Source organism: Vicia villosa, linkage group LG1 (assembly GCF_029867415.1).
Source record: "Vicia villosa cultivar HV-30 ecotype Madison, WI linkage group LG1, Vvil1.0, whole genome shotgun sequence".
Classification (NCBI taxonomy): domain Eukaryota; kingdom Viridiplantae; phylum Streptophyta; class Magnoliopsida; order Fabales; family Fabaceae; genus Vicia; species Vicia villosa.
In genome coordinates this window covers 234407028-234551206 of record NC_081180.1, presented here as the reverse complement: position 1 = coordinate 234551206, position 144179 = coordinate 234407028, and the positions used below count along the sequence as shown (strand labels likewise).

General features: G+C 37.3%; 6 protein-coding genes across 6 annotated transcripts in view; 2 read left to right on the top strand and 4 right to left on the bottom strand.

Moving 5' to 3' along the window:
* Positions 1-3186: 3186 nt before the first annotated feature.
* LOC131623785 (sphingolipid delta(4)-desaturase DES1-like) lies at positions 3187-5473 on the bottom strand. Its single transcript, XM_058894796.1, has 2 exons — positions 5263-5473; positions 3187-4188 (listed from the first exon to the last, which is right to left on the bottom strand). The coding sequence occupies exons 1-2, from the start codon at positions 5428-5430 to the stop codon at positions 3370-3372; spliced, it is 987 nt and encodes a 328-aa protein (XP_058750779.1). The 5' UTR covers positions 5431-5473; the 3' UTR covers positions 3187-3369.
* A 57414-nt stretch (positions 5474-62887) lies between these two features.
* LOC131596703 (uncharacterized) lies at positions 62888-63856 on the bottom strand. The gene has a single exon (XM_058869445.1). It carries the CDS (start codon positions 63854-63856, stop codon positions 62888-62890), a length of 969 nt encoding a protein of 322 aa, XP_058725428.1.
* Positions 63857-66948: 3092 nt separating this feature from the next.
* LOC131644982 (E3 ubiquitin-protein ligase AIRP2-like) lies at positions 66949-69395 on the bottom strand. The gene is made up of 5 exons (XM_058915616.1): positions 69150-69395; positions 68592-68742; positions 68220-68286; positions 67660-67894; positions 66949-67385 (listed from the first exon to the last, which is right to left on the bottom strand). The coding sequence occupies exons 1-5, from the start codon at positions 69239-69241 to the stop codon at positions 67175-67177; spliced, it is 756 nt and encodes a 251-aa protein (XP_058771599.1). The 5' UTR covers positions 69242-69395; the 3' UTR covers positions 66949-67174.
* A 20864-nt stretch (positions 69396-90259) lies between these two features.
* On the top strand, positions 90260-110471 carry LOC131596698 (uncharacterized; the record flags this gene model as incomplete). The annotated part of the gene is made up of 2 exons (XM_058869430.1): positions 90260-91492; positions 110394-110471. Coding segments are annotated over 2 exons (1311 nt in total), but the record flags the coding sequence as incomplete, so codon positions are not given.
* Positions 110472-124470: 13999 nt separating this feature from the next.
* LOC131623774 (CBS domain-containing protein CBSX5-like) lies at positions 124471-126214 on the bottom strand. Its single transcript, XM_058894794.1, has 2 exons — positions 125719-126214; positions 124471-125488 (listed from the first exon to the last, which is right to left on the bottom strand). The coding sequence occupies exons 1-2, from the start codon at positions 126084-126086 to the stop codon at positions 124675-124677; spliced, it is 1182 nt and encodes a 393-aa protein (XP_058750777.1). The 5' UTR covers positions 126087-126214; the 3' UTR covers positions 124471-124674.
* Positions 126215-142001: 15787 nt separating this feature from the next.
* The window catches only part of LOC131644980 (acetolactate synthase 2, chloroplastic-like), a 2246-nt gene continuing 68 nt past the window's right edge, over positions 142002-144179 (top strand). The window contains exon 1 of the mRNA XM_058915615.1: positions 142002-144179. This exon is cut by the window's right edge and continues 68 nt beyond it. Within this exon, the coding sequence (XP_058771598.1) occupies positions 142095-144071 (1977 nt within the window). The 5' untranslated portion in view covers positions 142002-142094 and the 3' untranslated portion in view covers positions 144072-144179.

Here is a 144179-nt window from a genome sequence, read left to right as displayed (position 1 = left end):
GTGACCCCATAGGGAGGTGGCTAAAGAAATTTTCTAATTTTATAAGTAGGTGTAGTCAACATTGACTAACCTTCTTTTTACAAAAGAAGCTCATTGGAAAATAAAATTCATAGACCTAATTTCACCTATTTAAAATATTTCAAATAGTTAAGAGATTTACAAATTAACAAAAACATAACCATGATTATGTTCTGTGAAACATTGTTTCCACTCAGGAAGCAAAATGCTCAGTCATATATTTCTCCAACTAGTGCTGAATGTAGTATGCATTCATCAATCAGGTTCATTCTCTACTTCACATATTTTTCATTTTTTGGCTAAAATTTGTGAATTTCATCAATCATAATAGAGGAAAGCTCAAAACCACTTCATTTATCACAATTGTAACAAGCTAATGAACAAAAATGACTCTGCTATATGGGTCAAAACTTATGTCATGGGATATATTAGTTACAAACAAGCCTATAATATATTATTATTATTATTATTATTCTAATATATTATCCAATTATGTTTTTATTCAATTCTGTTACAAGCCTCTAATATTTTTTATTATCATTATTATCTAGTTACAAGCCTCTATGAGATATAATTGATGAAAGGTGGCATAAGCAAATGCACAGGCCTTTGCATGCTACGGGTTACTATCTCAACCCAATTTTGCATTATAGCTCTAGTCTTAAAGCTGACTACGAAGTGAAGCAAGGGTTATATGATTGTATGGAAAGGATGATTGGAGATGTAGAAGAAGTAAGTAAGATTGATACCCAATTGGAAGATTTCAAGGGAAGGGAAAAGTTTTTTGGTAGTCCAATAACATTGGCGGCGCTTAAAAATAAAACTCCGGCACAGTGGTGGGAGTCATATGGGGATGAGCATCCCGAGCTTCAAAGATTTGCGATTCGTGTCCTTAGCTTGACTTGTAGCTCATCGAGATGCGAGATAAATTGGAGTGCCTTTGAGATGGTCCATACAAAGAGAAGGAACCATTTGAAACAAAAAACAATGAATGACGTTGTATTTGTAATGACGAATTCAAAGTTAGCTAAGAAGATGAAAACAAGGAAGGTGGTAGATTATAGCATTGATGAGATTGCATTGGATAAAGAGTGGATCGTTGTGGATAATGATCAAGGCGCGTTAGATTTCACAATTGAAGAAGGATATTTGGAAGTTACCAACCAAAATGATGTAGAGAATGGAATTGCCAATCAAGGTGATTTGGAGGTAAACAACCTTGAAGATGAAGATGATGGAGGAGATGAAGATGAAGATCATGGAGGACTTGATCAAAATTTCTTGAATGATTTGTTAAATTAGTTTTTGTTATGTTTGTTTGGAATTTTGGATTTATGTTAAATATTATGTTTGTTTGGAATTATGGAATTATGTTAAATTAGTTTATGTTATGTTTTGAATTTTGGGATTATGTTAATGATTATTATTTTTTAGTTATTTTTATAATTTTGTTCATTTTGTGGGATCTTACGATCCGATTCACGATCTTACGAGCCACATTTTTTATGCCCCAACGATCTTGAGTGAAATCCCGATTTTGACGGCCATGTAAGAGACAATAAACTTATTGGACAAGAAATCCTTTAAAGATAACATGGATATGAAAATTAATATCAAAAAGGCATTTGATTCTTTAAATTGGAGTTGTTTACTTAGGGTGCTTAAGAATTTTCGCTTTAATACTATATTTTACACCTATATTACAACAATACTCCCCTCAGTTATCACTCTTCTTCAGCTATTCTATAAGAGTAAGAAAATAAGATCAACCCCTCTCTTTTACTATTTTGCATTGTTGAATATGCTTTAAGTATTACTCATGGCATAACTACATTTTCAAATCACACTTTTTTTTTCAAAAACATGTAATTATCTTTTGTAAAGATGCCAAAAGAAATGCATCTACTATATCTACAATAACAATACTCATGTGCTAGTAATATAATGCAGAATCACAACTGAAATATTTCTACTATGCTACAAGATTATGCACCTAAAGTTCCAAAGAATATCTTCGAAGTGCACATGCCTTGTAATGAGACGGAGGAAGACAAACTAATATGGTCTAGCACAAAAGCTGAAGTTCTAACATTTAAATATGCCTATGATTGCTTCAGCTTTCGTCTCCCAAATATTCAGTTGCCAAATAAAATATGGCAGAAGTATGTTCCACCAACTAGTCCATTTTCAGTTTGGAGATTGCTTCATAATATAATTGCAATAGATGATAATTTGTCCAGGAGAGACACGCGGTTAGTTTCTCGATTTTCATTATGTCAAAATCATATAGGAAATGTGAATCATCTCTTTCTTCAATGCCTATTCACTCAACAACTTTCGAATTGAATGGAACGAATAATCTCTATGAGATTAGACATGACATGCATAAACAACATTTTTAACATTGAGTATATAGGTTGGAGTACGCAGGTTAATCATCTTCTTGTAGCAAAACTTGTCATCTAAGAAACACCATTCATTCAAGACAGGTACAACAATGATTAACAGAGAGATTACCACATTAAAAAGTTGTTACTTATTTACTCACCATCTTTCAAATGAATTAGGTACTCTTCAATGTTGGAGTTTACAATTATTAAAGCATTTGAAATAAAAGGCAAGCATCCACTATCCACTGACACAAAAAATTCTTCAAATAAATTGGATTGTACCTAATAGTGATTAGATCAAGTGCAATATAGAAGGATCTTTTAGAGGAAATCAGAGACCTCAACATGAAGTGCCATATTCAGAGATTATTTGGACACTTTCCTTAGATTAACAAAATTTTATATATATTTAATATTTTAATATAATTCAAATAGTTATTTATAAACTGCAAATTAATTCAGAGACTTAATTTTATAAGTATGTGTCATTTAGTCAACATTGACTAACCTTATTTTAACAAAAGAAGCTAATTGAAAAAACTCATAGACCCAATTCCACCTATAAAAATATTTCAAATAGTTAAGAGATCTACAAATTAACAAAACATAACCATGATTATGTTCTGTCAAACATTGTTTCCACTCAGGAAGCAAAATGTTTAGTCATACATTTCTCCAACTAGTGCTGAATATAGTATGCATTCATCAATCATGTTCATTCTTTACTTCAGAGATTTTTCATTTTTTGGATAAAATGTGTGAATTTCATCAATCATAATAGAGGAAAGCTCAAAACCACTTCATTTATCACATTCACAATTGTAACAATCTAATGAACAAAAATGACTCTGCTATATGGGTCAAAACTTACAGCACATTCATCTGTTACATATAAAATTGTGAATAATGTAAAGTTTATATAGATGAGACATCATCACAAGAAATGAATGATAGAATCTATTCATTCATTTTTGCTTGGCTTTCTCTTCATTCTACTATAAGGTCCAACTGTACTGTCCATAATATACATGTAAATAACCTGACTCCAAGATTTATACGACGACAAACCATCGTAATACTCCGGAGCAATCTCCTTCACTTTGTGAAGTTTGTGTCCTGGAATTCTCGGAAAATCATGGTGTTCGTTATGGTAACCTACATGCCATGTGAGAAGATTCAATGGTCCATAGTACGAATACGTCTCTTGGTCCGATTTGAATACATAATGCTCTGAAATGAAGTGACCCGCCATCGGATGCATCCCTCCACCAACGAATGTAGCAAGTATGAGATAAGCCAACGATCTCCATCCCCAGAAATAAACCATCGACACGTCAAGCGCAATCTGGATAGAGAAGTTCATAAACTCCCATAAACCAGGAGGCTTCGGTTTAAGAAACAACGGCCGAAACGCGTAGAAGAATAGCTGTAAAAACACCCAGATAGTTTTCGCAAGGACATTCGTTACAACACGCGCTTCTGCAAGACTGGGGACGTCCATGTCAATGCCGTCCACGCCTTGGAAGCGATGGTGCTCCAAGTGATATTTTTGAAAGGTTACTGACATGGGCACGCCGATCGGGAGGTTAGCGAAAATCCCGAGCCAACGGTTGTATACCGGAGACGAGAAAGCTAGATTATGGCTGAGCTCATGGATTGCCAAGAACAGATTGTGGTTGAGAAATGAACCAAAAAAATAAGCTACTAGAAGTATCTTCAGCCATCCTGCATCCTTAAGTACAATAGCAGTACCAAGCTGAAGTAAAACAACAATACTAATCTGCAAAAAAAACAAAACAGTTTCCAAAGATCATCAACATGCACACTATCATATTCAATCCTTACAATGTACATTTCAAATCTCAACCATATCATCTGCATTTACAGTTTACAGAATCTCCAACTGTAGAACCAATACAAAGTGGTCCCTACATTCACATGTCAACTTGAATTTTAATATCTTTAGCAGCTTTTCATAATAATGGTGTGTGTCCTTTACTCCTTTTAAGAATTTAAGACAGATCCCACATCTTTATGTCTCTTTTAAAATATGGGTTTCACAATCAACATCAAATTCAACACTAACATGAATAATAATCAATGTACCAGAACTAGAACGGTTACATAGACTAGACACATTGAATATCCGGTAAACCTAAAAAATAATTGAATACAACCACATGTGTCGTGTCGGTGTCTAACACGAGCGTGTAATAATTCAAAATACTAGAAGCAAATAAATGCAACTGACACACGAGAGACGCCTAGTGTCAAACACCATGCCTTCAATTTAAAATGTCAACTAGAAACTAATTCTTAATAATATAAAATAAGTGTTTTTGCCTATGAAACACAGACACAAGAAATGACACTGATAATGATGCATCGATATCGATAATAATTTTAAAAAATAAATAAACCGAACAGAATCACAAGTCAATTTCGTCTTTTTTCGAAGATGTCGGTGCTATACATCACATTCTCCTTTTCCACATGTGGTGAAACATGCAATCTAAGAATCGTACTTAAAAGTACCATTAAAAGTACACATGTGCAGTTGCACCTATTTTCCTAAACCAATTGAACTTAAAGAAAAAAAAACAAAAAACCTTCAAAATATTTATTCAACTTGCATTTATACAAACAGATCAGAACACATAACACAGACTCACACATAGATCATAAGTAAAAATAACAAATAATTTAAACGCAATCATAAGTTGTTGTCTGTATCAGACACCGGCACAGACACACTTTTTCATAGATGTCGGTGCTACGGAATATAATTACCTAACACATTACGAAAGCAATCGAAGAATCATGAAAGAATAGATAAACGAAAAAGATACAAAACCTTGAATAATGCGGAGTAATCAGGACCAAAGAGTTCCTTAATTTGCGGGTATTTAGATAGAATTTGACGACGGCGAGAAGCATGAGGTTCATCGGTATATGACCAGAAGAAATCTTCGGCCATCATAACGCCTTCACCATCACGATCTTCTCCTCCGCCAATACCCATTTTTTTTTGTCTCTTTTTCTTTCTCTCACATTACATGGCTCGAATTATGAAAGTGAGAGAGTTATATATATAAAGAGAGAGAAAAAGTGTGGGGTTTGAAATGGTTAAGAATAGTGAGACAGCGCATCTATTGTCACATTCCTTTATTCTTACTGGTTGCGGTTTGGTTTATTCCCCGACATTACAGCCTGGAATTTTTGTTGGGAAACCCTCGATTTAGATAGATTTATAATCTATTTTTATTGCTTTTTTATGCTTTATGTTTTTCGTTCTTTTTATACTTTGTTTCTTTTACAACGACAAAACGTTTTTTCTGATTTTTTTTGGTTAGACTATTTATAATGGTTTCCAAATTCAACACCCTATTTTTTCACTTTTTATACTCCACATCATCTTCTCTCTCTTCCACCTAATAATTCAACACACATTCAACTTTTACTCACTACAATAGTTTTGTTTAATAAAATTCAACACCCTACCCCACTACTTTTATTTCATATTCTTATTTTCTTTTATATTTTTGTTTTATGATTATATATTAAAATTAATTATATATTAATATTATTATCAATTGAAATTATGAAAAATTATGAAAAATTATGAAAAAAGTGGAATTTTTTGGTGTGTCCAAATCAAATGAAGCAAGTCTCTATTTATAGACAAAAAAAAATGATGAATTTTGGTGAAAATAAAAATAAATAAAAAATTTATTTACTATAAAATAAATGACATTAAATAATTATCATGAAATAAAAATATAAACACTCACAACAACCAATAATAATTTGCCAAAAATATTATGTGGCCCCACTAATTTCTCATTCAACATGTTGAATGTTTTCAACACTAAATAATCCACATCACTTTCAACATATGATTCAACACACCATTGTACCAATTCAACTATTGAAAAAAAAATTCAACACCTCCATTGTAAATAGTCTTAGATGGGTTTAATATTTCTACTCTATTCAATTTTTTTAAAAAATTATTTCTATTCAATTTTTAAAAAAATTATTGTCAACGACTCTCTACGATCCACGTCTGACAAATAGCACGTTTGTTATCCCCTCTCTATTATATATAGTTAAGGCGTTAATTCAGGTACTCACTTTTTCGAATTCTATTTCAATTCACTCATCTCCCTCACAGACTAACTTGCATTCCATTTTATGTTCGCTATTCGATTAATCAGTTTAAAACCTTCTCAAGTCATAGAGTAAAAAGCATTCAAAACAGAACACGAAGATTTATCGTCTTCGATCCAATCAAGTATCATTTCAACTTTGATTCCTTGAATTTCCATATCTCTGATCTCACCGATTCTAAGTAATGATTGGATCCAAAGCTACTCGTTTCAGCGTTGTGTGAGAAGTCTCCACAACTCAAGTAGCAATCAGTCAACCACCTTCACCGCCTCCGCAAGTCGGTGTGAATCTAGGAGCAGAAGTTCTGTTGCATCCATATCTGGTTTAGGCTCCTCAGATAGATGGATATGTCCAACTGCCTCTTGTTGAACCTTTGATTCCACCTCCAATTTCACAACTTGAGGCCTTACCTAGTTTCCAACTGCTGTGAGCCAACCTTGGATTGCAAGGAGCCAACGAGTTGTTGAATAGCATGTATGTCGCGCGCTCGGTTTTTTGCCATACCTCTCGTGGAGAGATACGCGAACTGACTCTTTTTGTTTCTGCTTTTGTGTTTGAAAATCAGAGAGTCGCCACCGGCCTTTTATTTTATCCAATTAAGGAAAGGTTTATAAAAGAAACAGAAAAAAGACCTTTAAGAAATTCTGGGTAAGGGGGTAGGTTATACAAAGGGAAGGTGTTAGCACCCTTTGTATCCATGGTTATCCATGGGCTCTTTAATTTGCTTAGCTCACTTGTTTTCAATTGCTCTGAAATGCTCGTATGTGGTTTTGAAATACCTTTGTAAATTGAATTTGTAATGATCCTTGGGCGGATGTATACATAGTGTTTTTATTTTTCAAAAGATGCTTTGGAAAAAAGAGCGTTAACTTCGTAATGATCCTTGTTTGGATATATACAAAGTATTGTCTTTTTGAAAGTTTTATTTTGAAAAACAATGATATATGAGAGATTTGTTTGTTTTGATTTGAGCACGCAAATTAGGAGGTCTACCCTGAGTTATAAGGTCTTTATCCTATTTCCTTTAAAAATCTATCCTTTCACCGGATATAAACAAAAGTTCGATTTTGCGTTTGAAATAATAGAATTTGATTTTGATTTTGAAAAGAATGAGAAAGGGATTACCCTAAGAGGTGCAAGTGTGATTGTGTCTGGATTCAGATATTTTATCTTTGAAGTTAGTGATCTAACGATTCAATTTTATCTTTGGCATACACGCAGTTTATATGTGCTGGAATTTAAAATGCGGAAATGTAAAATGCGGAAAGTAAATCTACGCTATTACATCGATTGTGCAGGAAATGTAAACTACGCTATTTACATGAATTTGACAACCTATACATTTAACTAGGAATTTAAATTGTAATAAAAATGAAGAAAGAAATGCATGTTTTTGGTTTTTTATGATTGTTTTTAATTATAATTAATGCATGATTAATTAAATTAAAATGAGGAAAAAAGATGAAAATAAATTTCAAACCTAGAAATTAAGTTCAAAATATGTTCAAAATGTTTGTTAATTAATTTTAAAACAAAACTAATTTTTTTGGGATTTTTGAAATTGATTTTGAAATCATTAAGTTAATTAATACATAATTATACAAATAATTATACAAATAATTAAAAATTAAAGAGAAAATTATCCTAAATATGTACAAAATTAGTTTATAATATATAAACAATATTTAATATAAAGAACACATTTTTTTATGATTTTTTGATTGGTTGAAATGATTATAAAGCAAATATATAAATATAAACTAATTAATTATGCAAAATATTTAAATTATGAAGAAAAATAAAATATTTTTATATCAGAAAATAAAATATTATTTTAGAAACTTAAAAATATTTTTTGTGTATTTTTTGGATTTTTAAAACTATTTTTAATTAATTTAACAAAGAAATTAAAATAAAATAGAAAATAAAAAGATAGTAATCAGATGTGGAAATTAAATGAAGCCCATGGTAAGGATGAGTGTTTTGATGTGTTGGATTGAGAGATGGATGGATCTGATGGTGAAAAGCATGAGGGACCATAGCACGTGACACACCTGCAAAACACTGAATCCAAGGTCAGTTTAAAAAAATACGCGCGCGTCCTCCAGCCAATCAGAGGACGCCACGCATCATCTTCTTCCCCAGGATGGATCTTTTACACCTTTCATTTGCAGGTGGTGTAAAAACTCCAACCTTTTACACCTGTTGAAAATAGCGAATGCATGCAAACATCAATATAAATTTGGCGCGATGCCATGGTTTGGTTCGTCTTGTTCACGTGAGTTTAATGGTACTATTTAGAGTTTATAATTTTGCATGGATCGTAAAGCCCTAAATTTAAAAGTAAGAACCCTAAAATGGTGGTTCTTCGTATAGGTGTCCAAACTTCAATTAAGTTTCCAGAAATGATTAGGACCTCAAACTAAACTTAAATATGAATCTACATCTTGCTAATCATGCATGTGTGATGAGATTTTAGTAAGTTTTAGTTCGAGCAAACCGTGAGGTGTCGTGGACGATTCTGAGTGTTTCAAGGCTTGAAACTGATTGGAATAGTTTCAGTGATACTTGAGGAAGGTGTTCGAATGTTTAGTTTGTATTGAAACTGGCTTGAATTCAAAATTCGAATTTGGAATTTCTTTGAAAATTTCAAGTGATTACAAGTATGGTTACAAGCATAAATTCTGTTCTGAATTCGTGTTTTTTTGTTTGTGAAGTACTCTAAGCTATTTATAAGCTATGTTGTGCTTAGAATTGAAGCCAAGAAGCCTTTGGTTGCCTTTGTTGAATTCTTGATTTTTTTATATTAAAACCTTTGAATTGTTGACCAAGTCTTGCTTCTCTTCAATGCTCTTGCCTTGTACCTCAATCTTCTGCAGAAAATTAAAGATTCTTGGATGACTCATGCTTAGAAACTAAGCTATCCATTATCCTTCCATTTTCCATTTTCATTTAATCTTAAAATAGGATAAAATTAAACCAAAAATGGATAAAAATGGTGTGGGCTTTGTCTTGGTCGTGGGAGGCCCATATTATCATGGCAAACATGTTTGAACCATGAAAACTTGGCCCCATTTGGAAAAAATATATTTTTGAGCAATGTTGGTTTTATGCATTTTCCCAAAATTTAGCCATCTTCAACAAGGTGTAAATCCCTCAATTTTTGTCATATGAAGGAGATCTTGCACTTTTTGGAAACCTCAAAGAGTCCTCTAACCAATGTCTTTGGTCTCATGTCAAAATGATATTTGATGCTCCTTGTGTATCCTTTTGAAAAAAGTGTCTTTTTGTTGACTTTGAAAATGACCTGTAATGTCTTGGTTCATATTTTTCAAATGGTGAACCTAATGACCATGGGACCAATTGAATTTGAAAGATAATTGAATTTCCTTAAAGATGAGCTTTGGTTTGAATTTTTTGGATGAAGGATGAGAGAGTTATGACCAGTCAAAGTTCAGTTGACTTTTTAGGAGAAAACCCTAATTTTGAATCTTAGGGTTTTGTTGATTTTTGATCTTTCCTTGATGAATTATGATCATCCAATGATCAAATGATGAATCCTTTGACAAAATATGGATGTTAACAAAAAATTTCATTTTTGACTATCTGTTGACTTTTTGGTCAAACAGGTCGTCTGTTGACTGTTTGAGCTGCTGACGGTGCGTCTGAGTGAATTGAAGTCTGAAAATTTGTATGATGGTACTTTGAGATATATGGAGGTCCATGAAATCCATTTGAGGTCTCAAAAACTTGTTTCTCCTGAAAAAACAATAAACCCTAATCAGGGACTGTTTGTGTAAGAGACAGTTAAGCGTACCTGATTTTTGTGCAGTGCTGAGTCTCTGCTAATCATGTGATATTCAGAAGACTTCTAGGACAAAAATCTTGGAATTTTAAAATGCAAAAGTTTGATTTGATTGATGGTACAAAACACGGAGAATTGTACTGTCAGCAGTTTGACTGTCAACTGACTATTCAGGCAAAGTTAATTTTCTTTTTGTTACCAGTACAGTCTGAATCCCTGGACTCTGCGCCTGCAAAAGATTTAACTCTGTACCAATTGCGTCAGTACTATTTATCTGTAAATAAATATCAAATAAATAGCGTGTGTGAAGTAATAAACAGCAATTGGCGTTTGCGTAAGAATAAATTCAACAGCAAGCCAAAATACTGTATAAGAAAAAATTCTAAAAATCAAGTATTCATAAATCAGGATGTGAAAATCCAAGATTATATGAAACTCTTAATTTTTAGATTGAAGTTTTCTTGAAAAAAGATGCGGGCAAATTTTGGGGTATAACAGTTGCCCCTATTCAATCTTTTTAAACCTGAAGAAATTGTCTGAAATCTGAAGGTGGAAGATGATTGAATATTTTAGATGCCCTGAAAATTTGCACTTACCTCCATCGGGAGTGATGTTGGAATTTGTCTTTGAATGTTGTCTGAGAAATGTGGTTGGAAGATTGAAACATTACCTGGGATGGGCTTTCAGATGCCCCCTGGCAAATGTGTTTGATGGTTTGTTCATCAGAATGAATCCATTGATTATATCTTGATGAAGGATTTGAAAGTCTTTGTGTTGACTGTTTCGGAACCGTCCAAGGTTACCGTTTTAAGTCTAGGAGGATGATCGTTACGGAACTGTCCAAAGTTTTTCCGCTTTAGATTTTGAAAGTTGATCGTTGTGGAACCGTCTGAGGTATCAGCTTTAGATCTTCGATGGTAGATCGTTGTGGAACCGTCTGAGGTATCAGCTTTAGATCTTCGATGGTAGATCGTTCTGGAACCGTCTGAGGTATCAGCTTTAGATCTTCGATGGTAGATCGTTCTGGAACCGTCTGAGGTATCAGCTTTAGATCTTCGATGGTAGATCGTTCTGGAACCGTCTGAGGTATCAGCTTTAGATCTTTGATGGTAGATCGTTCTGGAACCGTCTGAGGTATCAGCTTTAGATCTGCGATGGTAGATCGTTCTGGAACCGTCTGAGGTATCAGCTTTAGATCTGCGTTGCTTGTTTTTTGAGTTGATAAGTGATTTGAAAGGAGAGATCTCTTCAGAATGAATCCTTGGCTTGATTATATCTGAGAGGACTGCTTATTTGAATAGAGTTCAAGGGGAACACTGTATGTGATTGAGAATATCTTTGTTGAAGACATCCGTTTGCCTGAAAAATCAAGTTAGTGATATGCAATGGCATGATGTATGTAATGCATGAGATTCTCTAACTAAAGGAGAAATATGCATGTTATGTATGCGTTTTGTCATGAAATATTATATGCTGTGTATGAATATGCGTATGACGTATGATATATGATGTATGATGTATGATGTATAATGTATGATGCATGATGTATGATGTATGATGTATGATTGGGAAAATAAATCCCAGCTAGTCAGTCATCTGGAGATGAAGGTATTGTGATTGTTGATGATCTTTTGAGTGGGAATGAGGAAGATGCATAATCCTCCAATGCACTATTTGACCAAGTCCTGGTGTGGAGACCACACCTTCTGGAGATAGTAATCTGGAACAGCCCTGCTGGGGGATAAGATTTCTCGAATCACTTCGTTTGGAGAGAAAAATCTTATCGAGGATAGTATTATTTAGTCTCTAATTTTTGCCTGGATCGCCCTTTCGGGTTTTCAATCCACCGAGACGCTTATTTTTTTGCCTAAGTTGCCCTTTCAGGTTTTCAACTTAGCGAGCTTTTCTTTTCAAGCGAAGTATTTTTTGACTATATCCGCATTCACAGGGTGTGGGAAATCCTCGCCATCCATGGTGGTAAGCAACATGGCACCGCCGGAGAATATTTTCTTGATTACAAATGGTCCCTCATAAGTGGGAGTCCACTTGCCTCTGGGATCACCTTGTGGTAAGATGATGCGTTTGACAACCAAGCCGCCGGTTTGGTATGCTTGACTTTTGACTTTTTTGTTGAAGGCTTTGATCATGCGCTTTTGGTACAACTGACCATGACAAATAGCTGCGAGCCTTTTCTCATCAATCAAGTTTATCTGGTCCAACCGGGTCTGAATCCAATCGTTTTCGTCTAGATCGGCTTCTTTCATAATCCTTAGGGAAGGAATTTGAATTTCAATTGGAAGAACTGCCTCCATACCATAGACTAAGGAGAATGGAGTTGCCCCTGTTGAAGTACGCGCAGATGTGCGATAACCATGAAGAGCAAAAGGTAACATCTCATGCCAGTCTTTGTAGGTTACTGTCATTTTTTGTATGATTTTCTTGATGTTTTTATTGGCAGCTTCCACTGCGCCATTCATCTTTGGTCGATATGGAGAAGAATTATGATGTTTGATCTGGAATTGTGTGCAGAGTTCAGTAATCATTCTGTTGTTTAGATTTGTGCCATTGTCCGTGATGATCCTTTCGGGAATGCCATACCGACAAATGAGATTGTGCTTGATAAATCGGGCCACTACATTCTTGGTGACAGAAGCAAATGAAGCTGCTTCTACCCATTTTGTGAAGTAGTCAATGGCGACTAGGATAAAGCGATGTCCGTTGGAGGCAGTGGGCTTGATTTCTCCAATCATATCAATACCCCACATTGCAAAAGGCCAAGGAGCCGTCAGGACGTTTAACGGAACTGGAGGTACATGTTCCTTGTCCGCATATATCTGACATTTGTGATAGGTTCGGGAATGATGATGACAGTCCGTCTCCATGGTAGACCAGTAATAACCTGCTCTGAGGATCTTTTTAGCCATTGTATGTCCACTTGAATGAGTACCAAAGGCACCATCGTGTATGTCTTCCATAATCTGTTCTGCTTCCTTCTTGTTTACACAACGAAGTAAAGTCGAGTCATGGTTGCGTTTGTATAGGGTTCCATTACTTAGAAAGAATTTGGCGGCAAACCTCCTTAGAAACTTTCTGTCGTTGATGGACGCCCCTTCAGGGTACTCCTGAGTTTCGAGATATCTTTTTACTTCATGGAACCATGGTTTTTCTCCCGTTCCTTCGGCATTGATCTCATTGCAGTAGGATGGTTTATCTTGTCTGTAAACGGTGATCGTCGGCGCCTCATTGTCCCACCTGACTTTGAACATGGATGACATGGTAGCCAAGGCATCAGCTAGTTGATTTTCCTCGCGTGGGATGTGTTCAAAAGCGATTTCTTCGAAATAAGGAATCAGACTCAGCACATATTCTTTGTAAGGAATTAGATTCGGGTGCTTCGTGTCCCATTCCTCTTTGACTTGGTAAATTACCAAGGCCGGGTCTCCGTAGACCTTCAGGAATTTGATTCTGAGATCGATTGCAGCTTTGAGACCCAGAATACATGCTTCGTACTCAGCTATATTGTTAGTGCAGTTGAAACATAATCTGGCAGTGAATGGTGTATAAGCTCCTGCAGGAGAAATGATCACAGCTCTGATGCCATTGCCAAGTGCGTTAGAAGCTCCGTCAAAGACCATACTCCACCGGGATCCTGGCTCGGGTCCTTCTTCTGGTCCTGGTTGTTTGTAGTCATTGACTAGCATAATGTCCTCGTCTGGGAAGTCAAAGTTCAATGCTTGATAATCATCCACTGCTTGATGAGCCAGATGATCAGCTACCACACTTCCTTTGATTGCTTTTTGTGAAGTGTATTAAATGTCATATTCTGTTAAGATCATTTGCCATCTTGCTATTCTTCCAGAGAGAGCAGGTTTTTCGAACACGTACTTGATAGGATCCATTTTGGAGATTAGGAAAGTGGTGTGATTTAGCATATACTGTCTTAGTCGGCGAGCCGCCCATGCTAAGGCACAGCAAGTTTTTTCGAGTAGTGAGTATCTTGTTTCACAATCGGTAAACTTTTTGCTAAGATAGTAGATTGCATACTCCTTTCGGCCGGACTCGTCATGTTGCCCCAGTACACACCCCATTGAATCTTCTAACACAGTTAGGTACATTATCAGGGGTCTTCCTTCCACAGGTGGTAACAAGATTGGCGGTTTTTGGAGATACTCTTTGATTTTGTCAAAGGCTAACTGGCATTTGTCATTCCACCTTTCCACTTGATCTTTCTTCAACAGTTTGAAGATCGGCACACAAGTAGTGGTCATGTGGGCAATAAATCGGGCGATGTAATTCAGACGTCCCAAGAATCCTCTGACTTGTTTCTCGGTACGGGGTATAGGCATTTCTTGAATGGCTTTGACCTTGGCCGGATCAACCTCAATACCTTTGCTACTGACGATGAAACCTAAGAGTTTGCCGGATCTTACTCCATAGGTACACTTATTTGGATTCAGTCACAACCTGTATTTCTTGAGTCTGTCAAACAGCTTGTGTAGATGACCCAGATGTTCTTCTTCGGTGTTGGACTTTGCAATCATATCATCGACATACACCTCTATCTCCTGATGAATCGTATCATGAAATAGAGCTACCATTGCACGTTGATAGGTTGCTCCTGCGTTCTTTAAACCAAAGGGCATTACTTTGTAACAAAAGGTTCCCCAGGGTGTTGTGAAGGTTGTTTTTTCCATGTCTTCGGGTGCCATCTTGATTTGATTGTACCCTGAGAATCCATCCATAAAGGAGAATACCTTGCATTGTGCGGTATTATCAACCAGTACATCGATGTGAGGTAAAGGGAAATCATCTTTGGGGCTTGCCCGGTTCAGATCTCTGTAGTCTACACACATTCTGACTTTCCCGTCTTTTTTAGGTACGGGCACGATGTTAGCTATCCAAGGAGGATAACTTACAACTTTCAGGAAGCCGGCATTGAATTGCTTTTCAACCTCGTCTTTAATCTTTTTTGACATATCAGGCCTACTCCTTCGTAGTTTCTGCTTGACTGGAGTGCTACCTTCTTTGATTGGCAGGCGATGAACCACAATGTCCGTGTCAAGGCCTGGCATATCTTCATAGGACCAGGCGAATATCTCGACATAGTCTTGCAACATTTGAATCAGTCTTTGCTTGACACTGTGTTCTAAATCAGCCCCTATTTTGACTTCTTTCTTTTCTTCGTTGCTGCCCAAGTTGATAACCTCAATTGGTTCCTCATGAGGCTGTATAGCCTTCTCTTCTTGTTCTAGAAGCCTTGCAAGTTCTCTTGGTACTTCACAATCTTCCTCACTTTCGTCCTCAGTTTGGTAGATCGGATTTTCAAAGTCATGACGGGCAATAGCAGAATCGTTATCGACTGGATCCAACGTGAATGTGAATCTGCATTTTATTTATGTGAGTGTGTGTAAGAAAAACATAGCTATTTGAAAAGAAAAGAAAGAAAAGGGATCATAAAATTTGAATATGCAAACGTCCCATGATTTTATTGAATGCACATGCTCATGATATGATAAACCCTTATAAAAGGACCAGTGTGCTTCGGGCAAGGCACACGGCTTTCAAGCTCATGGTTCGATAGTACAGGAACCATTTTTATCTTTGTACATTATACACAAAGAAAACAGGAAATTGCATTTACTCCTGATCGAAGGAGATCACATCCTCAGTTTTCCAGTTGTTCAATCCATTGTTGTGAGCAGGGAGTATCCAGCTGTTCCAGTTGCAGTTGTCTTCTTCATCTCCCACAGCATTGATTTCATTGGTGGGGAAATGAGTCGGTGATCTTTCGGGATAAGTGATATACTCTGCTGGATACGAGAGTCCAGGCTGAGATATCTCTGTTGGCTGAGCGAGATGCTCGACAAGGCCGTCCCATCCAGTCGGGATGATGTCTTTGAGGGAGACTTGTGCAGTCTGCTGAGTAGTGTACTGTGACAGAAAGTAACCCTCGTTATTTGGTGTTTCCCTGGTGTTTTCAGGAGTAAAATTGTCATCATAATATTCATCCCATCCAGTCGGGATAATGTCTTCCATAGCGATTTGTGAGCTCGGAGGAGCGGAATATTTCACCATAAAGTCATATTTGCCACTTGGCTCTCCTAGCGTATCCCAAACTTCTTTAGGTGGATTTTGATATTGCTGAGTGCTGGGACTTGTGAGACTTTTGTCATTTTCAAATTGATCACCCCATCCAGTTGGGGTAATATCTTCCATAGCAATAAAAGTATTATGAGGTGCGGTATATTGATAATTATATCCGCCGCTTGGATCTCCCAAAGTATCCCACATTCCCATGGAAATGGGTGGAATTTCATCTGGATATGGCTGAATGATATGGTTCAAGAACACTCCATCGTCTTCAATGGCGTTTACTCCCTGGCTGATGAAATGTGACATTAATCCTCCAGAACAAGGACTTTGATCATTCTTTTGATTTCCACTATCATAGCCCAGGCCTAGCTTGTCGGACTTGTAAGGTATATCGAGGAGCTGTCCCCATACTGTGGAATCACCTTTTTCGATCACAGCTTTGGCATCTTTGAGAGAAGCCATAGTTGTAGTTGGAGTAGCAGAAATATGCTTGGTAGTAGAGACATCTGGAGAGACCACCTCAAAAGATTGGCAGGGAGTTTCGATGAATTCGTCATCCAACTCGACATATTTGGAATTGCTCAGGTGACTAACCACATATTCCTCTTCGCCGTAAACTGTGACAATCTTTCCTTTTACTGGATATTTCAACTTCTGATGCAGGGTAGAAGTTACACCATTTGCCCCATGTATCCAAGGGCGTCCAAGTAAACAGGAATATGCTGGGTGAATTTCCATTACGTAAAAGGTAGAATCAAAGATCTGAGAGCCCACTCTGATTGGGAGATTCACCTTTCCGTACACTGTTCTTGTTGACCCATCGAAGGCTCTTACCACAACATCGCTTGGTTGTAACACAACTCCTTCGAAGTCAAGCTTTTCCAGTACTGTTTTTGGTAACACGTTCAAAGAAGAACCGTTATCTACCAGCACATGAGATAGAGTGGTGCCATTACATTCAATGGAGATATGTAGGGCTTTATTGTGATTCTTTCCAGCAGGGGTTAGATCAACATCAGAGAAACCGAGGCCATTGGTCACTGTTAGATTGGCAACACAATTTTCAAATTGATCGACTGAAATCTCTTGAGGTACATGCGCAGCTTTCAGGAACTTCATCAGAGCTTTGGCATGAGCTTCTGAATACTTTAACAGAGACAGCATTGAGATTTTTGAAGCAGTGTTCCCCAGTTGTTCGACAATATTGTAATCACTCTTGCAGATGATTTTCAATATTTCCTCCATTTCTTGCTTCGATGGATCTTCAACAGTGACCTCCACCGGTATTTGAACTGGCTCAACTTGTGGCTCTTTGCCTCGAGCGTTGATATCTTGATTAGGAACTGGGACCTGGACTGGACCAGTAGCAACATTTGGAGAAATTTCTGGTGAAAAGATCCTTCCACTTCTCGTAATCTTACTGGTACCCACAATGTTATCAACAGTTGGAGCAGTAAAATTCAGGGCCTCTTTGGTCAAGGTATCCTGTTTAACTCCATGGACATAAACATTAGTGTCGTAACCCCACGGGACAGATTTGTCTGAGGAGTATGGAAATGGAGTTGGACTAGCAATGATTACTGATGCCACTTTGAGTGTAGCAGAAATTTTGAATGGAGCCTTGGCAGAGATTTTGAATGGTAAGCTGGAGATCACTGAGACATCCTCTATTCTCATCCCGTTTTCAAAGACTTCGCATAAAACGTCCATAGAAGGGAGCCTCTCAAACATAATGATACGGCGATCCATCCATTTTTGAATTCCCATTCTCAGATTTTCACAACCATTGGGCAGGTATGAGCAATAAAAGCAATCAGGGTCACAACCTAGAAAGTAGCCAGCTTGGATTAGCTTTCCTTTGACTTCGAGGAGCGGAGTTGACAATTCGGTCACATCATAGATGTAAACAGTGTCTAGGATAGCGTTGACAGTTTTGTCATGCTTCGGCATGGGTGCCGTGATGACATTTGGAGTTTCTGGAGGATCGAACTCAATTTCCCCAGCATCTATCATGTCTTGTATTTTATTTTTCAGGGCCCAACAGTGATCTGCATCATGTCCTGGACAGTTTGAGTGATACGCACACGCTGCATCGGGGCGATAACTCGGAGAGGAAGTGTTGACATTCTTTGGAGGATCTTTTAATGTGATCAGATCTGCTTTTAGCAAATGCTGCAATGCCTGAGAGTTTGGTATATTGATTCTGGTGAAATTTCTTCTTGGCGCATCTGGTCGACGCGTATATTTTGGCTGTTGATCTTTTTGAGGCGCAGATGCGGAGATCAGAACTGCCCCCACAGATTGGTGCTGCTCACTTTTGCGACCTTTCAGACTGTGCATTGTATTGACCTCATTCCTCCCACTGATGGGCCTTTTTGTAGTACCAGAGGAAGAGCCTATTTGAATTTTTCCATTTTGAATGCCGCTTTCGACACGTTCCCCAGTTAATATCAGGTCAGTGAAACCAGATGATGAGCTTCCCAGCAAATGACTATAGAAAGGGCCAGTTAAAGTGCCCATGAACATGTCGACCAGCTCGCGATCAGATAAGGGTGGTTGAACCCTTCCAGCCATATCTCTCCATTTTTGTGCATATCCTTTGAAACTTTCTTTTGGTGCCATGGACATGCCCCTTAGTTGAGTACGGGTTGGTGCAAGATCAGCATTGTATTGATACTGTTTGTAAAAAGCAGCAGCTAAATCTTCCCAGGTATGAACTTTTGTACTTTCCAGCTGGTAGTACCATTCGAGTTGTGTACCCGACAGACTTTCTTGGAAGAAGTGAATCCACAATTTGTTATCTGTTGTGTGAGGTTGTATCTTCCTTACATAGGACCTCAGATGTAGTTTTGGGCAAGAAACTCCATCATATTTCGCAAAGATAGGAACTTTGAACTTTGGAGGGATAACAACATTTGAGATGAGTCCCAGATCATTGAAATCTAAGCCAGGTATTTTTTGTATCTCCATAGCTTTCATGCGTTCCTCCAACTGCTGGTACTTGTCATCATCCTGTTCGTCTCCAGAATGATAATCTTCTTCATTAGAAGAGAGAGAGGGTTTGGCAGAACCCTGGTTGCTGTGATTGTCTCCTTGTTCACCATCACCGACTATTTCAGGGATCGGTGGCTTTTTGAACTTTTTGGCTGGGATTTTGATCTTTCTTTTCAGTTGGCTCAAGCCTACAGATCCTTTGGGCTTCTTTTTCTTCTTGATCATCAGGGCTTTCAGTTCTTGTTGCCCCTTTGCCAGCTCCAGAATTGCCACTTGAACTTGGGCGTTCTGTGCTTCGAGATTCTTGATGCTTGTTTCAGATTCCATCTCTTCTGACTGAAATAAACAGCGAGGAGATGAGAAATCCGTCATGTGAACCTGTTATGCAATGTGTATGAATGCAATGTATATGCAATGAATGAAATGTATATGCAATGAATGAAATGTATATGCAATGTTTTCAAGGATCTTAGAGTTTAGATTTGTTAAAACAAAAGAAAAACAAACATTTGTTAGTCAAACAATTATTATTATTTCTTCTTCTTTTTTTTTCTTTGCCTCATTCGGGCTTACAAAACAGAAATAAATAAAGTGAAGGATCCCTCAGGTCTCCCATGGACGCTTTCTCTTTGCACCCAGGAATGTGTTGATCTGCTGCTCTTCTTGGAGTTGTCCGGTGAGCTCCAAATAATCTTCTCTCATAGTCTTGACAGTGTGCTTTGAAGGTATCTCTTTCCTCTTTTAGTTGAACCCAAGATTTCTGCAACTCTTCCAGGTCAGTTGGCATATCCGGATGTAGAATAACTTGAGGTTCGTCTCCTTCGACTTCTGGCTCAATAGTCACAGGTAGAATAGCGGGATAGGGCATGATGAGTTTCTGAGCATGAGCCCGAACCCATCTGAGGTTAGGTTCCATAGGGATAGAATTCCATTGCCCCAAAGTTTTGCTTTCTATTCTATAGACACTGCCCCACGCATGTATAAACCTTCGTCGGTGTCTATGGGAATCATCCTCGTAATCAAACACAATGCCACGGATAATCATGTCATGAGGACCGTTGCTCCGTGCATATCCGAATTGGCGTAAAGCTAAAGAGGGATTGTAAGTGATGCCCCCTTTGATGCCAAGTAGTGGCACATTAGGGTACTCTCCACAATGATCAATGATAGTAATGTCTCTTTGAAAGAAGTTGTTCCACCGGATATCTGAATGAGACAAAGACATAATCCTGCGAGACCATTGCATTCTTTGTTCATTTCTCAACACTGATCGGGGAAGATGAAATGTAAACCACCTAGCCAGTAGTGGTATACAGCACATGAGAGTTCCTCGTTTCTTCATGGTACGAGTGTGTAGAGAATGTAGAATATCTCCCAGCAATGTTGGTACTGGGTTACGGGTTAGGAAAAGGTTGATGATGTGCACACTTATGAATTGGTCGGGATTAGGGAATAAAACCAACCCATAGATCAAAAGAGCCACAACCTCCTCAAAAGCTAGGTAACTTTTGTTTTCTAGTAGTAATCGAGCCTTTTCCATTAAGAACTTAGCAAGCAAACCCTTAACTCCACTCTTTGTTTCCCAATTGGACTCGATTTCTGACTTTCGCACGTGTAAGGCAGCGGCAATGGTTTCAGGTTTTGGAATCCTTTCTAAACCAGTGAAAGGTAATTGATTTCGAACAGGTAATCCAATTAGTTCAGAAAACTCTTCCAAGGTGGGTACTAACTGGTAATCAGAAAAGGTGAAGCAATGATGTTCGGGATCAAAGAACTGGAACAGGACCCGTATCATGTCTTCTTCAAATTTTGAGGTAACCAAATGGAGTAGGTGACCGTGCTTTTCGGTGAATTGAACATTCCTGGGAAATTCTGATACTAAGTTTTTCAGTTCAGATGGCACCGTTGAGATGTTGATTCGGATGTAATCTCTGGTGGCGGGAGCCATTACCTGCAATAACAAAAGGTAAACTCTTTGATCCTTGAAATGATTAGTGAGAAAATGATATGCTTATGATGCTTATGATGTTATGATGTCAAACATGTGGCACACCAAAACAAATCAAACAATAGCCTTAGGTTTAAAGGCTTGCATGAAGTCCATAGGTGATACCCTCCCCACTGAAGTTGAGTTGGTTAAAACCTGTCCTAGAATAGTATTCGGGTTCTATGATCCTTGGAGATAACATCTCAATACGGCGCTCGGACGGCCGATCAACATATTCCTCGAGGATAACTAACTTCGATCAATTTCAAAGCTAGCCACTTAATAGGCCACAAGTCAAGTTCAACTAAAAGGTTCTAAGACAAATTAGTGTTTAATGACATTTCGGAAGCCTAATATACTCCTTGATCATTTTCAAGGGACATCAGTATAAACCAAAGTATCGCACTAACGGTGACTACCAGATCAACCGTATCGGTACATGCCGTAAAGTTTCCTTGGTCTATTGTCACATACTTAAGGTATCTCGAGATTCGGGTTAGAATCTTTCACACAAGCAAAATACCCAAACATCCTTTGAAAAATAGAGCAATCAAGTCAAACAATTGAAAACATCGGAATGATCTATTCTCTAAAGGTAACCCCTTTTGAAAACATTTCGTTTTTAGAAAGAATCCCCAGCAGAGTCGCCAGTTCTGTCGCGCGCTCGGTTTTTTGCCATACCTCTCGTGGAGAGATATGCGAACTGACTCTTTTTGTTTCTGCTTTTGTGTTTGAAAATCAGAGAGTCGCCACCGGCCTTTTATTTTATCCAATTAAGGAAAGGTTTATAAAAGAAACAGAAAAAAAACCTTTAAGAAATTCTGGGTAAGGGGGTAGGTTATACAAAGGGAAGGTGTTAGCACCCTTTGTATCCATGGTTATCCATGGGCTCTTTAATTTGCTTAGCTCACTTGTTTTCAATTGCTCTGAAATGCTCGTATGTGGTTTTGAAATACCTTTGTAAATTGAATTTGTAATGATCCTTGTGCGGATGTATACATAGTGTTTTTATTTTTCAAAAGATGCTTTGGAAAAAAGAGCGTTAACTTCGTAATGATCCTTGTTTGGATATATACAAAGTATTGTCTTTTTGAAAGTTTTATTTTGAAAAACAATGATATATGAGAGATTTGTTTGTTTTGATTTGAGCACGCAAATTAGGAGGTCTACCCTGAGTTATAAGGTCTTTATCCTATTTCCTTTAAAAATCTATCCTTTCACCGGATATAAACAAAAGTTCGATTTTGCGTTTGAAATAATAGAATTTGATTTTGATTTTGAAAAGAATGAGAAAGGGATTACCCTAAGAGGTGCAAGTGTGATTGTGTTTGGATTCAGATATTTTATCTTTGAAGTTAGTGATCTAACGATTCAATTTTATCTTTGGCATACACGCAGTTTATATGTGCTGGAATTTAAAATGCGGAAATGTAAAATGCGGAAAGTAAATCTACGCTATTACATCGATTGTGCAGGAAATGTAAACTACGCTATTTACATGAATTTGACAACCTATACATTTAACTAGAAATTTAAATTGTAATAAAAATGAAGAAAGAAATGCATGTTTTTGGTTTTTTATGATTGTTTTTAATTATAATTAATGCATGATTAATTAAATTAAAATGAGGAAAAAAGATGAAAATAAATTTCAAACCTAGAAATTAAGTTCAAAATATGTTCAAAATGTTTGTTAATTAATTTTAAAACAAAACTAATTTTTTTGGGATTTTTGAAATTGATTTTGAAATCATTAAGTTAATTAATACATAATTCTACAAATAATTATACAAATAATTAAAAATTAAAGAGAAAATTATCCTAAATATGTACAAAATTAGTTTATAATATATAAACAATATTTAATATAAAGAACACATTTTTTTATGATTTTTTGATTGGTTGAAATGATTATAAAGCAAATATATAAATATAAACTAATTAATTATGCAAAATATTTAAATTATGAAGAAAAATAAAATATTTTTATATCAGAAAATAAAATATTATTTTAGAAACTTAAAAATATTTTTTGTGTATTTTTTGGATTTTTAAAACTATTTTTAATTAATTTAACAAAGAAATTAAAATAAAATAGAAAATAAAAAGATAGTAATCAGATGTGGAAATTAAATGAAGTCCATGGTAAGGATGAGTGTTTTGATGTGTTGGATTGAGAGATGGATGGATCTGATGGTGAAAAGCATGAGGGACCATAGCACGTGACACACCTGCAAAACACTGAATCCAAGGTCAGTTTAAAAAAACACGCGCGCGTCCTCCAGCCAATCAGAGGACGCCACGCATCATCTTCTTCCCCAGGATGGATCTTTTACACCTTTCATTTGCAGGTGGTGTAAAAACTCCAACCTTTTACACCTGTTGAAAATAGCGAATGCAAGCAAACATCAATATAAATTTGGCGCGATGCCATGGTTTGGTTCGTCTTGTTCACGTGAGTTTAATGGTACTATTTAGAGTTTATAATTTTGCATGGATCGTAAAGCCCTAAATTTAAAAGTAAGAACCCTAAAATGGTGGTTCTTCGTATAGGTGTCCAAACTTCAATTAAGTTTCCAGAAATGATTAGGACCTCAAACTAAACTTAAATATGAATCTACATCTTGCTAATCATGCATGTGTGATGAGATTTTAGTAAGTTTTAGTTCGAGCAAACCGTGAGGTGTCGTGGACGATTCTGAGTGTTTCAAGGCTTGAAACTGATTGGAATAGTTTCAGTGATACTTGAGGAAGGTGTTTGAATGTTTAGTTTGTATTGAAACTGACTTGAATTCAAAATTCGAATTTGGAATTTCTTTGAAAATTTCAAGTGATTACAAGTATGGTTACAAGCATAAATTCTATTCTGAATTCGTGTTTTTTTGTTTGTGAAGTACTCTAAGCTATTTATAAGCTATGTTGTGCTTAGAATTGAAGCCAAGAAGCCTTTGGTTGCCTTTGTTGAATTCTTGATTTTTTTATATTAAAACCTTTGAATTGCTGACCAAGTCTTGCTTCTCTTCAATGCTCTTGCCTTGTACCTCAATCTTCTGCAGAAAATTAAAGATTCTTGGATGACTCATGCTTAGAAACTAAGCTATCCATTATCCTTCCATTTTCCATTTTCATTTAATCTTAAAATAGGATAAAATTAAACCAAAAATGGATAAAAATGGTGTGGGCTTTGTCTTGGTCGTGGGAGGCCCATAATATCATGGCAAACATGTTTAAACCATGAAAACTTGGCCCCATTTGGAAAAAATACATTTTTGAGCAATGTTGGTTTTATGCATTTTCCCAAAATTTATCCAACTTCAACAAGGTGTAAATCCCTCAATTTTTGTCATATGAAGGAGATCTTTCACTTTTTGGAAACCTCAAAGAGTCCTCTAACCAATGTCTTTAGTCTCATGTCAAAATGATTTTTGATGCTCCTTGTGTATCCTTTTGAAAAAAGTGTCTTTTTGTTGACTTTGAAAATGACCAGTAATGTCTTGGTTCATATTTTTCAAATGGTGAACCTAATGACCATGGGACCAATTGCATTTGAAAGATAATTTAATTTCCTTCAAGATGAGCTTTGGTTTGAGTTTTTTGGATGAAGGATGAGAGAGTTATGACCAGTCAAAGTTCAGTTGACTTTTTAGGAGAAAACCCTAATTTTGAATCTTAGGGTTTTGTTGATTTTTGATCTTTCCTTGATGAATTATGATCATCCAATTATCAAATGATGAATCCTTTGACAAAATATGGATGTTGACAAAAAATTTCATTTTTGACTGTCTGTTGACTTTTTGGTCAAACAGGTCGTCTGTTGACTGTTTGAGCTGCTGACGGTGCGTCTGAGTGAATTGAAGTCTGAAAATTTGTATGATGGTACTTTGAGATATATGGAGGTCCATGAAATCTATTTGAGGTCTCAAAAACTTGTTTCTCCTGAAAAAACAATAAACCCTAATCAGGGACTGTTTGTGTAGGAGACAGTTAAGCGTACCTGATTTTTGTGCAGTGCTGAGTCTCTGCTAATCATGTGATATTCAGAAGACTTCTAGGACAAAAATCTTGGAATTTTAAAATGCAAAAGTTTGATTTGATTGATGGTACAAAACACGGAGAATTGTACTGTCAGCAGTTTGACTGTCAACTGACTATTCAGGCATGTAACAGTTAGAGTGAAAAATCAACAGTCAAAGTTAATTTTCTTTTTGTTACCAGTACAGTCTGAATCCCTGGACTCTGCGCCTGCAAAAGATTTAACTCTGTACCAATTGCGTCAGTACTATTTATCTGTAAATAAATATCAAATAAATAGCGTGTGTGAAGTAATAAACAGTAATTGGCGTTTGCGTAAGAATAAATTCAACAGCAAGCCAAAATATTGTATAAGAAAAAATTCTAAAAATCAAGTATTCATAAATCAGGATGTGAAAATCCAAGATTATATGAAACTCTTAATTTTTAGATTGAAGTTTTCTTGAAAAAAGATGCGGGCAAATTTTGGGGTATAACAATGTACAACATCGTTCAACAATTGAATTTGTTAGTGATAGAAGAAAGGTTGCTTCACCTCAAAGAAAGCCTCGACAATGCTCCTCCATGAGGAAACACCGCTCAAGAAGCCATTTCAAGGAGAACTTAAATCGTTGTCTCAAAGTGGATCGCGACAAAGAAAGATGAAGCTCCTAAGTCGAAGAATCTGCAGAGGAACAAGAAGCACCAGAGTCCTCCTCAAAGTCCCGAGGGAGATCGAGGTAGTCACACACCTCCCCAGATCAGATAAAAAGTCAATTATCAAAGAATCAATCAAAGCATCCTCTGTGCTCCTGGATCTTGGACAACAAAATACCAAAGTCCATGGAGAAGCCTCCCAAGCTGAGTGAGTATGATAGAAAAGGAGATCTAGACAAGCATGTGCAGCTCGTCAACGATTGGATGAATTAATTCAATATTCACGAAGCCTCCAAGTGCAAGTTGTTTGCATTAACTATTGTTAGAGTGACTTGACTTTGGCTCAATGGTCTGCCAGACAGGATCATTGAATCATGGACAGATTTGTGCGAACGATTCTCTGTGCACTTTACTCTCCTGAAAAGATAACTTATAACGGTGGCCGCATTAAGCGGGATCATCCAAGAGAAGAAGGAGAGCATGTGATCCTGTATCGACTAGTTTACATAGGTTGTTGTTAAGGTAGAGAGATCCGAAGAAAGCCTTAAGTGTTGGATCTACGAGAATGACCTTCTAGAGAACCATCCCTTCAAATTGAAGATTGGAAGGAAAAAGGTACGATCCTCTTAGAAAATGATGAGCATGGCTCAGTTGTACATGATATTGGAGGAGAAATTGAACACACGATTCGATAATCCCTCTTTCGCTGACAACAACTCTAGTCGTTCGTCTGGGTAGAAGTCCCATCGTCGGAAGGACGAAACTGACCGAGAAATGCAAGGACAATGTGACAAGTAAATGCCACTAAATGCATCTCTGGAGAAGATCTATCTAGATTGTGCCGACACAAAATTCTCGAAAGGAGAGATTAGACCCCCTTTTCCCATCAGAGAGTTATCCCAGACCGACAATTCAAATTATTACCAATTCCACAAGGGATATGGCTACAACAGCGACGAGTGCCTCCATCTGAAGGATGCCATTGAAGAGTTAATAAAGAGAGGTCGGTTGGTCGAATACATGAAAGATGGGGAAAGAGATAAGAAAAGAGTTAATCAACATACTCTATAATCATTTAAATTATGGAAGAATTAATCACAAATTAAGAGATAATTAACAATTGATAAATAAAATCACAAATGAAAAAAGAAAGAAATTAGCAACGGTAAAACAAAAAATCTAATAATTAAAAAAAATAGATCTTAAATTTTATTTTGGTTTTATATTTTCTCTTTATTAAAATTGATTTGTCCTAAACATGGTGATTAAAAATAATACACATAAATAAAATTCTCGGCCCTCTTATCACAAACAAATTTACAATTCCTCTGTTAGGGCTTCGAAATTAAGGTTTTGCAAAATTAGGGTTTCGTTTTGGGGGTTCTGCCGCCGTGTGGCCCTCAGTTCTAGGAACTACTTGAGGTATACCACATTTATATATGTAGCACTTTTGTCCACAAACATGGATGTGCCAACCAAAAACAAGAGGTAACATCTCAATACTCAATGTTAATGATACTCAACCTGCTCATCATCACCCCTGGCATCCTTAGCCCCATTCAAATGATTAGTATAAAGCTTTTCTAAAAAAATAAATCATGCATGAGCACCTCTAGTGAGAGCTTTCTCCTCCAACGCCAGACCAGGGTCAGCCCTCAATAATCTAACCATCATCTTAACCCCTTCTCTCGCCCGGTCCTCCCGTTATCTAATAATCTCCCCATAATGGGAAGATGCAATATGCTTGAGAAATCATCCAAAGTGATGGTCATCTCGCATATATGTAGGTGGAAAGAAGACGTCTCAGAGCGTCACCTCTAAACAAAAGCCCCATGCATGCCGTGGTTTGTGGTCACGTATATAGATGAGCATAAATCGGCAAGCCCGAAATAGCGGATAACATCTTCAAAGCAACGACTAAAGGGATGTGGCAACTGCAATAACTTTCTATTATGGTTAATCATTTTCAAGAAATCACGCTTCTGAAAAAATAAAACACAATCTGTATGAATTAATAAGTTGACAACATATGTATATGTATTCCAAAATAAAATAAATATACCTTTTTCATTTCACACATGCCTAGCAGCATCCTCTGCATAATTATAAAGTAAGGAGGTGTCATATAGCCCTATTGGATAACTCTCAAATGGGGCTTCCTCCTTAGCTTCCTCCTCGACTTCAGGGCCAATAAGGGACTCAGGATCCTTAATTTATGATGCAGCATATGCTTGAGATGCCTGAAAGAGTCGCCTACAAGAACCATACGGTCGGGGCTGTGAAGATGATGGAGCATCAAACGAGTCATCAGTATTTCGTGGCCTCGTGGTCCTGACAATGTCCCTTTCACGTCGTATCGACGCGATTTGGGACACACGCCTGACCCTAATCCGACCTTTATTGTTGTCAATGATTGCACCTGTGTTATAAATAGTAACACATTTAAATAGCATGTCCACTAAATGTCTCAATTTTTTGACTCAGCCCAATCTGTAGAGGCATCTTTGGACAAACCTGCAATTTTTCAGCATCCACGACATATCCATTTTCTATCCTAACCAACTCAAAAATCTTCATTTCATGTTTTAATAGACTATCAATTTCGTTTACACTACTATCTAATGTACCTAAAACAACTAATGCATCCTATAAAACTAATTAAACTCAAAACATGATAGGAAAAGACATTTTTGTTTGAAAAACTTACCGAAAGAAATTGATTGTTGAGAATAAGCAAATTAGATGTTATGAGATGCTGGAAAGAGATCCAAATATATTATCTTGATTGAATGGATGCAGAGCTAAATAGTTGTAGAGCTCAAATGATTTTTTTTAGAACTTTTAAAAAAATGAAGAATGAGGAAGGGTGAATGGTCTAGCGTGAAATATGAACTAACGAAGGGGTGAAAAACACTTAGAAAGGGGGGATTGAATAAGTGTTACTTCTAAAAAATGGTAGATAAAAATAACTAACACAATTATTTTTATCCTGGTTCGTTGTTAACTAAACTACTCCAGTCCACCCCTGACAAGGTGATTTACCTCAACTAAGGATTATTCCGCTAATCCAACTGATTACAATGGTTCTCCACTTAGATACCCTCTAAGTCTTCTAGAGTCTACAGATCACAACTTGATCACTCTAGGAAATCCTTTTACAATCAATGTAAAAATAAATATTACAAGAGTTTAATTTGCTTCTAAGAAAGCTGTAATCACCAAGTGATATTTATCTTAAGTTCTAGTTCGTAATACTCACTAAAATATTACAAAGTTGTGAGGTTGAAGATGAAGTTCTTCTTTGCTTTTTCTTGATTTCAGTTTGACAGCGTTTTGGTATATTTGTGCAAGAGAGTTGTTGCTGCTTCTGAATCAAAACTTCTATTTATAGGCGCTGGAGGAAATGTGACCGTTGGGATCATTTAATGCTTTGCATGAATAGTACACTGCTGCATTTAATGTTTCACACTTTTGTCAACTACCTCAAGCCATGCTTTCACTGCTTTTACTGACTTTGCCTTTTGTAGCTTCTAACGTTACTTTTGTGAGTCATAGATTTGACGTTATAGTCTTTTATACTTGTACTTTCTTCTGGCCTCAGAATATGTAGAATAGACGTTTGAATATCAGAGTCTTCAGCTTTGGTGCAGATGCAACTTCTGTCTACAGACTTTGAAGTGCTTTGAGTGTGATACCACCAGAGCTTCAGAGCTTTCCTTCTGACTGCCATCTTCTGATGCTTTCCAGTTCATGTTCTGATTCTGCAGGACCATCTTCTGATGTCTTGCCAGACCATGTTCCGATGAAGCCATCCTGAACTTCTGGGTCAGTGCTTCTGAACGCTGATTTGTGCATACTCTTTTATACTTTTCCTGAAATGGAAAACGTGAATAATTAGAGTACCACATTCTCTTATACAAAATTCATATATAATGTTATCATCAAAACTAAGAATATTGATCAGAATATTTCTTGTTCTAACAATCTCCCCCTTTTTTATGATGACAAAAACATACAGAATTAATATGAATTTGTATCAAGAATATCAGATGAAAAAGACAATACACAGTTATAGCATAAAGCATATTAATCAGAGTGTGTGAATATGTCTCCCCCTGAGATTAACAATCTCCCCCTGAAATTAATACTAGAAGATTTTATAAACAAAAGACTTCCCTGAGTACTTTTCCATTTCAGTTGAGACTTTCACTTTGAACTTTGAACTTCAGATTATTTAGAGCTTCACTTCAGAGCTTCCATTGGACAGCTTCAGAGCTTTGAATTTCTCTTTGAGATCACTTTGGCTTTTCTGAACATCTAGAAGACTTGCTTATATCAAAGCTTCATAGCTTCTTGAATCAGAGCATAAACTTTCTTGTATAAGATCATAGCTTCTTTCTAATCTTTAAGCTTCTTGTATCAGAGCAGTCAGAGCAAGGTCTGTATTAGAGCACGTTAAGGTATTGCTTGTATCAGAGCTTGAAATGTATCAGAACATTGAGCTTGATTGCTTCAACACTTTGAGAGATTTTCTTCAGATATGCTTCTCCTCAAATTTGCTTCTCCCTTTTTGCTTCTTCTCATATTGAGGAAGAAAAGTTGCAATATTTTTGTTAGGAATATTGAGACTTAAGCCCAGCAACTGATATTTATAAATCAATTCAATTAGCACGCTTCTCCCCCTTTTCGTCATAACATCAAAAAGTATAAAAGATTCAGATGAAAGACATAAACAAAATGAAGAGAGAAAAAGATTTCATTGATTAATCAGAAGGAGAGTACAAGGAAGATGCAAACAACAAAGAAAAATAACTAAGACACAAGACACAGACTACGACTAGTTGAGCTTAGAGGCTAAAGCTGCCATAAGGTTCTTAATCTCAGCAGTGTCTTCAGCTTGCTTCTTGGAAGAATCTTCTTGTCTCTACATTCAAGTTGAATTCCTCATTGGTATCATCTTGCTTGTCCAGACGACTAGCCAAGGAAGCTTGATTCTGTTGGAGTTCCTTCAGAGTCTCAAACAGAAAAGAAGTAGAAGGACCAGCAGAAGAGGTAGGAATATCAGAAGCTTGAATCATCTGATTTTCAGCAACTGGTTCCTCTTCAACAGGAATTTCTTGAGCCTGAATCTCTTCAGCATGATGTTGTTCAGCATGTGGCTCTTCTGCAGCAGGAATCTATACTTCTAGAGGATACTCAATCTGAGGATACACCAAATCAGGATGCTCTTCTAGAGGATTCTCCCTGAACCAATCAAACAGAGCCTTAAAATCTCCTGTCAGAACTGAGAGAGAAGGAGTCTAGACAACCAGAGCCAAAGAATTATCTACTTCCATTTCATCAATGAAAGGCTTCTCTTCCAGAGGCCTCCAGTCAGTGATAGGGTGATAATACCTTCCACAGCAAAAATCCAGAGCTAGTCCAGCAGGACCAGGAGCGTCAGCAAGACTGTCCTTCTGGAGGTCCAAAAACTCACCCTGTACTTCTTCAGAGAAAGTTGTCCAAAGCTTTCCAGCAGCTACATGATCCAGCTTGGAATCATGATCAACCTTCAGAACGTCTAACCATGTTCTGACCTTATATTTTAATGATTCAAAACGTACATCAACAGAAGGTTTTGGAGGGTTGGTTCTGAGAGGAGTGAGTGGAGATTTTGGGTTGAGGATAGAAATTGGTTTTTCTAGGTTGAAGAAAGCATAAGGTTGAGGTTCTCTATCAAGCACAAAATAAGTGTTTGAAGAGGATGGTAGAAGAGAGGATTTAGCTTCACTGTCAGAGTCTAAGACTACGACAATGGGGTCAGAGGTAGTGTTTGGTGATTTAAAGGTGTTCATGAGATGAATGAAAGAGTCAGAAAAGGATGATTCTGGAGAGGGGAGGTTGAAGAAAACTGGAATGTCAACAGCAGGTTGAGGGTCAGAAGTTTGAGGAGTGGATTGCAGTTGAGATTCAGAAGGTAGGGGTTGAGTTTCAGAAGGTGTAGATTTTTCTGGAAGGATTGTGTTTAGAGGAGTTAGATCAAGAATAGGTTGTTTTCTTTTAGACTTGGTGGAGGCAGAAGATGGAGGGTTATAAGGTTTGATGGTTGGAGGAGGATTTTCTGGGGCTTTTTCTGGTGATTTTTCTGGTGGAGCTTCTGTTTATACAGGTTTAGAAATTAAAAAAGGAACAGAAACATGCTCAAAAATAAAAATACCTGAAGATTTTTGCTTCTTCTTCTTCTGAGGCTTGGAAGGTCCATCACCAACAGTCTTCCTCTTTTTCTCCTTCTTTTCTTCCTTCTTTTTCTTCTTCCTTTTCTTGAACAACTTCTTTCTGCTCTACTTTCTTTTCCTTCTTATCTTTCCTTCCTTCTGGATGTTCTAGCTTTCTTTTCTTCTTTTTTTGACCCTCTATTTCTGGTATAAGATCAGCTGTAGTGAAAAGCTTTTGGTTTCTTATCCATACAGGATCATACGCAGAGCCTTTTTCTTTACAGAGTTTCAGATAGCTGACAACAATGTTTGAATGCTCATTTATGAAAAACAATTCAAAATCAGCTAGAGCAGGAGCCTTTCTGGTCAAGATTTCATGATCCATGCTGGGAGTAGTAGCAATAGTCTCAATCAGATTCATCTTTTTCAGAGTGTGGGTATTTATGGTACTTCCACACATTGCAAAAGGATCTTTAATAATTCTAGCCTTTTCCAGATCACCAACCAGTCCAGTCTGAACCTGAAGATCTGTGATTATTCTTCCAAAAGGAATGATGTTCCTTTTGTACTTAGCAGACTTCATTCTGGCTTGCTCCCTAGAGTCTCTCACACGATTCCACATGTGGTTGAAGATGATGTAAGGAAGATCCACCTTCTCTTGTTTACCAATACAATACAGAATGTATTGTTGGTCCTTGTTGACATAATTTGGAGAAACAGTTGCCTTTCTATGGTAGATGCAACCCAGAAGGATCTTTGCCCAAATTCTGTAGGAATCCTTCAATTCCTTGATGATTGTAGACTCTTTTCCAGATTTGAAGATTTCTGTGTAAACAGCGTCCCAATCTGTTCTTCCAATAATTGCTCCAAAAGCACCTTCAACATTTTCCAAACCAAACAATCTTCTGAGAAGATTTTCTTTGATGGATATTTCTTTGCCATGAACGAACGATAGAATTGCTTTTGGCATGATTGTAGCATGAACCCAAAACTCTTTAACTAAATATGGGTAGACTGGTTCACACAATTGATAGAAGAATGCTTCCCAACCCTGAAAGATCATGTTATCCTTCAAATGAATATCATGTTCTTCCAGATTATCAAAATCGACCATCATTTCAGCAATAACTTCTAATTCGTTCAAAGGAATCAGACAAGTCTTCTGTGGAACATTCTGTTGTTGTTGTTGATCTTGTTCTTGTTGTTGAGAATACGAACCAACTTGTTGCTTGTTTGAAGACGAAGCCATTGAAGATTTCTTGAGATTTAGAGGTTTCTTAACTTTAGGGTTTTTGAAAAGAGAGAAGAGGAGACAGAAATGCATAAACGAAGATGATGAATGTGTGAAAAAGGATAAAATGAATATGAAATGTGTTTAAATAGCCACGGACGTGAAAACAAAATGCAATGAGATTCTGAAAGAGAGCAGTTACAGAATGCAGAGAATCAATCACATTTAATGTTGAGAGACGTTAGTGGAGATAGCGTGAGATTTGAAAAGATTTGCACAATTACCTAGGGCGGCGTCTCATCAACTGCACATATGCTTGTCCCTTCAGAATGAACACGTGGTCATCATCTGGAATAGCTGGTGACAGCTGTTTTGCTTTAATAGAAGTTCTGTATCATACTTAGACATATGAAACGTTAGAAATAACAGAATCAGAGTGACTAAATGATCATACATAACCAGAACATCTGATAAGAAAATAAATAAGCATTTCAAATCTAATCCATATATTAGATCTTCTCAACACCTTCATTCTGGGCATAAATCCATACTGATATTCTTCAGAATGAACTTAAACCTATCTTCAGCAAGGGGTTTTGTAAAGATATCAGCCCACTGATGTTCTGTATCAACAAAGTTTAAAGAAAGAACACCTTTCTGAACATAGTCCCTAATGAAGTGATGTTTGATCTCTATATATTTAGCCTTAGAATGTAAAATAGGATTCTTAGATAAATAAATAGTAGAAGTATTATCACAGAATATAGGAATGTTACTCTCATATATCTGATAGTCTTCTAGTTGACTTTTCATCCAGAGCATATGTGTACTACATCCAGCAGCAGCTACGTATTCTGCTTCTGTAGTAGATAGTGAAATTGTTGCTTGCTTCTTGCTGTACCAGGAGATCAGATTACTTCCCAGAAACTGACAGCTTCCAGAAGTACTTTTCCTTTCAACTCTATCTCCAGCGTAATCAGCGTCACAATATCCTACTAAGTTGTATTCTTCAGATCTTCTGTAGATTAAATCAACATTAGTAGTACCTTTCAGATACCTAAGAATTCTCTTAACAGCAGTTAAGTGAGATTCTCTAGGATCTAATTGGAATCTAGCACACAAGTAAACACTGAATAAAATATCAGGTCTAGAAGCAGTCAGATAGAGAAGAGATCCTATCATACCTCTGTAGATCTTCTGATCTACCTTCTTGCTTACCTCATCCTTACCTAATACACATGTTGGATGCATTGAAGTCTTTGCTTCTTTGCTTTCAGCCATATTGAACTTCTTCAGAAGCTCTTTGACATACTTAGTCTGATGAACATAAGTTCCTTCAGAAGTTTGATTAATCTGAATGCCTAGGAAATACTTTAGTTCTCCCATCATGCTCATCTCAAATTTTGCCTGCATAAACTTAGCAAACGCCTTTCCAAGTGTAGCATTAGATGTTCCAAAGATAATATCATCAACATAAATTTTACAAATTAGCATATCCTTTTTAAAAGTTTTACAGAAAAGAGTTGTGTCTACTTTTTCTCTTGTGAAACCATTATCCAGAAGGAAAGAACTTAATCTTTCATACCAAGCTCTGGGAGCTTGCTTCAAACCGTATAATTATTTCTTTAATTTAAAAACATGTTTTGGAGACTTAAAGTCTTCAAAACCAGGAGGTTGGTGGACATAAATTTCTTCATCTATATAACCATTTAAAAAGGCACTCTTAACATCCATCTGATACAGAGTGATGTTATTCTGAGTGGCAAAAGAAATTAATAGACGAATAGTTCTAACCTGGCCACTGGTGCAAAGGTTTCTGTATAGTCAATACCTTCTTGCTGACTATAGCCCTGAACAACCAGTCTGGCTTTGTTTCTGATGACTTCACCTTTCTCACTCAGCTTGTTTCTGAAGACCCATTTTGTTCCAATGATATTAAATCCTTTAGGTCTTGGAACCAAATCTCAAACATCATTCCTTGTAAACTGATTTAACTCTTCTTGCATGGCAATTATCCAGTCAGCATCTTCTAGAGCTTGATCAACAGAAGTTGGCTCAATCAAAGACACTAGACCAAATTGACATTCTGCATTGTTCTTCAGGAATGCTCATGTTCTTATGGGATCATCTTTCTTTCCAATGATAACATCTTCTGGATGAGCAGAGTTGAGTCTAGAAGACCTTCTGAGTGTTGGCTCTTCAGATATTCTGAGATTCTCTAAAGACGCTGCAACTTGATCTTCTGCATCATCCTTTCCCTTGGGTTCTTCATGATCTGAGTTAGATATATCTATATCTGCAAAATTCTCAAACTACTTTGGCTTTTCATTTCCAAGCTTATCATCAAATCTGATATTGATTGATTCTTCAACTACCAGAATTTCAGTATTGTATACTCTGTAGCCTTTTGAGCGTTTAGAATATCCAAGTAGAAAACACTTCTGAGCTTTAGAATCAAACTTGTTCAGATGATCTTTGGTATTCAGAATATAACAAATACATCCAAATGGATGGAAATATGAAATGTTGGGCTTTCTGTTCTTCCACAATTCATAAGGAGTCTTATTTAGAATAGGTCTTATGGAGATTCTATTCTGAATATAACAAGTTGTGTTAATTGCTTCTGCCCAGAAATTCTTAGCCATATTAGTCTCATTGATCATGGTTCTGGCCATTTCTTGTAGAGTCCTATTCTTTTGTTCTACAACTCCATTTTGTTGTGGAGTTCTAGGACAAGAGAAATCATGGGCAATACCATTTTCTTTGAAATAAACTTCAAAGAATTTGTTCTCAAATTCACCACCATGATCACTTCTGAATGTTATGATTTTACATTCCTTTTCAGATTGAATCTGAGTACATAAGTCAAAGAACACAAAATGTGACTCATCCTTGTGTTTTAAGAACTTTATCCAAGTCCATCTGCTATAATCGTCTATGATGACCAATCCATATTTCTTGCCTCTGATTGATGCTGTTTTAACTGGGCCAAAAAGATCAATGTGCAGAAGTTCTAAAGGCCTAGAGGAAGAGACAACATTTTTAGACTTGAATGCAGGTTTTGAAAACTTCCTTTTCTGACATGCTTCACAAAGAGCATCAGACTTATATTTCAGATTAGGGAGTCCTCTGACCAGATTAAGTTTGTTAATCTGAGAAATCTTTCTCAAACTAGCGTGACCTAATCTTCAGTGCCATACCCACTGCTCTTCGTTAACAGACAGAAGGCAAGTAACCTTTTGGCTCTTAAGATATGTGAGATCAATCTTATAAATGTTGTTCTTTCTCTTGCCTGTAAATAGGATTGAGCCATCCTTCTGACTAATAGCTTTGCAAGACTTTTGATTAAAGATTATGTCATAACCATTGTCACTTAATTGACATATGGACAATAAGTTATGAGCTAATCCATCTACTAAAAGAACATTAGTTATAGAGGGAGAGTTACCAATACATATGGTTCCAGAGCCAATCATTTTACCCTTCTGGTTCCCTCCATACTTTACTTCTCCCGCAAATTTAAGTTCCAGATCTTGGAACATAGACCTTCTTCCCGTCATGTGACGTGAGCACTCAGAGTCCAGGTACCATGACATGTTTGTCTTTTGAGCTTTGAAGGAGATCTGCAACAGGAATTATCTTATCCTTAGGTACCCACATTCTTTTGGGTCCTTTGGGGTTAGTCCTTCTCAAGTTCCGATTGAACTAAGATTTAGCATAAGATTTGTCATACAATTTTCTAGAGTGTGCAACAACATATTTCTTTGTGTGTTATGTGGAAACTCTTAGAGTGAGATGTGTGCTTGATATCATGAGAATGGCCATGTTTGAACTGTACATACAAAGGTTTGTATTTGATAATCATTTCATCAACAGGTTCAAGTTTATATGGGTTTTCACCCTCAAAGCCTATGCCTATTCTCTTGTTTCCACTTACACCATATATCATAGAGGCTAGTTGACTTCTGCCTATACCTCTAGATAAGAACTTTCTGAAGCTCAAGTCATATTCTTTCAGAATATTTTTAGTGCTTGGAATAGACTTTTCTGAACCTGAAGATGATTCAACATCTTTAGTTAATTTTAAAACTTTTTCCTTAAGTTCAGAGTTTTCTATTTCAAGTCTCTTAGTCTCATATTCAAAAAGCTTTTTGAACTTTTTGTATTTGATACTAAGTTGACTCTTGACTTCCAGAAGTTCTGATAAGCTGGAAACTAGATCATCTCTAGTAAGTTCAAAAAATACCTCATCAGAGTCTGAATCAGAAGTAGACTCTTCACCAGCATCAATTGTTGCCATGAGTGCTATGTTGGCTTGCTCATCTTCAGAGTCTGACTCTTGATCTGATGAATCTGAGTCATCCTATGTAGCCATTAGACCTTTCTTCTTTTCAAATCTTTTCTTGGGTTTTTCCCTCTGAAGCTTTGGACATTCATTCTTGTAATGTCCGGGTTCCTTGCATTCATAGCACGTCACTTTCTTCTTGCCATATCTTCGGTGTTCAGAAGATTCTCCCTTTTCAGGCCTCTTGAAGTTCTTGAAGTTCTTGAATCTTCTCTGCTTGCTCTTCCAGAGTTGATTTACTCTTCTGGATAAGAGAGATAATTCATCTTCTTCTTCTTCTGACTCTGACCCGTCAGATTCTTCTTCTTCTGCCTAAAAAGCGTTATTGTATTTTTTATTATTAGATTTTAATGCAATAGACTTACCTTTATTTTGAGGCTCATTTGCATCCAGCTCAATCTCGTGACTTTTCAAGGAACTTATCAGTTCTTCAAGAGACACCTCATTCAGATTCTTGACAATCTTGAAAGCAGTCACCATGGGTCCCCATCTTCTAGGTAAGCTTCTGATAATCTTCTTTACATGATCAGCTTTGGTGTAGCCTTTATCTAGCACTCTCAATCCAGCAGTCAGAGTCTGAAATCTGGAAAACATTACTTCAATGTTCTCATCTTCCTTCATCTTGGATGCTTCATACTTCTGGATTAGAGCTAGAGCCTTTGTCTCCTTTACTTGAGCATTTCCATCATGAGTCATCTTTAGAGATTCAAAGATATCATGAGTTGTTTCTCTGTTTGTTATCTTCTCATACTCAGCATGAGAGATAGCATTTAACAATATAGTCCTTGACTTGTGATGATTTTTGAATTCTTTCTTTTGGTCATCACTCATAGCTTGTCTTGTAATCTTGACTCCACGAGTATTTACAGGATGTGTGTAACCATCCAACACTAAGTCCCATAAGTCACCATCTTGACAAAGAAAGTAACTTTCAAGTCTATCCTTCCAATACTCAAAGTTTTCACCATCAAAGACTGGTGGTCTATTGTAACCATTGAAGCTGCTGCTTCCATTGTTACCATTGTTTTGCTCAGGAGTAGAGGTAGAAGTAGTTGTTTCAACTATTTTGTGTTTTTCTCCCTGAATCTTTTGTCTAACACGGTTAAGTGCTTGCACCTAGAACCGGCGCTCTGATGCCAATTGAAGGAGTGAAAAACACTTAGAAAGCGGGGGGGGGGGATTGAATAAGTGTTACTTCTCAAAAATGGTAGATAAAAATAAATAACATAATTATTTTTATCCTAGTTCATTGTTAACTAAACTACTCCAGTCCACCCCTGACAAGGTGATTTACCTCAACTGAGGATTTAATCCACTAATCCAACTGATTACAATGGTTCTCCACCAAGATACCCTCTAAGTCTTCTAGAGTCTACAAATCACAACTTGATCACTCTAGGAAATCCTTTTACAATCAATGTAAAAATAAATATTACAAGAGTTTAATTTGCTTCTAAGAAAGCTGTAATCACCAAGTGATATTTCTCTTAAGTTCTAGTTCGTAACACTCACTAAAATATTACAAAGTTGTGAGTTTGAAGATGAAGTTCTTCTTTGCTTTTTCTTGATTTCAATTTGACAGCGTTTTGGTATATTTGTGCAAGAGAGTTGTTGCTGCTTCTGAATCAGAACTTCTATTTATAGGCGCTAGAGGAAATGCGACCGTTGGGAGCATTTAATGCTTTGCGTGAATAGTACACTGCTGCATTTAATGTTTCACACTTTTGTCAACTACCTCGAGCCATGCTTTCACTGCTTTTACTGACTTTGCCTTTTGTAGCTTCTAACGTTACTTTTGTGAGTCAGAGATTTGACGTTATAGTATTTTGTACTTGTACTTTTTTCTGGACTCAGAATATGTAGAATAGACGTTTGAATATCAGAGTCTTCAGCTTTGGTGCAGATGCAACTTCTGTCTACAGACTTTGAAGTGCTTTGAGCGTGATACCATCAGAGCTTCAGAGCTTTCCTTCTGACTGCCATCTTCTGATGCTTTCCAGTTCATGTTATGATTTTGTAGGACCATTTTCTGATGTCTTGCCCGACCATGTTCTGATGAAGCCATCCAGAACTTCTGGGTCAGTGCTTCTGAACGCTGATTTATGCATACTCTTTTATACTTTTCCTGAAATGGAAAATGTGAATAATTAGAGTACCACATTCTCTTATACAAAATTCATATATAATGTTATTATCAAAACTAAAAATATTGATCAGAACATTTCTTGTTCTAACAATTAATACCGTTCAAAGATGCATATCTGGACCACCAAATTACTTTTGAATAAATGGTGTTTATAAAGATGCATCTTCGGACACACTTTTTACATATAAGAAGATGCATCTCCAGATTCATTTCTTACAAAATAAGGGTGCCTCTTCAATTTGGTTTGAGAAATGGTGAAAATAGGTCTGTCTGAAGATGCATCTTTGGATGCTAGGGACAACGTGGACTTTTCACGGTGGTGTGGGAACACCTATAAGGGTGGAAAAAGAATTTCCCAAAATGTTTCAGAGCTGTTAATATTGACTTATTCATTGTACCTAAATTTATTTTTGAATCATTTGGTTAATTGACCATTATTTTAAAAATTTTAAATTTAAGAGGTGTTAATTCAATCATAATAAGTATTCTTAATTACTTATAAAAATATATATGCATCCCTTGAATATTGACTCATCTATTTTTAACATATTTTAAAAATAAATATTTTTTAGATGATCATAATTGGTTGAAATTATATGAAAAAGACGTTTAGAATATGATTGATAACACTATTAATGAATGTTCTCATTTCAAGGATGTAATTTAGGAGGCAATAAAAAAGGTGTACTTGCTAAAAAAAGTACAATGATGGACAACTCCTAATAGATTGGGGTTGTATGATATTTAAGGTTTATGGTGTGTTGAAAGCTCACTAATGTAAGAGTTATGGAGAACTATTATATGTGTATTTGTGAGGGAAATTTTGTGACCCCTTCCCTTTCTGTAAACATGGTATATATAGGAGACCGCTTTGGCTTGGATCACATGCCAAAACGAGCGGTTTCCCCTTCTTTCAATCAAAGATGTGGGAGTGGGAAGACTGGATTCTTCTTTTAATTATGGAAGAAGCAATTATTCCCCACTCCATAACTTATTATGTGCACGCTATGTACCTCATTTGTTGAATCAGTAGGGGACGTGGGTTGAATAGGGCAGCTAGGCACATCCCGATAGAGCAACTTCTCATGCCTTCTGGGCAACCTATGGCCTGACCAAGAGGCGCTCACCCAATATTGGGTGTGACAGACTCAATTTGTATCATTTCATGCTATTCCTTCTAAGGCCCGATAAAATTAACCTGAACCAAATGACATTTAGAGTTTTTCAATAAAAAGTGAGATATATAGATACATACTTATTCCTATAAATAATTATCCCATGAACGACACATCAAAAATTTAAGAGTTAATACCATGTTTCCGACCCTCGAGTCGTGAGTTTCCAACTCTCGTGTTGTGATTGGTTTGTTTTCCGACCCTCGAGTCGTGAGTTTCCAACCCTCGTGTTGTGATTGGTTTGTTTTCCGACCCTCGAGTCGTGAGTTTCCAACCCTCGTGTTGTGATTGGTTTGTTTGCCGACCCTCGAGTCGTGAATGTTTGACATGCTATTTTCTTCGACCCTCGAGTCGTGAGTCTCCAAGAAAGTGAATCTTTTTCATGCAGGCAAACTTGCTAGAACTATGGCAAACAATCTTCTATGCTGGTAAACTTGTCCGAACCGGGGAAAGTGGATCCCATTGGTGCATGTGAGCTTGCTAGAACTATAGCAAATGATCCTTTTGGGATTACTCAAACTACGATAGTAAGTAGGTATGGCTAACTGCGACGACTTACTAGAGCTATAGTAAGTGGGTCATACCATCTACGATAAACTTACTGAAACTACAATAGTAAGTAGGTATGGCTAACTGCGACGACTTACTAGAGCTATAGTAAGTGGGTCATACCATCTACGATAAACTTACTGAAACTACGATAGTAAGTAAGTATGGCTAACTGCGATGACTTACTAGAGCTATAGTAAGTGGGTCATACCATCTACGATAAACTTACTGAAACTACGATAGTAAGTAGATACGACCAACTGCGACGACTTACTAGAGCTATAATAAGTGGGTCATACCATCTACGATAAACTTACTGAAACTACGATAGTAAGTAGGTACGACCAACTGCGAAGACTTACTAGAGCTATAGTAAGTGGGTCATACCATCTACGATAAACTTACTGAAACTACGATAGTGAGTAGATACGACCAACTGCGAAGACTTACTAGAGCTATAGTAAGTGGGTCATACCATCTACGAAAGACTTACTCAAACTACGATTGTGAGTGGGTATACCAACTGTGACGACTTACTAGAACTATAGTAAGTGAGTTACCTACAAACTGCAAAAACCTTGCTAGCACTATAGCAAGTTAACTATCTTCTACACAGCATTCATCACGTTAGTCCCTCGACAGTGATCTCTTCAACACTACAAAGGGTTTTACAAAAGGTTTTACAACAGGTTTTTTTCAAAGGGTTTCCCAATTGGGGCCATTCATCACGTTAGTCCCTCGGCAGTGATCTTCTCCAAAACTTTATCAATAACAAACAAGGGTTTTATTTTTCTTTTCCAAAGTTACTAACATACTTCAACTAACATAACTAACAGTCGTGCATCATGCAATTGCATACCTCATTCATACATAATGCATACATTGCTCTCATTTATTTTGAGAAGCTCACTGCACCATACATTACATGCATCATAACATTGCATAAAATCAAGGTTGCCTTTTCAGGCCATGCTACAATCAAAACACGTGGTTCCTTCCAAAAAGCATTTGCACTCAAAAAAAGAGGCGTATTTACCTTGGATGGCATCTTTAAGCCCATCTCCAACCGAACTTCTTCACAACAAATGCAAATTTCAGGGCATTTCAGTGTTCAATCATCTTCTACCTTTAGATCACGATAGGCAGACGTGCCTATCTGACTCTTCAGGTTTAAGAAGATTGAACAGGGGCAGCTGTCATACCCCAAAATTTGTCCGATCAAAGCTGCGTCTATTAATTCATCAGGGGTATTAGGATAAGGGTTATGAGGTTTAACATTTCTATTGTTAAACCCATTCTCTTATAAACCGTTTTGAGTTAAAACAGGGGTATAATCAACAGGTATTTGGGCCCAATCAGTTGGCCCAATTTATCCTTAGAAGGTTTGATTTCTTTTACAATAATTAATCAATATTTATTTTATTGTTATAATTTTATTATTATTTATTAATATTAGGATTTAGTATTATTATTAAACATTTGAAATAATATTATTATGATTATTATTATTATTTAGATTAAGGTTATTATTATTATTATTATTAGGATTAGAATAATTAGTATTTTATTTTTATTCAGGGTTAATGTTGTAATAAGATTATATCAATTTTGGTTTAACTTATTTTGGGTTATTAGGTTAATTGGGCACTAGGTCCATTAAAAATATTAAAAAAAAAACCCTAATTTGTGCATTATAAAAGGAGGCCAATTCCATTCCACAAAAGCTCTCTTTCTCACCACTATTTTCCCAGTCACGTACATATTTACACTCTCACACTCTAACCCTTATTTTGGCATTGTCTTGAACATACTCCAATAAACAAACCTGAAAATCAACATCACCCTATAAACTCCCACTATAACCAACACCTTCATATTTGCAACCAACAACAACAAAACTTCATCACAGCATATCTAACATCATCTTCCAAAATCTCAATAAACACAACAACACAACAAAAAAAGGGAGAGAACTTTAATTGTAACACAACAATACACCATCAAAAATCAAGAAAAAAGGGAGAAGGAAGAAGTGGCCACACTCCGTTGGAAACCATACAGATCCGACACGCAGCCACCAGCCGAACCACCGTTTCGGATCTCACCCGCCGCTGCAACCTTGCCGCCTGACCACCGTCCCCACCTCTTAGTGATCCTCTCGGCGCATCTCTCTGGGCAAGTGAAAAATAGTGGCTACTGTGTACTTGAAGAAGGAGAAGGAGGTAAGAGCATCCACATCCATACCACCCAATTTGGTGGTATAAATGGACCCCACTTAATATAATATATTATTTCACACTTCTCAATTATTTAAACCACTCATTAAAATTTGTAAATATCCATACTATCCATCTAAAAACTTAAAATGGGTCCCACTAATCACACAATATACACTAAAAAATTAAAAAGCACCGTAGCATTATTTGGATATGGTAGTTATGTAATACTACACCATTTGCATTCAATTATCCATATTATTATGACAGAAGTGGTACATGTGGCAAATACCACCCCCTATATTTATGCTCTAACATGATTTAATTTTGCTGTTAAGAGAAATTTTTCAATCTGTAGATCATATTTTCGTATTTTGTTAACATACTGTTTTTGTCTTGTTTTATTATTATTTATGATCTTTTTAGTAATTTCATGTTGTTAGTGGGCCTTGCACCCATTAATTAGTGGGCCATTAGTTTAATTCACTAGACTTAGGAATATAACAAAATAAAATAAACTTTTTTTGCAAATGTTTTAATGGAATTCAACAAACAATTTTTTAAGGATTTAATTAATTAGATTTGAAATTTTGTTAGAGCACGTTCATGTAATCAGTTTGTTCCAGAATTCATTCCAAATTAAATCATGATATACAATAAAGTAAAAAACAAATATTTAATTCATTGGTTTTCGAATTAATTTAGTTTATATAGTTAATTTAGACTATTTATCTATATTTAAAAAAGCAACAATAAAATAACTAATCAATTTAAATCATCTTTTTATATTAATATTGAATTAATATCAATATTTAATATATATTTTATACGCACAATTAAGGTTATTTCGTTATTTGTTTTAATCAAACCTATTGATTACGATAATTAACGATAATCAATTTCCTTTATATTAATAATCCATTTAAAATACAATCAATTTGTTAATGGTTATAATCGAATCGATCGATTAGTATAATTAACAATCCTTCATTAGTTTATTAATCGTTTTAATCAAACCAATTGGTTGCGATGCTTAATAATAAAACAATTCAATTCCCAAAATAATTAAAATAATTAAAACACATTTATTTGCTATTAGTGATAATCGAATCTATCGATTAGAATTGTTAGCAATCCTTTACTAATCTATTAGTTATGGTGATCAAACCTATTGATCATTGCGATTAATAGAACAAATCAAATCAGGGTTGTACGCCAAATCTTAAAACACTCTTTCATCTTCAAACTACGGATTTTCATCACTGCGATAAGGTAATTCAAAATACCTTGCAAACCACAAATTTCAAAACTACGATAAGGTAAATCAAAATACCTTCAACACATTCATATTAAATCTAAGGCGTACAACCCTTCCCCGAACTACGTTGACCCTGATCCTCCATAAGGAGGTACGTAGGCACTTGTTAACAAGGCGAGTCCCCTCCCCCAAAACCTCAATTCATCCAAATCTCACTTTTCGCCCTTTTCATTTCTTTAGCTATTAACCTTAGTAATTTTAGCCATAAAAACCTTTGCCTTAAACTCAAAACCTTAGGAAAGGGTTAAGGGTGCCTAATGTCATACCCCAAAATTTACCCGATTTAATTTGCATCTGTCAATTTATTAAGGGCGTTAAAAATTAGGAGCCATAGGGTTTATTATACCTATTATTAAACTCGCTCTCCTATAAAATGCCCTTATAATTTGGTTCAAAATAAATAGGGGTGTGAATAGCAAATATTTGAGCTTCAACTTGTTTTGGCCCCATGTGTTTCTCATCATTTAATCACTTCTTACTTACCAATTAAATACTCTTATTGTCACTAATTATTATTATTTTTTTATTTATTAAGATTGACATTAAGATCACCACTATTTAAATAAATATTATTTGTTTGATTTAAGATTATGGGTTATGTTAATTTTATTATTATCATAAAAAAAAGCCTATTTTTTAGTTAAATTCATAATTAAATTAGCTTGATAACTAATTAATTAGGTTAATTGGGAGCATTGCTTTTTGTTGCTGTTTTTGGGCCAAAAGCGAGTTATTGAGGAATTAGGCCAGGGGTCAGATTTGGGCCAGGTGGATATTGGGCTTGGGTCAGACCATGGGTTGAGTTTGGGTCTGGTTAAACCCGGTTCCTATTCATCTCCTTCTCCCACGAGCTTCTGCGCCGCAGCTCCGCATCTCCTTCAATGACAAACCCTAATCCCAAATACCCAGGCCCACAGTGATTCGTAAATCAAATCTTCAACCAAACTCAATCTAATCTCAGACGAAATCAATTAAATTGTCAATTAAAACATAATCAAATCTTCAGATTGAATCAAAGACGAAATAAAATCTGAGCTAAGCATAAACGAAACAAGAAAGATTTTATTAAATCGTTTATGATTACAAACGAATTCTGAAAGAATCAAACCTTACAATCAAGACCTGAAGCAATCTAATCTAATCTAATCTAATCTAATAATTCCTAAAATCAATCTAACCCTAGACTATATAAACTGAAGAAATAAACAGAAGAGGGGTCGAAGAAATTTCTGGGGGAAGCAGTCTTTTGCGCCGCCGCGAGCACAAACCTTAAAAACTTGAATCTTCAATCAAACCTGCAAACAGAAGAAAGAGAGGAGGATTAGAGCGAGGGGGAGCTTACACGATCCAGAAAATCAAGAACACAAGGTAACCACCGTCAAACTTAGCTTAGGGCTTGAATGATTGCATGCTTGTATGTTTGGTTGATTTACAGATCTGGGTTTAATTAGGGTTAGGGTTCTTCAGAATTGGGGTTAGGGTTCATACTATTCGAAGGTTAGAGTTTGTATTCATAGGTTAGGGATGAAGTTTATCATCCCTAGATGAACTTCATCGTCATCCAGGCTAGGGTTCTCAAGGGTTCAGGTTTGGGCGGAAGGTTGAAGATGAATCTTCATCTTCATCTGGGTTTTAGACGAAGGAATCTGGGTAGGGTTCGAAGGTTCTGGGTTGGGGGGCTTGAATATTCCGATGAATGTTCATCGGAAGCTGGGTTTGGGGGATGGTTCACGATGGGGATGAGGGTTTTATTTTATTGTTTCTGGGTTGCGTTCAAGAGTGAGAGAACGAAGAGGGGAAGAGAGAAGTTAGAGAGAGAAAGAAAAGAAAGAAATGAGAGAGGGGAGGGAGACAGACGAGAGATAACTCTATCTCTGTGTCTACGGATGATGAATGCGTGGCCTCCTCATGGCCATCCGTTGGACGCTGCGAACATGATTCGCTGTGCACATCCATGTTGTACACCCTGGGACATCAACGCATGCATGCCGTTGATGAAGATTCAAACGGATCTCAACCTTACACGTGTCTGAGCGCGCGCCCTGGTACCACGCCCGCGCACACATCTGATCCTAACGGATCTAAAAATAATGGGCTCACCCCTTTGCTAATTACATTCCCCAGAATTACTACCCTTTAACAAAATACACCCCACATGTGAAAAATAAAATAGAACTAATTAATTAAATTTCTACAATTTTAATAATTTATTTAATTGTTTTTCTTGATAACTTAATTTTCTCCTCGAACCGACTATACCCATTAGTCGCATTAGACGAGAAATAATTTTTTAAATTAATTTATTAATTATAAATCAATTTTCTCCTCGACCCGACTAAACCTATTAGTCGCATTAGACGAGAGATAAAACTTGATTATAAATCTAAAACACATTCAATTTGCTGCCCGCGATGATCAATCTATCGATCTGAGTAACCAGCAATGCCCCTTAATCCGTTAGCTATACTGACCAAATCCATTGGTCATTGCATCTAACGGTGCCAAATCAAATCAGGGTTGTATGCCAAACCTCAAAACACTTTCATCTTTTAAAACAAATTTCAAAACTACGATAGGCCATTCAAAAAGCCTTTAAACAATTTCAAACTACAAATTCTAATTCTAAGGCGTACAACCCTGTGCCCGAACTACGTTGACTCTAATCCTCCATAAGGAGGTACGTAGGCACTTGGTAACAAGGCGAGTCTCCCCCCTATAATTTCAATTCATCTCTAAATTCCAATTTCTACCCTTTTCACTTCCTTAGCTATAAACCTCATAAAAACTGCCATAAACCTTTAACTTTACAATGTAGCCTTTAGGAAAGGGTTGAGGGTGCCTAATACCTTCCCTCAACCTGATTATAATAACTTACCCCGAATCTCACATCTGCGTAGGGTTTCCTATTCTCCCTTCAGAATAGGTGGCGACTCTAAACCTTTCAATTTTAGGGCAGGTTGCTACAGTTGGCGACTCTGCTGGGGAGGACACTATAGGTTAATTATTATGCTCCTAAGGTGGGAGAGGGTTTAGGTTTGTGGTTAATGGTTTAGGTTTTTGGCGCATTTTAGGGTTTGGCAAACTTGCCACTTTTAGGGTTTGGGGGAAGGTTTATCTTTTAATAAATATTTAATTTTTGTTTTATTTATTAATTGTTTTTATTTTCATTAAATGTTTATTCGCCATATCTGCATTAAATGTTTAATTGTTATATAATTTGCACTGTTGGGTTATATATTATTGCTGTTAAGCCTAAACGTGAGAATTATAATTAAGACCAGAGGGGAACTACATCGCCTACGAGTCTTGTTATAATTCCACTCAGAGTGGGTTAAATATTCGGAAAGGTCTGATACGAGGCTCGACCTTGTTGAGGGCTGGACTGGGTATTTAGCTGATCTCTCTGGGAACCAACCCCTAAAATTCGAACCTCATGGACCAATGAGTTGTTCCAAAATCCAAAGAGACAAAAAGTCTCTGCGGCTACGAACGATCCCATGAGACCTTCTAGAACATTCCCATGGGAAGGGTAGGCTCCCGAGCCGTTACGTCGAACCTATGAACTTAGGGCCTATGTGATTATATGCTGAATATGTGCTTATTATTATTATAATATTGTGTTTTTTTTGTGTATAACTATTTGCATGCATCATACATCATACTGAGAGAATATGTGCTTCTTTTAATTCATTTGAATTTCTGAAGAAGGTAAAGACATGAATTGCTGAATATGCTGCTATTCATGTCTTTACCTTCTTCAGAAATTCAAATGAGGATCCGACTCCCACTATTCTTGCTAATATTTATTATACTATCCATGATCGATGTGAAAAGAAAAGGGGAGCGATATCTTGTTGTGTTCATTTATTGTACTCTTGGTTGACTTCTCATCTTTACAAGGCTAGCTATTTAATCAAAGATTTGACTAGGCATGAATGGTCTCAAAAACTAAGAGCTCTCAAGGCGGATTCTATCTTTTGGTTTGCAAGGAAATTAAATTCTGAGAGAATTATTTATAAATGTGGGGAATTCAACAATGTGCCTTTAATGGGAACTTTAGGTTGCATTAATTACAACCCCGTGTTAGCATTGCGCCAATCGGGTCATTCTATGGATTGTGAGCCTTCTGATCAATAAGTGGAAGGGTTAATTTTGCATGACAATGGAAAAGGAGATCCAAGAACATTAAAGAAAATAATTCAAGCTTGGAAGCATGTTCAAACAAAGAACTATGGGCCGAAGAATGTTGTTGCTAAGGAACCTTACACTAAATGGGTTCAAGAGAGAGTTGGAAAGATTTTGCTTCCTTTTGTTGTGGATCCCACGTACAAGCCCGATTCTCCTAATCGTGTTTCTCTATCCATCGAAGAGATAGAAGGAATCAAGGCTGCCCTAGAGGCGTCCCGTAAGGAAAAGGAAAAATTAGAGCTTGACATACATCGACTTTCCAACGAAAAAAGCCAACTAAGTTTCGATCTTAAGGAGAAGAGCCAAGAGCTTCAAGCCGCTAAGGAAGAGAATGATAGACAAAGGCATAAAAGAAAGCGTGCAACCGAAGGAGTCCTAAGTGCCAACTTTGATTTAATTGCACATAATGAAAGGTTGAAACAAGCGGGTATAGAAATTGCAAGGTGGAGGAGGCGTTATGAAAAGGCTTCCCATGACAAAGCGGAATCCGAGAAAAATCTAGAAGTTGTGGTCTTTGAATTAACGGATAGGACTAAAGATCAAGAGGTAGAAATAAGAAATCTCAAATTTGATCTTCAAGAAGCTCGCAATTCTGGACAAGAAGAACGCACAAGGAGATTAACTACGGAAGAAGCACTTTTACAGCGCACCGGTGAGTACAATAGAGCACTCCAAGCTATGGCATCGCTTAGGCAAGTATTTATAAGGCAAAGGGAGATATATGAGGCTGCAAGGGATGAAGGGGATTATTGGAAAAGACAATACACAATTATTTCTACGGCAAATGAGCATGTGAGCATGGTTCCCAAGATGCTTGAAGAATATGAGAAATGTCGTAAGAATTATGACAAGCTAGTCTATTTGTGCAATGATTTAATCTTAGACATTCCGAAGAGTTTGGAAAAAGCGGAGTCTTCTCCCATCATCCTTCCCGAAGAAGTGAAGGAGTTCTTGGAACTTTGTAGGGGCATGGTGGACAAATTCAAGGAGGATATTCATAGGCGTTCTTAGTCATTTATAGTTTTATTTTATTTGGAAGTTTAATTTCTTTGTTTGTTTATTTCCTTTTGCAACATGAACAATTTAAATTGTACTTTCTTTAAAGTATTTTAAATTAATGAAGTGTGTTTATTTCCGCATTATTTAATTTCTTCGCAATATTCACCGAAAAGGATTATTATTAAAAAAAAAGGGAGTTTTGTTTTAAAAAAAAAAAGAGTTTTTAAAAGAAAAAGGAAAGGAAAAATAATATATATATATATATATATATATATATATATATATATATATAAATATATATATATACATATATATATATATATATATATATATATATATATATATATATATATATTTATAAATATATTATAATAAGGATGTGGATAAGACATGAGCATAGCATAAACATAGCATTCATAGCACGCATATCATTTTATTTTTTTTGCAAACATTAAAAAAAAACTGTCTTTATCTCCAGTCACGCCATTGCAACCATACCGCCCTACCAAACAAGAGCTCAGAAGAAGAAAGCGATGGAACAACTAGAGCAAAACCAAGCCGCCCTTCGTGAGGAATTGACCCAACTGAAAGGCACTGTTGAGGATCTCAAAGGGGGAATGACCCAAATGTTGAGCTTTATGAAAGGTCTCAAGGATAAGCAAGACAAGGCTAAGGAGGTTCAAGACCAGTATGAGGAGATACCAAACGATGGCAACCCATTGTTAGGATATGTTCGAGGCCATGACCCTCACAAGACAAAGGCTCACTCCTTTAAGAAGGTCGCTACGACCCATGAAGAGGGAGAAGCCTCTCAAGAAGGATTTATTCCTGCTACTCAGAAGGAAGGGACGTCTCGCACAGTTTGCATTCCTGTCAACAATCCTCTTAGGGATGAGGACTACTTGGATCTACAATATGGGGACACTGATGACACAAACCAAGTCCCTCAACCCAAGCTGACCTCCACTAATTCTGGGGAGGATTCTAAGGATAGTGGACAAATCAAGGCATTGGAAGAAAGACTGAAAGCTGTAGAAGGATATGATGCCTTCGACGTGGATACTTTTGAAATGAGTTTAGTCCCAGATCTGACTATTCCACACAAGTTCAAAGTTCCAAACTTTGAAAAATACAAGGGGCTCACATGTCCGAGGAATCACTTGCGCATGTATGTGTGAAAGATGGCTGCTTATGCTCATGATCAAAAGCTGGTGATTCATTTTTTCCAAGATAGCTTGAGCGGAGCGTCGGTTGACTGGTATATGCAACTGGAGAAGTCTTACATCCGAAGCTGGAATGACCTTGCTAATACATTCCTGAAACAATACAAGTACAATTTGGACATGGCACCCAATCGGATGCAACTCCAAAATTTGTCACAGAAGAAAGAGGAATCATTCAAGGAGTATGCCCAGAGGTGGAGGGAAATGGCTTCCCGAGTCCAACCTCCCCTGTTGGAGAAGGAACTTGTAGACATGTTTATGGCTACGTTGCAAGAACCATACTAAGATAAAATGGTCGGAAGCGTATCTTTAGGATTTTCAGACTTAGTGGTTATTGGTGAAAGGATCGAGAACGGAATTAAGAATGGGAAGATACAAGGGGCGTCATCTGGATCTTATCAGTCAAAAAGGCCCACTCCCACCTTCGCAAAGAAAAAGGAAGGAGAGACTAATGCAGTGGTGCATCAGGAAGCTAGACCCCCCATGTCATTCCCACCGCAACAAAACCGGTTCCAAGGTCATCAAAGGAGATTCGATCCATTGCCTACCTCTAAAAAGGAGATACTGAGATATTTGATAAATGAGTCCTTGGTAGAAATTAAACCATTGGCACCTCTTCCTCCAGGCAAGATCACACCCAACTACAAAGCTAATGAAAGGTGTGAATTTCACGCCAATTCTCCCGGGCACACGTTGGAGAAATGCTGGGCTTTCAAACATATAGTCCAAGACCTGATAGAGTCAGGGGCAATCGCCTTTGACAAACCCAATGTGAAAACAAATCCTATGCCACACCATGATGGCGCAGTCAATGCAATTGAGGTCGTTACTGAGCAAGAGTTGGTTCAACAAAGAAGCTCCCCCATAGACGCCCTTAAGAGGTATCTACTTATAAAGGGGTTCGTCTTAGAACACAACGAGGCTTTCAAAGACACTCTACAGAGACTCACGGATCAAGGATTGATTCAGCTGAAGGAACATTCTGAGGAAGAGTATGTGGCTATGGTGGATAGGAACGAGCCGTTGATAATACCCACTCAAGGGGCAAGAAAGCCATTAATCATCCCCTGTGTGAGACTACCATTGATGATACCAACGCAAGAGCATACTAGGATAATCCCAATCAAGGATCCATATCCTTTGGACAAAATGAAAGCGGTGCCTTGGGAGTACAATTCTGGTACCAATCCTGCTGTGTCAAGCATTGTGGGACCTGGGGGCATGACTCGTAGTGGTCGTATATTCAAAACTGCACAAGCGCAACCAACGTCTAATGAAAACTTGACGCAGTCTGGTGATCAAGCTGTTGTGAGACCAAATAACGAGGCTGAGCCCAAGGATAAAGAAGCTAGTAATAAGGATGCTAAAGAGTTTCTTGCTTTAATCAAGAAGAGCGACTATAGGGTGGTGGATCAGTTACAATAGACACCTTCTAAGATATCACTCTTATCATTGCTGATACATTCCGAGAGACATCGAGACGCCTTGATGAAGATTTTGAATGCCGCCCATGTAACTAAAGACGTCACAGTCAACCAGTTTGACGAAATGGTGGCTAACTTAACTGCTGGGGCATGCTTGGGTTTCAGTGATCATGAGTTACCTCCACAGGGAAAGGCGCACAATAAAGCCTTACATATCTCCATACAATGTGGAAAAGCTCATCTGGCCAGAGTTCTGATTGACACAGGTTCATCACTGAATGTGATGCCAAAGGCTACACTGGATAAAATAGCTTTGGAGGGTCTTGTGGTTAGACCAAGTCGTGTGGTGGTTAAAGCTTTTGATGGATCGCAGAGTCCGGTATTTGGAGAAGTAGACCTTCCTGTTATAGTTGGTCCTCATACCTTCTGCATCAATTTCCAAGTGATGGAGATTGAACCAGCTTATACCTGCCTACTAGGGCGTCCTTGGATTCACGCAGCTGGAGCAGTGACCTCCACCCTCCATCAGAAGATAAAATTTGTGGATGGGAATTCTATAGTGACTATCAACGGAGAAGAAGATATATTTGTCAGCAACCTGGATTCATACAGGTACATTGAGGTTGGAGAAGGGGCACTGGAGACTGCATTCCAGGCATTGGAGATTGCAACTGCTGTCACACTACCTGTGGAAAAGGTGAGAAGGGCGGTAACATCCTGGAGAGATCTACAAGACCTGAATGTGGAAGGTTGGGGAAAAGTACCAGAGATCTTAGAGAAGAAGGATCGCATAGGGCTGGGGTACCAACCATCAAGGATCACAAGTACTGAGAAGGAGGGACAACAATTCCCCCCGATCATGCAGACTTTTGAGACAGGCGGGTACGAACATGTGGCTATGGTGTCCAACAAGGATTCTCAGGAAGGAACGTCCAACTTCATCTGAGAGGTCAGGCCAGGAGAGCAACTTCAGAATTGGACAAGCCTGGAGATACCGGAGATAGTTTTTATTTCAAAGTAATTTGCTTTTGTGTGTTTTATTTCCCTTTCAAATAAAGAAAAAAAATAACGCTCATGCCTCGCCCGAAGCATAGAGTTGGTTTGTAAGGGCCCCATTTATTTTCAAGTTTAAAAGTTTATTAATAAAATTTTCTTTGCATTTGGTATTGAAAATATCATATTTTCTCGCATTTATTTCTTTTCCTTTCAAAATGACAAATAAATTTCTTGCACAAAAAAAGCACGTTCATATCTGCATACTAAAAACAAAACATAAAACGTGTGCAGATCACCTTCTAACACTACCGATAATAATACTGCTGAAACTCTATACAAACTCGAGGCTCTCGCTATTCAGTCCGAAGAAGGGGATGAGGAAGACGATGAACTTCCGGAGGAGTTGTCAAGGTTAATGGATAAGGAATCCAAAAGCATGCTCCCTCCTCAAGAGGCCATTGAAACCATAAATTTGGGTACAGACGAAGAACCCAAGAACATCAAGATTGGGGCAACACTGAACGAGGACGTGAAAGCGATGCTAATCAAGCTCCTCCACGAGTATGCAGATATATTTGCTTGGTCATACCGTGACATGCCGGGGTTGGATACTGATATCGTTGTACATAGTTTACCACTTAAAGAAGGATGTGCACCTGTCAGGAAAAAGCGTAGACGAGTTCGACCGGATATGGATAGTAAAATCAGGGAAGAAGTACTCAAACAGTTCGACGCCGGGTTTCTTGCTGTTATTGACTACCCACCATGGATTGCCAACATAGTGCCAGTTCCTAAGAAATACGGGAAGGTACGCATGTGTGTGGATTACAGGGATCTAAACAAAGCAAGTCCAAAAGACGATTTTCCACTACCACACATAGATGTCTTGGTGGATAATACAACGCAAGCTTCGGTGTTTTCCTTCATGGATGGGTTCTCCGGGTATAACCAGATCAAGATGGCTCCCGAGGATATGGAGAAGACAACCTTCATGACATCCTGGGGCACCTTCTGCTACAAAGTAATGCCTTTCGGGTTGCGAAACGCAGGGGCAACATATCAAAGAGCCATGGTCACACTATTCCATGACATGATTCACAAGGAGGTCGAAGTATATGTAGACGATATGATTGCCAAGTCTTGCACAGAAGAAGAGCATATCACACACCTACATAAGTTGTTCGAGCGCTTAAAGAAGTTCAAGCTGAGGTTAAACCCGAACAAGTGTACATTTGGTGTAAGGTCAGGAAAGCTATTGGGATTCATTGTGAGGCAACGAGGCATAGAGGTTGATCCCGACAAGGTAAAGGCTATACAAGCAATGCCTGTTCCAAAGACAGAAAAAGAGGTTCGTGGGTTCTTGGGTCGATTGAATTACATCTCAAGGTTTATTTTACATCTAACGGCTACATGTGAGCCTATATTCAAGCTGCTCAGGAAAGATCAACCTATCAAGTGGAATGACGATTGTAAGGTAGCCTTCGAAACTATAAAGAGTTACTTGCAAGAGCCACCGATACTCCTACCTCCTGTACCGGGGAGACCACTGATCATGTACCTCACAGTTCTCGAAAGATCTATGGGATGTGTACTGGGGCAACAGGATGAAACTGACAGAAAGGAACACGCTATTTACTACCTCAGCAAGAAATTCACGGATTGCGAGTCTCGATACTCACCATTGGAAAAGACATGTTGTGCCCTAGCATGGGCCTCCAAACGTCTAAGGCAATATATGCTTAACCATTCCACATGGTTGATATCGAGGATGGATCCATTGAAATACGAGTTCGAAAAACAGGCTCTCACGGGTAGAATCGCAAGATGGCAAATGTTGTTGTCAGAATACGACATACAATACGTCACCCAAAAGGTGATAAAAGGGAGTGTACTGGCAGAACATCTTGCTCATCAACCCCTCGAAGAATACCAGTCTATGAAGTTCAACTTTCCTGACTAGGATATTATGGTGGTAAGGGACTATGAAATACCAGGCCCCGACGAGGGATCTGAGCCAGGGGCAATATGGACACTTATGTTCGACGGCGCTTCAAATGCACTAGGACATGGTATAGGGGCAGTCTTGACATCTCCTGACAATCGGCACTTACCCTTCACGGCGAGACTATGCTTTGACTGCACTAAAAACATTGCAGAATATGAAGCATGCATATTGGGGTTAGAAGCTGCAATCGATCTAAGGATTAAACTACTCGAGGTGTACGAGGATTCAGCACTGGTAATCCACCAAGTCAATAAAGAATGGGATACTCGAGATTCGAAGTTAATCCCATATCGAGACCTTATATTGGAGTTAATGGCTGAATTTGAGACAATCACTTTTACTCATATCCCAAGGGAAGAAAATCAAATGGCTGACGCATTAGCAACACTTTCCTCTATGTTCAAAGTGACATGGCCAAACCACGAACCACGGATAACGGTTAGACACTTTGATGAGCCTGCTTATTGTCTCACAATCGAGGATCAGTCTGACAACAAACCATTGTACCACGATATCAAATGGTACTTGGAGAAACAAGAATACCCGGAGAATGCCTCTACGATTGATAAAAAGACACTAAGGAGATTGGCAGCTAAGTTCTTCCTGAGCGGAAATATCCTATACAAACGAAATTACGACTCGGTGTTACTAAGGTGTGTGGATAAAAATGAGGCCGAGGAGATTATCAGAGAAGTACACGAAGGAACCTTCGGAACTCATGCAAATGGACACTCAATGGCGAGAAAAATACTGCGAGCAGGGTACTACTGGTTAACAATGGAAGCTGACTGTTTCCAATATGCAAGAACATGTCACAAGTGCCAAATTTACGCTAACAAAGTACATGTACCGCCAAATCCGTTGAACGTTTTGAGTTCACCGTGGCCATTCGCAATGTGGGGGATTGACATGATAGGGATGATCGAACCGAAAGCTTCCAACGAACACCGATTCATATTGGTTGCCATAGACTACTTCACCAAATGGGTCGAAGCTGCCTCTTACACCAATGTAACGAGACAAGTAGTCACTTGGTTCATCAAGCATAACATCATATGTCGGTATGGGGTTCCAAACAGGATTATCACTGACAATGGGTCAAATCTAAACAACAACATGATGAGGGAGTTGTGCGAGGAGTTCAAGATTGAACACCACAATTCTTCACCATACAGGCCTAAGATGAACGGCGCTGTCGAAGCTGCAAACAAAAATATCAAAAAAATAATACAAAATATGGTGAAAACATACAAGGATTGGCACGAAATGCTTCCCTTCGCCCTACACGGTTACAGAACCTCGGTGCGTACATCCACAGGAGCAACACCATTCTCCCTGGTTTATGTTATGGAAGCAGTCCTCCCTATCGAAGTGGAGATTCCTTCATTAAGAGTCCTAGCAGACACAAAGTTAGAAGAATCACAATGGGTAAAAACTCGTTTTGATCAGCTTAATCTCGTTGAAGAAAAGCGACTGACGGCTTTGTGTCACGGGCAACTCTATCAGAAAAAGATGAAAAAGGCGTTCGATAAAAAGGTCCGTCCTCGAACTTACAAAGAAGGTGATATCGTCCTCAAGAAAATTCTACTACCTCGACTTAACGCCCGTGGAAAATGGACACCTAACTACGAAGGTCCATATATTGTAAAAACGGTGTTCTCGGGAGGAGCATTGGTTCTCACTACAATGGATGGGGATGAGCTACCGCACCCAATCAACTCTGATGCGATCAAGAAGTATTACGCCTAGCAAAGGCAGGATTACCGGCTATAAGCCAAAGGCAAACTACGAAGGATAAGGATTCGTGCAATCATCCACTTCTAAGGTCGAAGGATTACTGGGACCCTCGATAACAAAGGAGCAACGACAGTATTAATATCATTTCTATTTGTCATTTTCTTTTCTTGCATTTTTGTACACTCGCCAATTCAAGGCAATATCAATAAAAGTTTTCTTTTCTTGCATACTACGCTTTCTTTCTCATTTCAATACCATTTGCAAAGGATAAATTATTTTCATAAGCCTTAACTTGGATTTAACATGAGAAACTTACAAACTTTCAATACAAAAGCAATAGGATAAAACTACGAAATCTCCGAAAGGCTACATACACCCTACGCTGCGATCATTCTGATCTAATATAACTCTTTCACGAAGGATAATATCAATGGATCATTCAAATACAATCCGAACTAGGGTTCACGAACATTCCAAAAGGGGTTAAACAAAAGGCAACGGGTGATGAGGAGATAAGGCGTTGGAGTTATCATACATACTCATTTGCATATACGTAGTGTTTACGTGTGTAAACATTCATACATATACATTATACGAACAACAGGGGCATGCGCATAATGCATAAGCATGATGCATACGCATTTACAAAACAAACTTCTACGCAGGTAAACTTGCCCGAACCAGGGTAGGCAATCCAATGGTGCAGGTGAAATTTGTCCGAACTAGGACAAATGATCCAAATGGTGCAGGTGAGTTTGCGATAACCCTCGCAAATGATCCTAATGGTGCAGGTGAGTTTGCGATAACCCTCGCAAATGATCCTAATGGTGCAGGTGAATTTGCGATAACCCTCGCAAATGATCCTAATGGTGCAGGTGAATTTGCGATAACCCTCGCAAATGATCCTAATGGTGCAGGTGAATTTGCGATAACCCTCGCAAATGATCCTAATGGTGCAGGTGAGTTCGCGATAACCCTCGCAAATGATTCTAATGGTGCAGGTGAGTTCGCGATAACCCTCGCAAATGATCCTAATGGTGCAGGTGAGTTCGCGATAACCCTCGCAAATGATCCTAATGGTGCAGGTGAGTTCGCGATAACCCTTGCAAATGATCCTAATGGTGCAGGTGAATTTGCGATAACCCTCGCAAATGATCCTAATGGTTCAGGTGAATTTGCTATAACCCTAGCAAATGATCCTAATGGTGCAGGTGAGTTTGCGATAACCCTCGCAAATAATCCTATTGGTGCAGGTGAATTTGCTATAACCCTAGCAAAGGATCCTATTGGTGCAAGTAAGCTCGTTAGAGTCATAACAAGTGATCCCTCCTACAAGTCCTCGCTATGTAAGACTCAGGCTTTAGCAGGACGATTCTTTTCCTCACACTCAAGCACAAGGTAAATTTAGGGGTTTTCCATTAGTGAATAACTCTTCGATCCGAAAAGCGTGAGACCTGCGTATTCTCACGCCATTCAATCCAAGATAATTAAATAGGGGCAGCTGTCATACCCCAAAATTTACCCGATTTAATTTGCATCTGTCAATTTATTAAGGGCGTTAAAAATTAGGAGCCATAGGGTTTAGTATACCTATTATTAAACTCGCTCTCCTATAAAATGCCCTTATAATTTGGTTCAAAATAAATAGGGATGTGAATAGCAAATATTTGAGCTTCAACTTGTTTTGGGCCCATGTGTTTCTCATCATTTAATCACTTCTTACTTACCAATTAAATACTCTTATTGTCACTAATTATTATTATTTTTTTATTTATTAAGATTGACATTAAGATCACCACTATTTAAATAAATATTATTTGTTTGATTTAAGATTATGGGTTATGTTAATTTTATTATTATCATAAAAAAAAGGCTATTTTTTAGTTAAATTCATAATTAAATTAGCTTGATAACTAATTAATTAGGTTAATTGGGAGCATTGCTTTTTGTTGCTGTTTTTGGGCCAAAAGCGAGTTATTGAGGAATTAGGCCAGGGGTCAGATTTGGGCCAGGTGGATATTGGGCTTGGGTCAGACCATGGGTTGAGTTTGGGTCGGCTTAAACCCGATTCCTATTCATCTCCTTTTCCCACGAGCTTCTGCGCCGCAGCTCCGCATCTCCTTCAATGACAAACCCTAATCCCAAATACCCAGGCCCACAGTGATTCGTAAATCAAATCTTCAACCAAACTCAATCTAATCTCAGACGAAATCAATTAAATTGTCAATTAAAACATAATCAAATCTTCAGATTGAATCAAAGACGAAATCAAATCTGAGCTAAGCATAAACGAAACAAGAAAGATTTTATTAAATCGTTTATGATTACAAACGAATTCTGAAAGAATCAAACCTTACAATCAAGACCTGAAGCAATCTAATCTAATCTAATAATTCCTAAAATCAATCTAACCCTAGACTATATAAACTGAAGAAATAAACAGAAGAGGGGTCGAAGAAATTTCTGGGGGAAGCAGTCTTTTGCGCCGCTGCGAGCACAAACCCTAAAAACTTGAATCTTCAATCAAACCTGCAAACAGAAGAAAGAGAGGAGGATTAGAGCGAGGGGGAGCTTACACGATCCAGAAAATCAAGAACACAAGGTAACCACCGTCAAACTTAGCTTAGGGCTTGAATGATTGCATGCTTGTATGTTTGGTTGATTTACGGATCTGGGTTTAATTAGGGTTAGGGTTCTTCAGAATTGGGGTTAGGGTTCATACTATTCGAAGGTTAGAGTTTGTATTCATAGGTTAGGGATGAAGTTCATCATCCCCAGATGAACTTCATCGTCATCCAGGCTAGGGTTCTCAAGGGTTCAGGTTTGGGCGGAAGGTTGAAGATGAATCTTCATCTTCATCTGGGTTTTAGACGAAGGAATCTGGGTAGGGTTCGAAGGTTCTAGGTTGGGGGGCTTGAATATTCCGATGAATGTTCATCGGAAGCTGGGTTTGGGGGATGGTTCACGATGGGGATGAGGGTTTTATTTTATTGTTTCTGGGTTGCATTCAAGAGTGAGAGAACGAAGAGGGGAAGAGAGAAGTTAGAGAGAGAAAGAAAAGAAAGAAACGAGAGAGGGGAGGGAGACAGACGAGAGATAACTCTATCTCTGTATCTACGGATGATGAATGCGTGGCCTCCTCATGGCCATCCGTTGGACGCTGCGAACATGATTCGCTGTGCACATCCATGTTGTACACCCTGGGACATCAACGCATGCATGCCGTTGATGAAGATTCAAACGGATCTCAACCTTACACGTGTCTGAGCGCGCGCCCTGGTACCACGCCCGCGCATACATCTGATCTTAAAAGATCTAAAAATAATGGGCTCACCCCTTTGCTAATTACATTCCCCAGAATTACTACCCTTTAACAAAATACACCCCCCATGTGAAAAATAAAATAGAACTAATTAATTAAATTTCTACAATTTTAATAATTTGTTTAATTGTTTTTCTTGATAACTTAATTTTCTCCTCGAACCGACTAAACCCATTAGTCGCATTAGACGAGAAATAATTTTTTAAATTAATTTATTAATTATAAATCAATTCTCTCCTCGACCCGACTAAACCTATTAGTCGCATTAGACGAGAGATAAAACCTAATTATAAATCTAAAACATATTCAATTTGCTTCCCGCGATGATCAATCTATCGATCTGAGTAACCAGCAATGCCCCTTAATCCGTTAGCTATACTGACCAAATCCATTGGTCATCGCATCTAACAGTGCCAAATCAAATCAGGGTTGTATTCCAAACCTCAAAACACTTTCATCTTTCAAAACAAATTTCAAAACTACGATAGGCCATTCAAAAAGCCTTTAAACAATTTCAAACTACAAATTCTAATTCTAAGCGTACAACCCTGTGCCCGAACTACGTTGACTCTGATCCTCCATAAGGAGGTACGTAGGCACTTGGTAACAAGGCGAGTCTCCCACCCTATAATTTCAATTCATCTCTAAATTCTAATTTCTACCCTTTTCACTTCCTTAGCTATAACCTCATAAAAACTGCCATAAACCTTTAACTTTACAATGCAGCCTTTAGGAAAGGTTTGAGGGTGCCTAATACCTTCCCTCAACCTGATTATAATAACTTACCCCGAATCTCACACCTGCGTAGGGTTTCCTATTCGCCCTTCAGAATAGGTGGCGACTCTAAACCTTTCAATTTTAGGGCAGGTTGCTACAGCTGGCGACTCTGCTGGGGAGGACACTATAGGTTAATTATTATGCTCCTAAGGCGGGAGAGGGTTTAGGTTTGTGGTTAATGGTTTAGGTTTTTGGCGCATTTTAGGGTTTGGCAAACTTGCCACTTTTAGGGTTTGGGGGAAGGTTTATCTTTTAATAAATATTTAATTTTTGTTTTATTTATTTAATTGTTTTTATTTTCATTAAATGTTTATTCGCCATATCTGCATTAAATGTTTAATTGTTATATAACTGGCACTGTTGGGTTATATATTATTGCTGTTAAGCCTAAGCGTGGGAATTATAATTAAGACCAGAGGGGAACTACATCGCCTACGAGTCTTGTTATAATTCCACTCAGAGTGGGTTAAATATTCGGAAAGGTCTGATACGAGGCTCGACCTTGTTGAGGGCTGGACTGGGTATTTAGCTGATCTCTCTGGGAACCAACCCCTAAAATTCGAACCTCATGGACCAATGAGTTGTTCCAAAATCCAAAGAGACAAAAAGTCTCGGCGGCTACGAACGATCCCATGAGACCTTCTAGAACATTCCCATGGGAAGGGTAGGATCCCGTGATCGGTGGTGCCGGTATATAATATCCAACAGTTTTGTTGATTAAAAGAGGGTGGTAGGGGAAGAATACCTGCAGTGGTGTTTATGGCGGATTGAGAGTGGTGAATTTGAGCAGGCTTCTGACTGGGCGATTGCTGAAGAAGAGCCAAAAGAGCTTTGTGTTGGTCAGCTGTGAATGTAGGTTGAGGAATGGCATCATTAGACTTTATATCGGAGTTGTTGTTGGGATGCTCAGAAGAAGATTAAGAAGAAGAGGCATTGTTGATTTGGGGCTTCTTTAGATAGGGTGGAAGACCGTGTTTCTTGAAGCAAACCTCAACTGTATGCCCAGATTTGTTGCAATAAGTGCACATCTTCAGGTTTTTGCCGCGCCCATATGCAAAGTTTTTGGGAGCAGAGTCTGTTCTATTGGAGTGACGTTGTGGTTTATAAAAGTTAGCCACAATTTTATCATCATCTAGAGGAATAAGCAGTTGTCTTTTCTGTTGAATCAACATGGAAAAAACTTTGTTAATGGGAGGAAGGGGATTGATGAGCATTATTTGGGATCTAACGGGAGCATATTGCTCATTTAATCCTTTCAAGAAACGTATAACACAATTAGTTTCACGATAGGACTTGATTGTGGGAAGAAGAGTGAATGAGCATTTGGTAGCGCAAGAACACGTAGGGATTGGGCGAAAATTGTCCAGTTCTTGCCAAAGCTTTTTCAGGTTGGTGAAGAACTGTGTGATGGTAAGGTCTCCTTGTTTTATATTGAAGAACTCCTCTTGAATATCTCCTATGCAGAATATGTCACCTTGATGGTATCTATCACGAAGTTCAGTCCATATCTCTGATGTTGTGTCCATCCAAAGAATGCTTTGTGCAATGTCAGGTTCGACGGAATTCGTGACCCATGCCATAACCACGGTGTTGCAGCGATCCCAGGCGAGGGTGAGAGGATCAGAATCAACAGGACGAGGAAGAGTTCCATCAAGAAATCCCAGTTTGTTCTTGGAACGAAGATCGACGACGATGGATCTGCCCCAAGAATGGTAGTTGAGGTTGTTTAGAGGAGGAGAAACAATGGAAATTCCCGGATTATCACTGGGGTGCATGAAGTACGGATACACCATGTCCGTTTGGTAGTTGTTATAGGAGCAACGATGGTTGTTGTTTTTCTTCTGTCTCGGAGGTGTGGGTGGTGGTGATTCTGCGTCAGAAGCCATGGAAGGTGGTTCAAGAATACGATGAGAGAAAGAAAAAGAAAAGGAGAAGAAAGGGATAAGAAAAGAAAGAGAAGCCGCGAGTTTGGGGAAGAAGAAAGGGACGCGTGGGTGAAAGAATCAGAGAATAGGGAGGAGATATTGAGAGAAACCAACACGTGGTTGGATGAAATAGAAAGGTTGGAAAGTGTGATTCATATTCCCACTGATACCATGTTAACATGTGCATCTATAGGCACATAGTTGGAAATATCCAAAATGAGGATAACAAAAACAGAAGAAGAAAATGACTGAAAGTTTCATTATCATTAATCAACTTGATTTGGAAACAATACAAGGGGCAATATATACATAACAGAGTAACGGTCATAACCTAAAAGATAGGAAGGCTAACCAATAGGAAATAAGGAGAATAAAAAGGAATAAACTTAAATGGTGTAAACTATTCTATTTTAATAGATGTTAAAGCCTATTTCATTAGAGTTATGATAGAGTTCCATAGATATGGAAGGAAGGTTAGAAGGGCAAATTCTTCTTTTATTGTGTTAATACCAAAGAAAAAGAATATTGTTAATTTGTCGGATTTTAGAACAATTTCAACGAACCCTCTTAGAAAAATGGAAAATTAGAAAGGAGAGGACGTGTCTTTGGTTTAAAGTTGTGACCGGTAGATACAAAGGGATTAAGAGTAGTCTTCGAGATCATGTTTCAAAATATTTGTTTGTGGTGGAGAGCCATTTGCCATATAAATTTCGTAGGCCAAGAAAATTTACAAGTGTATTCGATGAAAGAGTGCTACAAGACCGTAATGATGGAGAAAATGAGTGAGACTAACCGGTCTTAGTCTATAACTCAACAAAAATTGATACCTTCAAAAGCATTGCCTTATTTGAAGAATCTCAAATAAAAAAAGAACTAACTAAAGACAATATTATTAGGAGAGGAATTATTGGTCTTGTTAAGAAATGTGGTTGGACTTAACTCAACCCTACAAAACCGACTAGGGTGAAGATTGTCCAACTTATAAGGTCTGATAGCAGAAACCATAATAGGTGGCCCATCGGATCTTAAACAAAACTCTTGATATCATGTTATAAAGAAATTATGCATTCTTATTTTTTTATGTGCATAAAATTGAAATTTATTTTCATTATGAAATTTTTATATGTGGAAAATGAAATTGAACAATAAAATTAAATTTTAATTTATTATATCAATTAAATTAAATAATAATTATAATTTTTAAATTTTATTTGATATATATATATATATATATATATATATATATATATATATATATATATATATATATATATATATATATATATATATATATATATATATATATATAAAAGAAAATACTCTAAATGGCCTAGTGGTAAAGCCTTGCTGAAATTGGTAGAGGTCATAAGTTTGATTCCAGTGTCTTGTAGTTTTTACTTTTATTTTACGAAAAAAGGTATAGTAAAAATGGTCTCAATTTCGACCGCTAGGCTCGGTCACAAATTCGGTCACTGAATTTTTTGTAAAGGTTAGCGCTTAGCATATTTTCAATCAAAATGTGATAGTCGCTAAATTGATTTTTAATCTTTTTTTGTCTTTAATTCGGTCACTATAAGCGAATTTTCTAGTAATGATTAGCCACTCAAAAACTATTTTAGACCGAGGTGATGTAAAATTATAGGAAAAATAAATACATTAAAAACTCACATATGCAAGATAATAATTACCATACATGATCACGCAAAATGCCCTGATAGGTAAAACATGCACTAGATAGTACATAAAAACCATAAATTCAATAAACATATTTGAGCAAAAAAATTAGTAAACCTTAAAATTAAACACATGAAGCTTGAGAATTGGATCGAATTCTAGTGTATCGAAGGGTAGCTTCTGATTCGACAGAGATTGTGTCGAAGACCTACATACTGTAGTCGAAGTGTGTTATAGTACGTGGGTGTAGAAATGCTAGGGTTGTTAGTATTTTGAATTAGGCTTGTTTTTTATGTCCAATTGTTTAAGTTAGATTATACCCTAAGTTGGCTTAGAATGAGTATTTGTGAAAAAAGTCCATTAGTTTAGTATGTTATGTTTTATTATAAATAATATACTAGTCTCTCATCATTGCATAGTGCAAATCCTAATTTAGGGTGAGAGGGTTATTTGTTATTCTTGTAAATTGTAATCTTGATTGAAAGAGAAAGGAAAAAATAGCAATTATAACCAATCCTTATTGTTTTTCTTGTTTTTTATTGTGTTTCCTATTATACTCTGTTCTTGGCATCCTTTTCACAACATAAACAATAGTGATTTTCCATCAAGATCCAAATCACCTAACACAAAATGGTTAATTAAATTGATTAAGTTCAATCTTTGTAGGGTTTATATTTTTCTTATCACATACTACAAGTTTTATTATGTACACTTGCACACATTATTCAAACCAAGAGAATGCACTCCACTTCTTTGTACTACTCAGGAAATGAAAAAAAATTATTGTCGACACAATATTTTGAAGAGGAATTATAGAACACCAAGAATTTCTTATTCTTTCCTTAATGAATACAAGCGTCTTTCATGATTTGTAAAAGATACGAAAATGGAAGGATAACTATCTTAATAATTTTAGCTGCAATAATCCTCCTATAATGACTTTGTCCTCTCTTTATAATATTGGTGTCGCAAATATAAATAATGACTTAGAAGTTAGAACTAACATAAGTAGGAGATATTGTAGTGCATCACACATTCAATATGGGAAGAATTCTATCCGCGAGTACGAGTTTTCTCGTCTGCCTAGGCATTACTTATAATGCTCTAAAGTTAAAATGTAAGTTGCCAACTACAGACCCTTAGAAGAGATACTGCAATGCAGTTGAAAAACAGCTCCTTTGACAAATACATATTATCTTCTTTCATATTGGTTCATAGTCAGCTAGTTTGTAAAGTTTACATTCATGATCAAAGATTTGTTTTAAGGAGGGTCAGTTATTTGTCAAGAGATTCACTTTTGTACGACCAGAGACATGGAACAATACAAACAAGATTAGATTCGCATAATCACCAGAAAAATGCACAATGACACCTACAAATCGATAAATGGTCCAAACTTTTGTTATTCAAAAAAAAAAAGTAATTCAATCTGTACAAAGATATACAAATGTGCTACATACAATTTACCATCTCAACTTCACCAACCAATCGCAAACTCAAGGCTCGATACTTGTGGAAGACGTGGAAGAACGAACTGCAACTCTATAAACTAATTTCACCAAATCACTACATTCAAAGTTTATGTGACTATAACACAGAACCCCTTTATCTTAAGTGAGAGTCATAAGGGTCAAAAAGAGAATCTGGAATGATCAAAGGTAACTTATCTATGTACATGAAAAGCCTTCTGAGATTCTCCCTTGTCACTGTTTCCATGTCTACTATGTCTCTACTATCGGTGAATACCCAGAGATCGCCCGAGTTCACTCTTTTAAGACTGTCACGACAAAAGGGGCATGACTGTGATCTTGCTCTCCTGCACACAAAAAAATCTCAAGTTTAACAACCTTGCTTGGTCCTTCCTCACATCGAAAGAGCAACAAACTTCAGTGAAGGTGAAAGGGCAATGATCACCACCGAACCACACTAACGATTCAAAAATAATGATTTGGATATGCAACGAATAAAATAACACTAATCAAGATAAGTAGAATTTAATAAACATTCCTACATTAAATCACATAATATAAAATACGATTCTCGAAAAATCATAAAATAAGGAACATGTGTGATAGAGAGGGAGATAGTACCATTCATGGTAACATTTGAGGCACATGGCATGGTTGCAGTTGGGCAATACAATCTTATTATTCATCTCCATACATATTCCACACTCTTCTTCTCTTTCAAGGTCTATGTCTGAGGATTGCTTTTGCTCCTCGTCGTCTCTTCTACGATACCGTTCCATGCATACAACCTTCTGCTTTTTATCTTCCGCATCAGTGACACCTCTTTCAAGTTGTATTAAAGACGGATATATGACCGCTGATCAACAAAGATTTTCAGTACATCAACAATCCACTAAAAATGCAAACTAATCCAAACAACAACAACCAAGCCTTATCCCACTAAGTGGAGTCAGCTACATGAATCAACTTTCGCCATAATGTTTTATCCAGGATCATGTTTTTACCCAAATCGTTAATCTCAAGATCATTCTTAATAACTTTTCTTATAGTTTTTCTAGATTTTCCTCTACTGCTATTTGTGTGACTTCTCTCCATCTAATCTACTCTCCTTACCACTGAATCCATAAATCTTCTCTCTACTAATTCATTTCATTCTACTTAAAAAGAAAAGGAAGATATACCATAGAATTCCCTAATACTTGCTTTTCTTTCATGTGTTGACATGGTAGTTGTCCCATCTACATACACCTGCAGCATGAGCAAAATTTGTCACCTTAGACTCCTGTTTGGATAAACATCTTAATTAAGCACTTATAGCATAATAAGTGCTTATGTCAACACTATTCTTATAACAAAAGATCAACAAAATTCAAATTCTTTTCATGTAGGCTATAAGCTAGAGCTTATCAACATGTCATAAGCTGTGTTTTTAAACTCTGCCAAACAGCCTAACGCGTGTTGATGATGTCATTAGATAAACTCAAATAAACCGGTTCAAACAGACCTCAAATTTCTCAATTCAAAACAAACATAACAAAACCAAAATACCCAACCTTGTAAATTAGGATTCTTAACAATCCAAGAGCTCCAGCAAGATTGCAATCTGTCCATTGTACCAGAAACAGAAACAAGTGTGCTGCAGGACTGTATGACATTCTCATCTGAAGGCACGCACCATCGTATTCTCTAGGAAAATCCGATGCTCTACACACCCAATAAAACAAACAAGTCATAACCTATGAAGCACAGACACAAACACAGACACCGAACACGAAACCAACACAACACTGTTTGATTGTTTTGTACAGTAATAGAATAGATAATCATTAATCTCAATACCAAAATCATGAATTTGCAGTTTTACAAAAGGCACCACCATATATTTATCTTTGACTTGAAAGAAAATTTTAAAAAAAAAAAAAAATCAGGGGTTAAAGTAAAACCCCAGAAAACAATTCCAAACCAAAAAAATACACAAACTGAAAATCACGATGATCCAAAAATAAAAATAAAAACTTTAAACTTAGGATGCGTACCCTTTAAGCCAAAACTGAATAAAAATCAATTTTTTTCAAAAGGGTATGAGAATTGAAAAAGAAAAAAAAACTTACAAGGTATTTGCGTGATGAATATCAGCTTCAAGAAGTTTAAGAGATTCCTTGAAAGACCTTCCCATGGAAGAAGAACCGCCACTTATGTACATATCTCCTCGTACTCTCTCCCAGATTATTGTCAAACCAAAACAGAACGGTAGTACTTTGTTGTTTCGATCAAAAGACAACAACAATTTTCATGTTTTGTTTTGTTTTTTTTTTGTTTTTTTTCTCTCTCTATAGGTGTAGAGTAATTAATTCTATAGTGTAGAATCTAGAATGCGCCTTCTATTTTGTTCTTTCGAGTTTCAACACTGTCCAAAAGATATTTAGTTGACACGTGGCATTTTTATATTTATGAAAATTAATTAATTAATTGTGTTTTGGTAATTATGGAGTTCGTGGATGAATATGTGAGGACAGACTTATCCACTTTGTATTGCTTTTTGGCATTGATGACTTTTCGCATTACACACCGTTTATAGTAATGCTACCTTTTTCACCCACCTATACATCTTTTTATTGGTTTTTATTATTTTTTAATAACACTCATTTAATTAATTACCATTATTGTTTCATTTTATCTATTCTTTTATATGAATAAGATAAGAGTATTTAATATCTTTCATCTTATTAGGTGTTTCAAAGTATTTTCACTATCCAATTTTTTTATTACAATATGATAAAAATAATTTAGAGTGTGTTTGTATGAATTTTTTTTTTTAAATGTAATGTTTTTGATAGAATTTAGAATGATTTAGACAAAATTATTGTTTTGATAAATCATACAAAAAATTATTAAAATGATAATCTACGTTAAATTTAATAATTTTAAAATAACATTTAAAATTTCTCTTCAATTCCATAGAATATGAATGTAAAGTAGAATATTATTATTATTATTTTAAAATGTGTAAGTTGGTTTCAATATTATTGGTCTTTAAATTTTCTAAATCTTTTAAATTGTTCTTAATAATTTTCAAAATTTTATAAATTTTTCTTTTTAATTATTTTAATTGTAACTTAGTCCTTATTTTTAAAAATTCTAAATTTTGGTCTAAATTTTAAAATTTTATAAAAATGATTCAAAAGTTTAATAATGAAGATTTCAATTAAAGAATTAACAAAATGAATGAAATTCAACTAAATCAATTTTAAATTTTTTTAAAATGTTCAACTACCTCGGTCAAACACTCTTAAAAAATTAGCAAAATAATTTTCATATCTTGAGTTGAATATATAAAGACAAATTATATTGTTGTATATAGGGGTGACAAACGCGCATGTCCGTGTTTACGGTGATTTCCGGTAAACAACCGCTAGTCTTCCAAACTATAATAAATATGATTTGGTTACTCGCAGGATTGACTAGATTGATCCTAGGACACATAGTCAAAAAGATTGTTATCAATGGTCATTCGAACCATAGTCATGATTCGTCTTCGTTAATAAGAATTGTTTCGAATAAAACGAGTAGTCTTGACAATCACTTGGTTATACGCAAGTATAATTTCAGTGAAAGGATAAGTAAAATAACATATGAAACGAAAGTATTGTTAAAGCATAAAGAATCTTAAAATGCAGGAATGTTAAATACTTCAAAAGTAAATGACATGAAAGTAAAAATACAGAAATGTAAACGGCAAGAAGTAAATGAAATGCAATAATACTGAAAGATATTTGAAAACGAAAGAGAATACACATGTATTAAAATGGTGGTGTCATACGTACATTTTCTCAGCGAACTCTTTTTCTTAACACTTGATACTTGAGTAATATGTGAGTGATTTGTACAAAATGAACACACAGAATCCTAACATTAAGACTCCTATTTATACTAATTTCGACCTTAACGGCCCTACGCTAATCTAATGCCACGTTTCTCATAAGAACCCCAGAGACGCCATCTGTTATTTAGACAATTACGAAACCGTCTTCGAATTTCAAATCTTCCCGCCTGAGTCCTTCTTCGACGCGTGGCAGTGTATTTAAAAACACTACGAAAACACGCTAAGTAGTAATACTTGAACATATTTCATAAATTTTATCTAAGTCCTCGAAGACATATACTTCTACTAGCTTCAGTATTCATTATCTTCATAACGAACTTAGAAGTCTTCATTCTCGAAGCATGGCCATCAGGAGCCATTCTTTTATTTTTAAAGGATGGTCATCAGTAACCATCTTTCCTTCGAATTTTTACTTCTTCGAAGAACCAATTTATAAAACGAAATCTTCAGCTAACAAATTGCCCCCAATAAATGCCTGTTTCGAAAATCAAGAGAAATAGGCGTTTTTTGCCATCATAAGATTTCGTCTCTTATTGATCTTTGAAAGTTCCAAGATTGCTGACTAACGTCACAATCATTGCTGACTCTGTTTCCAAAACGTCTTGTCATTTTCAAAGATGTCTTCTCACAACTTACATTCCCACGTTTTTGACCTTACTTCTTGATCATTACTCCTACATACTAGGAGTAAAGCTAATTTATTCGACCGCCGTTGGATTAAATCACTAGCCGCCACGTGTCCCTTGGTTTTTACCCAAAAAGATAAAAAAGGGTTTCCGTTAAACCTTTAAATACTTGGTCTTGCACTTTCATACACCTTTTCATTCCTACTTCTTCATCCTCTTCAAAAGGAAAAAACACTCTCAACCCTTTCAAAAAGCTTACTTTTCCAATCAAAACCTCTCCATGGCTTCATCTTCAAATGTTCTTCAACCTGTTCTGAAGCTCCAAACAACAACGCGGTCTGGGGAACAAGAATACATTCCAAACCCTAACACCGCAGAAGTGCGCGCTATTTACGCTTCCCAGGTAATCATTCCCTTTGAACTTTCTGGAAAACCTCTTGCTTTTATGGGTCCATTACCAGGTGAAAACAATTCATCTATGAACAGATTCTTCCCCGCTTATTACAAAACTAGACCCTTAGTTAGTAAGATTAAAATAGATGAAGATGGTCGTTCCCCCTTAGGAGAATCTGCTAATACTGAAGAAACTTCAAATGTGACCCCTTTGGCTTTGGCGAAAATTAGGTTAAACTATATGACCAACTTTGTAAAAGTGTTTAGGTCAATCCCTTTAGCCAAAGATCCTGATTTGTACTATGCCTGGTTAGAAAAAGTAGAGAGAACGAAAGGATCTTTCTGGAAATCGTTAGGCATATATGATTTAATTCAACTGTCAAAAACAGGCTTAGAATATAACCAACCCATGTTAGTAGCAGCGGTTCACTTTTGGGATGCTTCTCACAACACTTTCCATCTCCCATGTGGGATGGTTACCCCCACTCTCTTTGATATAGCTACTATTACGGGACTTCGACCAACTGGGGAGACCTTCGATCCCAATGAGATGGATACTGATACTATTGGTTTTAATGAATCGACAGTTACTTACACTGCTTTCATTCAGAAGCACCATAACAAAACGCAAGAAGAAGTTTCTGATGAAGAGCATATTGCTTTCTTGGCATTATGGCTCTCACGATGTGCCTTCTGCTCAAGATCCATACAGGTCGCAAAGAGATACCTTTGCATGGCTAATCAGCTACATGCTGGAAGAAAGCTCAACTTAAGCCAGTTACTTTTAGGATCTCTTTATGAAAATCTTAGCGAAGCCTCGAACTTTACCAAAAACTACAAAACTGGCACTCTGCTTTTTGCTGGTCCTTTCTGGCTACTGCAACTGTGGCTTAATGCTACGTTCGAAACTCATCTTCCTTTTCGAGGCAATGTCAACGAAGAAGATAACAAAATTAAGAATCGAACTATAGAAGGAACCAGGTTGGCTTACCTAACTCCAAAAGAAGAAACTGGGAAGCTTCGTGAACATTTTCTAGCATATTCAATGATGTTCGCCCAGCGCAATCAGTTCGATCCTTCTATGGCTCCGTTCGTACACAGAACAATTGGTCCTGAATGGTTTACTCGAAGGTTCCCCTCAACATCTCAGGAACAACAAACTGAGTCTATGGAAATTTGGGAGGCCTTTCTGACCCCAAGGTTGTTTTCTCATCGCCTTCGACCATCAAAAGGTCAATGTGTCCTTGTATGCTACCAACCAAATCTGGTTTCGAGACAGTTTGGGTTGGTTCAAGTAAAACCCAAGTGTTTATATGAGAAAAGGAACCATATGTGTTTCCACACCTTGTACCTGACTAAAGAAGAATGTGAATCCAAAATCAACAAATACGTTGGCGTCGCCAATCTTTCTCCTATTCCTTTCGAACCTGCTTTTTATACTACACCAGACTTTCATCAGTGGTGGACGAATTACTATACTTCTCAAATCTTTGATGCTGATAGTCTTACTCAAGAACTAACTGCAGCTTTTGCTGATGTGCAGGAGAATTTTCAAAAAGGTACCTCGACTCACATTAAAGAAATCCAAGCTTTTCAAAAATTCTTTGAAACTATCTACAGGCCTGATGATCTTAGTCGGACCGTTCGTGAAGCTGCAGTCATTTTGCGCGAAAAGTTTTCCGCCAAACTGGATAAGTTGAAATTGCCCTCGTATGTTCGACCAGAACTACGTTATGAAGTGGCTTTCAAACTTAATCCTCCAAAATTCCCTCCACTACCAAGTGCGGATTTTGGTGTGGCTCTGAGCCCCCCTTTTCCAAATTGGTTTGTGTGTGGCAACGTTTTAAGAGATCTTCAAGAAAGTACTAAAAAACGTGTTGAACGAGTGGTTCCGACTAAGCATACCTTGGATACTTTCAAAGGACATCTTCATATAGATCTTGAACATGTTCGTGTTTTGACTCCAATACCTGAAGGTTTGGATTCAGACAATTTTTCGACTGACTTTTCTTTTCTTTGCTGATATACTGATTTCAGTTTCAACTACAGCTGTTGCTCGGAGGAGGAAGATTAAAGAAGCTCCTTCCCAATAGGATTCTGGGGCATCTAAAAGCAACAAACCAAGTGAAAGTGACTCCATTGTTACTGACAAGAAGCCCACGGTACATACCCACTTTATATTCTTAATCTTGTATAATCTGTGAGCAGTACTCATTTTGCTTAATATATATTTTTTTCAGAGCTCGAAACCCCCAACAGGTTCGAAACGGAAAGTCTCTTCAACGGTTGTCTCAGATGATGACGATAAATCTCCTCCTCGTACCAGACAAGGACATAGAAAGAGACAAAAGGCTGTTACCCCTTCAGGAAAAGAGAAAGGGGTAAGTTCTTCCAAAGTTGCTTCTCCTGGCGACAAGGCATCTTCTGAAGAATCTCCTCTAAAAACCGCCAGTAATGCTTTCGTTGTCGAAAGCCATAATTCAAGTCCAGACAATATCCCAACCAAGGTATTTGGGTTTCAACCCACATACTGTCTTGTAATTTTAACTAAATGATTAAACCGACATCTTACCTTGTTTATTGCAGGATGATGCTGGCACTGCCACCTCAGGTCTTAAAGCTTATGACCTCACTATTAATGTTGATAAACTTCACGGTAATCGTAACTCTTTCACTGTCGTCGATAAAACTCCTCAAAGCCTTATCTTTACGACTGATTCTGGTATGTTTAACACAGATATCTCTCAAAACAAAACTCATGTTCTCTCACCAGTCTTCGAAGATGCTAGACCACTCACCACCATATTGCCTAATGAACCAGTCGAAGAAAGCCAATCTACTGACGAATCCCCACCTACTCATCAAGACAAAAATTTGGAAGAAGATCATCCATTCTCAGGCAGCGACAATGTGGATCCACAACCACATGACAGCGAAGACACTGCATCGGAACAAGATGCTATGGAGGAAACTTCTAAACCAGAAAAACACAATCCTCAAGAAACTTCAGCCCTAGACACAGAAACCACTCCTGGGACACCTTCGAAGCCTGCCCCTGCGAAGCCTACTCCTTTGGAACTGGAACAACTTAAACAAACTGATCCTCTTAGTTTTTTAAAGGCTATTATGACTGTGAATACTTCTTCGCCTTCAGAACTTGATGTCTCTCCAGCTGGCGTTATAGAATCTGGTGACAAGGAAGACATTCCCAACCTCCTTCGACAGATAAAAGAAAAGTTCTTTGGGGTCAATCTCGTGGATGTTCTTAGCCGGGAACCTATTAAGAGTCACAACTTAAATCAACTCTTAAAGAAAGTGGATTTGTTTCAAGTCTCAACAGAAGTTTCAGAGATAATTGTTTTGCTAGGTTCTCTGGTTGAACAGCTCGAGGCCAACATTCTTCGAAAGCAAAATGTCGAAAAGGAACTATCTGAGAAAATGGCCTCTCATGACTCTTCATGGAATTCTGCTGTGGATGCAACGAAACAAGGTGAGGCCCTCAAGCTTAAACATTCAGAAAATCAGAAGGCTTTTGATGATTACGAGAAGAACATCAACTCCTGGAAGCAAGAGATAAAGGCCCTCGAAGAAAAGATAAAGGAAGCTGAACATTGTCAGGCAGCCATACAAAAAGCCAACCAACAGGATTTGCTCGAAGTGGTGCAATCGGGAATTAAACATTTCGAAACTGCGCAGAAATTAGTGCCAGAGATTGAAAGATTGAAGAAACACCGGGCGTTACTTGAGCTTCGTATGTCTTCGTGGGAGACTCAATATTTGAAGATCAAAAATAGCCTCCCTGAGGATTTTAACTAGCTGTTTCCAATCCTGTATTTTGTTGCATTTTCGATTCGTAATCGAACCTTTTGTAGAAACATCTATTTGTATGCTTGGCTTCTATTTTCATTCTGTCTATGTTTCTAATATTCGCAAGCACTATCTTTTAGCAAATCTTTCAAGTTCTGCCAGAATATATTTTCAGATTTTCCATAGTAATTTTATTTAATGCAACATATAGACCCTGACTATCCTTCGCAGCATCCTTGCCTTTAGACTTGACGTTTCCACTTCTCTAGCCATAATCATTATTAAACAGTGACGTCACTCTCTTCAAAACGTCTATTTGAGACGTGCGTGCATCAGTTTCATGATTACTTCTCAACTTCCAAGGGCGGGAAACGGCGGAAGCCTTAACTCCCTTTTTGGAAAACCAAATGCAGTCTAATCAATCATCAATATTTAAACCAACCTTTAGTATCCCAGGTCTATATAAAGGGTCTAATATTACTTTCGTTTCTCCATTCCTGTGCTTTCTCACATACTAACAACAGAAAAGAAAAACCAACTTCTTTCTCTAACCCTTTTTCTGAAATGGCTGCACCTCTTTCTTTCAACAACATAAAAGCTCTTATCAAGAAAGAATTCAAGCTTTCTGAAGATGAACTTGATAACAACTTCATCAGCCTCGAACACCTCTTTGTCAACCAAGAACTGGACTTCTACTTTGGAGACATCCTGGAGGGTCCTGTCTACCCCAACATGTTGGCAGATTTCTGGATGTTTGCGTCTCTACGCATAGATCCTGAAGGTAGGACCACCATTGTTTCTGAGGTTCGACATGCTCATATCAGCATTACTCCCACCACCATTGCCAACCTAATGAGATGCAACAATTCTGGGGAAACTTTTGATGATAACAGCTTCAACATGACTACTCATCTCATGTTGAGGACTCTCATGGACAACGACCCCTTCAGTGCCAAGGTTATGAGGATCTGGCATCAACTGCTTGTGGGTAACTTCCATCCTCGTAGGCTTGATGAAAACAGCATCATGGTTGAAGATTTGGAGTTTATTCTGTGGTCTTCGAGGGAAGAAGATTAACTTTCCTTTGATGATTTTCAAAGGACTTGTTAAGGCTGTTTCCACAGGTGTCACCCGTCAAGGGGCTGTGACCTGTCTTCCCTATGGGAGACTCCTCTCTTACATTTTCTTTAAGAAAGGTGTAGTGAGGAGGATGCACAATTCTGGATCCATGGACATGTTCGAAGCCGAAAGCTTGCCTGTGCTGTCCTTGGAGGGTTTAGACCAAAGGATTAATTAGCAAGTGTTTGCCCTAGGCTTTTATGCTTTCTTTTTGTAATCTCTGAAGTTTCTAGATCATGTTCTTTGGATCCTTTTTTTAATGCGTGTATTTCTGTGTTTGAATGAACAATATTTTGGTGTTTTCTTTGACTCTTTTCTTTCACCTTATCAACCCATTCTTATTACAAAGCCATTTTGATCAATGCAACGTATATGTTTTGATATATGCCTGACCATTTTGGCTTTCGTAGTACCTGTCATACCCCAATTTTTGACCTAAGATACCACCTCATATCATTGCATATGCATCATCTGCATCTCTAACAAAATGCATAGCTTGTGTTTGCTACTTGTGGCTCAGCAGGGTTTAATCAAGAGATCATTCATCAGTGCAAGAAACAGTCAATTAGGGTTTTGTTCTCCCTTCATCTCAAATGAATCATCTTCATCAACAATCAACATTTGGTCCTCAGAGATTCATTTCAACAAGCTCAAAGACTTTGAATCAACCAGATTAGGGTTTTGACTGGAGATGGCATACTCCTGACTTTTGCTCAGGATTTGACCTAATGCCTTGGGACATGACCTCAAGACTACAAGTGCATCATTTTGACCTAATCCATTGGCTCATAACATCTCCTACACAAGGATTGATCAACAGTGAAATTTCAAATCCTCAGATCAGGGTTTTGGAACTATCAGGGACTGAAATCAGGGATCACATTTGGGAAACCCTAAAAATCCCCAGGAAGTCAATCAAAGGTTTCAATCATCTTCAAATAATCCCTATGACAACATCCAATGGAAATTACATCTCAATTCAAGATCCACAGTCATCAATTTCATCTGGTCGACAATTAGGGTTTTTGACCTAATTCACTGAACAACTGACTTTTTAATCAGGACATGGTGTCACAACTCAAACCATGGCTTAATATCCTCTAATGCTTCAATATGATCCATTCATACCATTCATATGGTGGGGATAGCCTGTTTCATTTGAAAACTCCAGAAACGCGATTCGTCTGAAAAAGTCAACTATACAAGATCACCATTGACTTTTGGGGAAATTGGGTCAACCATGACTTTTGAAGTTTTAAATCATCAATATATGAAGTATGAAGTCATTTGATCAAGAGAAATCAAGAAAATCAATCAAGAATCAAAAAGTCAAAGTTTGACTTTCCATACTTAGAAAAATTTCTAAGTGTTTTTCATGGTTTTTTCCAAACTTTGAAAGGGAATTTCTCAAAATTTCACCTACAAACTGAAAAAAACTTCCAACATGAAAGTTGTAGATTTTGATCCAATAAACAACTTTGACACATATAATTGTTTTCCATAAGATCAACCATTTAAGAGATATGGAGCTTCAAAGTTGGCATCTTATGAAAATTTCACTTAAAACTTCATTTTCTTCAAAGTTCATGGATCTTTTTCACCCATTTCCTTAAAGGTCTTGAAGAAACTTTCAACTAGGCTTTTGAAGTGTGTAACATGAGCTTTCCAAAATGTCCAAGAGCATGAAAAAATATGGAGTGTAGCTATGGTTTTGAATTATGCATTTAGTGATCATTTTCACTTGAATTTTCACCATTTTTCACTAAGTTTCAAGACTACATTGCCTATAATCCAAGTAATGATGCAAAGAGGCAATAATTGAAGATATTTTCTCTGATTTGAGATCAGAATGGAAGAGGATAAGAAGCTTGAGTTTTAACCATGGTTTGGTCACTTTAACCATTTTGCATTAAATGTAAAAGATTCCTTTTTATCTCTTAAGCCAAATCATCAAACTTTGATCAAGTTGCAAAGCTCTGCATTCAGAACTCTTGGCCTATAAATAGAGGTCCAAACTTCATTGCAAATCACACCAAAACCTCACAATTATAGGTTTTCTCTCTTCTTTCTTGAATTACAAGTCATGTGTTTCAAAGTGAGGTAGAAAACTCAACCTCCAAACCTTGCAAGTTCTGAACAAAGTGATGCTTCCCACAACTTCTAAATGTCATATATGATGTGTCTGAATCACTCATACACCCCAAAACACCTGAAAACTCAAAATCATCATCTCACCTCCAAATATGCATAACATGAGACTTATCATGCCAATTTTTGTTCAGGCTCAATTCTGTCCAAACTACCACTTCTAACATCATCCATATATCACATATGAACTATCCAATCCATCACATATAGCCAATAACCTCAGAATCATCAAATTCGATTCACTCTTGAAGCTTATGCAGATCGGGTACCATGGCCATGCCCAGATGAATTCAGATGGTTCCAAGCATCCAGACACCTTCCATAAGGTTCATTGAAGCTATCCAGATCATCAAACAACTTCTGTAACACCTCCAAGCAAGAATTCGATTCTCAGTTGTGCCGTTTTTAAGGTAAGTGCTCATGAACTTCAAATTCATACTTCCACGCATCATAAATGAAATGTGAGCATACCATCTTGTTTCTGCACCTATGAGGATCATTAACCCTCAATCAATTGCATCATAACTTGCACATACACGATTTCACATTGAATTTCAGTTCTAGGGTTCTTCATGTTCATGCGAAAATTGACCCCTTTAGAGCAAAAATAAATGAATTCTGAGATCACCATCATGTTCCTTGTGAAAAACCGAGTGAGATAGACCCTTTGCTTGATCAAAACAACACAGTTTTAGAGATTTTCAAATTTCAGTTGGAGGGTTGTTCTTGGCGCGTTTTTGGTTCAAAGGATTTCTGGAAATTGATTTAAAATATAATTAATTCAACGCGTGTATATTACAAGCCACGAGCGTGGCTCAGTTGGCTTTTGTTTTGAGTAGTGACCTCAGGGTCACGAGTTCAAGTCCCTATGGGACCAAACCCTTCTTTTTTATCACTATTTCTCTTCATTTTCTTCACAACTTCAACCATTAATTTAACCAATCAAATTAACTCATTTTTTATTCATTTTTTACACACTTATTATTTTATATACATATTTTATGAATACCAAAAAAAATCATCAAAAAATATTTATTTGATACATTTTTAAATAGGTTTAAAATGACTTATTTTTAAGTATTTTTAATACTTTAAATATTGTTTTTTTCGTTTAATTTTTAACCTAATCACTTGTAAATATTTTTTGAATAAACCCTAATCATCTAAGTGTTAATTGAAGACAATCTTTTTGTTTATCTTGATTAATTTGACTCCTTTCAAAATTCAAATCATTTTAAAACAAGCGATCACGATTCATTCAAAAACGATAAACCATTTTCTTTTGATTTTCAAAGAAAACTATTGATTAAATCTTTTTAATTGATCAATTGATTTTCAAAACGATGTGGGGCCTCTCGAATATTAGAGAGTATAAGACCCACTCCTTTTTCTTTTTACACAGTCTTTTTATTCAAAATAAATAAACTTTCTTTCAAAACAAACTTTCAAACAGTTTTTCAAACGACGCGTCTGCTTTTCAAATATACCATGGGCCTCCATGTAGGTATAAGCCCCAAGCCCTTTTGTACATACCCACTCTAGTACATGAAATTAGGTATTTCATTGTACGCCTTTTGTACATATCTCGATCATTGTGTTTTTTAAGCTTTGAATAACAAACCAAAAATGAAGGTTTTCTTTAAATCTTCCAAAAAATATACCATGGGCCTCCATGTAGGTATAAGTCCCAAGCCCTTTTGTAAATACCTGTTTACATAGCTTTGAATAAATTCAAATGGACCTCTCCTCGAGTGTGAGTCCCGAGCCCCCGTGTATACAAATGGATCATGCTTACAGGTATATTTCCTTCATAAACTCCATTATATACACACACTTTGTCATATATGTATAACTGTTCATATTTGTTCATGTACTTGTTCATATTTGTTCGTACTTGTTCATATTTGTGATTGTGTTATATGCTTATTCAACTTAGTACAACACTAGGTTCCCCATAGCCTCCTATTGGGCTTCGTGCAAAGAATCTCCACTAGTTTAGGTTAGGACATAGAGTATGGTTTCCCGGTGAAATCGCTCTAAGAGCTCAAACCAACTATACCATGCCTCCCCTTGGGCTTTGTACAAACGAGTGACCCTCCCATAGCCTCCTCTTGGGCTTACAATGCAAGGACCCTGGATTGTCCCTCCCATAGCCTCCTCTTGGGCTTACAATGCAAGGACCCTTGGATAGCCTCCTCTTGGGCTTCGTACAAGGACCCACGGGCTTCTTATAAGCATCCCCAATATCCAAACACAAATACCCTAGGAGATTAGACATTTTTCATCTCTATGCTAGGAGTATCTCTTCTATATCATCACAAACAATCAATCAATCAAACTTTTTTGCCACAAGTCTGGCTAATCAATCAAATTTCTTTTGCCACAAGGCTGGCTAATCAATCAAACCGTTTTGCCACCGTACTGGCTGATTAATCAAAGTTTTTGTCACAAGGCTGACTTCATTGAAACTTTTGCCACAAGGCTGGCTGATTAATCAAAACTTTTTGTCACAAGGCTGACTTCATTGAAAGTTTTTGCCACAAGGCTGGTTAAACAAACAAACAAAAATCAAATAGATGTATGTGATGATATAGATTAGATACATCTAGCATTTAGACGACATTTGTCTATTTTCCTTTGCTTCCACTAGCATAAGTGGGAACTACGATTGCTCTGACTTTCTCAACATCCCTTTGAGAATACGTAGGCACAAGGTCGATCCTTGGCGAGCAAAACAAAACAAAAAAAACCATTCAAACCTTAGCACCCGTAGACCCCGAGCTACAGATGCTCTGATTCCCTCTAAGGGATATGTATGCAGAGGATCGCGATGATCTTTGCGAGCATAATCAAACAAACACCTTAGGTCTCACCTATTTCACAACAGAACCTCCACCGTAACATGGAATGAAAAACAATAAAGAACCCTGTAGAGTACTACAGATACGTTGGGTGCTAATACCTTCCCTTCGTATAACCAACCCTCTTGCCCAAGATCTCTCCCCCACCTTTTAGGTTATTGCAGCTTTTTCCCTTTTCCTCCTTTGGAAATAATAAAAAGTTTGGTCGAAACAAAGAAAAATCATTTTTTATGAGCACTCGAGCCCAAAGAAGGCATCAGGTGTCTCATCCACAAAAAAGAGGAACAAAACGATTTTTCGCCCGCGACAGAAAAATGGCGACTTCACTGGGGACCATCTTTTTATTGTTTCCAAAGGAAGGGTTATTTCTAATTATTGTTTTTATTTTAATTTTTGTTACATGTGCGATTCTTTGGTTCTGTTACTTGTGTGGTTCTGTTACAAGTGATACATTATGGACAAATCCTAACCCGGATTAAGTACACATAAGAAATTAGGTGGAGGGTATAGTCATGTGCAGGCGCACTTGAGAACCCCAACCCATCCTGGCCTTATTAGGACGTGGTGCAGAAACGATCCAGGTGAAGACTTGGATAGTTGTCATGCGGAGAACCACACTCAGACGAGTTTTTCTTGAGAATATTTCTGGCTCATCAGTTTAGTTGTGAAAGCCGGTAATATCCGAAAGAAAAATGTAGACTCTGACGTATCAGTAGAACATGTTGTACAGGTGATTAACTAGATCTATCCCTATTTGGTCCTCTGACCTCATGCTCGTGACGCTGGACCTTTGAACCTGTGTGTACTATGTTTGAATTACCATGTTTGTGTACCATGTTTGCGTTACCATTACCATGTCTGTTTTACCATGTTTGAATATGTGGCATTCATGCATCCACGCATTCATACATTCAAAAAAAAACCCATTTTTTTTCCATAAAAACATGATTTTTCCAAAGATTTAGAGAAATTTTCTTTGCAAACATTTTAGGATTTAGTCATGGAAGAAGTAAAAAGGCATACCAAGAAATACGGTTTCAAAGCGCCTGATGTGGGAAAACTGATAGAGTTAGCATCTTCTGTACAAAATCCTTCCAATTTTAGGAAAAGTTATGGAAAACTTTTGCCTATTTTGAACACTCATGTTGATGAAGGACTTCTCAAAACTTGGGTTCAGTTCTATGATCCCGTCTACCGTTGTTTCACCTTTCCAGACTACCAGTTGGTACCGACCTTGGAAGAATATGCCAATCTTTTGGGTATCCCTGTGTCTGACAAAATACCCTTCAATGGTTTGGAAGCCATTCCTAAGTCACACGTCATTGCAGCAAGTACCCATTTGAAAAAGTCTGAAGTAGAGAGTAATTGGACTACCAAAGGAAACCTTCCGGGTTTAACTTCACACTTCCTGGTAAAGAAAGCCTTTGATTTCATTGAAACTGGTAGCATGATAGCTTTTGAAGCTGTACTAGCCTTGCTCATCTATGGGTTGGTTCTGTTTCCCAATGTCGACAACTTTGTTGATATCAATGCCATAAAGATTTTTCTGATTGGAAATCCTGTTCCGACTTTGCTTGGTGACATGTATTTCTCTGTCCATCATAGGAATCGCCAAGGCGGTGGAATCATTGTATGTTGTGCACCTTTGTTGTTCAAATGGATTGTTTCACACTTACCTGAGTCTCCTATTTTCACAGAAAACCGAGAAGGTTTGCGTTGGCCTCGAAGACTTATGTCTCTTACTAATAATGATATCCGTTGGTATACCTTGGCTCGCTGTGGTACAGAAACCATTGATAGTTGCGGAGAATTCGCCAACGTACCTCTCATTGGTACACAAGGAGGAATTAACTACAATCCGATCTTAGCCCGACGACAACTCGGGTATGCAAATTCAGTTAAACCTGTTGGTCTCGCAGTAGAAAGCTACTTCTATCAAGAAAGGGAAGATCCTCAAAGGTTGAAGACAAGAATGATGAGAGCTTGGTACGACGTCCGATGGAAAGAAAAAGGTGAGGAAAGGAATTGCATTGCTACGGACGCCTACACCTGCTGGGTAAAGAAAAGAGCAAAGGAGTTTCAAATGCCTTATGATTATGAAAAACCCATGTCTCTTGTGGTACCTCAACTACCCAATATTACCCTTCCCACTATGAAGGAATACCAAGACACTTTAGCCAAGATGAGGTTAGAGAAAAATGCTTGGGAGCACAAATTTCGTAGGACCAATATGGAAAACAGAAGGTTGAAGAAACAAGTGAAAGATCACGAAGAAACTCTCTACTGTCAAGATGGATGGCTCATGAGTAAAGATGAGAAGATTCGTCGGAAAGACGCTGCAATCAAGAGGTACATCAAAGAAAGCAAGAAAAAACCTGAAGGTTCAACAAGCAACGCTCCAACTCCTGACGATTGGAAGAATATTGTTGACAAGCTAAAGACCGAAAAGGCCGAATTGAAAGCTTACTATGGGAAAGAAATCATGAAGCTCAAGCTGCACAATGCATTTGGTTCTTCGTCTGATGAAGATGCTTAGGATTGTTTAGCTTTTTATTTATCATTTGCTTTTGTAAGGAGCTATGCTCCAATGTTGTAACATTTCCCATTTATTGAATAAAAGAACAGTTTGTGTACAAATGTTTGCAAGGAAATAATCTTTAAAATATTTGGAAAAAATCATAAACTTTTTTTTGCATACATCATTTTGCATATCGAGTCCGTTGTATAGAGTCTTATCTTTTGGATCTTTCTCCAATAGATCGTCAAGCTGTCGCGTCTCAAAGTTTCTCGACCGCGCTCGCAATCAGATCACAGATACAATACTCGTTCAAATAGAAGAAGAGTAATGGAACACTCTGAACAAGAGAATATTGAGCTTCGTGGTACAGTGACCACTCTTCAGGAAAAGTTGGAAAGTCTCACTACTCTGGTTGACTCCTTAATGGCCGCACAGAATCAGCCGCCACCAAACAGTCAAGCAACAGTAACATCTGAAGTCACTACTCCAGTTTCTACGGTTGCATTCGGCATTCCATCTTTCTCCATGCCAGAAGGTTGGGGCACGCCTTTCAGCTTTGGTACAGGTTTCCGCCATAATGTTTCTGGGGTTCAAACATCCACAACTGAAGCGCCTGCTGCACAAAGTTCACAGTTCACTCCAAATCAGGGGGTAACTTTTTCTCAAGTCACTATGGCACTTTCTCAACCCACTATGACGGTTCCGACCCCTACGGTTCACACTGTTCCTTATGATGACAATGAGATTTATCATGATCAGGGTGATAGCACAAATCAGCGAAGCCTTGTAGGAGATCTCCAAGAACAATTCAACAAGATTCAGCTGGAAGTCAAAGCTATTCGGGGAAAAGATTTGTTTGGAAAGAATGCCCAGGAGCTATGTTTGGTTCCCAGTGTACAGATACCTCCTAAGTTCAAGGTCCCAGACTTTGAGAAGTACAAAGGTAGTTCTTGTCCACAAAGTCATCTTGTGATGTATGCCAGAAAGATGTCTACTTATGCAGATAATCATCAGTTGCTTATCCATTACTTTCAAGACAGTTTGACGGGTGCCGCACTGAAGTGGTACACAGGCTTGGATAGCACTAATATTCGAACATTCAATGACCTGGGTGAGGCCTTTGTCCGACAATACAAATACAACTCGGATATGGCTCCAGACAGAGATCAGCTCTGATCCATGGCTCAGAAAGACCATGAAGCTTTCAAAGATTATGCCCAACGATGGAGAGAAACTGCTGCTCAGATTAATCCACCATTAAAAGAAAAAGAGATGACAAAGATCTTCTTGAATACTCTCAGTCCGTTTTATTATGAACGCATGATTGCTAGTGCTCCAAGTGATTTCACCGAAATGGTAAACATGGGGATGCGTCTAGAAGAAGGAGTCCGAACAGGACGTTTGACTAAAGAAGGTGGATCTTCAAGTGGAACCAAAAAGTTCGGAAGTGGTTTCCCAAAGAAGAAAGAACAAAGTGTTGACATGGTATCCCAAGAGAGGCCAAAAGGAAATGTCAATCGTCCACGACAGGTAGCTGCTATTGCGCCAGTTGTTAATACAGCACCGAATCCGGGATTCACTCCTCAGTTTCAACAACAACAGCCTCGACAACAGGCTCAGCAGTTAAACAATAATCAGAATCGAGTACAAAGAGCTCCACAGTTCGATCCGATTCCGATGACCTACACAGAATTGTACCCTGCTTTGATTGAAAGAGGCCTTATTCAAACTAAAGCACCACCACCAGTACCTGAGAGACTCCCATGGTGGTACAAAGCTGAGGTTTCATGCCCTTATCATCAAGGAGCACCTGGCCATGATCTTGAGCATTGCATAGCTTTGAAATATGAAGTTCAGAGGTTGGTTAGGTCTAATCTCCTCTCTTTCAGAAATTTGAATCCTAATGTGCAAGCAAATCCGCTGCCCAATCATGGAGGGCATGTTGTAAACATGGTATATGGATGTCCTGGCCAATACCGAGTCTATAATATCAACTTCTCAAGAGCAGATTTGGTACAAATGCACGCCACTCTTTGTCGGGGGCAGAATTTTCGCCAGCATCAATACGGTTCCTGTAGAATATGTTGTGTGGATCCTCACGGGTGTTCGATTGTGAGAAGAGATCTCCAAGTTTTGCTAGATAATGGTACTATTGAGATCTACAGAAATAGGGATGAAAATGAAGTTAACATGATAGGATGTTATCCGCATGAGCTTTTAGTCTCAGATATCAACTCGGAAATGCCTACAGTTAACGTCATCATTCCTCATTTCAACATGCCTGAGCGCGTGGAAGTTACTTACAACAAGCCGAAGGTTCCAGTTGCTCCTTTGATCATTTGCCTACCTGGACCCGTTCCTTATAATTCTGACAAGGCAGTTCCATACAACTATAATGCTACAATGATAAAGAATGGACAAGAAGTTCCTTTACCTACTCTTTCATCTGTCGTGAATATCGCTGATGTGAGTCGAGTAACAAGAAGTGGACGTGTGTATACTCCACTACCTCCGAAGCAGCCTGTTGCTCCTGTTACCGGGCAAAATCCTGCCAATACACCAGTAGAGAATCTTGTGGAAACTCCTGTCAGTAATCCAAACACTGATGTTGGTCAATCCAGTGGAACCAATGTCAATCCTGATTTTGATGAAATTTTGAAGCTTATCAAAAGAAGTGAATATAAGATTGTGGATCAGCTTATGCAGACTCCTTCAAAAATCTCAATACTTTCATTGCTGTTGAATTCAGAAGCCCACAGGGAAGCCCTGATGAGAGTCTTAGATCAAGCTTTTGTAGACCATGATGTGACTGTTGATCACTTTGATGGGATAATAGCCAACATAACAGCTTGCAACAATTTAAGCTTCTGTGATGAAGAACTCCCCGAGGAGGGTAGAAATCACAATCTTGCTTTGCACATTTCTATGAATTGTCAGTCAGACTCTTTGTCCAATGTGTTAGTAGACACCGGATCTTCCTTGAATGTTATGCCAAAGACGACTCTTGCTCGCTTGTCTTACCAAGGAATGCCTATGAAGTTCAGTGGTGTGGTAGTCAAAGCATTTGATGGATCGCGAAAATCTGTTATCGGCGAAGTCATCCTTCCCATGACAATTGGTCCACATACATTTCAAATCACCTTCCAGGTCATGGACATTCAAGCTGCTTATAGCTGTCTGTTAGGACGACCATGGATCCATGAAGCAGGGGCAGTAACTTCGACGCTCCATCAAAAGCTAAAATTTGTAACAAATGGAAAATTGGTAATAATAAGTGGAGAACAAGCCTTGATGGTGAGCCATTTATCCAATTTCTCTTTCATCAGTGCTGATGATGTGGAAGGAACTCCGTTCCAAGGTCTCTCTTTAGAAGACGAATCTTCCAAAAAGAAAGCATCAATCTCTTCTTACAAAGAGGCGGTAAAAGTAGTGAAAGATGGAACTACCACTGGCTGGGGGCAAGTTGTGATCCCTACTAAGAATGAAACTAGAGCAGGGCTCGGATGTTCACCAACATTCTTAAACTGCACCAAGAAGGATGAAACCCTTCGTCCGATCAAAGAAACATTCATTAGTGGAGGATTCCTTAACCCAATTCCTCAAGAGGTTAATGTCCTTATCGAAGAATGCATCGAAGAAGGTCTACCCGATCCTGAAGAAGAATGGAAATGCTATCTCAATGACTCGGGATACGTATCTCAGGAAGAACCATGTCCTCCTTCAGAGAAATCCAAAGGCAAAGAAACTGAGCCTGTTCCTGCAGAAATCTGGGACACCTTGGGACAACCAAGTGGGAAATTTGATTATATGGTGAAATATACTGCACCTGAAAGTTACAAGATTGCGATTGAGGATATCCAACCAACTGGATGGGGAGATTCCTTTGAATATGATAGTCAACCAGAAGAGGTTTATCAGCCCTGTCAATTTTCTCAGCAGCCTGAAATTACTGAAGATTTCGGATTTAATGCATCTGCCAAGGTTTATAATCCTGAAGGTGGTTATTATCACATAAATGCCATTTTTGAAGATGAGGGGGAAGATGGTCCCGCAACTGACTCAGAAAGTGTCGCTGACAATGAGTCTCTTCATCCTGAAGACTGGGAAATACATCCTGAAAATTCTGAAGATTGTGACTCATCATATGCTTTTCAAGAAGTAGAAGAAGACCGTTTCAACTCTACGAAGAACAAGGTTGACAAACCAGGACCTTCAAATCCTGCTCGACCAGCGGTCAATGTCAATACTGAAGATAACTCTGGGGAGAATTTTCCTGAATACATAATACATAGAGGAGTTCGTTGCTACTGGAAAGCTGTCGACGTTCCGAATGTTGTTCGCCGCTCAAAGTAATCACCTCGCTGTTATTTTGACCTCCTGCCTTGCCCAAAGCAGAGAGATGTTTTATAGGGCTTTGCTTTTAAATGTTCCGCCCAAATAACTTTGTGTATAGGGCTTTGTTTTAAAAGTTTCCCTCTTTGTCCTGCCCAAGACAAATGAGTTTGTGTTTAGGGCTTTGTTTCAGAAATGAATCATAAATAAAGTGTCATTTTGAATTCCCTACATTATATGTTTTGTTTTTGCTTTTTCTGGAAATGGTAATCCTAAAAAACCAAAATAAAATTAAAAAAAAAACTTTTTCAAAAAAAAAATCTGCATACACTCCTGCATTCATAAATTTTCTGAAATAGATATAAATCACATGTGCAGATTTACTATTGATAAACCCATTGAATGCAATAACCCTATGCCCTCTCCCAACTTTGAGTTTCCTGTGTTCGAAGCCGAAGAAGAGGAAGAAGAGGAGATCCCGGACGAGATCTCTCGATTACTTAAGCACGAGGAAAGAGCCATTCTGCCTCATAAAGAGCCTTTAGAAAAGATCAACTTGGGTTCTGAAGAAGACAAAAAAGAAGTGACCATTGGATCGCTGCTTGATGCTGATATCAAGAGTAAGTTGACAGACCTTCTCAAAGAATACGTTGACGTGTTTGCCTGGTCCTACCAAGACATGCCTGGGTTGGATACCAATATTGTTCAGCATTACTTGCCATTGAAGCCAGAATGTCCGCCAGTTAAGCAGAAATTGCGAAGGACTCACCCTGATATGGCTAACAAGATCAAAACAGAAGTTCAAAAGCAGCTCGACGCAGGTTTTCTTGTCACCTCTGAGTATCCTCAATGGTTGGCTAACATAGTGCCAGTTCCAAAGAAAGATGGCAAAGTCAGAATGTGTGTTGAATACCGTGACTTGAACAAGGCCAGTCCAAAAGATGACTTTCCATTACCACATATCGACATGCTGGTTGATAACACCGCTAAGTTCAACGTCTTTTCCTTCATGGACGGGTTCTCCGGTTATAATCAGATCAAGATGGCTCCTGAAGACATGGAGAAGACATCTTTCATCACCCCATGGGGTACCTTTTGCTACAAAGTGATGCCGTTTGGATTGAAGAATGCCGGCGCAACTTACCAAAGGGCAATGACTACTCTCTTTCATGACATGAGGCATAAAGAAATAGAAGTTTATGTGGACGACATGATAGCCAAGTCCAGCACAGAAGAAGAACATATTGAATACCTTTTGAAGTTGTTTCAACGACTAAGGAAATATCAGCTTCGCTTGAATCCTAACAAATGTACTTTTGGGGTTAGATCTGGAAAACTCTTGGGTTTCATTGTCAGCCAAAGGGGTATTGAAGTAGATCCCGACAAAGTCAGAGCTATTCAAGAGATGCCTGCACCAAAAACTGAAAAACAAGTAAGAGGATTTCTCGGACGATTGAACTATATCTCCAGGTTTATCTCTCAAATGACTGCTACTTGTGGGCCAATTTTCAAGCTTCTCCGCAAAGATCAAGGGGTTGTATGGACTGAAGATTGCCAGAAAGTGTTTGACAGTATCAAAGAGTACCTGTTAGAACCACCAATATTGATTCCTCCAGTTGAAGGAAGACCATTAATCATGTACCTTACTGTGTTAGAAGAATCCATGGGCTGTATGCTTGGACAGCAAGATGAAACTGGTAAGAAGGAGCATGCCATCTATTACTTGAGTAAGAAATTCACAGATTGTGAGTCTCGTTACTCCATGCTCGAAAAAACATGTTGTGCTTTGGCCTGGGCTTCAAAACGTCTCCGCCAATACATGATCAACAATACTACTTGGTTAATCTCCAGAATGGATCCGATCAAGTATGTCTTTGAAAAGCCCGCCTTAACAGGAAGGATTGCCCGATGGCAAATGCTGTTATCCGAATATGACATTGAGTACCGTGCCCAAAAAGCGGTCAAAGGAAGCATTCTCGCCGATCACTTGGCGCATCAACCAATTAATGAATATCAATCTCTCAAGTTTGACTTTCCTGACGAAGATGTCTTGTACTTAAAGATGAAAGATTGTGACGAACCGTTACCAGAAGAAGGTCCTGATCCTGGATCAAGATGGGGCCTAATTTTTGATGGAGCAGTAAACGCTTTTGGCAATGGAATTGGGGCAATCATCATCACTCCCAAGGGTACTCACATCCCGTTCTCCGCCAGGCTACTGTTTGATTGTACCAACAACATCGCAGAATACGAAGCTTGTATCATGGGTCTCGAAGAAGCCATTGATTTAAGGATCAAGATCCTAGACATATATGGAGATTCAGCCCTCGTGATCAACCAAATCAAAGACAAATGGGAAACTTACCACCCTGGCTTGATTCCCTACAGAGATTATGCAAGACGTCTGTTGACTTTCTTCAACAAGGTTGAATTGCATCATATACCTCGAGATCAGAATCGAATGGCAGACGCCTTGGCTACTCTATCTTCCATGTTCAAAGTCAATCATTGGAATGATATGCCTACAGTCAGAATCACGCGCCTTGAAAGGCCCGCCTATGTGTTTGCAACTGAAGCAGTTGTCGATGATAAACCGTGGTTTCACGACATCAAACGCTTCCTTCAAACTCAAGAGTACCCACTTGGGGCATCAAACAAAGATAAGAAAACTCTAAGGAGGCTTTCTGGCAGTTTCTTCCTGAACGGAGATGTGTTATACAAAAGAAATTTCGACATGGTTTTGCTCAGATGCGTGGATAGACACGAAGCAGACATGTTAATGCATGAAGTGCATGAAGGGTCCTTTGGAACTCATTCAAATGGGCATGCAATGTCCAAAAAGATCTTAAGAGCAGGATACTATTGGTTGACAATGGAATCAGACTGTTACAAACACGTGAAGAGATGTCACAAGTGCCAGATCTATGCAGATAAGATCCATGTGCCACCGACTCTACTCAACGTTCTCTCATCTCCGTGGCCTTTCTCTATGTGGGGTATCGATATGATTGGAATGATCGAACCGAAAGCTTCAAACGGTCATCGTTTCATCTTGGTAGCAATTGATTACTTCACCAAATGGGTCGAAGCAGCATCTTACGCCAATGTTACAAGACAAGTGGTTGTGAGGTTCATCAAGAACAACATCATTTGCCGATATGGTGTTCCCAGCAAGATCATTACTGACAATGGATCAAACTTGAACAACAAGATGATGAAAGAACTGTGTGAGGAATTCAAGATTGAGCATCATAACTCTTCTCCTTACAGACCCAAAATGAACGGCGCCGTCGAAGCCGCCAACAAGAACATTAAGAAGATTGTCCAGAAAATGGTCATCACTTACAAAGACTGGCATGAAATGCTGCCATTTGCTTTACATGGGTACCGTACTTCAGTGCGTACTTCAACAGGGGCAACTCCCTTTTCTCTAGTATACGGCATGGAAGCTGTGCTCCCCGTAGAAGTTGAAATCCCGTCAATGAGAGTCCTCATGGAAACTAAGTTATCAGAGGCTGAATGGTGTCAAAGCAGATACGATCAGTTGAACTTAATCGAAGAAAAACGTATGACTGCTCTATGCCATGGACAGTTATACCAAACAAGGATGAAACAAGCCTTCAACAAAAAGGTTCGACCTCGTGAATTTCAAGAAGGAGACCTCGTGCTTAAAAAGATCTTGTCTTTTCAACCATATTCTAGGGGCAAATGGTCTCCTAATTACGAAGGCCCGTATGTTGTCAAAAGAACATTTTCTGGCGGCGCCATGACTCTTGCAACCATGGATGGTGATAAACTCCCACATCCTGTGAATGCTGATGCAGTCAAGAAATACTTTGTCTAAAAAAGAACAAAAGAACAGCTCGGTAAGTCGAAAACCCGCAAAGGGCGACTTAGGCAAAAATGAGCGTCTCGGTGGACTGAAAACCCGAAAGGGCGGTCCAGGCAAAAATTAGAGACAATAAACAGAAAAAATTATCCTGGTAGATTGAAAACCTGAAAGGGCAATCTAGGCAAAAATTAGGGATTCATGACAAAGTAACTGCATCAGTCCGTACTTCGTCACCTGAGGAGTCTTCTTCATCAAAGGATCTTCGATCAAATCATCGCCAATCTGAAGCGACAAACACAGTTGGAACTCAAAGTTGTTAGGGAATAGTGGTTATTGCTTTCAATGTAGCCTTTTCCGCATAATTACCATTTCTAACTTTTGTAAATACTCCATGGAATCACGCCTTTAGCTGATTACCATCCTATTAAATAAATTTGAGCCTTGTGCCCGTTTGTTTGCAATCTTTAATTTCTTTCAGCTTGCAAAATGACGCTTTAACTGTGTTATTCGTTTTTGAAGAAAAAAATAAGTTTTAAATGAATTTACTTCACTTTTCTTTTTCAAAATAAAAGCGAAACTTTCCTTTGAGTGGTGAACAACGGAAGGAACATCAGCAGTCGTCTCCATAGGATGAACAAAAGGATTCTCCCTGGAAAAAAATTATTGAGACAACGGTATTCTTGTCCCAGAAAAGAATTCTTGAAGCAATTATCCCTCGAGGTAAAGAAGCTCTTCTATCCCCAGTGAAGAAGCTCTTCTATCCCTAGTGACGAAGATTTTCCATCTCCAGTGAAGAGGTTCTTCCATCTCAATGAGAAAAGATGCTCATCTTCCCCAGAGAAGTTTAAAGCACGCAACACCATTCATCACCTGTGTTATCTACACCGTGTTGAAGAACATTTGCCAAGTATCTGGTTGTATTGCGACGTCGGTCCTTCTCCAGTATATACTTCATTGTCTGTCAGTATTGACAGTATGCATGCTACATTCATGACATTCATCATTCATACATATTTGCATCATTTATGCATTCTTGCATTTTTCAATATTTGCTTCATATTCACTTGCTCAGGATATATCTATCCCAAAAAAAAAAAAAAAGAAAAAAAAAAAAGAAGAAGAAAGAAAAGGGAAAAAGAAACAAGTATGGGCGTGTCATCTCTCCAGTAGGTTGTCACCCATAAGCAGAGATAACATCTTCTTTCTCCAGTTCCCCACTGAGATCATTCCTCGTGGAAGAAGGTTGCTTTAGTTTTCTCCTCACAAAGGAGAAAATACCCATTCGAGTTCATTCCTCATGGGTACAAAGTCTTGTTTCACTATTTCTTTCCAATTCATTCTTGGTTAGAACCTTGTCTTTACCAAAAAAATTCAAATTCCGATTCTCCAAATAGAGTCAAGAAAAAAATTGAACCATAAACAATCGCCTCGTCATCTGAGCAGTTTATGTTTCTTCCAAAAGATTTTTCCTCTCCAGGAAATCAATCATGAAGACCATTTGACAAATCAGGGCTTTATTACTGTTCACAAGGCTGAATAACCAGTAATTTCCCTAGCAAAGTCTCCAGAATCATTTTATCACTCGGCTGATAATTGATCATGTCTTCAAAACCACTATCACGAGGCTGGTAGTCGGTAACCTTTTGTTCTGGTTATATTATTTAACTTGTCTATCACCATGCTGATAGTCGATAATATTAACCGAACCTTTGAAACTCTTTTTACCTTGTCAAGTCTATCACCATGCTGGTAGTCGGTAACACAGTTTCATACCTTTCACCTTCGCATTATTAAACAAGTCTATCCCTTTGTTGATAGTCGATAATGTCGATAGGTAAGCTTTTCTTACAAAGCTATCATTCCCAGGCGAAGCATACACTTGCTTTCCCAAAAAAAAACGGATTCTCTTCCTAAAACGGATTGAGACATCCTTCCCAACTTCTTTTCCCCAGCGGAGTCAGTTTTGATATTCCCTCGGTAAAGATATCCTTGCATCATTCGCAATTTTGGTATCTTAGGTCCAAAATTTGCGTCTTCTGATATTTAAGTCTCTTCCACCCTATCAAAACGAAGATTTTTCAATCTTCATGTCTCAGGTTGAAGAAACTTAAATAGGGGCATCTGTCATACCCCAATTTTTGACCTAAGATACCACCTCATATCATTGCATATGCATCATCTGCATCTCTAACAAAATGCATAGCTTGTGTTTGCTACTTGTGGCTCAGCAGGGTTTAATCAAGAGATCATTCATCAGTGCAAGAAACAGTCAATTAGGGTTTTGTTCTCCCTTCATCTCAAATGAATCATCTTCATCAACAATCAACATTTGGTCCTCAGAGATTCATTTCAACAAGCTCAAAGACTTTGAATCAACCAGATTAGGGTTTTGACTGGAGATGGCATACTCCTGACTTTTGCTCAGGATTTGACCTAATGCCTTGGGACATGACCTCAAGACTACAAGTGCATCATTTTGACCTAATCCATTGGCTCATAACATCTCCTACACAAGGATTGATCAACAGTGAAATTTCAAATCCTCAGATCAGGGTTTTGGAACTATCAGGGACTGAAATCAGGGATCACATTTGGGAAACCCTAAAAATCCCCAGGAAGTCAATCAAAGGTTTCAATCATCTTCAAATAATCCCTATGACAACATCCAATGGAAATTACATCTCAATTCAAGATCCACAGTCATCAATTTCATCTGGTCGACAATTAGGGTTTTTGACCTAATTCACTGAACAACTGACTTTTTAATCAGGACATGGTGTCACAACTCAAACCATGGCTTAATATCCTCTAATACTTCAATATGATCCATTCATACCATTCATATGGTGGGGATAGCCTGTTTCATTTGAAAACTCCAGAAACGCGATTCGTCTGAAAAAGTCAACTGTACAAGATCACCATTGACTTTTGGGGAAATTGGGTCAACCATGACTTTTGAAGTTTTAAATCATCAATATATGAAGTATGAAGTCATTTGATCAAGAGAAATCAAGAAAATCAATCAAGAATCAAAAAGTCAAAGTTTGACTTTCCATACTTAGAAAAATTTCTAAGTGTTTTTCATGGTTTTTTCCAAACTTTGAAAGGGAATTTCTCAAAATTTCACCTACAAACTGAAAAAAACTTCCAACATGAAAGTTGTAGATTTTGATCCAATAAACAACTTTGACACATATAATTTTTTTCCATAAGATCAACCATTTAAGAGATATGGAGCTTCAAAGTTGGCATCTTATGAAAATTTCACTTAAAACTTCATTTTCTTCAAAGTTCATGGATCTTTTTCACCCATTTCCTTAAAGGTCTTGAAGAAACTTTCAACTAGGCTTTTGAAGTGTGTAACATGAGCTTTCCAAAATGTCCAAGAGCATGAAAAAATATGGAGTGTAGCTATGGTTTTGAATTATGCATTTAGTGATCATTTTCACTTGAATTTTCACCATTTTTCACTAAGTTTCAAGACTACATTGCCTATAATCCAAGTAATGATGCAAAGAGGCAATAATTGAAGATATTTTCTCTGATTTGAGATCAGAATGGAAGAGGATAAGAAGCTTGAGTTTTAACCATGGTTTGGTCACTTTAACCATTTTGCATTAAATGTAAAAGATTCCTTTTTATCTCTTAAGCCAAATCATCAAACTTTGATCAAGTTGCAAAGCTCTGCATTCAGAACTCTTGGCCTATAAATAGAGGTCCAAACTTCATTGCAAATCACACCAAAACCTCACAATTATAGGTTTTCTCTCTTCTTTCTTGAATTACAAGTCATGTGTTTCAAAGTGAGGTAGAAAACTCAACCTCCAAACCTTGCAAGTTCTGAACAAAGTGATGCTTCCCACAACTTCTAAATGTCATATATGATGTGTCTGAATCACTCATACACCCCAAAACACCTGAAAACTCAAAATCATCATCTCACCTCCAAATATGCATAACATGAGACTTATCATGCCAATTTTTGTTCAGGCTCAATTCTGTCCAAACTACCACTTCTAACATCATCCATATATCACATATGAACTATCCAATCCATCACATATAGCCAATAACCTCAGAATCATCAAATTCGATTCACTCTTGAAGCTTATGCAGATCGGGTACCATGGCCATGCCCAGATGAATTCAGATGGTTCCAAGCATCCAGACACCTTCCATAAGGTTCATTGAAGCTATCCAGATCATCAAACAACTTCTGTAACACCTCCAAGCAAGAATTCGATTCTCAGTTGTGCCGTTTTTAAGGTAAGTGCTCATGAACTTCAAATTCATACTTCCACGCATCATAAATGAAATGTGAGCATACCATCTTGTTTCTGCACCTATGAGGATCATTAACCCTCAATCAATTGCATCATAACTTGCACATACACGATTTCACATTAAATTTCAGTTCTAGGGTTCTTCATGTTCATGCGAAAATTGACCCCTTTAGAGCAAAAATAAATGAATTCTGAGATCACCATCATGTTCCTTGTGAAAAACCGAGTGAGATAGACCCTTTGCTTGATCAAAACAACACAGTTTTAGAGATTTTCAAATTTCAGTTGGAGGGTTGTTCTTGGCGCGTTTTTGGTTCAAAGGATTTCTGGAAATTGATTTAAAATATAATTAATTCAACGCGTGTATATTACAAGCCACGAGCGTGGCTCAGTTGGCTTTTGTTTTGAGTAGTGACCTCAGGGTCACGAGTTCAAGTCCCTATGGGACCAAACCCTTCTTTTTTATCACTATTTCTCTTCATTTTCTTCACAACTTCAACCATTAATTTAACCAATCAAATTAACTCATTTTTTATTCATTTTTTACACACTTATTATTTTATATACATATTTTATGAATACCAAAAAAAATCATCAAAAAATATTTATTTGATACATTTTTAAATAGGTTTAAAATGACTTATTTTTAAGTATTTTTAATACTTTAAATATTGTTTTTTTTCATTTAATTTTTAACCTAATCACTTGTAAATATTTTTTGAATAAACCCTAATCATCTAAGTGTTAATTGAAGACAATCTTTTTGTTTATCTTGATTAATTTGACTCCTTTAAAAATTCAAATCATTTTAAAACAAGCGATCACGATTCATTCAAAAACGATAAACCATTTTCTTTTGATTTTCAAAGAAAACTATTGATTAAATCTTTTTAATTGATCAATTGATTTTCAAAACGATGTGGGGCCTCTCGAATATTAGAGAGTATAAGACCCACTCCTTTTTCTTTTTACACAGTCTTTTTATTCAAAATAAATAAACTTTCTTTCAAAACAAACTTTCAAACAGTTTTTCAAACGACGCGTCTGCTTTTCAAATATACCATGGGCCTCCATGTAGGTATAAGCCCCAAGCCCTTTTGTACATACCCACTCTAGTACATGAAATTAGGTATTTCATTGTACGCCTTTTGTACATATCTCGATCATTGTGTTTTTTAAGCTTTGAATAACAAACCAAAAATGAAGGTTTTCTTTAAATCTTCCAAAAAATATACCATGGGCCTCCATGTAGGTATAAGTCCCAAGCCCTTTTGTAAATACCTGTTTACATAGCTTTGAATAAATTCAAATGGACCTCTCCTCGAGTGTGAGTCCCGAGCCCCCGTGTATACAAATGGATCATGCTTACAGGTATATTTCCTTCATAAACTCCATTATATACACACACTTTGTCATATATGTATAACTGTTCATATTTGTTCATGTACTTGTTCATATTTGTTCGTACTTGTTCATATTTGTGATTGTGTTATATGCTTATTCAACTTAGTACAACACTAGGTTCCCCATAGCCTCCTATTGGGCTTCGTGCAAAGAATCTCCACTAGTTTAGGTTAGGACATAGAGTATGGTTTCCCGGTGAAATCGCTCTAAGAGCTCAAACCAACTATACCATGCCTCCCCTTGGGCTTTGTACAAACGAGTGACCCTCCCATAGCCTCCTCTTGGGCTTACAATGCAAGGACCCTGGATTGTCCCTCCCATAGCCTCCTCTTGGGCTTACAATGCAAGGACCCTTGGATAGCCTCCTCTTGGGCTTCGTACAAGGACCCACGGGCTTCTTATAAGCATCCCCAATATCCAAACACAAATACCCTAGGAGATTAGACATTTTTCATCTCTATGCTAGGAGTATCTCTTCTATATCATCACAAACAATCAATCAATCAAACTTTTTTGCCACAAGTCTGGCTAATCAATCAAATTTCTTTTGCCACAAGGCTGGCTAATCAATCAAACCGTTTTGCCACCGTACTGGCTGATTAATCAAAGTTTTTGTCACAAGGCTGACTTCATTGAAACTTTTGCCACAAGGCTGGCTGATTAATCAAAACTTTTTGTCACAAGGCTGACTTCATTGAAAGTTTTTGCCACAAGGCTGGTTAAACAAACAAACAAAAATCAAATAGATGTATGTAATGATATAGATTAGATACATCTAGCATTTAGACGACATTTGTCTATTTTCCTTTGCTTCCACTAGCATAAGTGGGAACTACGATTGCTCTGACTTTCTCAAAATCCCTTTGAGAATACGTAGGCACAAGGTCGATCCTTGGCGAGCAAAACAAAACAAAAAAAACCATTCAAACCTTAGCACCCGTAGACCCCGAGCTACAGATGCTCTGATTCCCTCTAAGGGATATGTATGCAGAGGATCGCGATGATCTTTGCGAGCATAATCAAACAAACACCTTAGGTCTCACCTATTTCACAACAGAACCTCCACCGTAACATGGAATGAAAAACAATAAAGAACCCTGTAGAGTACTACAGATACGTTGGGTGCTAATACCTTCCCTTCGTATAACCAACCCTCTTGCCCAAGATCTCTCCCCCACCTTTTAGGTTATTGCAGCTTTTTCCCTTTTCCTCCTTTGGAAATAATAAAAAGTTTGGTCGAAACAAAGAAAAATCATTTTTTATGAGCACTCGAGCCCAAAGAAGGCATCAGGTGTCTCATCCACAAAAAAGAGGAACAAAACGATTTTTCGCCCGCGACAGAAAAATGGCGACTTCACTGGGGACCATCTTTTTATTGTTTCCAAAGGAAGGGTTATTTCTAATTATTGTTTTTATTTTAATTTTTGTTACATGTGTGATTCTTTGGTTCTGTTACTTGTGTGGTTCTGTTACAAGTGATACATTATGGACAAATCCTAACCCGGATTAAGTACACATAAGAAATTAGGTGGAGGGTATAGTCATGTGCAGGCGCACTTGAGAACCCCAACCCATCCTGGCCTTATTAGGACGTGGTGCAGAAACGATCCAGGTGAAGACTTGGATAGTTGTCATGCGGAGAACCACACTCAGACGAGTTTTTCTTGAGAATATTTCTGGCTCATCAGTTTAGTTGTGAAAGCCGGTAATATCCGAAAGAAAAATGTAGACTCTGACGTATCAGTAGAACATGTTGTACAGGTGATTAACTAGATCTATCCCTATTTGGTCCTCTGACCTCATGCTCGTGACGCTGGACCTTTGAACCTGTGTGTACTATGTTTGAATTACCATGTTTGTGTACCATGTTTGCGTTACCATTACCATGTCTGTTTTACCATGTTTGAATATGTGGCATTCATGCATCCACGCATTCATACATTCAAAAAAAAACCCATTTTTTTTCCATAAAAACATGATTTTTCCAAAGATTTAGAGAAATTTTCTTTGCAAACATTTTAGGATTTAGTCATGGAAGAAGTAAAAAGGCATACCAAGAAATACGGTTTCAAAGCGCCTGATGTGGGAAAACTGATAGAGTTAGCATCTTCTGTACAAAATCCTTCCAATTTTAGGAAAAGTTATGGAAAACTTTTGCCTATTTTGAACACTCATGTTGATGAAGGACTTCTCAAAACTTGGGTTCAGTTCTATGATCCCGTCTACCGTTGTTTCACCTTTCCAGACTACCAGTTGGTACCGACCTTGGAAGAATATGCCAATCTTTTGGGTATCCCTGTGTCTGACAAAATACCCTTCAATGGTTTGGAAGCCATTCCTAAGTCACACGTCATTGCAGCAAGTACCCATTTGAAAAAGTCTGAAGTAGAGAGTAATTGGACTACCAAAGGAAACCTTCCGGGTTTAACTTCACACTTCCTGGTAAAGAAAGCCTTTGATTTCATTGAAACTGGTAGCATGATAGCTTTTGAAGCTGTACTAGCCTTGCTCATCTATGGGTTGGTTCTGTTTCCCAATGTCGACAACTTTGTTGATATCAATGCCATAAAGATTTTTCTGATTGGAAATCCTGTTCCGACTTTGCTTGGTGACATGTATTTCTCTGTCCATCATAGGAATCGCCAAGGCGGTGGAATCATTGTATGTTGTGCACCTTTGTTGTTCAAATGGATTGTTTCACACTTACCTGAGTCTCCTATTTTCACAGAAAACCGAGAAGGTTTGCGTTGGCCTCGAAGACTTATGTCTCTTACTAATAATGATATCCGTTGGTATACCTTGGCTCGCTGTGGTACAGAAACCATTGATAGTTGCGGAGAATTCGCCAACGTACCTCTCATTGGTACACAAGGAGGAATTAACTACAATCCGATCTTAGCCCGACGACAACTCGGGTATGCAAATTCAGTTAAACCAATTCTTCAATTTCGTAAGCATTGTTCGAAAATACCTTTAAGATTCGAAAGGGTCCTTCCCAGTGTGGGGACCATTTACCAAGTGCCTGATTCTTTCGATCTATAGGTAAAATAACTTTCCAAACTAGGTCATTATTAATAAATGTTTTACCTTTCACCTTTTTGTTGTATGCTCTGGACACTCTTTCCTTTTGTCTTTTTATCATTTTCAGCGCTCGAAGTCTCTCTTCGTCCAAATCTACCAACTCATTCATCATTAACTCCCAGTATACGTTGGGAGGAATATCTGCTTGCCTTTGTATTCTTACTGATTGTAAATATATCTCGATTGGAAGTACTGCATCATGTCCAAACGTCAACTGGAAAGGGGTTGTGTTTGTAGCCTCTTTTGGAGATGTTCGACAGGCCCAAAGTTCTTGGTCCAAAGTTTTATGCCAATTCTTGGGTTTCTTTCCCACATGTTTTTTAATAAGGCCAATTATTATTTTGTTTGCTGCTTCAACTTGTCCATTTGCTTGAGCATAGTAAGGTGTAGAAGTAAATAACTTGAAACCTATTTCTTTGACAAAGTCTTGCATTTTTCGTCCAGTAAAGACTGATCCTTGATCAGTTGTTATACTTTCTGGGATTCCGAACCTATATATAATATGTTTCTGAATAAACTCAATCACGGCCTCTTGATCCACATTCGCCAGTGGTATTGCTTCGACCCATTTCGTGAAATAGTCTATTCCTACTAATATATACCTTTGACCTTTAGACGACTTAGGGTGAATTTCTCCAATCAAATCTAATGCCCATCCCCTAAAAGGCCAAGGTTTCACTATTGTACTTAATTCGTTTGCTGGAGCGTGTTGGATACCTGCATGTTCTTGGCACTCTTGACACCCTTTCGCAAACTCTATGCAATCTTTTAACATCGAAGGCCAGTACATCCCATAACGAAACAAAAGCCATTTCATTTTGTGCCCTGCTTGATGTGCACCACATGCTCCACTGTGTACGTTCGACAGGGCCAGATATGCTTCTGCTTCACCCAAGCATTTCAATAATACCCCTTCAGGAGTTTTCTTGAACAATTCATTTCCCATCAGGAAATATGACAGGGCTCTATACTTGATTTTCCTGTCTGTATCCGTCGAAGGATTTTTTAGATAGTTTATTATTGGACTCCTCCAATCTATATCTGCCAATGAGTCTATGTTTAATACTTCGAATTCTTCTTTGTTGGCATAACCCAATTGCGAATTCTCTAGGTCACTTGGGGAAAGTTTAGTAGACATTGCTCTCCCTCTTACTTCAATCAATTCCTCTAACTTCTCTTTTGATACTTTGTATCCTGAAGCTAATTGTGCCAAGTCATTTGCTTCTTGGTTATTTATCCTTGATATGTGTTTTAATTCCACATATTCGAATTTCTTGAGTAGCCTATTTGCTATGACAAAATACATGATCAAATTTTCTTTGATGCACTTGTATTCCTTTGTCAATTGTTTAATGACCAATTCGGAGTCTCCTTTAATTTCGACTCTGGTTGCCCCCAATTCTAACAAAGCTTCAAGTCCAGCAATTAATGCTTCGTATTCAGCTTCGTTGTTGGAGCATAATGGACCTTCGATTTTATACTTGAGCTTTGTTGGAATTCCATCAGGAGAAATTATCAACATTCCAACTCCAGTTCCTTCTCTATGCGTTGAACCATCGAAGTATAACTTCCAGGGTTTTAAACCCACATACTGTTGATGACTCTCAACTACTGCATGGTCGACAATGAAGTCTGACACAATTTGACCTTTCATTGCCTTGAGAGGCTGAAATATTAATGAATATTCAGTAAGGGCTAAAGCCCACTTACCAATTCGACTATGTAGTATTGGCTTGGATAACATATGTTTAATAACATCACAATGAGATGAAACATAAACATCAACTGGCTTTATATAATACTTAAGTTTGATACAAGAGAAATACAAGCAAAGGCAGAGCTTTTCTATAGCAGTATATCTAGTCTCTGCATCATTGAGTACTCTACTTAAGTAGTAAATGGCTCTTTCGATGCCATTCTCATCTTCTTGCGCCAACATGCTGCCTATTGTTTTATCCGATGCTGAAATGTATAGGCGCATGTGCTTCTTCCCATTTGGGGGAGATAAGATTGGTGGACAAGTCAAGTATTGCTTGATCTGATCGAAAGCTTCTTGATGTTCCGCACGCCATTCAAATTCTCCTTGCTTAAGCCGTAGTAGAGGTGAGAAAGCTTGCGTGCGTCCACTCAAATTAGAGATAAATCTCCTTAAGAAATTTATCTTTCCCAATAATGATTGTAGTTCTTTCTTTGTGGATGGAGACTTGGTTTCCATTATGGCTTTCGTCTTGTTCTGGTTAATTTCTATTCCTTTTTTGTGGACTACGAAACCCAAGAAATCACCTGCCTGTACAAAGAAAGCACATTTGAGGGGGTTCATCTTCAAGCCATGTTTCCTCATTCTTTCGAATGATTGGCTCAAATGGTCGAGATGACTCATACCCGAGGTAGACTTTACCATAATGTCATCTATATATACTTGCATGAATGTTTCTATAAAGTCATGGAATATAGAATTCATTGCTCTTTGATAAGTTGCCCCAGCATTTTTTAAACCAAAAGGCATTACAACCCATTCGTAAGTGCCTATTGCCCCTGGGCAACGAAATGCTGTTTTGGATACATCATCCTCTGCAATAAAGATCTGATTGTATCCAGAATATCCATCCAACATGCTCAAATACTCGAAGCCTGCGGCTGAGTCTACTAGCATTTCTGCTACAGGCATGGGATATTCGTCTTTAGGAGTGGCTGCATTAAGATCACGAAAGTCTATGCATACTCTTAATGAACCATTCTTTTTAATTACAGGTACTATATTAGCAATCCATTCAACATACCTTGTAGTTCGGATAAACTTGCAACGTAGAAGCCTTTCGACCTCTGCTTTAATCTTCGAATGAATCTCTGGCGCGAACCTCCTAGGAGTTTGCTTTACAGGCTTCTTCCCTTCTTTTATTGGTAGTTTCAATTCAACCAAGTCTCTTCCTAGACCAGGCATCTCATCATAATCCCAAGCAAAACAATCTCTGTTTTCTTTCAACATTTTGATGACCGTTGCTTTTAGTTCTGGTTCTAGTTTCACGCTGATGTATGTTATTCTTTTTTGATCCATGTCTCCAAGATTTACTTCTTCAAGTGGATCTTGAGCCAACATCTTTATATTCGACGCCATTGGGTCTTTTTCAAATCCCAAAGGTTCTTCGTCGTAAATTGCATCTAACCTTTGACTCGATTCTTCTCTCATGATCTTTTCGACTTGAACCGGGTCTCCAGAGTATTCGAAACTCGTATGTATCTCTAACTCTATTACTCCTTTTTTGGTTAGAACTGCGTTCATCTTTGCATTTGATAGTTCGGCTTCGAGAGCCGCCTTCCTTTTGTTCTCGGCCACGTAAGCCGAAATCTTTTCGAAGAAGGAAGACTCAGACATTATTAATGTCATCGTCCCAGCCTGTTGGCCGTACTACTGGATAATTCTCCCATTGTGCTGTATCTGCTGGACCATCCATGATCTCTCTATCCCACTGGAATCCATTTGGGTGTAAAGTTAAATAGTACAATGCATTCTTATTTGGGGCATACATCTCTTCTGCAGCATGACAAGGACTTATGTTTGCCAGGTTCCTATCGAAGTTGGTTTTATTCACCTGGTTAACTTCAGCCATATAGTAACTCTGATCTCCTTCGATATTCTCCACTATACCATCTTCCCTCCAAATTGTCACCCTTTGATGCATTGTGGAGGGCACAACTGCCACCCCATGAATCCATTCCCTACCAAGCAAAAGGTTGTAATTTGCTTTTGCTGGTATAACCATGAAAATAGTTGGCCTTGTGACTGAGCCCACTGTCAAATTGACCTGAACGACTCCCAATGTTTGTCCTATCTTGCCTTCGTAGTTATATAAGACCATGTTATGTGGTCTTATATCAGTATCGAACATACCAATTCTCTTTAGCATGTATTGAGGCATTAGGTTCACCGCTGCTCCCCCATCGACTAGGACTTTATTAATGCCAACATTCTCGATTTTAGCCCGGATATAGAGTGGCTTCAAATGATTTCGCATACCCTCATCAGGCCTTTCGAAGAAAGCGTTCTGCTCTTCAACTGCACCATTATTCAGCACATAATAACACACAGGCTTGTGCTTCGCCATTTCCTCGATATCAGCCTCTTCGCAGTCTTCAACTTCAGTCTCCTGATTAAACTCATGAGGGAGTACGGATACAACGTTGCAATTGAGGTTTATAGACGACACTCCATCAGAATCGAAATCATTTGTCATTCTATCCTCTTCTTTCCAGGAATTGGAGCGCATCTTTTCTTCCTCTTCTAAAATGTTTTCAGCTTCGAAGAGCCTACGTTCCACCGGAGGTTTGTTTGACTTTGCCCCCTGGTGTGGGACTTGGTTGCTACTAGAATCTCCAACTTCTCTTGGTCTGTATTCCTTTTGAGCCTTTTTTATTCTCTGATGCCTTCTCCACTGGGAACGGGACATAGAATTTTTTCCTTTGTAATTCTCCAGTCGATACGCCTCTCGATTTGGTCTTTGAAATTGCTTCCTGTATGCCATTGCAGTTCTTCCTCCTTGGTCCCAACTTCGCCATTTGTTGTTTCTTGCATTAGCTTGCACCCATCTATCCCTGGGTGCATCTGCAGGGACTTTGAATGTTACCCTTCGAGCTCTGGGGTGTGGGCTATCAGGCCTCTTCGTTGGAGTCCATATGTCGAAACCGTATAGGTTAGGACGCAACCCCTGAGTTTCTCGACCCATGTAGCAGTACACACGTTCGAAAGATCTTGCCATCATTTCATCATAGACTGCCCCACATCTGGGGCATAGTGCAACTTCAGTGTTCCCTTTGTGGCATCTGACCAAAAATCCTACTAAGCTTTCCTCCATCCTTGGGTACACTTGTAGTAGGGGATTTGGTTCTCTCCCTGGGTGTTCCCATCTTTCGCGTCGAGCCCTTTCGAAGTTAGCTTCGACCCTTCGATTCAGCATGATCGAACACCTTGGACACATCCATTGTTTTCCACCATTCTTCTCATGGCAATTCCAAAGGTAGTCTTTGAGGCTTTCACCTTTTGGAAGAGCTTCGATGCCCCCATTTTGCCTCGTCAGCCATGTCTCCAATTCGCCAAATTCAGACACTGGACGTCTGGCGCTGACCATGTTAACAACTGCTGGAGGAACTTCAGAGATTTGGATTTTCTGGAGTTTCATTCTGAGGTCTTCAGTGGCCTCACTGTTGTCTTCCTTCGACCCTTCAGGTATCTCTGTCTTGGAAGATTCTTCAACATCAGTATTGAAGAGTGTATCATTATTTAGGCTCTCAGTAGCCTGCTTTCCATTGAACATTGTTTTGGTTTCCGCAACTTCGACTTCAGATGCCTCCACCATGTTGATATCTTCTAGCTCACAGAGGCTAGCATCAGCAATGTTCAGGGGATTGGTATCGACCTTCATGTGACTCTTGGTCTTGTTAGCAAACTTCAACCTTCCATCTTTGATAGCATTTTGAATTAGATCCCTGAAAAGAAAACATTGTGAAGTTTTATGGCCTAAAAAACCATGATATTTACAAAAACCTCTTTTCTTCCGTTGTTCCAACGGAGGAATTTTGGAATTTGGAGGCAGTATCATTTGGCCATCTTTTACCAGTAAATCAAATATTTCATCACACTTGGTAACGTTGAATGTATAGGTTTTCTTAGGGAACCTATCATTCTTATCGTTCTCTACTGGATTTTTTCCATTTGCAGGGTTTAACAATTTGCAGGCATAAGGTGGCGCTTCTTTTAACTCAGCTAAGTCTATTTCGACTTCTTCATGGTTATACGAGTCATTGAAAGACTCATCATCAGCGTCTTCGGCTTCGACGTACGCTACCCTTTCCTTTTTATAACTTTTATTTGCTCTAACCTTTTCTGCCTTCAAGCGTTCGACCTGTCGAACCCTATCTACCAACTGGGCCATATCCCTAAGGTATTGGGTATCTAGTTTCTTTCTAATTGAATAATCTAGACCACCCGCAGCCATTTCGACTAGTTCATGCTCTGGGACTGTTGTAAAACACCTTGATTTCAACATACGGAACCTATTCAAGTAATCATCGATTGGTTCTGTGAACTTCCTTTTAATACTAGCCAATTCTTTCAGACTTATCTTAGTTTGGCCTATATAGAATTGTTCATGGAAAAGCCTTTCTAGGTGTGCCCATGCATCTATTGAATTTGGTGGCAGGGTAGTGAACCAAATGAAAGCATTCTTTGTTAGCGAACTAGGGAAATATTTGATCCTTAGATCTTCGTTTCCTGCTAAGTCCCCTGCTTCTGTCAAATATCTAGCAATATGTTCCACCGTTGACTCGTTAGTTTCGCCTGAAAACTTTGTAAATTTGGGTACCTTAGTGCCCCTAGGCAACTCTATCTGCATGATATAATCTGATATGGGGGATGTATAATTTGGACGTCAAAGTCCAGTACTAAGGCCATTATTGGCCATAACCCTTTCTATCATGGCAGTTAAGTTATTTTCTGTAGCCAGATTTTCTCTTCTGACTCTTTGGACAATCTCATCTGGATGCTCATCTCTACCCACGATCCTTAATCTGGGTCTCTCTTCTTCCGTTTCCTGTCGAACGGGAACGGTTCTTTGATTTGAAGCCTCTAAATTAATTACTGGAGTTCCTTCGGTCATCTCTGTTCTTCGTGAGGGGCCTACATCTCTAGTGGCTGTCCTAGATGGTGGAACCACATCTTGTATACGTTCCAAAATGGGCCTCTCTTCTTGATTCGAAGGCTGTTTGTCTTTCCTTCTTGGTTGTGGCTCTCCCATGAAATCTGCCATTCGATTCATTTGGGATGATATCTTTTGGAAAGTTTCCACATTATCCCAATTTGTATTAGCAATATTTGTCGCTAGTGGGTTCAAAATTGAAGCCAATTCTTTGGCCAAGACCCCTAACATATCATGGTTGCTTGCATCCATTTCTTGCCGAAATGCTGCTTGGTTATTTGTGGTAAAATAGGGCATCTGGGTAGAAAAACTAGTGTTGTGTGCACTTCGACCCACTGAACCAACATTCGGTGAAAACGTCGCATTGTTAGTTGTGGCATATGTGGGCCCTGCCCCTCGTACGCTTGTTCCTAATGGATATGGCATTCCGTATGGATTATTTGGCCTCCACTCGAAAGTTGAATTCGTGCCTTGACCAAACAAGTTATTCGCAGCATTTGTCGAGGAAAACGGTATTTCCTCTGCGCTTGTGGATGAAGGTGCGGTTGTCGATACTGAAACTGGAATAGTCCCTGAAGGTCTTGTATTATTTTCAGGCATAGCCTGAGAATTATCTGCAGGTCTCGATCCATTTGGACCCGGTGTATCCCGTGTTCCCTGACTAGAAGTCGAATTTGCCGCTCCTGATCCTGAACCTTGTGGGGGACCTTGGTCACCCCCTGCACTGGCCGTAACGACCATTTTCTTGTTGTACCTTCGTTTGGGAATCGGTTGTGCACTGTTTGTTAACTTACCGTTCCTAAGGTTCATACAAGGTCTTGATATTGTCTAGACAAAAATAAAACAATTGATTAAAACAATCTGCTTGACACCGTCCCACTGGGCGTGCCAATTTGTTTACGGTGATTTCCGGTAAACAACCGCTAGTCTTCCAAACTATAATAAATATGATTTGGTTACTTGCATGATCGACTAGATTGATCCTAGGACACATAGTCAAAAAGATTGTTATCAATGGTCATTCGAACCATAGTCATGATTCGTCTTCGTTAATAAGAATTGTTTCGAATAAAACGAGTAGTCTTGACAATCACTTGGTTATACGCAAGTATAATTTCAGTGAAAGGATAAGTAAAATAACATATGAAACGAAAGTATTGTTAAAGCATAAAGAATCTTAAAATGCAGGAATGTTAAATACTTCAAAAGTAAATGACATGAAAGTAAAAATACAGAAATGTAAACGGCAAGAAGTAAATGAAATGCAATAATACTGAAAGATATTTGAAAACGAAAGAGAATACACATGTATTAAAATGGTGGTGTCATACGTACATTTTCTCAGCGAACTCTTTTTCTTAACACTTGATACTTGAGTAATATGTGAGTGATTTGTACAAAATGAACACACAGAATCCTAACATTAAGACTCCTATTTATACTAATTTCGACCTTAACGGCCCTACGCTAATCTAATGCCACGTTTCTCATAAGAACCCCAGAGACGCCATCTGTTATTTAGACAATTACGAAACCGTCTTCGAATTTCAAATCTTCCCGCCTGAGTCCTTCTTCGACGCGTGGCAGTGTATTTAAAAACACTACGAAAACACGCTAAGTAGTAATACTTGAACATATTTCATAAATTTTATCTAAGTCCTCGAAGACATATACTTCTACTAGCTTCAGTATTCATTATCTTCATAACGAACTTAGAAGTCTTCATTCTCGAAGCATGGCCATCAGGAGCCATTCTTTTATTTTTAAAGGATGGTCATCAGTAACCATCTTTCCTTCGAATTTTTACTTCTTCGAAGAACCAATTTATAAAACGAAATCTTCAGCTAACAGTCCGTCGCGTTAAGATATGTCCTACAAAAATTCGCAAAAAAATGAAACTGGGTGAGACATGTATAATTGAGGATGTGAGTGTAAAAGTTCAATTAGTCCCACAATAAAATGAGGGCAGGTCGGGTGGGTTCATAGGCACTACACTTTTGAAGTCTAAAAAAAGTATAAAAAAATTATGTTAATATTCGCACATGCAAAAGCCCACACAAAAACAACGTTGGCGGGGCGAGCATATTAGAGAGTGCACTTTAAAACTTTAGTGAGCACTGCAAAAAATGATGGCAAAACTGTTATATCCAACGGGTCAGGCCTGTTTTGCCACCCTTGGTTATATGTATATTTTTTAGACTTGAGTTGTTGTAGAACTTATATTATATTGTTGTAAGGTAATTAATTTTTAGATTTAAGTCGTCGCGGGACTTGTATTGAGTTGAAGAATTGTGTGTTATTTTGTGAATCTTGTCGCATATAACTTATAGTATTGTATCACTAGACTATTGTCAACTATTTTTTTTAATTCTTTCATAGGGAAAGTATCAACTTGCTCTTAAGAGGAATGACTGTCACATGATATTAACTTTTTCAAGTATTCAATCATATCGTTAAATGAGTTGACTTTTGAAGTGTCGTCTGGATGGTCAAGGTGATATTATTTAGAGAAAAAAATAGTAGAGAGTGATGTATTTTCCTTCCTTCACAAGAATTAGTGTCAGTCGAAGTTAAACTTGTTCCAAAGAAATTGTGTCAAAAGAAAAGACATTTTTCCTATGTTTAGAGAAATTGTACCAGATGGAATGACTATATTTCCTCATGTTTGACGAATTGGTGCCAAGGGGAATAACTTTATTTTCCTCGGTAGATAAAATGGTTCCATCAAAATATTTTATTCATTTAAAATGACTTTCTACATGTGAAACACACACTAAAAAACAGCCCTTTTGTTCTCACACATCTTGTTGATGGTGTTGTGAAAAACAAGCTACAGAAATTTGAACCAACGAGGATAAGGAAAATGTGCAACAGAATCTAAAAGAGAAAATTAATATTACTATCTGTCATACCCTAAAATTTACCTTATATTGGTACAGATTTTCTTTTATTATTATGCTTGTTCCTAACTTATTTTACAAGAGGTGTATTTAAAAATAAAGGGTGTCATTGGACTTAACATTTTGATTGTTAAGTCCATCCCCTTATAAACATCTCTAAAATGAAATAGGGGTGTGATTAAAAATTAGTAGAAGCCCAATTTGAAGTATTAGCCCATTAATATTATAGAGAAAGTTACTTGAGTTTTTTTTCTTTACCTTTTAAATATATCATTTAGGGTTTTATTCAAATCCTATAATCATATTATTAATTTAATTAATGATCTACCTAACATATTTTTATAGTTATTATTTATTTTCTTTATTCTGATTTAAGATAAAAATAACATATATATGTATTGTTTTTACTAATTTGTTAAAAAAATGTTAATTAAATTATTAGTTTTAGTTAAAATAAAACATTATTAATGTTATTAAGAAATTGTTAACTATTAAAAATTATTTATTAATTTTATTATCTTATTGATGGTGTTGACCAAGTTAAAATTAGGGTTGTTTTCAGCCATGTTCATCCTCTCCTCAACGGCGCTGTCGGCCACCTCCACCACCATTCACAAACCCTAAACTAACATCAGCCCAGGCCCATGGAGCCGAATCTTCAGCAACAGAACAAATCTTCAGGCCAAATTGAATCAAATCCTAACATAATCTAATATTAACAAAACGAAATCAATTCGTATAACTTTTATTGAATCAAAATCAGATCACAAGAAGTGAATCCCTAATTTACGAATCAAATAACTAAAACTTAAATCTAATTGAATCAGATCTCTCCTAAAAAAGAACCAAACCCTAAGTCTATAAATTGAAAGGAAGAAATCAGAAGAGGGGATTGGGAAATTTTTGCTGGAGAAAGTTCTTGCGCCGCCGCGAACCTAACACTTGGCACTTGGATCTTCATCCCACACCTGCAAATCAAACACACATAGAAGGAGATTAGAACGAGGACGAGGAGCTTACACGTTCCTGAAATTCAATAACAAAAGGTAAACCCTAAATCGCGACTTAGCTTCTAATTGCATGATCTGATTGCTGGCGTTTGGTTTAAGTTTCTGGATATTTCGTTTAGGTTTAAGGTTAGGGCTCTTACGGTCCTTCATATTAGGGTAAGGGTTCATGGGGTTAGGGTTAAATGTTGTTAGGTTTCTATGAGGGATGAAGATGTGAGGAGTTTCTGGGTTGGGGTTGAAGGTTTTCTGGGTTGGGTATGGAGATTCCGGGGTGGGGACGATGAAGATTCCGATGAATCTTCATCAGATTCTGAGTGGGATCTGCACCCTCTGTAGAAAAATAAGAAAAAAGCTTAATAAAAATTATTTTGTAAATTGTTTATTTTTTTTCTAATATTAATTTTCTCCTCGATCCGACTATACCTATTAGTCGCATTGGCGAGAAATAAATATAATCTAATTAATTTATTCGTTAATATTAATTCCAATTCGATTAATTCTTGGCTAATTCTCTCCTCGATCCGACTAAATCTATTAGTCGCATTGGCGAGAGATAAAATAATAAGACATAAACAATGAAATTTGTTATCATGTAATAGCCAAATTTATTGGTTATGAGAGATAATGATAAAACTCATGATTTAAATTACATAAGATTAAAATATACTTTATTTGCTATTCGTGACGATCGAACCTATTGGTCGGAATGGTTAGCAATACTTTATTTAATTCGTTAATTATAATGATCAAATCTATTGGTCGTCGCACCTAACGAAAACATATTAAACTAGGGTTGTACGCTGTAATTAAAACACTCATTTCATCTTCAAATCACAAATTCAAAACCACGATATGTAACACCCCATATTTTCCATTCTTTAATTTAATTAGAACTTAAATTATTTAATTGGATTAATTGGCATTTTTGGTAAATTATTGGAGAATATTGTAGAAATAGACAATTGGGCTTGGTGTAGTGGTTAGCAAAAGGGAGGTGTTAACTATGTAAGCCTTATTGAGATATTTTATATTTTCATAAAATAAGGGAAATTGGAAAAGAAGAAGTGAGAAGCAAAAGAGCAAGTCTGAGAAAAAGAGAAGATACGTGAAAAGGAGAAGAAGAGGAAGAAGAGGACCTTCGAGGATTCAACTCAAGAGGTAAGGGGAGACTCTTCGGGTTAGTGATTATTATATAATCAGGGGTAGTGAACTGATTAGGATTGTTGTTTGGTTAGATTTCATGTTTTGGTTTTTGGGGTTTTTGGGGATTTAGGTTGTTAATGTTGAATTGATGCAATTGATGAATTTGATGAATGGTTTGGTGTTAAATGACTTCTAAAACGTGTTATATTTGTATTATAATATGTTATCTGATGAAGTTTTGGTATGAGACTGTTTTGGTGCGATTTGGATGAGATTGGGGGAAGAAACATGTTAAAATCGCAGAAAAATTCTGCATCTGCGAAGAATGCGTCGACCTAAGAGTCAGATGCGTCGACCTAAGTATCAGTTTGCGTCGACCTGGGTGACAGCATGCGTCGACCTATAGGGTCAGCGTGCGCATACCCGAGGGGGACAGAAAATCCAATGCGTCGACCTAAAGGGGGGTTTGCGTCGACGATGGCAACCAATTTTTGACACATTTTCTGAGGGGCATAACTTTCAAACCGTACATCTGTTTTGAGTGTCGTTTTGAGCGTTGCGAAGCTAATTTAAAGCTTTATGTGATGAATTGATGAAATGGGCAGTGGCCCTAGTTTATTTTAAATTTTGATTTAATTTAATTAATGGACTATGTCATTGTGTACATATATGTGTGAATGTAACAATGTGTTGTTGTGGTGGTGTAGCCACTTGAATTTCATTTGATTGGGTGGTGTTTGGACATAATTATGTGTGATATGATTGAATGATTGTTAATACATGTGCATACTTATTGGTGATGAAATGGTGAGTTGTAATGAGACGATGCGAAGCATCGGATCGGTGATGTTATAAGTATGTCATATGTGAACATTCATTTCATATGCATTTTGGTGATGGATCCCGGTGATGTTGTGGATCGAATGGTGGGCATAATTCCCATTGTGCGGAATTTGTGCCGGTTGGACTGCATCTTAATGATGAAAGATCAGTTGGATGGGTTTAGCCCATGTATGGTACCACATGCATAGTGTCAGTCATTCATGTGCATGATAATATGGTATGATCAAATGGTTGTATATTATACTTGGTGATGTGTTTGATTTTGGTGTGTGATCCGTTGTTATAAAGTCTGAATACATGTTGTGATTGGGTGAATGATAATGCTATGAGGTTTTATTACTTATGACTGTATAATACTTATTAATTTCGAATGAGACTCACCCTTACATGTTGATATTTTCAGATTAAGGAGTAGCGGCATCTTGATTTGGTGAGGATAGCTCATAGGCTAGTCTGTAGTCCGTGTCGAGTCATGCTCTGATTTGTAACACTGGGGAACGATAGACTTAAGAGTTGCTTGTGATACTCTATTTTATTGTTTTGGATTATGTATAGTTTGGTTTATATTTTGGTGATGTCTTACGATACCGTTAAATGACATTCCGCTGTGTCGATGATGTATTTTGATAATTTTGTGAATCGTTCCTAATAAAGCATGACGAACGACTTATAGTTTTTCATTATTTTTATTAATTGTGACACCCTTGTTTTATGTTTACTCTGATTTTTATTTTAATTGTCGTGGGGGTTTAGAAGGGTGTTACAATAGTGGTATCAGAGCATTGTCGGTTGTTGTGACCAGAGTCTTGTTACTATTTCCTGTATGCGACTAGTGTGTGTATCACTATCGAAGAGGCTGATGACTGGTGGATGGATACTAGAGCTGAACTGGATGCTGATGGTGTAGCCATTTCTTGGGCTGTGTTTAAGAGAGAGTTTCTGAGGAGGTATTTTCCTGAAGATGTTCGAGGCAGGAAAGAAATTGAATTTTTGGAGCTGACTCAAGGTAACATGACGGTACCAGAGTATGCTTCGAAATTTGTTGAGTTAGCGAAGTACTACGTTCACTATAACAATGATGAAGCTAGTGAATTCTCAAAGTGCATCAAGTTTGAGAATGGTCTTCGTGATGAGATGAAGCAAGGAATTAGGTACCAGAGAATTCGGTGATTTGTCGACTTGGTGGACTGTAGTAGGATCTTCGAAAAGGATAACCTTAAGCTGAAGTCATCTCACTCTCGTGAGTTGATTGACAGGAAAGGTAAGAAGCCTATGGATAGAGGTAAGCCATATTGTAGAGGAAACCCAAAAGCTGGTAATTGGAAAAGGCCTAGTGGGGGAGATTCTGGTGCTCCCGTTAGGTGCTACAACTGTGGTGAACCTGGGCATAGAAGGAACGAGTGTAAGAGTGGGGAGAAGAAATGCTTCAAATGTGGTAAGGCAGGTCATATTGCTTCAGACTGCAGAATGAGGACTGTGACTTGCTACAACTGTGGCGAAGAAGGCCATGTCAGTCCGCAGTGCACCAAGCCAAAGAAGGACCAGTCTGGGGGAAAGGTTTTTGCTTTGTCTGGATCAGGGACTACTCCAGAGGATAGACTAATTAAAGGTACGTGTTTCATACATGACACACCTTTGATTGCGATTATTGATACTGGTGCGAATCACTCGTTTATTTCATTGGATTGTGCTAAGAGGTTAAAATTAGAGATATCTTGCATAAATGGAAGTATGGTTATTAAAACTCCTGCGTCGGGTTTAGTGACCACTTCATCTGCATGTTTGAACTGTCCTATTGATATATTTGGTAGAAAGTTTGGAATGGACTTAGTGTGCCTTCTGCTGGAACAACATGACGTTATTTTGGGGATGAACTGGTTGCAATTCAATCGAGTTCACATCAATTGTTTCACAAAGACGGTTATCTTTCCTGAAGAGGTCGGTGTCGAGGATTTAGCAATGACTGCGAGACAGGTTGGTGAGGCAGTTAAGGATGGAGCAGCCGTGTTTATGTTATTTGCATCGATGGAGAGGAAAGGAAAGGCAGTGAGTAGTGAATTGCCGGTGGTATGTGACTTTCCAGAGGTTTTTCCGGAAGATGTTAGAGAGTTGCCACCTGAGAGAGAAGTGGAATTTGCTATTGAGTTGATTCCTGGAGCTAGTCCCGTGTCGATGGCACCTTATAGAATGTCGGCATCTGAGTTGACTGAGTTGAAGAGTTAATTAGAAGAGTTGCTGGAGAAGGAATTTATTCGTCCGAGTGTGTCACCATGGGGTGCACCGGTGTTATTGGTGAAGAAGAAGGAAGAGTCTATGAGGTTATGCGTAGACTACAAACAACTGAATAAAGTTACTATCAAGAACCGGTATCCTTTTCCAAGGATTGATGATTTGATGGATCAGCTGGTTGGAGCAAGTGTGTTTAGTAAGATTGATTTGAGATCCGGATATCATCAGATTCGAGTGAAGACTGACGATATTCAGAAAACTGCATTCAGAACAAGGTATGGTCATTACGAATATACTGTGATGCCCTTTGGAGTTACTAATGCACCTGGTGTTTTTATGGAGTATATGAATAGGATTTTTCATCCTTATCTCGATAAGTTCGTCGTGATGTTTATTGATGATATTCTGATGTATTCCAAAAGCGAAGAAGAACATAAGGAACATCTCAGAATTGTGTTAGAGATATTAAAAGAGAAGAAGCTTTATGCCAAATTATCAAAGTGTGAATTCTGGTTAAGCGAAGTAAGCTTCCTTGGTCATGTGATTTCCAAGGATGGTATTGTTGTAGATCCGATGAAAGTAAAAGTTGTGTCTCAGTGGGAAGCTCCGAAGTCTGTTTCCGAAATTCGTAGCTTTCTAGGTCTTGCAGGTTACTATCAGAAGTTTATAGAAGGATGTTCGAAGTTAGCTTTACCGTTGACGAAATTGACTAGAAAGGGGCAAGCGTTTATTTGGGACTCAAAGTGCGAAGAAGGATTTCAAGAGTTGAAGAAGAGGTTGACTAGTGCTCCCATTCTAATTTTGCCGAATCCGGCGGAATCTTTTGTAGTGTATTGTGATGCTTCGTTAATGGGATTAGGTGGTGTATTGATGCAAAATTAATAGGTAGTCGCTTATGCGTCGAGGCAACTCAAAGTTCATGAGAAGAATTACCCGACTCATGACTTAGAGTTGGCAGCAGTGGTATTTGTGTTGAAACTGTGGAGGCATTATTTGTATGGTTCAAGGTTTGAAGTGTTTAGTGATCATAAGAGCTTGAAGTATCTCTTCGATCAGAAAGAACTTAATATGAGGCAGAGAAGATGGCTAGAATTCCTTAAAGACTATGATTTTGGTTTGAACTACCACCCTGGTAAGGCAAACGTGGTTGCTGATGCTTTGAGTAGGAAGTCCTTACATATGTCTATGCTGATGGTGCGGGAATTGGATTTGATTGAGCAATTTCGAGATTTGAGTTTAATATGTGAAGGTACTTCTAATAGTATTAAATTGGGTATGCTAAAGCTGACCAGTGGAATTCTTGAAGAAATTAGAGCAGGTCAGAAGACTGATGTTGAGTTAGTCGATAGATTGACTTTAATTAATCAGGGTAAAGAAGGTGAATTCAGAATTGACGAGAATGGCATAATGAGGTTTGGAGACCGTGTTTGTGTTCCTGATGTTGCCGAACTAAGGAAGAGTATTTTGGAAGAAGGACATCGTAGTGGATTGAGTATTCATCTTGGTGCTACCAAGATGTATCATGACTTGAGGAAGTTATTCTGGTGGCCTGGAATGAAGAAGGAAATAGCTGAGTTTGTTTACTCTTGTTTGACTTGTCAGAAGTCAAAGATCGAACATCAGAAGTCGTACGGAGCTATGCAACCTTTGTTTATTCCTGAATGGAAGTGGGATAGCATATCGATGGACTTTGTTTCTGGTTTGCCGAGAACAGCTAAGAATTGTGAAGCCATTTGGGTTATCATAGATAGAATAACGAAGTCTGCTCACTTCATACCAATGAGAATGGATTATCCTATGGAGAAGTTGGCTCAATTGTATATTGAGAAAATAGTGAGTCTACATGGTATTCCTTCGAGTATCGTGTCAGATAGAGATCCAAGGTTTACATCTAGATTCTGGGAAGGTTTGCAGAAGGCTTTGGGTACTAAACTGAGGTTGAGTTCTGCTTATCATCCGCAGACTGATGGTCAAACTGAAAGGACGATTCAATCGTTAGAAGATCTGTTGCGTGCCTGTGTATTGGAAAAAGGTGGTACATGGGATAGTTATTTGCCGTTGATTGAATTTACATACAACAACAGTTACCATTCGAGTATTGGTATGGCTCCGTTTGAAGCTTTGTATGGTAGGAGGTGTAGGACACCATTGTGTTGGTATGAATTTGGTGAAAGTGCAGTGATTGGGCCAGAGATTGTTCAAGAGACGACAGAAAAGATTAGGATGATTCAGGAGAAGATGAAAGCTTCTCAGAGTCGTCAGGAAAAGCTATCATGATAAGAGACGAAGGACACTTGAATTTCAAGAGGGAGATTATGTGTTTCTGAGAGTGACTCCTACGACGGGTGTTGGTCGAGCACTAAAGTCAAGGAAGTTGACACCGCATTTTATTGGTCTGTTTCAGATTACGGAAAGAGTAGGAGAGGTGGCCTATCGTATTGTTTTACCACCGACACTTGCGAACTTACATGACGTATTCCATGTGTCTCAATTGAGGAAATACATTGTGGATCCGTCCCATGTAATCCAAGTGGACGATGTGCAAGTGAAATACAATTTAACAGTTGAAGTCTTGCCTATGAGAATTGAGGATCGGAAGTTAAAGCAATTACGTGGTAAGGAAATAGCTTTAGTCCGAGTGGCTTGGGGAGGAGCAGCAGGTGGGAATGTTACTTGGGAGTTGGAGAGTCAGATGAAGGACTCCTATCCCGAACTCTTCGTTTGAGGTATGTTTTCGAAGATGAAAACTCTTTTAGTGGGGGAGAGTTGTAACACCCCATATTTTCCATTATTTAATTTAATTAGATCTTAAATTATTTAATTGGATTAATTGGCATTTTTGGTAAATTATTGGAGAATATTGTAGAAATAGACAATTGGGTTTGGTGTAGTGGTTAGCAAAAGGGAGGTGTTAACTATGTAAGCCTTATTGAGATATTTTATATTTTCATAAAATAAGGGAAATTGGAAAAGAAGAAGTGAGAAGCAAAAGAGCAAGTCTGAGAAAAAGATAAGATACGTGAAAAGGAGAAGAAGCGGAAGAAGAGGACCTTCGAGGATTCGACTCAAGAGGTAAGGAGGGACTCTTCGGGTTAGTGATTATTATATAATCAGGGGTAGTGAACTGATTAGGATTGTTGTTTGGTTCGATTGCATGTTTTGGTTTTTGGGGTTTTTGGGGATTTAGGTTGTTAATGTTGAATTGATGCAATTGATGAATGGTTTGGTGTTAAATGACTTCTAAAACATGTTATATTTGTATTATAATAGGTTATCTGATGAAGTTTTGGTATGAGACTGTTTTGGTGCGATTTGGATGAGATTGGGGGAAGAAACATGTTAAAATCGCAGAAAAATTCTGCATCTGCGAAGAATGCATCGACCTAAGAGTCAGATGCGTCGACCTAAGTATCAGTTTGCGTCGACCTGGGTGACAGCATGCGTCGACCTATAGGGTCAGCGTGCGCATACCCGAGGGGGACAGAAAATCCAATGCGTCGACCTAAAGGGGGGTTTGCATCGACGCATGACAACCAATTTTTGACAAATTTTCTGAGGGGCATAACTTTCAAAGCGTACATCTGTTTTGAGTGCCGTTTTGAGCGTTGCGAAGCTAATTTAAAGCTTTATGTGATGAATTGATGAAATAGGCAGTGGCCCTAGTTTATTTTAAATGTTGATTTAATTTAATTAATGGAAATGTCATTGTGTACATATATGTGTGAATGTAACAATGTGTTGTTGTGGTGGTGTAGCCACTTGAATTTCATTTGATTGGGTGGTGTTTGGACATAATTATGTGTGATATGATTGAATGATTGTTAATACATGTGCATGCTTATTGGTGATGAAATGATGAGTTGTAATGAGACGATGCGAAGCATCGGATCGGTGATGTTATAAGTATGTCATATGTGAACATTCATTTCATACGCATTTTGGTGATGGATCCCGGTGATGTTATGGATCGGATGGTGGACATAATTCCCATTGTGCGGAATTTGTGCCGGTTGGACTGCATCTTAATGATGAAAGATCAGTTGGATGGGTTTAGCCCATGTATGGTACCACATGCATAGTGTTTGTCATTCATGTGCATGATAATATGGTATGATAAAATGGTTGTATATTATACTTGGTGATGTGTTTGATTTTGGTGTGTGATCCGTTGTTATAAAATCTGAATACATGTTGTGATTGGATGAATGATAATGCTATGATGTTTTATTACTTATGATTGTATAATACTTATTAACTTCAAATGAGACTCACCCTTACATGTTGATATTTTCAGATTAAGGAGTAGCGGCATCTTGATTTGGTGAGGATAGCTCATAGGCTAGTCCGTAGTCCGTGTCGAGTCATGCTCTGATTTGTAACACTGGGGAACGATAGACTTAAGAGTTGCTTGTGATACTCTATTTTATTGTTTTGGATTATGTATCGTTTGGTTTATATTTTGGTGATGTCTTACGATACCGTTAAATGACATTCCGCTGTGTCGATGATGTATTTTGATAATTTTGTGAATCGTTCCTAATAAAGCATGACGAACGACTTATAGTTTTTCATTATTTTTATTAATTGTGACACCCTTGTTTTATGTTTACTCTGATTTTTATTTTAATTGCCGCGGGGGTTTAGAAGGGTGTTACACGATAGGCCATTCAAAAAGCCTTCAAAACAATTGCATAATCAATTCTAAGGCGTACAACCCATGCCCCGAACTATGTTGACTCTGATTCTCCCTAAGGAGATACGTAGGCACTTGGCAACAAGGCGAGTCCCCCTCCCTAAATTTCAATTCATTTAAAATCCCACGTTTCGCCCTCTTCACTTCTTTAGCTATAAACCTCAATGATTTTGCCATAAACCTTCACTTTACAATGCAACCCTTAGGAAAGGGTTAAGGGTGCCTAACACCTTCCCTTAACCTGATTATAATAATCTTACCCCAAATCTTTAAACTGCGCAGGGTTTCCTATTCGCCCTGGTAGAATAGGTGGCGACTCTAAAAGGTTAATTTTAGGGCAGGTTGCTACACTATCGCTCTCGATATTTTTGAGTTTTTTCATGTTTCCTAGTGTGAATATGCTAAAGAGATGTGTGACATCTTTCAACTTACTCATGAGGGTAAAATCGATGTGAAAATAGATAGGATGAACACAATGACTCATGAGATATGGAAAACATTTTATTTACATTGTGAATCATATGAGAACTCTGTTTTCTCATTATAGATCTTGGAATAACATTTCTTAGTCATGGCAACCTACCTTTCAAATACTAGGATTGTGCTTTTCTCTCACTAATGTTTATCTCATTAATAGATTGCCTTCTTTCTCTATCAATAATTACATTCCACATATCTCTCTTTCATAAGCCTCTTGATTACAAGTTTCTCAAAGTTTTTGGTAGTACTTGTTTTCTAATGACATTCTGCCATATTATATTTTAATAATAATTTTCATTGTTTTAAGTACTTTTACTCTATTTTTTAATGTTTTAGAAAACATTTCAAGCAATCTTTGAAAAAGATCACTTAAGTCAAAATCATCCTAACTAAAAAAATTTCATAGTATTTTATTATGGAAGATATGATGACAAAACAAAGATGAGACTAGCTCATAAGAAACGGAAGAAAAAGAGGAAAACTATAGTGAAACAACAAATAATTGTACTTCCAAAAACTTTAGTGGCGCTATACAAAAAATAATGGTGTTGTCAATTCAAAGTGGCGTTATTATAATTCCAAGCAATAAAGGTGTTTCCCATATATATAAAGTTCCATGATTTATGCGATGTCAAAATTGCTAAGTAGGTAAATTACTTAATTGTGACACGATTGGGGTTGATAGTGGCGTGAATTTTGTTTTCAAGATGTTTTTATATAATGTTAACTGTGTTTAGTCATTAGGGTTCTAAATTTTCAAGAGACAAATGCATATTCTAAAATTAGGGAGTAGGAGGAATGATACACATCATTAGAGAATCACCCATAATCATTGTAATTTTTTTCTTGATTTTATTTATAATAGCCACGAGTCCCTTAAGGATGGGTGGCTAGCTCCTTAAGATTGGGTTCCTCTTTGATGCATTTTCTTCAATGGTGTAAATAATTTGATATGCATAATGATTTTCTTATGTCTACGGTAATGGTAGAAACGATCTAGGTAGAAATAAAAACTAGTCATAAATATGTATACTAGGATAAGTAAGATTATGGAATTGTTTATGACTGTCAAAGATAATGAATATTCAATTGTGACATGAGATATTTTATGAGCGATATTAGGGTCACTAGGGTAATAGCGGTAACAGAGAGGATTACTCGGTGATTAAATCATTGGTAATCATTTTAAAATATATTTTTTATTAAAAAGGGATTATTACAAGTTCAAGCATGGATACCCACAAGAAAGGGAAAGAGAATTTGAATGGGATCTTAATCGTTTCCCTCATAAGTTGACTTAATTATTATTTTAGCTTCATTATTGTCGTAGTTATAACACAACTTAATCAATTGTGCTATGGGTAACCCCCCGTTACGATTATGTTTCATTACACTTCTGATAACAAGTACAATCACCTCAATCTTGTCGAACTAACAACAATCCATGTGAATGCAATTTAAATTTACTCACCTTTGTGATTTTTGTTGGCACAAAATTATATCGCGATTGACAAACAATTCTAACACCAACAATTTCCTTTATTAAACCAGTATAATATTCATAACGTGTCATTTCATTCTCACGAGTGTCTTCTTTTGAACTATTTCACATCCCACAAAGGTTATAAATGTGTGTCTCCATCGGGTAGATTATATATAAGTATGTCATTCTTAATGAGTCTAGGTTTCTTTACAGTGAACTATTTCTTTCTAACTTTACTCATCTCCAAATTGTCCAAATTCCATCATTATCAACTAGATACCTTTGATGAACATTCCTTTTACCAATCATCCTCATACTCCACTCCTATTAACTTCCCACCCATACCATTTGTCTTACCTAAATCAATTAACTCCAATACTTCACCCAATAGCACACCTACCAAACTCTTATTTCCATGTTTATTAACTTCTCACACATATCAACAATGACATCTCAATGAATTAACTCCAATAACCAATAATTCCCATTCCAATATTCTTGCATCAGCAAACACTGTTAACATCCCTATTATCCTTATATAAAGAAGCAATCTTACCAATACGCATCTCATGCAAACCACAATCAAAAGTGGCATTACCCTTCCTAAAATCTACCTTTCCGTTTTTTTTTTTCACATTCTGAACCTAAAATTGTCAAAGAAGACATGAAAGATCCCATGTGATTGATTGCCATGAAAAAGAGTAAGTAACATGCCCTTGAGAAAAATAAAACCTGATCCCTTGTGCCACTTCTTTCTAATGATAAAACTATTGGTTGCAAGTGGGTGTTTCATGTAAAAAAAAAGTTGATGGTTATAGTGTGACCATTCCGCCCCACCCCGTTTTTTATGTGGATTTTTGCGGACAAGGACATTAACATTAATTTTGTATTTTTAGGTTTAAAAAGTACAGTGTCCGCGACTTAACCCGCCCTGCCCTCACTTTTTGTAGGACAAACTAAAATTTTAGGCCCGCACTCTCGATTATGATCGCCCCGCTCCGTTTTCTTACGAGCTTTTACAGAACGGACTTAAACGGAGTAAACATACCCATTTGCCACCCCTACTTGTATTTCATTATAATATAATTAATCAAAACCTAATTTAACAAATTATTTTAGAATGCCTAATGGAGCGTGTGCCAATTTGTTAAAGATAAATGTCAAGATCAACAACACGAGATTCAAGTTTGTCTTATACATAACTAAAACTCCCTTACCAATGGAATTTCCTTCCCGTTATAAAGAAAACGAAAAAGTAACTTCATTGCATAGACCCCAATTGAAGAGGTTCACTTCAAATCTAAAACTTTATATTTTTTTTTTTTTTTTCCAGCCCCCTCCCGATCGCAGTTGCGGGGGATCGAACCATGGTTCTCCCTACCAAGTCTAGCGCCAATCACCACTAGACCAACTAACGATTGGTATAAAACTTTATATTTTACATGTCGCATTCTTTACGTAATTATCCGCATTTGGTAAGTAGTAATTCAATTGTGTCGCATACGGTAAGTATAATTCAGTTGGTAACTGCAAGCCTACAGATTACAACAACATTAACATGCAATGACGTTTGAATACAAAATTACCAATTTCTTCGCAATTTAGATGTACGAGTCCAACTACTAAATTATTCAACAAAATATTTTCTAAATTGGTCGAATTTATTAAAGCAATCTTGTTCAAATTTGTCCACATTCTAATTAATAACAATAAATAAACCCTCAACATTAACCCCTCTCCCTCAAATGATAAAAAAGTCACATTCCTAGACAATGACATTGTTCACAACTAATACTGCACGTAATTAAAAGGAAGAATGGATGGCCAACCAGAAACTGTTATTTAGTTGTTGATGATGACGACATTTGTGAATGATATGTTATAAGTGTTCTCTAAAAATTTTCAACATGCCTTGAAAAGTAACAATCCCTGTCAAAGTTCCATCTTCCTGTACAACCCAAACATAACTCACTCGGTGTGCGAGTGCTTGAATCATAACCGCAACCAAAGAGCTCCATGGGTAACAAAAAATGGCTTCGGATCTTCTTACCACCCTCGAAGAATATCCTCCGAGTTTCCAATTCTTGCAAGTATCTTCCTCCGATGATGTTGAAGAAAACGATGGCCAAGAAGGAAGTGTTGTTTCCTCCCCAAGTAACTCCACGGCCGCACTATAATTCTGCTCATAGAGTCTCTCTTTTACTAGCTGAACTAAATCCTCCGGGGGACCACCACAGTCGATGTAAGTCAATACATCACCAACGGATAGCGTTGCTAATGCAGGGGCAACAGCTTCGTCGAAAGAGTTCAACATAAACGGTGATATCTCTCCGATGAGCTTACCCTGCGGGTTAACAACAGCGACGGACGATTGGTGTACAATAGCAGCAGTGAGAAGCTCCAAAGCAGATGATGCAGGGTCATTGTAGTAAAGAACAAACAAATTTTCTGTGTCTATAATACCGAGTGTAAGGATGCTATCGGTTGCGGGTGAAGGGGAAAATACCCTAATTGAGTTAAGGAGGTAGCGCATTACATCCTCTTGACTAAGCCAACAGTAAGCGCGATTGTCATTGTGCAAAATATCAGAGTCCAAAGTTTGATTCTCTTTTTTCTTCCATCTCTTCTCTTCCGGTATTGGTATCACCACATTCTGCACCCCTTTGTCCATTGCATCTATTGCCTCCAATAAACTACATATGTAACATAACAAAATAACAATATTAATTCAATAAACAATATACCACTTGATCTTAATCTTTTCTAATAAAATAATAACATACAACTTCATTCTTGTCCTTGAATACTAAATAATTCAATAGAATCTGACTTAAGTACCCAAATTGCACATAGCTAGTCATTTAGTATTATAATATATAGAGGATAATATTTATTACATTCTATGAAGTAGTAATAACGAAACCTGGCATTGGGTTGAATATGTTGAACGAGAGAATAATTATCTCCTTCAAAGAGTACCGAAACTGGAGACTGAAGAGCTGTACACGGTGAAGACAGATTCTCCGGCTTACAAAGAAAACAGATAACATCAACCATACAAACCCTTCCAACACATTCACAATTCAAATCCCCTTCCTCTAGGGTTGCCACCGGCTTTTTATTGGTGACAGAATGGTGACAATTCCAGACGCTCAAATAAGTAAGGCCGAATAATTTGATGGCGCTAAGCGCGTCGGCTATGGTGTCGGTGATAGAAATGGACCGGAGCGAAGGTTTTCCAAGACACAGATCGGATACCTCATGCCCTGATACTGATAATCTCACGGCCATACACAGATACGACAACCACGATAGCCGCCCGCGCGAAACGACGCTATGAAAATTGAATGGGAGAGAAATGAGAGTTTTAAAGATGGTTTTGGTTTTGTGTGTGAGAGCGATTTTGGTGGCGGAAAATGAGGGGAGTGTGTTGGGATTTGGAAATTTTATAAGATAGAGAAGTTACATGAATATTCGGTAAAGTAGGAGTAGTATGTATTTATTTAATAATCTAATAATCTAATAATCTAATAATCTAATAATGAATGTATGATTAATATTATTTATTACTACAAACAATTTAAACAAGACAGGTAAGAAGGTACCGTACGCATTGTCATCATTTTGGAGATAATTTTAATATATTATAAATTTAAATTTTTAATAGAAATTATAGAAGAGTGGTGATATTAAATAATTGAGGTTTATTCTGGCATTTTTTATTTTTACTTTTTCTTACGAATAATTTATCCTACTCTATTATTCCATCCCTGCGAATATTCGTGCAAATTTTATAAAGAATCGGCTTGGTATGTCATTCTTTAAGTTCGTATTTTTCTGACATGAGTTTGGTTTATGTCCCTCTATCGCTATTGTACCAATCTTCTTTTATTAATATTAGTTTCATTTAAAAAAAATGTAAACAAATATAGTAATATAAATATATTAAATTATATAAATCAAGTTTTTTTCAACAAGCAATGTTATGAGAATGAGAGAGATGACGATATATAATATGAGAATGACATTTTTATCTGAGAACATGATAATGAATTCGAACCATTAGATTTTAAAATAAATGATGGATATTATGTGTAATTCTTTTTTTCTCTCTCCTCTATTATTAAAATAAATGATGGAGGAGAGAGAAAAAATGACACATAATATCCACCATTTTATTTTAAAATCTAATGGTTCAGATTCTGTCTCATCTTCTCATATAAAAATAGCATTTTTATATGATATATATATATATATATATATATATATATATATATATATATATATATATATATATATATATATATATATATATATATATATATATATATATATATATATATATATAAGTTATGTCTGTCGATGCCAAACCACAAAATTCGACCGGAGAACTTTTTTATAGTGGCAGTTGGAGAGCTTGAAGGTAGTTTCGAGTGTGATAGCAGTTTGAGGCAGTTGAAGAACCAAAGACACGTGGAAACACATTAGAAAAGAAAAAGTCTACGTAACAAGATACGTGTTGAATCCTGGAGAAATAAATGTTTTTGACAGTTATTGATGTATATAATTAGGAGTGGCAAAATGGATAGTGGCCCGCAGGGTGAGCCCGCGCACCCGCCAAAAAATAGTGGGTTGGGTTGGGATTTTGGACCTTCCGCCCACCAAAGTTCGCCCCGCCAAAACCCGTCGCTCGCCAAAGCCCGCCCCACTTATTTGTCCATCCCGTCTCGCCTTAAGCCCACCTTTTTTAGTTCATTCTTGTAATTCCAATTCTTGATGGTTTTATTTTATACATTTATTTGCGAATAATGCAAAAATTTAATAAGTAAAAATTGTTAAAAGGATGCTTTATAAAAAATTGTTCTAAAAAATAAGTGAAAAATATAATTGAAAGGTAAAAAAAAAAACCTATTAATCTATTAAAAAATTAAAAAATAAATAAATAAAAAATAGACTGACAAGCCCGCCGCCTGCCAACCAGCCACCTTGCCGGAGCAATATAAATTTTTATGCTCATTTCCAATTGGTGGACTTGCCCACCACGCTTTTTTTTGGCGGGCTTAAGGCGGACGAGGCGAGCGGCCCATTTTGCCACCCCTATACATAGGATATAAGTCAAGTTTGTCTCTGAGACAAGGATTCACATTTTTAATTTGTTCTCTTTAAAATTCACATTTGAGTCATAAAAACAAAAAAAATCTTTAAAATGTATGAAAAATATAATGGATTTGAAAGAACAAGAGAAGAAAATTTCTTCGAGCAAACGTGCTATTTTTCTGTGTCCTTTTCGGTTTTGTCTATCGTGAGAGACCGCTATATGTCTTTCACGTGAAATCTGGCGTGTTTTATTTTAACTGGTCAATCATTTAGCGACGGTTTCAAAATTTTATAATTTATTTAGCGGCGGTTATAAACTGCCACAACATGAACAGTAAAAGTTTTATGACAGTCTAAAACGTCACCAAAATGAACAGTGAAAATTTAAAACCGTCGCAATATGAACAATAACAAATTTTGACTGTTTAAAAGCCGTTAATTGTTGAAAATGTTTTAAAAAATAAAATAAAAAACACTTGTTTACGTGAGAGACCTCTCACCGTAGACGGCGCTGTCGTTTTCACGTCAATGTCTACAACTGTCGCTGTTTTGTTTATTTTTTAAAAAAAATGAGTGAAGACCCATTTTGGTCCCTCACAAACATTACACAAGTCAAATTAGTCCCTCACAAAAAAATAGACCCGACTTAATTCCTTACAAAATTTAATAATATCCAAAAAGACACAATTGTTTTTTAAAAGGAATCGAACCGATAGTTTTTAAAAGACATCTATGTGTCTTTACCACTAGGCCAACACACATTCATGACAAGTAATTTCCATGATTTCTACTAATATTAATAAATTTTGTACATAAATTTTTACCTTTGAGGTCTCAAACTCAAGTCCCTTCAGGTTAAATGATATTCATTTTACAACAAGACAAATCAATTTCTCTTGTTAGTAAAGTGACTATCATTTTCAATTAGACAAATCAATTTCTATCGTTAATAAAGTGATTATCATTTACAACTAGACAAATTAATTTCTACGGTTAGTAAAGTCGCTATCATTAACAACTAGATAATTTAGTAATAAACAAATCAATTTCTATTTTAGTAAATTGAGTGTTATTTAATCTGAAGAAATTTGTGTTTAAAGACGTAAAATGTGGTTTAAAGGAGTATCATTTAATTATCATGAATGTACATTGGTGTAGTGGTAAAGACGTAAGATATGGTTTAAAGGGCATGAATTCAACTCCTTATAAGAAACAATGAAATTAAAAATAAATCCAACGTGGCCGGGAGATTAAATTAGGTTCGTTTTATTGTGAATGACTAATTTAGATTGTGTAATTTTGATGTTTGACTAGTTTGAACTGTGTCCTTGTTGTTATTCTCTATTTATTGATTTTCCTTTTTTATACAGGATTTATTTATCATTCATGTTACTGTGTTTATTTATTTTAAGAAAGGATTATTCATGTTCCTAATGAGTAATGATCCTCCCTAACAAAATAACTTAAAGTTGTGTTTTAGTTGTCTATTGTTTTTAGATAAGAATTCACCTTGTTTTTATGATAATAAAATTTAGATTAAATTATGGAAAGCACATTCTCATTCTAAGGTTTGAAAAAACAATAAAAATCATTGATGATTTATAATAAAATTTACATTAAACGACAAACTGCATATGCTCTTGCTGTCAATTTTGTAACTTTGTTTTAAATTTGCAATAATAATTGTAAATCTGGCAAAAGTCATGCCCACACAACATACATACTTGTCTCCTTGGAGTTTCATAATTTAAATGGTCCAACTAATGTGTAAAAATAAATTTGGAATGTATTGGTTTTGTTATATTTATTATGACAAAATATAATTGAGTATAAATTTATTTATATTTGAATAATATTTCTTATAAAAGTTAGTAAAACAAATAAGGATATGCATGATAACAGGCATCATAAGATCATTTAAGATGATTTTATCATATCATGTTTTAAGCTAGTGTTTCAAGACAAAACAAGATATCAAAATATATTATGACACTTATTTTATCATGTTTCTTTGGGTGTACAATTTTATATTGGATTTGAGCTAGAATACAAATCAATATGATAGAATAAAAAAAATTATCTATTGATTATTTCTATAAAAATATACTTTAAAATATAAAAATGGAACAGAGGTTTTTGGTAATGTCCATTACAAAGTTCCTCAAGCTACAAATGAGGTTAATAGGATATGAGGCAAAGTTATCATGAGGATCTTGCTTTGAAGAAAAAAAATCTCAACTCCTTATTGATTAATTAGGCTTGGCACATTCAAGACCAGTTTTTGAGGGGACAACATGAGGAAGAAGTGGTTTCAAGATGGTGATAGAAACACCATATTTTTTCATAACACAATCAAATTAAGGTGTGCAACTAATAGTTATTTAGAGATAATTGGTAGAGAAATAAAAAATCATGTGATCATTTTCTATAAAGATTTATTCAGTACTGATAACAATAAAATACTTAAAGGAGTTGAGTGGAGTAGCTAGCTGACACTTGTTAGTGGAGTTAAAGGTGTTGTTGGTTTGGGATTCAACTCTTGACAACGCCGTTTATTTATAAATAAGTTGTTGATGATTTATAAATTAACAAATAAGGAGAAATAATAATTATAATTAATAATAATTGATTATATAAAAGTATAGTTAACCATAGGCTAATTGATAGTAAGATGGTAAGAGTGGACAAATATAAATAGTATGATTGAAACTGACCCATTTATTTATTTATTTATTTTGCAAATAGATGCACCAAATCAGGTATCAAATTAATTTAAGGATCTTACTAACCAGTATCTTCAGGGTAATGATTAAGTATTCAAAAAAAATATTAAAAAATTAATATTTCAATTTTTGAGGCATTAAATACACAGATTACCGAGATAAATTTATTATTTTTAAAATCTTAACTATTACTCTGAGGACACTGGTTAATAGTATTTCCTTTAATTTAATTATAATTATAATTATTTTTTTGTCAAAAGCAAGTTGAATCCGACACAAAACAATTAACATTTATTTTATTTATTGTTATTCTATCAATTAAAATAGTGATAGCCTTATGTGGGTGTGACAAAATATAAAAGCAACAAGTTATGGCGGCTGTAACATCAAAAATATTGAATGCCAGCTAAGCAAGCTCTCTTAGAGCATCTTCAATGGTATTTTCTTTTGAGTTCTCCACCTAGACATGCCACATCATAGTACCATTGCATTGCAATGCAACTATGAAAAAATTGTAGTACCCAATCAAATTAATTTATGAGGTAAAGTTGTGGGCCCAATAATAACTTTTTAGAATTATACAATTAAAATAAAAATTATAAAAATTATTTTAAGATGATGTGGTTAGTGGGACCCATAAAGAACCCAAAAATGGGTTACACCATTGGAGATGCTCTTATGAATCAAATATTCAATATTCAATTTTGGTTGGTTCCTTCAACTCTCACGTCTACACAGCTGGTAAAATGGACTAGTCTATATGAGCCGGTCCATCAAGTTCAAAAAATTATAGGACTTGAGCCTTAAAATTAGAGTCCATAATTTTCAAGACTTTTTTAGCCCAACCCTAAAAAGTCCGTTAGCCATTAGGGCTAACTCATATGGGTCGTGGGTAGCCCATTAAATCCGCATAATTATAAAATTATTTTTATATATATATATATATATATATATATATATATATATATATATATATATATATATATAAGGGTTATATTGACTCCAAGAGTAAATTATAATAACTTACTCTACATCTTGACCATTAATTCTTTTCAATCTAATGGTTAAAAATAATAAGTCATTAAATGTGGAAAGAGAAAATTATTCCTTATTATTTTTAACCATTAGATTGAAAAGAATTAATGGTCAAGATGTGGAGTAAGTTATTATAACTTACTCTTGGAGTTAATATAATCAACATTCTTAGATTGTATTATATTAGTTTTTCTGTTATTTTAAATATTCAAGTATTATTTTATACAATTTGAATATATATTATATTTAAAAACACATTATAGTATTTATAAGAGATAATATAGTACTTAAAAGAGTATATTATGTTTAAAAGTATAAGAGATAATATAGTACAAAAAGAGAAGACTATACCAAATATGTAGTATAATATTTTACAATTTTAAATAAGAGTTGGGCCGACCAAAAAATCAAATGGCTAAGGTCCAACTCGCCTTAAATTTATTTTAATTGATCCAAGATATAAAAGTTATTTCACACAAAGGATAAGATACATTCTCTGATCTCCATTCTTTAGTATACTAATATTTAATCTTGAACTGACTTGAGCGTCAGAGTGTTAACCATGCAGGTCCACCCCCACGCCGTCGTACAAGAGGTTGGAGTTGTCGGTTCAAGACATCTAGTTCAACAAATGTATCCATTTCTGGTTCCCAAATGGAACAATGGCGTTGTATGTGGAAACCGACGTCTGATTATTAGGATTTCCATAATTTCGGATTCAGTCTCTGATTTACCAGGTTGTAACCTCCTTAGGTCATCGAATCAAGAACATTCCAACATCAAACGAGGAGATCTATCACATTCGGTCCAATAAGTTATCATTTCATCCACAATTCATCGAATTTCCAAATCTCATATTCCCTTAAAAACTCAGCGAAGCAAGAGAGGAAAGGATATTAATTCAAGATCTAGGTCTACACCAAAACCACCAGTGACTGAAGGGGAGTCTCCTTGAAGACCATGTCAAAGATTAGCGGTCCATTTTTTGATCTCATATCATCGATATCTCTCGTCGCTGATGTGATGCTTACTATGGTGACGTTGAAGACACATCAAGTTCCTAGCTAATGACCAGCGTAGATTTGTTACCTTAATGCCTCTTATAGGTAACAAGTGATCTCTGACTGGTGGATGGGGCATCCTCAAACCGGAGCCAGTAGGTCGTGATGGAACATGTTGACCCTGCTACATCCCTTCTTTATCACTTAGGTTAATTATTACCTATAGGTCAACTTCCCTGTCTCTATAACTCCGGGGTAGTATATCAAGAAATAAAGACGTTCGGGCGCAACTAAGGTTGAAGAGCAAGAAAGCCGAATAAACTGCAACCTCAGGTCGCCCAGTAAGCGTAGTACCTTCAACAAGGGTCGAAGTCTGAGCAGGTTGGCTCGTAGTAACATTCTTCGAGCGCCACCGCTCTGTCCGAAATAGTCAATCAACAAATCCCCATGGTCAGACCAACAAAGTATATGGGACCCTCGAACTATGGTAGCGAAGAAACCAAGTCTCTCTCAAAGGAACTTATGGTCGACAATTACCTATGGTCCTTGGCCCGACATCACCGGTCCTTATAAAGATTATCGGATGAAGAGAGCGGGCTGAGCTAATTTCGCAAGGGTCGGGGACGAGCCTCTCAAGGGACTTCATATTCTTCTGACCATACTCTTGACCCTAAGAGATTTGACCATGACTCCAGAGGCAGGCTATAGTGGTGTTATAATTGAAGGTTAACTTATCTTAGTTATTCTTTTGTCTCACTATAACAAATTTACTTCATTATGAATGGAAATACTTTTTGTTAATTTTCACCTATTGTGATCTTTTTTGTCTATCTATCTTTAGGACCTTAAAGACGAGGAGATAAAGATTACACACATTCATGCGTAGACAAAGAATACACGCACTTCTACGTACTTGATACAAATTAAACGCATTTTTGCATATCTGATATGGCTTAAACATATTTCTCGTATGATTTCGTACCCGATACAGACTTAACACACTTTTGTGTTTCAGATACGGCTTAAATGCACTTCTTTCATAATTGCACTTTTGATATAGACTAAACACATTTATGCGTATCTTGTAACACCCTTCTAAACCCCGCGGGCCGCGGCAATTAAATAAAATTTCAGAGTACATGAAACAAGGGTGCCACAATTCAATTTAAAAACGAACATCATACGTCATTGCCATGCATTCACTAAGGAAATTCAACATAATTCATCATAACTCATAAAATAATCGCATGTCAACACAGCGGAAATCCAACATTCGGATGAGTATAACATCTTTAATACTCAGGGCCGGCCCAACACATCTGGAGGCCTGAGGCAAAATTTATAATAATTTTATTTTAACAAAATATAAATATTTTAGTAAAATTAATATACTTAATTTTAAATTTTTAGGATGTAAAATAATGGCTTAAATAGTCTTTATATCCGTGTAAGTTGACGTGTTTTTTATTTTCGCCATTGTATCTATATTTTTTTTTGGAAATGGTCCTTGAATGTTAAAATCTTTTTAGTTTTAGTCCATAAAATTTAAATTTGCAGGAAAATCTACGGGTGAAACCTGCAGATTTTTCTGCGGATCTTCACTTTAGAGACTAAAATCAAGGAACCAAAAAACTATTTAATCCTAAAATAATTTATTAAGTCACTGTAATCAATTTAACATTTCTCCTCCATGGATATTAAAATCAATTTTTTAAACACTTTTGTGATCTCTTTTTGAAAAATTCATAATAAAATAAAAAAAAGTTTTCACATACCTCTTTTTTTTTTTTTATAAAAAAACTTAGATGTAAAGTCTTCAAAAAAGAACTTAAAATTAGTTATCTATGAGTGTGAATTTTAAATTAATCAATAAAAAATACAATTATAAATGAATGTTATTATTTCATATTCTAAAGAAATAATTTTTTATGTTAACAAATCAATAAATCAAGACTTGTCACATAGGAATAAGAAAATAAAAGTGAGGCCCTAGGCGGTAGCCTTGGTGGCCTACCCCTAGGGCCGGCCCTGTTAATACTACATCCCAAAATAAAACCAATATCATAAAAATAGAGTTATTAAAACATGAACCTTAAGTTAACGTTCCCCAGTGTTACAATTATCAGAGCATGACAGTTGACGCTAAACTAACACACTGACTCATGAGCTAATCCTTACCGAGTCGAAAGCCGCTATCTTCAATCTGAAAATGAAAACATGTAAGGGTGAGTCTCATTCTCAATTAGAAAATGTTATAAGATATAAATAATAAGACATCATTCGCATATTATTCACCCAATTGCAATTATGATCAGATTCACAACAACATTCATCAATCACAACAGTCAATCAATCACCACATATTATAACATTGGACAATCTTCCATTCATGTTATAATAATGTTATAATAATGCAAATATCCTAATGCAATGCAACTACATGCATGTGGTACCAACATCATCAAATGGGAATAACCCATGACCGATCCAACATCATCAAGATACGGCCCTGCCAGCACATATTCCACACAATGGGAATCATGCCCTTCACTTATCCAACACATCATCATGGATACAGCATCAACAATGAATATTAATGAATGCAACACACGTGAACATACTTATACCATCGTCGAGTCTATGAGTAACATCATCAAATATTTATTTCATCATAATCATCATCATTAAAGCATGTTTATATATATATATATATATATATATATGCATCATTCAATCACCAATAGATCATCATCATCATTAAGAACATACATGTAACCACATCAATCCTTATCATCATCATCCATAACGAATATACATGTATTCCTATCATCCAAAACAAATCAATCATCATTATACAATTCTCAACAATCATCACATAATCATGTTTTCAAACACATCTTATATTGTCACATTTTATCATATATGTCAACAATACATCACCCATCAAACTAACAAGATATTCACATCATACTCATATCCTTGCATAGAATATCTCATAAGCTTCATCACACAAAATCAAACAAATCATTACACAACTCATACTTTAAACATAGCATGTATTGTCATATCTCATCATATATATACACAATATATCATTCAACAAGCAAATAAATCATGATCTAAAATAATAAAAGTTACACCTCATTTCATCATCTAAACACATAGTTTATTTCATAAGATTTGCCCTGCTCGAAACGGCACTAAAAACGGACATACGGTTTGAAAGTTATGGCTTTTACAAAATATTTTATTTTTCAAAAACAACAGTGGTAACCGATTACCCAAACACCACTAATCGGTTACTGAGATTCAAAAATCAGATTTCTGTTTTTACTATGGGTAATCGGTTACTGCCAATTCAGTAGCCGGTTACTGCCTCCCAAGACAATTCGGTAACCGGTTACCCAAACCCCAGTAATCGGTTACTTCGTACCAGTAACCCCAAAATTGCCATTTTACAGCACCCGTACCATTCCACATTCCATCCAATGCGTGCCATGACATGTTAAATCACCAAACAGTACAAGAATACACCTTTTAACACAAATTTAGCACGTTTTAATGGTAATCTAACATCATACATAACATTATTCAGTCAATTCATCAAATCTCCTAAAACCCCAATTATCCCAAAACCTAACACATATCACAATTGACATAAACAACATACTCATTCAATCCCACCATATATAATCTCATAATAGATGCTAAATGGAAGAGTCCCCCTTACCTTAAGGTTGATATTGAGTCTTCCTCTCTTCGCGCTTCTTCACGTTCTCTGCTCTTCTCACGTTCTGAACTTTTCTTCTCCTTTGCTTCTATTCTCTCCTTTTCCCAATTATCTTATTTTATAAAAATAAAGCAAAATAAATTTAGTAATAGGGCCTACCAATCACACCCCTTCATTACTAACCACAACTTGGCCCAATAACCTTATTTATTGACAATTTCCAACTTAAGTCCAATTTAAAATACCAATAATCCAATAAATCAATTTAAACTCCAATTAAATTAATAAATATAAAATATGGGGTATTACATATCTGATACACACTAAACACATTCCTATGTAGTTGGTGCACCCCGCCTTTGGATCTAGCCAGTCCAAGGGCGTGAGCAGTGAAGCCCAGAGACGTCCACCTCAATTTGAGTCAGGCCTTTAGGGCAGGGATAAAGATTCTACCCTTGATCGAGGAACGGTCCTCTATGACGCAGAGAGTAGTACAAAGATACAACTGCATCTCGCCGACTAAGATCAAACCGTGGGAAACACAAGATACACACTCAATACAATGCACAAGTTAATATGCCATTATAGTAAACTCTAAATACAATGGACAAATATAGCAGCTAAGAATGGTAGCTGTCAACCTTCGATGTGCTAAGCTGTAAATCATAAATACCATTGTCAGGAAAGTGCTAAGAGCACATCAAGTATCTCATTGCAACGAGACACCTCTTCCTCTCCGAAAGGCAAGCAAGTAGGGTCCCCGCACCCTAAGCAGTTAGCCCATCGCATATGCCGAAACACATACTTGCAACTCAATAGAGAACACCATTAGAGCCCAATGATCTAGAAATATTGCATCGCATGGACGCCAAGCAAACTCCAACATTACATTAATTTACTAACAACCTAAGTTGCAACAAAAAAATCAACAATAAAATGGAGACAAGTATAATGATGCACAAATCACCGAGGTAAAGATACTTGTATCAATATTAAATTGTTAAATTTGAGGCACAATAGCTTAATAAATATTACAGGAAATAACTAATATAAAGGAAAAGAGGAAGAGGTTGAGCCAAAATATCCAGAGTCGCGCTACTGGGGTTACCCTCCAAAGTCCCTTATAGAAAAGCTTGGAACGGGTTCAATGCCTCTGTAGAAATTACGACACCAGGATAGATCCTTCTTGGCTGCTCCACGACCTGGTTATGAATGCCATTCAAATCTACGTAGCCTGGTGGAGGAAATTGTGAAGCAACGCCTTCAAACTGACCATCCCTTCTTTCAACAAATTTAGGGCCTTGACATGAGTCTCGGCCTCCTGTAGGAGAGTTTTCTGGTCCTCCTACGTCTAACAGGTTTTCTCTGAAACAACATTAGAAGCATATTTAAGATGCTTCTCCTCAGCCTTAAGAGCATCCTCTAACTCAGCATCCAGGAATTAAGGGTAGAAGGGGATTCAAAGGTCTTCACTTCCTCTCGCAAAAAGTCAACAAGTTTGACTTTCTTTTACAACTCATCTAGATTATTTTGAAAAGCATAGCAATTCAGCACTATAGCCTCGCACTTCCCTTTCTAATTATCTATTTCCTTGTAGGGATTACCAACAGCCAAGACATCTTGTCGAACAACGACCGTAAAGAGCAAATAAGAGGCCATGTACATGCTACATGTGATATCAAAGACGAGCCTCGTCTTTTCCACCTCCGACATGCTATGAATGTTAGACAGGTCCTTTATTGACACAGTCGCAACAGTTTCCTCAAGAGTGAGGGCAAGCCAGGAAGAAAGGACAGCCGACATTCGCATGCAGGGGTCATCTCCTCTAAAGAATCATCCCCAAAAAGATGAGTCTATTTTAGAGAGCCTTTTTCTCGGGGGGAGTGTTAGTCGTCATCCTGGGCCCTCTTTGTTGAAATTGGAGAAGAGAACGACTCCCCCATAATCAAAGTGGCTTCAATGGTAACTAGTTGGTCAACCTCAAGAGTAGTGATAGAAATCACAACAGACATCATCTAGCAATTATTCAAGTTCATTCCCCATACTTACTCATAGTGTGAACCATCTCTTTATTTGAGATTCATGGTTGTCACAGCCATCACTTAATTCGTAGAATCACTTGAATTTGAAGAAAAGGGCAAAATTGAGATAAAAGGATATATTTCATTCATTGAAAATTCAAGATACATTATGAATCGATTGAGATACAAGTCATAAGAGGGGACTGCTAAGAAAAAGGATAAGAAAATTACTTTTTTTTGGCACAGTTGACTTTTGGTTAAACAATTGACTTTTTGGATCAACTCTCCACCACCGACTCGATTTTTTATCCCAAAATTTTATAGACCTATCCCAAAATGATTCAATCAAGCATTCATCATAATTTATTAGAAATTGACTCATGTCATGATTATGTTACATGAAAATTTCCAACAAAAACCAACTTCCATCAAGCCTTCTTCCCATGCCTCTATTTCCACTTTCCGACATTGGCTCGAGTTCATTCTTCCGTCACGATATTTACCTTGCTACAAAGAAGAAGACATGTCAAATAGTCAACAAGTATAATGAATCAAAGTCATTCAAAATTTGCTCGAAAGTCAAGGAAATTTTTTACATTTTACACTTAAAAAAATTTGGCATGGTAAGGTTTGTTTTTGCAACATTCCCTAATTTTGGCTCAAGCAAAAAATAGAATTCAACCATCAATCAAAAGTGCTTATTTCCAACAAAATCAACTTCAAAAAATCAAACTCATTTTTTCCTTAGGGCTTCTCCTTCAAACCTATTCAAAAAAGGCATGTACTTTCTTTCTACCGCAAACAGGTAATGCATAAGTCTCCACATAACGAGCGATAAACCCTAACTGATAGAATACCAAAGTAACATCGCCTACTAAAAAGAACCAACAAATATACATATTTTATAGCTGAACTACAGAGCTTTGATTTCGTCATCATACATTGAGGATACATATGCACATGGTTAAGGAAATCTTGGCGAGCTCACTAATATAAAACCTTCTTTTTTTCGCTTCTTAGCAAGTAAACCCTTAGATAACAACACCCTTAGAAACAAACAAACAAAGTGGATCCCGTTGAGTACAACGTATGTGAGGGGTGTCAATATATTCCCCTTGTATAACCGACTTTCGTACCCGAGTTTTGGTTGCAAGACCATCTTATATACCCTTTTGGGGTTTTCTCGATGTTTTCCCTTCCCTTTAGGATAAATAAAGTTCAATGGTGACTCTATGCTTTTCGCGTAGCGGCAATGGTTCTCAATTATGATTGATATGAGGGAAGGGTGGATATAGGGTTTTAATCCTTTTGATTGATAGTGATTGTAATGAATATTGATGCATATGTTATGTTGTGAAATCTTTGATGATGTTATTGTTGTAAAGTTGAATTATTGATTTGTGGGCTTCATGAACTATGATTGGACTTGTCATGAATGGATGAATTGGTGATAGGTGATGATGAATTTGGTGTTATAGTTATGATGTGTTGTTAATCCATGATCCATGACATGATAGATGGAATAAGGATGTTAGAAAAGTAGACAATTGAATTATTGTAATATGAATTTGTGGGATAAGTTGCTGGTATGTAAACTGGTAAATATGTGAGCCTTGTGATGAAAGTTGTATATGAGTTAGTTATGAAGTTTGGGGTGTGAGTTTATGATGTGATTGATGTTGTTGACTTGTAGGTTATAATTGTTACAAATCAATTCTTTCTTATATCTTTTATAATTGATTATGATTACTCACCCTTTCTGTTTGAATGTTGCCTCTACGTGGGTAACGTGCAGATACTCAGGAGTAGCTTCAGTGGAAGTAAGTGGAAGATAGTTGTGGAGACATTTTTTTTGAAATCTTGTGGAGAAATTCTTTAGTTATTGTTTTCGTGGTGGTTTCTGCTCTGATCATGTAACATCTGGTTGGGGTTGACGTTTGAATTTCGTAAACTATTATGTTGTTTATTTTGGTTTTAAATTGTTTAACGATATTTAAGGTGTTTTCAGTTGGATGATGACACTATTGTTATTGAGATTATTAAAGTTGGAGTTTAAGACTCAAAGTATGTTTTGATTTATATTAAAAATAAAATGACGATGATCCTGATGCGATGTTTTTAAATGAGAATTGATGCCACATGAACACCTTGAAAGTGTAGGTTTTGAAAGGTTGTATATTAATTTGGTGTAACCCGTGTTACGGGGCATGCTAGTTATGTTTTTATGAAGTGTGACACCCTTGCGTGGCTGTTTTATTTAATTTATTCGTAAATTATATGTGGGGTATAAAAGGGTGTTATAGAGGACCCTCTGACTCCCTCAGGGTTTTTGAAAAAATTGAGCATGTTTCTGACATGTGCCGTTAACATTTAAGGTCTAAAAAAAATAGGTCATCATTACTTAAGTTAAATGAAAGTAAGCACGGCCTATAAGATGGTTCATTGACATCCCCTGTTGACATTTTTAGTTAACCAGGAGACATCTGGTAGCTGACTCATCCTTTGGGGGCTCATGTAAATAGTCGCCTTCGATTTACAAACACGTCCATAGCTGAGAGACTCAACTTTTAAATATATTCACCTTGGTTGGGGGACTCTCCTGTATGTTTGGTCACATTCGATTAAGAGACTTAGTATGGCAAGGGGCATGCTTCAGATGAAAGAAGAAGCTTATAAACACTTCGTTCTTAATAGAGCCCTCGTGCTTGAGAGACTATGTAATGTTATATTTGTGAAACTCTCAGACTAGGGTGCCCTCTCCCAAGAATCATATCGTTGAGGCGATGACTTGGAGACTCATTCAGGGATACTGATGAGGTGTAAGACGTTAGCCAAAAGAGAAAGTCCTTACTAACTCCTGAAAGATAAGGGGTCGATAATCTTTCCTGATTAAAAGGGAGTGGTCCACTCAAAATTATTCAAACCTTAGGTATAAAAGGCTTTTATAAATACTTTTTCCCGAAAGGGAAGAGGGGGAGATCATAAAGAATAACACTAAGCAAGGTCATAACGCATACTGACCATACCCCCTACGCATATGCTTAAGCACACCTATCATCTTCAGAGCATTTCACCTCACGTGAGCAGGACTCATAAAACCACCGTAAAACACCTTGTATAAAACTTTTCGCCATTGTGGATAAGTCCTAACCACCATACAACATAATAAACCTACAAAACCTCTGAATCTCTTTGCCTATGTAAGAAGAACACACTTGTACTTTTTAACTACTACACAAACATTTTATTTTTTATATGCATCTATTCCAAAATCAAATTATATGCAAATTACATATAACTTGCTTTCTCTTTCATTTTTTTTCATAACAATCACTGAAGTTATTTTTATATCATTTCATAAAATATATTTAAAAAACACAAAAAAAAAATTGAATTTTCTTTTTTGTTTTGTTTTATTACCACCGAATATAGTCTGATTTGGAAGTCAATTATGACATCAAGTGGTTCAAATTTCCTCCTAATCGCAGTTCCAATAACTATCTAACTATTGATAATTTTCTTAATAAATATAAAATAAAATATTGACTTATATTCATAATTTGTTACAGAAAGAATATTAAAATTTTTATTTTGTTGACTAAATTAATTTTGCCTACTAGGAAAATACAAACAGCATCATTAGAATCTTGTAGGTTACATTTTGATACTCTTTGTCTCATCTCACCAAAACCATGGCGGCCACCGCTGCAAACGCCGCATTCACCACCGTCCGTACTTCTCCACAACCGTCTCCAACCCAAAACCACTTTTTCCGATCAACTCTCCCCTTTCCCTCACACCCAAACACCTCCTCCAAACCCCACCTCCGTCCCCTCCGAATCTCATCTTCCATCTCCAACCCTAACCCTAACCCCACACAACAACAAATTACCTCCCTACCCTCAACCCAACATTTCACTTCCCGATTTGCCCCCAACGAGCCCCGCAAAGGCGCCGACATCCTCGTCGAAGCCCTCGAACGCCAAGGCGTCACCGATGTCTTCGCTTACCCCGGCGGCGCGTCCATGGAGATCCACCAAGCACTCACGCGCTCCACGTCCATCCGTAACGTCCTCCCCCGTCACGAACAAGGCGGAATCTTCGCCGCCGAGGGTTACGCCAGATCCTCCGGCCTCCCCGGTGTTTGCATCGCTACTTCCGGTCCCGGTGCTACTAATCTCGTCAGTGGACTTGCTGATGCTATGCTTGACAGTGTCCCTCTTGTTGCTATCACCGGTCAAGTTCCCCGGAGAATGATCGGTACCGATGCGTTTCAGGAAACTCCGATAGTTGAGGTAACTAGGTCAATTACTAAGCATAATTATCTTGTTTTGGATGTTGATGATATACCTAGGATTGTGAATGAAGCGTTTTTCTTGGCTTGTTCGGGAAGACCTGGACCGGTGTTGATTGATATACCGAAAGATATTCAGCAACAGGTTTCGGTTCCGAATTGGAATCAGCCTAATAGGTTAACAGGGTATATGAATCGGTTGCCGAAAGCGCCGGTTGAGGCGTATTTAGAGCAGATTGTGAGGCTGATTTTGGAATCTAAGAAACCTGTTTTGTATGTTGGTGGTGGGAGTTTGAATTCTAGTGAGGAGTTGCGGCAGTTTGTTAGGTTAACGGGTGTTCCGGTTGCGAGTACTTTGATGGGTTTGGGTTCGTATCCGACTTCGGATGAGAATTCGCTGCAAATGCTTGGGATGCATGGGACTGTTTATGCGAATTATGCGGTTGATAAGAGTGATCTTTTGCTTGCTTTTGGGGTTCGGTTTGATGATCGGGTTACTGGGAAGCTTGAGGCTTTTGCTAGCCGGGCGAAGATTGTTCATATTGATATTGATTCTGCTGAGATTGGGAAGAATAAGCAGCCTCATGTGTCGGTTTGTGGGGATTTGAAGTTGGCGTTGAAGGGGATTAATCGGATTTTGGAGAGTAATGGGGTTGCGAGTAAGATTGATTTTGGAGCTTGGAGAGAAGAGCTGAATGAGCAGAAAGTTAGGTTTCCGATGAGTTATAAGACGTTTGATGAAGCTATTCCTCCGCAGTATGCTATACAGGTTCTTGATGAGCTTACGAACGGGGAAGCTATCATAAGCACTGGTGTTGGACAGCATCAAATGTGGGCTGCTCAGTTTTACAGTTACAAGAGACCTAGACAATGGTTGACTTCCGGTGGTCTTGGCGCTATGGGATTTGGATTACCTGCGGCCATGGGAGCTGCCGTTGCTAATCCTGACGCTATCGTGGTTGACATCGACGGTGATGGAAGTTTCATGATGAATGTTCAGGAACTGGCCACTATAAAGGTGGAGAAACTTCCTGTTAAGATACTATTGCTGAACAATCAACACTTGGGTATGGTTGTTCAGTGGGAAGATCGGTTCTACAAAGCCAACAGAGCTCACACGTATCTCGGAAACCCGACAAACGAGAAGGAAATATTCCCCAATATGTTGAAATTTGCAGATGCTTGTGGTATACCGTCCGCCCGTGTGACAAAGAGGGCAGACCTTAGAGCAGCAATTCAGAAAATGCTGGATACCCCGGGCCCTTACCTTCTTGATGTCATTGTACCGCATCAAGAGCACGTGTTACCTATGATTCCCGCCAATGGTTCCTTCGAGGATGTCATAACCGAAGGTGATGGCAGAATAAGTTACTGATTTTCCAAGCTAGGTTTTGTATACTGGTTTTGTACACTTTAATGTTATGATGTTATAATTTTTTGTGTTAGTGTTTGGCAATAAGGCAAACTTGTTTGTTTCTGGACA

Coding starts and splice junctions, on each gene's coding strand:
- LOC131623785 (XM_058894796.1), bottom strand. CDS start 5,430: ATGGGTATTGGCGGAGGAGAAGATCGTGATGGTGAAGGCGTTATGATG. Junction 4,189..5,262: donor ATTACTCCGCATTATTCAAG/GTTTTGTATCTT, acceptor TTTTTTTTGCAG/ATTAGTATTGTTGTTTTACT.
- LOC131596703 (XM_058869445.1), bottom strand. CDS start 63,856: ATGGCTTCTGACGCAGAATCACCACCACCCACACCTCCGAGACAGAAG.
- LOC131644982 (XM_058915616.1), bottom strand. CDS start 69,241: ATGTACATAAGTGGCGGTTCTTCTTCCATGGGAAGGTCTTTCAAGGAA. Junction 68,743..69,149: donor ATTCATCACGCAAATACCTT/GTAAGTTTTTTT, acceptor TTGGGTGTGTAG/AGCATCGGATTTTCCTAGAG. Junction 68,287..68,591: donor TAAGAATCCTAATTTACAAG/GTTGGGTATTTT, acceptor CTCATGCTGCAG/GTGTATGTAGATGGGACAAC.
- LOC131623774 (XM_058894794.1), bottom strand. CDS start 126,086: ATGGCCGTGAGATTATCAGTATCAGGGCATGAGGTATCCGATCTGTGT. Junction 125,489..125,718: donor CATATTCAACCCAATGCCAG/GTTTCGTTATTA, acceptor TTACATATGTAG/TTTATTGGAGGCAATAGATG.